The sequence below is a fragment of the Sus scrofa genome, chromosome 7, assembly GCF_000003025.6.
Source record: "Sus scrofa isolate TJ Tabasco breed Duroc chromosome 7, Sscrofa11.1, whole genome shotgun sequence".
NCBI classification, from domain to species: domain Eukaryota; kingdom Metazoa; phylum Chordata; class Mammalia; order Artiodactyla; family Suidae; genus Sus; species Sus scrofa.
In genome coordinates, this window is record NC_010449.5 from 47,675,130 (window position 1) to 47,783,439 (window position 108,310).

Below are 108,310 nucleotides of genomic sequence, written 5' to 3' on the forward strand. Positions count from 1 at the left end.
TGCCGCCGCGGGCCATGTTGGGGGGCTTGGAAGATGGCTTCGGCGTGGAGGGTGCCTTCCGACGACAGTCCCGCCGCCCCGGGGCTGTCCCCTTTCCCTTCCGCGGGTCCGTGGGTCCGGTTGGCTCCAGGAGAGCGCGGCCTGGAGGGTGGCGTCGGCGGGAACCCGGGTGGAGGGGTTGGACTGGGAGGGCTGCGCCCCACGGTCCGCACCCGGCCTCTCCCTGGGGGTGTGGCCGCCCTCTGTTTGGTCATGGTCCCGGTGCGCCCTGAGGCCTATCTCGGATTGTTGCATTTTTGAGGGGTTTGGAGTGGGTTGGGGCCTCTCCCGCTGCGTGGCCACATTTCCTGAGGCCCTGCAGCTACTGGCGCCCCTCAGGGCATCTTCAAGGCTGAGCAGAGCCTAAGCCCTTCCAGATACATGCAGTGGTGCTTTGCTGACCCCAGCTGTGGACGGTGGTCTTACTGCCCACACCTGGGAGCCTCTGAAGTCCCCCAGATGTGAGCAGCGATGTCCCCCAGGTCTCCACAGGGTGGGCAGTGCGCTCTCTTCTCCGAGCCCACACAGTTGGACTAGGCTCATGCACACGCTAGGGGTGGGAGGGCGAGTCCAGTGACTGCAGCAGGACTCTCGTTGCCCAGGAGGGAGGGATAGTAACAGGCCCAGGACTTCCTTCACTGTGCCCAGGTCCCAGTAGTGCCCGGTAGCCAGGATCACTACCCGCTGCAGTTACGTGGGCGTGGAAAGCAGCACTATCAGAGAAGTGCAGGCCTTCTGCTCCAGCCCAGCCTGGGCTTCTGCAGGTGGAACGCTGTCGGAGAGGGCCACTGCTCACCTCTCTGGGATCCTTTGGCTTCGTTTTTGGCCCTGTGGCTGAAGCAGGCACTCTCCCTCTTCCACGTGTTCAGTAGAGGTGAGAAACAACTTTTAACTTACAAGAGAAGTTGCTCGTGGGTATGCTTGGAGGCATTGCTTTTTTTCATCTCAGACTCCTCTGGAGCAGTAACCTTTGGCAGAGAACTCACAGCTAGAGGTCAAGAAGCTTGATTCCATACCCAGCTGTTGTTAACTCTATGAGCCTTATGTCTCTGAGCTGGTTTCCTCATCAGCAAGACATGGTCATTGCCACCTGCCTGCCTTCTTCACAGGGCTCTTGATCACTCTGAAAGCTTCTAGTACAAGAGATCGCAAACCTGGCTGTTTGTAGGAATCACCTGGGAGCTTCTAAAAATCCCTGTGTCCAGGCCGTGCACCAGACCAATGACATCCGAACTTCTGGGGGTGGACCCCAAGCCTCAGTCATTGTAAAACTCCCCGGGTGATTCCAGTGTGCAGCCAGAGGTGAGAACCACTGTCCTGTACCAAGACGTTGATCCAGATTCAATAGTCTGGACCAGTGGCACTGGCACGATGGGCATAAGTGGGCGTTCGGAGCTGAGATACATAGAATGGGACTGTGCATGCTGGAACCAGTGAGACCTAGGCTCCAGTCACAACTTCTGGCTGTCTGACCTTGGGCAGGTGATTTAATCTTTCTGAGCCTTAGGTTGCTCAGAAAGGTTTACCACATAACCTTGTGAAGCACCTGGCACATAGTCTCATCAACGCATTGGTACATTTTGTTCTTTGTATTTTAAGTGAAAGAAGATGACAAAGATTCTCCTTTATGACATTCTAGCCCAGCCCTCCCTTGAGCGCTCTTCTCAACTAGGCCTCAAGCCTGGCCTGTAAGACTTGAACAACTACTAACATAGGTTCTAATAGCTCAAGGCTGCCTCCCTAAGATGACTCTAATCCCCTCCCCTCTTAAAGTGCCTGCCTGAGAAAACTCAAGGCTGCCAAAATTTTTTGTCATGTGTTCCAGCCAATGCCTGGTGACAGGGTCTCTGTCTCCCAGTCCCTATGGGAAGTAGAATCCTAACTTGAGTAATAGCAGGTGGGAAGCCACCACAGGCCTAGTTGCATTTACCCTTGACCCTTGGTAATTTTTCCCTTCCCTGACTCTGCGGACCCCCACCTGCCCCCTTCTCCTTTTTCTCTTAAAAACACCCACCTGTTTCTGTTCAAATTAAACGAGTTCAATTCATGCCGGTGTTTTTGCAGTTGCGATAGTTGATACTAATTAAAATGTCATTGTCACTTCAGCTAGCATCCAGATATGTTTACCTTTGACGTTCTAGGGCTTGCTTTCCCCGAATTATGCATGGGAGGATTTGAGGCTGGACACAGACATTTCTTCCTTTATTAGGTGTTTATTTTCATGCTTCACTTTTTCTTTATTGCAGCATCTCTTACAAGTGATGTTGGTTTAAAGCTTCTTTTTTATTTAGGCTTGAAAAAAGTAGGTAAGGTAAGTAATACTTAGGACTGGACGATAGTAAAGGTAGCACAAGGATAAGCGAAAATGGTGGTACTTGGGACGTTAGGGAAATGAGGATCCGATTCCACCCCCTCACTTTGCAGCTGAGGAGACTTCCAGACAAACAGGGCAAACTAAAGGTCATAGATTGAGCATTTTCCGAGACTCCCCACTACCCAACTCCCCATGTGACTGGAGTGGAAGGAGGCTCAAAGCAAGCGCAGAAATGGCTCTTGCAGTGGTTCCCATTGTGGCTCTGTAGGTTACAAACCTGACTAGTATCCATGAGGATTCGGGTTGGATCCTTGGCCTCGCTCAGTGGGTTAAAGATCCAGTGTTGCCGTAAGCTACAGTGTAGGTCGCAGATGTGGCTTGGATCCTGTGTTGCTGTGGCTGTGGGGCGTAGGTAGGCAGCTGTAGCTCTGATTTGACCCCAGCCTGGGAACTTCCATTTGTCATGGGTGCGACCCTTTAAAAAAAAGTATAAAGAATAAAATTCATTGAATAATTTTTAAAATTCAATGAGTAATTAAAAATAAAAGTTTTCACAGAATAGTCAAAATGTGAGAAAATTATATAATATACTGTGAAATAAAATGCTACATGAAATATCAAAAAAACGCTCTTGCCAAAGCAGCCTGGGCAGGTTCTCTGGGCGTCATCTGATTGGGGAAGAGGGTCATGAAGGACTTTTGAGGGAGAGGCAGGGGCCATAGACCAGGAAGTGGAGAGCTACCTGGGGCAGAGGTGGGAGGGAGGGGAGTCCTGCTGCAGGGATGGGCAGAATAAAGACAGCGTAGTGCCAGGATGAATGAAGGCTCTGAATTGGGAAAGAAGCAGAGACAGGTTCAGCAGAGCCCTGAATGCCTCAGGGAGGAGTTTGCTGCTTCTCTGATGGCCCCTGGGAGCCATTGAGAGTCGTAGAGCAGGAGCACCATTCTGGGAGAAATAACCAGTGGCCATCACCAGGGGCTGGGAGAGGTCTGAGCCAAACATGCAGATTTGAGAGCCCCTCCAAAGAGGGGCCAAGGAGTTGACAGGGTGGCCTAGAGAGAGGAAGAAAGGGCCAAGGAGAAGTCATCAGGCACACCTGCCTTTAGGAAGTGGGAGGAGGATGAACAGCCATCAGAGAGGCAAGAGGAGAGGCAGGAGAGTGGAGGAGCTGAAACCGTGAGAGGCCAGAGGGATGAAAGGAGCAGAGAGCCAGTGCCCAGGCGGCACCAAGTCCGGAGTGGTGGAGCTGGTGCTTGCATGAGGTGGGGCAGGTTGCAGCCACAGGGTTTCCCCAGTGACAGAATATTGATTTGTTGGCCCCCAAAATAACAGTTGTCACTCCAAGACATTGTTTGACTGTCCCTAGGGACTTCTGCTTGGAGAGGCCCGGCCTCTTACCAGCTGTGTGGCTTTGGGCAAATCACTTTACCTTTCTCTGAACCTCAGTTCCCACCTCTCTAAAATAGGGATAAGAACACCGACTTCATGAGTTGTTGTAAAGATTAATGGGAACGGTATGCATAAAGTACTTAACAGGTGCCTGGTGGAGGACTAGTGTTCTCAGATGGAATTTCTTGGTTGTACCACAACAGATGATCAGCGTGCACATGCTGTGTGCCAGGCTCTGTGCTAGGAACCAACATACAGCCCTGGGTGAGGGCCACATCTGCCCTCGAGGAGCTCATAGGCCTGAGCAACTGACTCTAAGCATTCTGGATAACTACCACCCCCACTCCCAGCACAGGCCCATTTTGCCAGCACTCTAGCCCCTGAGATTTTTCCCAGGAACTCATATTAAAATAGTTCTCCACTGCCACCTTGCTTTAACAGACAAAACCCAAGCCTCAGGGATGTGTCTGTGGGTGAGGGCGTGGTTGGTCTCCAAGGGTCCTCTTCCTGGAACTCGACCTTCACCCAGAGTGCCTGCTGCCAGTTGGGGTGCTTGCACTGGGGAGAAAGAGTTAAGGATGTGAGGGAGCCGTCATCCTGCTGCATATCTGTCTTTTACAATGTTCTCATCAGGGCACCCATCTCACGAGGTCCCAGGGCCTGGAGAGGGATGCGTATCCGTGCACATGGGAGGCTTGGAACAGACTCAGCCCACAGCAGGGAAATAAATCTGTAACTGCACATTGGGGTGAGAGCCACAAGGAAAAGGAGTCTCTTGCGTGCTGGGGGAAGGGAGGTTGTGTGTGGTGTGTTCCGGTTGAGACCTAAAGGTTGAGAAGGAGTAGAGAATTCCAGGCACAGGCAATAGTACAGGTGAAGGCCCAGAGGCATGTTAAGACCTTACCAGTGGTTCTGAAACAGGTGGAGGAGACTGTGGACCACAGGGCAGAGTTGGATTCTAAGAGTTGAAGCCCCTAAAGGGCTTTAAGTGGTACACTGTTAAAAGTTGTTATGTATTTATTCCATAATATTTACTGTTTTCCTTTATTTCAGCAAAATCATTATATTGTTATAAACAGAATCATTGCATACTTTGTGTTCTATTTTCAGTAATGCCAGATGACAAAACATTTCTTGGGTCATTGTAGCTCTTGGTTTTAATTTGGAGACACTTTGCTCTTCTGAGGCAGAGCAAGATTCTCACAGCAACACTTAAATTCAGAAGTGAATCATGAATTTTGTGTATCATGCTCAAACGTTGCAGTGGGGTCACATAGGATAAATAAGAGCTCCTGCAGATATATTACACATATATTAATTTCATCATGTGATTGTGATCAGTTTCTGAAAACAGCTTTATTGAGGTAGAATTGACATACAGTGAGTTGCACATATTTCGACTGTACCATTCGATGAGGTTTGATATATGTATATGCCTGTGAAACTATCACTTTAAGGTCTCCAACATCCATCACTCCCCACCTTCATAAGGGAGCATACATTTATGTATTTATTTATGCTTTTCATTTATTTTATTTTTTAGGGCCACACCCACAGCATATGGAAGTTCCCAGGCTAGGGGTCGAATCAGAGCTACAGCTGCTGGCTTACACCATAGCCACAGTAATGTGGGATCTGAGCCGTGTCTGCAACCTACACCACAGTTCGTGGCAACACCAGATCCTTAACCCATTGATCAAGGCCAGGGATCGAACCAGTATCCTCACGGATACTAACTGGGTTCTTTACACTGAGCCACAACAGAAACTTCAGGAGTGTCCTATTAAAAGACAACCAGTCAGCTGCTAAGCTGGGTCCAGAAGCCTGTTCTACTGTCTCCTAATTCGGTCCTTTCCAAGAACCCTTGGCTCTGATGCTGGCTCTGCCATTCCCTAGCTGTGTGGCCTTGGGCAAGTTACTTAACGTGGCTGCTTCATCTGTAAAAGAGTACCAGCCACACAGGGCTGTGAAGCATAGGTAAGGTCATATATATGATTATACCCACACACACATATTATACAAGAAGGGGAGCCCTTAGGACCCCAGGCCCAGCAGGCAGTAAATATCGGCCGTTGTTACTTGATGCAAAGAGCTCTGTAGACGCATCTGCCTAGAAGTATCGCATTGGGAAATACAAAGAGCCCAGTAGGATGGAAGGCTGAAAGCCTCTTTCTCCAGGGGAATTGAGCTGAGACATTCACCTCGATGACGCCACTCTTGGGGATGTCCGTGTTTTAGTTAATGCTACACTTATTTGACAGTTTCTTCAGATCCTTCCGTGTCTTGTCTCATGTTAAGTATGTTTCCTAGCAAATGACAGACTATCCCAGACCAGGAGGGAGCAGTGGGCTTCACCGTGTGACACTTAAGCTGTCACCAGCTCCTCTCTCCTCCCCATTACCGGAGGCTGTGGATGGTGCTCAGCAAAACCTCCCAGATCTGTTCTCTGACTTAAGACAAGCCCTTGCCCTCCTCTCTCATCCTTCTCCTTCCATGCCAGCTACTTATGCAGCAGCTAGAAATTGAAATTTCCAGATCCCCAGTTCTGTTCAACTCATAGCTCTGCTCTAAAATTTTCATAGAATAATCAAATTCTTTCCCTTGGCATTGAAGTTTCTTCAGGGTCCAAAACTGGATCACCCTTCTTGGCTCCAGGTCAGAACCCTTATGTGCACTGTCAGGATAGCGCACTGCTGTTCACCAGCTCAGGACCAGGAAGAATTAGCCTGTAATCCATTCCGAAGCAGAGACGCCACAATTCTATTGTGATGATGGGGGAGTAACATTTAAAGAAACATGGACATCTAAGCAGCTGGCTTTGAGTTGTTCTCAGGATGGGCACCATCTTTGGAAAAATATGTTAGTAAACACATTAGAGTGGAGTTTGCAATTCTAAGGGCAGAGCCTTAAGAGATGATGGCAAATTGCCTGGTGTGAGACAGAGGGGGAATTTATGTCCTGAGAAAGAAGTGTGGGGGCGAATGAGAAGAGAGGAGGGAGGCGAGCTGGCGGGATGGAGAGCAGCTTGGATGAAGGGCTGGGAGCACCCCGTCTCATCTCCACCCCACCCCGTGTTTGTTGGGCTAAACTCAAACATTTTGGGGGGAGTGAGGGTACGTGCAATGCATGTGTGGCAGGGGGTGGGGGCAGGTAAGGTAGATCTGAAAGGAGGAGCTGAGCATATGCAAATAAGACCGTAAATCCTTAGCCTCTGGGAAGGTGTAGAAATTATGGGAGAGCTCTGGAGTGCTACAGGCTGTTGAGCTTGGGGGATCTGAGCCTATTTTACCTACTTTGATGATCTTCTGGTTCCATGTATAATTATTATTGTCATTACAAAAAAAATATAAAAAGATACTCCCTCCTAGGAGAAGCAGAGAAGAAAAAACAAAATTTTGGTGCAAAAAAAAAAAAAAAAAAAAAAAAGACCCTTTAGAAATGCTGGCTTGTCAGAAATATATTTTTCCTTTCGGGTTAGCTGACAAGTGGTTTCTGGAAGGGGGCCCTGAAAAACATCAGGCTCTGAACAGAGAATTGAAAATGGCCAGTAACCATTTTGTTTTAGAAGTTCAACCTCACAGCTCATCAAAGAAATGCAAATTATAGCAGCAGCGTGATGCACTGTGAGGGGCTGCATCTCCATGGGGACCTCTGGTCACTTTGCGGTGGAGAGAGCACCACATCCCCTGCTCAGGCCTCCCTGTGACTGGGTGAGAGGCGTCCCAAACTTGGGTCCAAGTCCCACGCCCAGCATCCACGAAGAGAACATCCGCATACACATCCAGAGTCAGGATAGCTCAGAAAATTGCAGCATTGGAGTTCCCGTTGTGGCTCAGCGGAAACAAATCTGACTAATATCCACGAGGATGTAGGTTCGATCCCTGGCCTTGCTCAGTGGATTAAGGATCCAGCATTGCCATGAGCTGTGGTATAGGTCGCAGATGTGGCTCAGATCCCAAATCGCTGTGACTGTGGTGAAGGCTGGCAGCTGTAGTTCCCATTTGACCCCTAGCCTGGGAACCCCCACATGCTGTGGTGCGGCCCTAAAAAAAAAATTGCAGCATTAACCTGAGAAGGACCACTGTTACCCCAAAAGAGGCCAACCTGTATCATTTTTGAATTTTCATAGTACTTTAGTAAAGTAGAAATTACACGTAGTAAAATGCACAGAGCTCCAGTGACTGATCAATGACTTCACACCACATGACTACCACCCAGTTCAAGTCCATCACCCCAGAAAATTTCCTCATTACAGTAGTACCCCCTTATCCATGGTTTTAGTTACCTGAGGTCAACTGAAGTCTGAAAATAGTAAATGGCAAATCTCAGAAATAATTCATAACTCTTCAATTGCACACTGTTCTGAGGAGCATGTTGAAATCTCTCGCCATCCCACGTGTCCCACCTGTTAGTCACTTAGTGGCCATGCCCGTTATCAGATCCATCGTCACAGTCTCACAGTGCTGGTGTTCAGGTAACCCTTATTTTACTTAGTAAGGGCCTCAAAGCACAAGAGTAGGGTTGCTGACAATTCAGATATGCTGAAGAGAAGCTGTAATGTGCTTCCTTTAAGTGAAAAGGTGAAAGCTCTGACTTAATAAGAAAATTGTGTGCTGAGGTTGCTGAGATCTACCTGTCTGTGAAATTGTGAAGGAAGAGAAATTTGAGCTGGTTTTGCTGTCTCACCTCAAACTAAGAGTTATGGCCACAGTGTGGTAAGTGTTTAGTTTAAGACGGAAAAGGCATTATTTAAATTAGTGCAATAAGAAATTTTCAGAGAAAGGACCACATCACATAATCTTTATTATAGCATATTTGGTATAATTGGTTATTTTATTATTATTGTTGTTTATCTCTTACTGTGCCTGTTTATAAATTAAATGCTATCATCGGTATGTATGCATAGGAAAAAATAGTATATAGGTGTTCCCACTGTGGTGCGGTGGGATTGGCCGTGTCTCTGTAAAATCAGGACAGGAAGGGTTGATCCCCAAGGACGTGGCGTTGCCATAGCTGCAGCATAGTTTGCAATCGTGGCTTAGATCTGATCCCTGCCCCAGAAATTCCCTATGCCACAGGATGGCCAAAAAAGAAAAAAATAGTATATAGGGTTTGATACTATCTGAGGTTTCAGGCATCTACTGGGCATCTTGGAAGTTTTCTTTGGCAGATAAGAGGGGCCACTGGATCCTGAGCTGTGTTGCTGCAGACTGCCAGCTGTTAAGCTCCATGTCCATAGGACCATATAGTATATATATTTTTTGGCCTGGTTACTTTTGCTCATTATATATATATTAAAGCTGCTGAACAAATCTTGTATGAACATATGGCTTCATTTCTCATCAGTAAATACCTGGAAGTGGGCTTACTTAGTCATAGAATAGGTGTTTGTTTAACTGCTAAACAGTTTTCCCTAATTGCTCCTGTTGTATACCCACCAGCAACGTGTATGTGTTTCAGATGCTCTATATCTTTGTCAGCAGTAGGTTTTGTCAGTGTTTTTCATTTTAATCCTCTCTGGCAAATGTGTGGTCATACCTCATGGTTTTCATTTGTGTTTCTCTGAGAACCAACCACACTGAGCATCTTTTTATGTACTTAACATTTCAGAACTTAATTGGAGTGGGTCAGGGACCCAGGAGATACTAGATGGAGTGAGGTCCCCTGAAGACAGAACACCCCTAAATTGGGGAAGGAGGGGTAACATTTACATTTGTAGGCTTTTTCTTTCCTATGCCTCTTGCTTTTATGGGCTGACCCTAGAAGCTAAGAGGGACCCTAGGAGCCAAGGAAGAACTGGAGGCAGTTCTCGGCAGCCATGGTGAAGGTGGCAGTGGCCGGCCTGCCTGGCCCGAGGGAGCTGCCATGTTTATTGCTGCTATTTCTGTGCTCCCTGGAACATCTTGGAATAGCTCTGTCTCAAGGCAGGTGCCTCGGCATCCTGTCAATCTCTAAGTCCTCCTATAGCCTTCCTGGGAGGTACAGCCACATGACTGAATTCTGGCTGATGGAAAGGGAAGGAAAGGTATGGACAGCACTTCAGGCCCACAAAATCCTCCTGCATAATCCTCCACTCTCAGCTGTATTAGGAATATCCCCAAATGTCCTCTGTCTGCTGGCTGCATATTGGCTGCTGACCGAGGAAGCCACGTGTTCAATGGTGGAGCCACCTCCTGCCTGGGTATCTGCAGGGCTGTGTGAAGCCAAGCTTCCACCCACACCCCTGCTCCCCTCAGGAAGAGCCATTTGGGGCTTTATGTGAGCAAGAAATAAATCTATGCTGTGTAAAGCTATTGTCATTTGGGGGTTTTCTGAATACAGCAGCTAACTGTGCCTTAACTGATAGAGATCACCAGAGCCAGGCTCTGTTGCCTGCCACCAAAACCTCTGACCCATCAAATATATCTGGTCATTATGTATCTGAATTGAAGGATATACACATAAATGTTAACACTAGCCATCCCGATGATGAAATTATGGGTGATTTTTATTTTCTTATTTTGCTTTCCTGTGTGTTTCCTTTTTTTTTTCTTTTTGCATGAACATATATTGTGTGTGTTTGTGTGTATAGTTTGAAAACATTTATTAAAAATAAGCAGGTTTGCATTCTCTGAGAGAGTTGGGGCTGGCGAAACACTGGTCTCCACAAGGAAGGCCAGGAAATTCAGAGAACCTGTTGCATGAGCAAAAGTGATGACCCCAGGCCCTAGAGTCCTCCCTGGGCTACACTGCCCTCCGCCCAGCAGTCCTTCCAGCTGTACCTTGTGTGTCAAGATCCTTCCCCATGCCCTAGGGCCCTTCCTAGGGGTCCTGTTTGTCAGCAGCCCCCCAGAGCTGAGCGCGGCGTGGAAGGTGGAAACTCCTGACAGCTGCTGTTGGCACATCCACAGAGCACTGGGAAGGCTCCACAGGGAGTGAAGACAGGTCCCAGATCACTAGCCGGTGACCCTCCCCCTACTCTGATCCCAGTCCAAGCCCCAGCCCCTTGAGGCCTCCATGGGCAGGGGCAAGCCTAAGCCCCTTAGGGCCAGGGGAGGTTCTGACAACGAGGTCTCCCCAGCTACCTCTACTTGCTTTCTTTAGTTTGCATCGGTGAGTCGTCAGAGGGATCAGACGGATGTCTTTGGCCTGGTCCCAGCGCTGACCCACAGGGCAGACAGCTACACCTACTGAGGGCTGGACCCTTTTCACTTAACCTTCCCACCTGCCCGGTAGAGGGGACACACTCACCCTCCTTTTTCCTGTGAGGAAGCCAAGCCTCAGAGACGTGAAGTAGCTTGCCCAAGGTCACACACAACTAAGACGGGGACCCTGCCAGAACTCTAACCCAGACTGAATGGCCCCAAAGCCCACCGCGTTCTTTCCGGTCCACCTCACACCTGCTCCGGTGGCCAAGGTCAGATGGCTGGGCTGTTAGAGCCAAATCCTCACATGACCACTTTCACAAGGAAACAGGAAAGCAGGTCCAGCTCCAACAAAATCCTAGGGGTTTGAGGGGGAGTTTGAATGAGGCATCAGGTTGGCCACAGTTCAAGAATTTGGCTGAGTTTCTGCAAAAATAATATACTCTATTTACACAGCCTTCCAATTTTTGGATGAGCAAACAGCTGAAAAGGCGCCATGGCTTGCCCCAGGTCACCCAATCTCTAAGTCTGGGTGGTAAAGTTTAGAACCTGGGCCTTGTAACTCCCAGCCAATGTCCTCAACATCATAGAGCCACCTAAATGCCCCGGTTACTGTCATATCTCATTCATAATTTAAAAAATAAACTTCTCATTGCAATATAACACACCCATCGAAAATACACAAGTCCCAGGTGCATAGTCCCATGAATGAGCACAAAGGGAACCCTCCTGTTTTACCCCTGCCCAGAATTAGAACATCGCCAGCACTCCAGAAGCCAGCTGTTCTGCCTCCCAGACACTTGGCGCTCCCACCACCCTCTCCAAGGGAAACCCTTAATGTGACTTCTAAAACAGACCCGTTTTGCCATTTATGAACATGGTATTAGTGGAATCACATAATAGGTGCCCTTTTGTGTCTGGCTTCCTTTGCCCAGCATTAAGTTGCTGAGAACGGCTGGCTTTTACAAAAGGTCATTCATTCTCATTGCTGTGTTGGGTTCCAACGGGTGACTCTGTCCTACTTTAGCCATCCATTCTGCTATTGATGGATGTTTGGGTTGTTGCCACGGGCTGTTGCAGTGCTGCCATGAGCATTCTTGTGTATGTGTTTTGGGGCGTGTATAGTCACACTTGTGTTGGGTATGCTCCTAGGAGTGAATTGCGGGTGGGCTGCCTTTCCCCAGCACACTCCCCCCACCGTACAGATTTCTACTTGGTGCTTTGAGAAATCCCCTGTGGGCACCCTCCCCCCAGCACACGCCGCAGTGCCCATGAGACCCTCAGTCTACACTGTGGAGAAATGGTGGTGGGCATCAGTGGGCACAAACTTGCTGCAGCCAAATGGCTGCCCTGGCTGCCTCTGGCACATCTGCTGAGAAGCGCCCTCCTCGGAGCTCTTCAGATAACACCCTTTCAAACAACCGCCATGCAACTGCTGGTTAGGAACTTGTTCTGTTCAGGCTGCGAGTTGGTGATAATCTGCTCATCTCGCACCAGCTTCTACCCCAATGTCGGGCTGGAGAGGCTTCAGATGACACTGTAGCTCCACCCAGGGCAGCGGCTGCATAGCTCCTTTGGCCATCATCTCTCTGTGGCTCAGTGCAGTGCCTGTATGTGGGAGGCGTTCAGTAAATATTTGTGGATTGAACCCAGCTTTCTTACTTACCTATTTATTTATTTATCTTTTTTTTCTTTTCTTTTCTTCTTTTTTTTTTTTTTTCCTATTTCTTGGGCCGCTCCTGCGGCATATGAAGGTTCCCAGGCTAGGGGTTGAATCGGAGCTGTGGCCACCAGCCTACGCCAGAGCCACAGCAACGCTGGATCGGAGCCGCGTCTGCAACCTACACCACAGCTCACGGCAATGCCGGATCCTTAACCCACTGAGCAAAGGCAGGGACCAAACCCGCAACCTCATGGTTCCTAGTTGGATTCATTAACCACTGCGCCACGACGGGAACTCCTATTTATCTATTTTAAATTAAAGTTTAGTTGACCTACAATGTTGTGCTCATTTCTGCTGTGCAGCAAAATGTCTTGGTTATATACACATATATATTATTTTTTATATTGCTTTCCATCATGGTCTGTCCCAGGAGAATGGATATAGTTCCCTGTGCTAGACAGTAAGACCGCATCACTTATCCATTCTCAGTGTGGCCATTTGCATCTACTAAGCCCAAACTCCCAGTCCATCCCACTCCCTCCCCCCTTGGCAACCACAAGTCTGTTCTTTATGTCTGTGAGTCTGTTTCTGTTCTGTACATAGGTTCATTTGTGCCATATTTTAGATTAAACATATAAGTGATATCATATGGTATTTGTCTTTCTCTTTCTGACTTACTTCATTTGTATGAGAATCTCTCGTTGCATCCATGTTGCTGCAAATGGTATTATTTGTTCTTTTTTATGACTGAGTGGTAGCCCATTGTATATATGTACCCCATGAATCCAGCTTTCTAAAAAGGCAAGGGGACAATGTTGCTGAAAGCCCCGGTACCCCATGCTGTGCTCAGCCTACAGCCCTGTATTCATTTCCTGTGTCTGCTGTACCAACTTGTCCCAAGCCGAGTGGCCTAAAACAATGCGTGTTTATTTCCTTCCAGTTCTGGTGGTCAGAAACCCAAAATGAGGGAGTTCCCATCGTGGCGCAGTGGTTAACAGAATCCAACTAGGAACCATGAGGTTGCGGGTTCGATCCCTGCCCTTGCTTAGTGGGTTAAGGATCCGGCGTTGCCGTGAGCTGTGGTGTAGGTTGCAGACACGGCTTGGATCCCGCGTTGCTGTGGCTGTGGTGTAGACTGGCGGCTACAGCTTCAATTGGACCCCTAGCCTGGGAACCTCCATATGCCACAGGAGTGGCCCAAGAAATAGCAAAAAGACAAAAAAAAAAAAAAAAAATGGGTCTCACTGAGATAAACCAAGGTGTTGGCAGGGCTGCATTCCTCCTGGAGACTCTAGGGAAGGATCCATTTCTTTGGCTTTTCCAGTTTCTAAAAGCCACTTGCACTCCTTGGCTCATGGCCCCTTCCTCCATCTTCAAAGCCAGCAGCACAGCATCTTCACATCTCTCTGACGTTTCATCCATCGTCACATCTCCTCCTCTCACTCTGACCCCCCTGCCTCCCTCTTCTAAGGACCCTTGTGATTACAGGGGGCTCACCTGTATCATCCAGGACAGTCTTCCTATCGCAGAACCCTTCACTTCTTCACATCTGCGAAGTGCCTTTCAACATGTAACATATTTGCAGGTTTTGAGTATTAGGACAATGGACATCTTCAGGGGCCACGACGCTGCCTATCACAAGCCCCAAACCCTTAACCTGGCCATCGGGGCCCCAAACCTATGAACTTGCGTTTCCTTCTGGTCAGTCCACACCCACAGCCTCCTCTCCCGGCCCACATGCTCCTCCTCCATCATTCTACCTGCCTGGCAATGATCTACCTCCCGTATCTTTGTTCCTGGAATTCTCCCACCCCCAAGCCCCGTGCCTCTAATCCAGTCTCCTTCAAGGTCCCACTGAAAAGTCACCTTCACGGGAAGCCATTCCTGACCACCCCCAGATGAGAGTGGCCTCCTCTCCTGAGTCACACATGGATGGTAGCTCTGACATGTGGCATAGCTTGGGCTCAAAGCCCGGCTCTGTCATTTGCTGCCTGTGTGACCTTAGGCAAGTTGACGTCTGTGTGTCTTAGTGTCCTCATCGATAAAATAATATATATTGTTTAAATGTCTATAATAATAGTGGTGGTTTTATAAGATTACATGAGGACTAAAGGAGGCAATGCACATCAAATGCTTTAACACAGAGCCTGCAATAAAAGCTCAATTTTAAAAATGGTCCTGTTTCCAATGTTACTAATGTTCAAGGCTCCCTTCCTAGCTGGGCTATAACTCATAAGTAGCTCAGCATTACTCACCCCTGTGTCCCCAAGGGGTCCACTTGGCACAGTCACAGATGCTCGTCGACTGCATTGGATGGGTGCAGGGTTGGACGCATGGCCGCATTTATTCGCAGTCATCCAGCTGAGTGTGTGATCAGACTCTTGGAGCCAGCAGGAAAAGTAGGGTCCTGTGGCTCCAGGCTGAGCTGAAGCGGCAGCTTAGCTGTTGCTTGGCCGGCAGAGGGGGTGGGAGTCTCCATGGAATATACCGAAGAAAGTTGGAGAATGTAGGGGTATCCAGGAAGGCTTCCTAGAGGAGGTGAGTGGTGAAGCCTAAAGTGAGGAGAAGCAACAGGACGCTCATCCTCTCTACCTTGCCTTCTACCCCCCAGCTCACTCCTCGACCTCATTACATCACCTTCGGCCTCTTGGGTGAATGCTCCTTCAAACAGTGGCAAAGCCCTAAGGGAAGTCAGTTATAGGTGCTGGGAAGGTCTTTGGGGTGGAGATGGCTCTTCTGTGACCAGGGGTCCACAAAAAAAGCTGATCAAGACTGACTCACCTGCTCAGGGGCTCTTTCTCCCAGGCCTTCTAGAGGGTGGGTGGCTGGGTCACTGTTGGGCTCTGCCTCAGGAAGAGCTCCATAAAGAATGAAGCTCCTGCATGGAGAGCAGACCTATGGTTCCAGGGGGCACGGGGAAGGGAGTGGGATGGATGGGCAGTTTGAGGTGAGGAGATGCAAATTACTAATGAGAATAGTTAGAACGGCTAAGCAATGAGGTCCTGCTGTACAGCACAGGGAACTAGATCCAGCCTCTTGGGATAGATTATGATGGAAGATAATAAAGAAAAGGAGGAGTTCCTGTTGTGGTGCAGCAGAAATGAATCCGACTAGGAACGATGAGATTGCGGGTTCAATCCCTGGCCTCGCTCAGTGGTTGAGGATCCGGCGTTGCGGTGAGTTGTGGTGTAGGTCGAAAATGCAGCTCCAGATCCTGAATTGCTGTGGCTGTGGTGTAGGCCGGCAGCTACAGCTCCGATTAGACCCCTAGCCTGGGGACGTCCATATGCCGCGGGTGCGGCCCTAAAAAAAAAAAAGACAGAAAAAGAAAAGGAGTGCATGTATATATATTCACACAGCTGGGTCACTTTGCTGTATAGCAGAAATTGGCACAACATCACAACATTGCCAATCAACTATATTTTAAACTGCTCCTGGAGTTCCTGCTGTGGCACAGTGGGTTAATGATCCAGCCTGTCTCTGTGGCATTGCTGGTTCCATCCCAGGCCCGGCACAGTGGGTTAAGGATCCAACGTTGCTGCAGCTGTGGTATAGGTCGCAGCTGCCACTAGGATTCGATCCCTGGCCTAGGAACTTCCATATGCTGCAGGTGCAGCTGCAAAAAAAAAAGTCTGAAGCTCCTACAGTCCTACTGGGCAAGAGTGGTCTATTAGGGTGTCAGATTCCTATTTGCAGAAAGAAATCATTTTTTAGACCCTTGGGCCACATTGCAGAAAAATACCGGTTCATTCAGCTGTCACTGTGCCCTGCGGGGCTCCTGGAGAACAAACAGGAAAGACCCCGTTTGTTCCCCGGGTCATTGCACCCTCTCATCAGCCTCTGGCTGCCGAGGCCTCTGTGCTCCCACACAGCCTGGCAGGCCCTTGGCACTGAAGACCAAGGCCTGGGTCAGAGGTCAGACTGCCTAGGTGGTGGTCCCATGTCTGCGATGGCTAGTTGTAGGGCTCAGCATGGCCCAGCCCTCAGAGTGTTCTTATCTGTAGGATGGGGGTCATAATAGTGCCTCCTGGAAGGGCTGGCATGAGGCATACATGAACCTTGGATGTAGATGCCTGGCCCGGCTCTGGGCACAGGTGGCACCAGTGTAACCTCCCTTCCCCCGCTTGTTGGGAAGGGAGGGCTCCCAGCACCACTAGGAGGCAGCCACTCACACCTGACTGTGAACTTCTCTGGGCACAGCTTGTACCCTCTGGACACCAAGGACCAGGGCCCGGGAGAGAAAGGGTCAGCTAGAACCTGAGAGGGCTCAGTTCTTACCCTCCGTGGCCTGGCCTCAGGGCTCTGTCATTAAGCAGGACCCAGGGTCTGAGCGGGAGCCAGTTTCTCCATGCTTGGATGTTCGGCCCCCTGGGGAGCAGCACAGACCTGCCCCAGCCTGCCTGGGCCCCTCGCCAGGACTCAGAGGCCTTGGGAGATCGCGCCGCTCATTCCTGGCCATCCCCTGGGGAGGTCACAGTCCAGGCAGATGCTGGAGGAGATGTCCCCAAACTCAAAGAAGACCCAGCCCCCACCCTACTCCCTGATGTCAGGGTCTGTACACCCAAGCCAGCTCCTAAGGGCTGGGCAATTTGTGTACCCCTCCTCCCGGCCCCCTGGCCCTGTCCCCGTCCCCGCCCAGTGCCTCAGGCCCTTGCTCTCACGGCAGCCAGGCTATTTCCTCTCTCTGGGCCTCAGTTTCCTCATCTATGAAATGGACGCAGAGGGCTGGAAGATGTGGGTTCTCGGCTTTCAGGTCTGAGGTTCACAGACCACACCTGCGCTAAGAGCTCACCGGGTTTTTGAATAATTAAACCTTTGGAGCAACCTCTGCCCCTGCTGATGTGAGGGCTCTCGGAGACACATGTGCGTGTCAGCGTGGTCAGTTTTAGGTGGGGAAATAGTGGTTCTGGACGTGAAGGCTGCGTCCTGGGTCATGCAGGCTGAGACGAAAGCCTGCTGGCTCTCAGTCCAGTGCTCCTTCCTGCCACTCCCCCAACTTCAGGGGCCACCGACCCAGGGGGTGCAGCCCGGGCAGCAAAGAGCACCCTCAGTCCTGAGGTCCTGTTGCCAATGAGAGCCCTGGAGACAGTCATCCAAAACTCCATTCTTCTCATGATGAGCTACCTCTGTCCCAATTTAGAGAGCTTTCCCAGGCTTCAGGCTAACAGCAATAATAAACTAGCTTTTTTCTTTTCTTTTATGCTTCTTAGGGCTGCATTTGCAGCATATGGAGGTTCCCAGGCTAGGGGTCAAGTCGGAGCTACCGCTGCCGGCCTATGCCACAGCCACAGCAACGCCAGATCCGAGCCACGTCTGTGACCTACACCACAGCTCAGGGCAACACCAGATCCTGAACCCACTGAGCAAGGCCAGGGATCGAACCTGCAACTTCATGGTACCTAGTCGGGCTCGTTACTGCTGAGCCACAACAGGAACTTCCTAAAACCTAGCTCTTACTGAAAACTTCCACTCCACTCTTAAGTGCTTTCTGTGTAGTTAACTCTCGACACTCCGATGAGATAGGAGTTGTTATGACTCCATTTTACAGAGGAGACCATTGACCCACAGAGAGAGTAAGTCATGTGCCCAAGGTCACAAAGCTTGTAAGCCATCCCTTCCCAGGTTCCCTGGAGAAGAGAGCCCAAGGCAAAGCTTATGCGCTAAGACTTTGTTAGGAAGGGACCCTCGGGCACAAAAGGAGGGGGTGGAGGCAGGCAGGCAGAAAAGGGAGGACAGCAAATACAAGGCAACCAGGGCATTTCTGAGCTGTCCACCGTCCCACAGGAAAACGGTCCCTCTGCTCCATCATACAGGACATCTGAATGGGCCCTGCGCCCTGCACTTGGGGCCATCTAGGTGAGGGAGGAAGACCTGACGGCATCCCCTCTCCTGTGGCTCCACCAGGGGGAGCCCCAAGGAGCGAGGGGCCCGGCGACCCGGCACGGAGGACAGGAGAGGTGCAGTGAGGGCGGTGACCAGATCCCAGCCCACACCTTCACCGTCCTGCATCGAGGTGTCAGCCTCGTCTTGGATTACAGGCATCATCTTGTCTTTGTTGCCTAAGCTGGTTTCAGTTAGGGTTTCTCCCCCTCCCAACCAAGAGTTCCCATCTTACGGATGCGGAAACTGAGACTCAGAGAGGTAAGGCGATTTGGCCTGGGGCACACAGCTCATCCAAAAGCCAGTGCGCTCAACCATGGCCTGTCCCATCCAGATCCTGAGAACGCAGGTCAGGCGGCCCTCCAGCCAGGCCCCCCCAGGTGAGGGGAGGTCCGGTGAAGGACGAAGGCGCCTCCCCTGCAGAGGCGGGGCAGGCGTCGGGTTTGTTCCGTTTCTTCTCCTCTGGCCGGATCTCCTTCCCCAAAGGACTTGGTCCTTGGTGGCCCCGTCGCCCCCTCCCCACCCTGCCCCCACTTGTGAGAATCCTCTTTGCGCCCACATTCTCTGCCCCTGCTCTCAGGAAAGTTCCTGGTGGCCTGAGTTTCTGAGCATCTGAGTCCCTGGAGAGGAGCTCAAACCCCCGGCTTCTACCTACAGCTGGAGGAAACTCAGTTCTGATTCTAGGACCCGAACCCCCCCATTCAGTGTAGTAAAGGCCCCAACAGGATGCGGCTACAGCCTGGCACCTTGGCACCCACAGGTGCACAGGGATCTCGCAGCTGGGCCTTGGGACCTGACGTCCAGGGCACACCACAGTGGCAAACAGAGGCACCTGTGGGGGGTGGAGGAAGGTGGCTTCTGCAGGTGCAGGTGGTGGTGGCAACAGCCGCTGTTCTTGGGGAACGAGAAGATGGGAGGCACTGCAGCCAGCAGGGGTCAGCAAAGGATAAAGTTCTACCTTTCTAAGCCCTGAGTCCATGAAGCCTCAAACCAGAGCCAGAGGATGCAGAATTTCAAAATTAAAAATAATAATAATAATAGGGGAGTTCCCATCGTGGCTCAACAGAAAACGAGTCTGACTAGCAACCATGAGGACTCAGGTTTGATTCCTGTCCTCGCTCAGTGGGTTAAGGATCAGGTGTTGCCGTAAGCTGTGGTGTAGGTCACAGATGCAGCCTGGATCCCGCGTGGCTGTGGTGTAGACTGGCAGCTGGCTCTGATTCAATCCCTAGCCTGGGAACCTCTGTATACTGCGGGTGCAGCCCTGAAAAGACAAAAAAAATAAAATAAAATAATTAAAAATAAAAGTAAATTACTCCCTAGTAATATATACATGGGGTAACAAAAAAGCAGCCCAGAGGAGCTGATTCTGACAATTAGCACAGCAGCGATTTCCCCCCCTCCCGCCGCCTGCTGAACTCCCCCTATTCAGGCAGCTTGGTGTTTCGTTTGTTTGTTTTGTATTGCATTTATGTTTATTGAAGTACAGTTGATTGACAATGTTGTGTTAGTACTATATGACATCACTTATGTGTAGAATCTGAAAACTAATACAAATGATTGTATACACAAAACAGAAATAGACTCACAGACATAGGGAACAGATTTATGGTTACCGAAGGGGAGAGGGAGATGGGGACAGCCAAATGTGGGACATGGGATTAACAGATACAAACCACCAGGTTTTTTAAAAACTATGTTGGGGAGTTGCCATTGTGGCACAGTGGAAATGATTCCGAGTAGGAACCATGAGGTTGCAGGTTCGATCCCTGGGCTCACTCAGTGTGTTAAAGATCCGGTGTTGCCGTGAGCTGTGGTGTAGGTCACAGACACGGCTTGGATCCCATGTTGCTGTGGCTCTGGTGTAGGCTGGCAGCTGTAGCTCCGATTTGACCCCTAGCCTGGGAACCTTCATATCCAGCCCTAAAAAAAAATAAATAAATAAATAAATAATTAAAAATAAAAACTATTTCTATTCTTAACACCTGTCGCTTGAGAGGTTTCCATGTGTTTAAAGCATATGCTTTAAAGTTTGTTTGGAAGCACAAAAGACCCATAATAGCCAAAGATATCCTGAAAAAGAAAAATGGAGCTGGAGGACTCAGGCTCCCTGACTTCAGGCTACACTACAAAGCAACAATCATCAAAACTGTATGATACTGGCACAAAGACAGAAATAGAGATCAGTGGAACAGGATAGAAAGCCCAGAATTAAACCCACGCACCTACAGCCAACTAATCTATGACAAAGGAGGCAAGAATAGACAATGGAGAAAACAGCCTGTTCAATAAGTCATGCTGGGAAAAACTGGACAGCCATATGGAAAAGAATGAAATTAGAACACTCCCTAACACCATACACAAAAATAAACTCAGAATGGATTAAAGACCTAGATTTAAGACCAGACACTATAAAACTCTTAGAGGAAAACAGGCCAAACAGTCTCTGACATAAACAACAGCAATATCTTCTCAGATCCACCTCTTAGGTAATGACAATAAAAACAAAAATAAACAAATGGGACCTAATCAAACTTCAAAGTTTCTGCACAGCAAAGGAAAGCCTAAACAAAATGAAAAGACAACCCACAGAATGGGAGAAAATATTTGCAAATGAATCAACTGACAAGGGATTCATCTCCAAAATTTATAAACACCTTCTGCAGCTCCATACCAAAAAAAAAAAAATAACCCCATCAAAAAATGGGCAGAAGATCTAAACAGACAATTCCCCAAAGAAGACATACGGATGGCCAAAAAACACATGAAAAGATGTTCAACATCACTCATTATTACAGAAATGCAAATCAAAACCACTATGAGGTACCACCTTCCACCAGCCAGAATGGCCATCATCCAAAAGTCTACAAACAATAAGTGCTGGAGAGGGTGTGGAGAAAAAGGAACCCTAGTACACTGTTGGTGGGATTGTGCATTGGTGCAACAGCTATGGAAAACAGTATGGAGATGCCTCAGAAAACTAAAAATAGAACTACCATTTGATCCAGCCATCCCATTCCTGGGCATCATCTATCCAGAGAAAACAATGACTTACAAAGACACATGTACTCTGACGTTCATTGCAGCACTATTTTCAATAGTCAAGACATGGTAACAACCTAAATGCCCATTGACAGAGGAGTGGATCAAGAAGAAGTGGTACATATATACAGTGGAATATTACTCAGCCATTAAAAGGAACAAAATACTGGCATTTTTAGCAACATGGATGGACCTAGAAATTATCATGCTGGAGTTCCCGTCGTGGCGCAGTGGTTAACGAATCCGACTAGGAACCATGAGGTTGCGGGTTCGGTCCCTGCCCTTGCTCAGTGGGTTAACGATCCGGCGTTGCCGTGAGCTGTGGTGTAGGTGCAGACGCGGCTCGGATCCCGCGTTGCTGTGGCTCTGGCGTAGGCCGGTGGCTCCAGCTCCGATTCAACCCCTAGCCTGGGAACCTCCATATGCCTCGGAAGCGGCCCAAGAAATAGCAACAACAACAACAACAAAAAAAAAGACAAAAAGACAAAAAAAAAAAAAAAAAAAAGAAATTATCATGCTAAGTGAAGTCAGCCATACAATGAGACACCAACATCAAACGCTTTCACTGACATGTGGAATCTGAAAAAAGGACAGAATGAACTTCTTTGCAGACCAGATACTGACTCACAGATTTTGAAAAACTTACAGTCTCCAAAGGAGACAATTCGGGGGGTGGGGGGATGTGCTGGGGTTTTGGGATGTAAATCCTATAAAATTGGATTGTGATGATCATTGTACAGCTAGAAATGTAATAAATTCATTGAGTAATGAAAAATAAAATAAAATAATATTATATATTTTTAAAAAGTATATGCTTTTCTTGCTAGATCTTTATTTAGCAAGATAACACCTGTGTACAATAATTGCGCCCATGCTCTTAACTCCCCTTCCTGCCGCCTTCCTTCATGACATTTTCTCTTTTTTTCTGTAGCGTGCAGCAGCCGCTTGATGTGGGATCTCAATTCCCAGACCAGGGATTGAACTTGGGCTGCAGCAGTGAAAACCCAGAGTCCTATCCACTAGACCTAACCACTTTGGGGTCTGCTATTTGCTTCTGTCCCTTTAAACAGCATCTTATCCCTCTATCTCTTGTTCCACTTTTCACAGTATCTTAAAGCCGTCAGTGTAAGATGCCAGCCTGAGGGACCCTGATTCCCATTTACCCCGTGTCTTCTGTCAGCTGGTCCCTAACTCTGGCGTTGTGCAGGTGAATCACATTTCCATTCTTTAAGGAACACAAAATTGAAATATCCCAGCTTTTCTACAGCACATTCCAAAAGCGTCCCACCATTATATATTACAGGTGGTAGGTGGACACCCATTTTACAAAGTAGTTTCATATTCATTTTAATATGCATTGGGAAATGTATATGCATGTGTGCATGCATGCATGTAAGGAGTCCTTCAGTTTGTGATTCACAAGTCTAACTGCTCGGGATGAAATGAGAGTCAGTTCCGAAACTAGTGAGTCGAGGTCCAATACTTGAGGCAACAGAGATAAGGCCAAGATCAGGCAGGGGGCTAAGAGACGACTTAGAAAACTGGTTTTGATTCTCAAAATTGCCCCGCCCAGATAGTTTATCTGCCACTGCTGAGCCCGGCAGCAAGTGGAGATACTATTTCCTTCTGTAGGTTGGCGCCACAGAGCCTGAGCTGCACAAGAAGCAACATCCCAGCGTTGGGGATATTGTATGGTCAGGCCACTCAAGATGGCTGTTCTCCTGCTCTCTGTGCTTGCTCCCTGCCCGACCAGGCCCTGCTTCACTCACATGACAATCCACTTCTCTTAGTTATAGGGCTTAATTAGTCCCTGGTGGGGGATGATCCCACTTGACGGCAATCCCCCCTATAAATGGTAGCTTGCTCCTCCCCCAAGGAGCGAGGAGTGCCGTCATGTTCTGCCTGTCATCCGCCAGCCACAGGCTCCAGGCCCCTTCATCTCAGCCGTGTATGATCCCTTGTCTAGTGAACCATTGAGTCCCTGTTGCTGTCTTTTGACGCTTTCTTCTGCCTCCAGGCCCGGCAACGACAAGGCTGGCCGGCCTGGGGGGGGGGGGTGCCGCCCAGCACACATGTGGACCTTGCTTTCTTCCAATTAATTGTTTACAGCCCTTCCACGTTCATCGAACCAGCAATGCTTTTACAAGTTGTTTTTGTTTTTCTTGGTGTTCTTAATCACTCTTTTTTTTTCCCTCATCAGCCAAATAGCACTTCTTCAGCTTGCATCATCACCTCTGTCATCTGGCCTGTGACATGGAGGCCCCGTTTTGACCTGGAGACACCCAGAAACTGTTTCCAAAAGGAACTGTTGCTCATGGCGCGGTGGCTGGTGTCCACAGCTGTTCCGCATCTACACTCACAGGTCAGAAATCATTCCTTGGACCAATCAGGCACCTACCCTCTGCCAGGCACTCTTTGGGGGGAAGGAACGAAAGAGACGAAATCTCTGCCTTCCAGGAGCCTGCATCCTGGTGAACAGATAGATGCCAACACACAGAGTATTCTGGAATCAGAGGATGGGGTGAGCATAGGGAAAATAAACAGCAAGAGAGTGGGGCGGCGGGGGGCGGAGGGGTGACTTTAGCTGCGGTGACTGGGGGAGGCCTCAGCGAGAAGGTGACATCTGAGTACAGACTGAGGGACGTGATGAGACAGTCGGCCGATATATGGGGACTGCATGTCCCAGGCCGAGGGAACAGCCCATGCAAAGGCCGGGAGGCAGGAGGAAGAGCAAGGAGGCCAGTGCGGCTGGGGGGGGAGGCAGGGGGAGGTAAGGTCAGAGAGATGGTGGGAGCCAGGTCCCAGAGGGCCTTGTGGCCCAATGCGAGGTCTTTTTTTTTTTTTTTTTTTTTTTTTTTTAGGGCGTCATCGCGGCATGTGGAGGTTCCCAGGCTAGGGGCGGAATCAGAGCTGTAGCTGCAGGCAACGCCGGATTCTTAACCCACTGAGCAAGGCCAGGGATTGAACCCGCGTCCTCATGGATGTTAGTCAGATTCATTAACTGCTGAGCCACAATGGGAACTCTTTTTTTTTTTTTTTTTTTTCTTTTTTAAGGGCCAACGCGAGGTCTTCAGCTTCTGTTCCAATACAGGAAGCCCTTAGATGGCTCTGGCAGAGACCACTGTGCTCTCAGATATTAGTCTTATATAACAGGGCCTTCCAGGGCTCAGCCCAGCGCAGGGGGTCAGAGACCTGCTGTGCTCAGGGCAGCTCGCTGGGGTCCCGGGATGGGGGTGAGGGGGAGGTGGGAAGGCGGGTCTCCCCCGCATCAGCACACACCGTCCTGAGTCCCTCCAGCCCCCTCCCTACGTGCTTGCGTTGTCCCTTCCAGCTCTCACTCCGCTGCTCTGTCCTCCCCCAAGCCCCTTTTTATCTAATCTCAGGAGGAGGGAAATCTGGCTCTGGGCACACAGTGCATCCTCACATTCTAGGTCAGCAGTTTCTGGGAACCTGTGTTTCTGCCTCCGCCTGGACCAGCAGAGGGGACGTGGTCCCCACAGGATGCCACAGAGGGAGGGAAGAGGGCTCGCAGAAAACCAGGTTATTCCAGAGACACAGCAGTGCCAGGAGGAAGCCCTACTGGCCCCCATCTTCCCAATCTTCTGGTTCATTCCTTACCCACAACTCCAAGAACTGGTGATTGCTAACCCCACCCCTCACTGTGACAAAGCTCAGTCCCGAAGGGATAAGACTCCTTGTCACTCAGCTCAAAAACAGGAGTTCCTGTTGTGGCTCCATTATAAAAACTGACTAGTATCCATGAGGACGCGGCTTCAACGCCTGGCCTCGCCCAGTGGGTTAAGGATCTGGCATTGCCAGGAGCTGTGGTGAAGGTCACAGACGTGGCTTAGATCTGGCGTGGCTGTGGCTGGCAGCTACAGCTCCGATTCGACCCCTAGTCCGGGAACTTCCATATGGCGCAGGTGTGGCCCTAAAAAGACAAAACACAAGAAGCAAGTGTTGAGCCCAGGTCTGTGTAAATCCAAAGCTTGGTGTTTTCCTGTGGTTCCTGTCAGATGTAGATCTCAGGATCTACAAAGACCTAGAAGGCTTCTCCTAGAAAAGTGCAAACAAAGGGACATAGCCTGAGACTTCAGGGGGTCCCCAGAGTCGGGAAGAACACGGTCCCCAGGCGGTCTCTCTGGAGAGTGCTGCCTGGGCTAGGCCCTCCTGGCTACAATGCACTTGTCCCAGGAACATCCTAGAGAGTCCTGCTCCAGCCAGCAACCTCTCCTGCCACCCCACACCCTGCCCGCCACACAGCGGGAGCAGAGGGGAGAGCCCTCCAGCTGGTGCAGAAAACATTTTAGACACGGACACACACACACACACACAACGAAGAGACCTCCCCAGTGGGTAAAACTGCAACTTTATGTTTCCGTAACTCTATGAATTAAAACAAAACAAAAACCTCCCTCCCTTTCCTCCTATGGCAGAATATTTAATGTGTCTATTTTACAAGAGCGCTTATCATTTTCAAATTTAAGCTAAGTCAGGCCCAACAGTTCCACTTGTAGGAATTTATCTTGGAGCGAGACTAACTCGAGTGCATGTGGGACAGGGATCAATCGGGCTGATGCAGCACAAAGACTGAAAACAATCTTGCTGTTTACTCACAGGACGGGTTAGGCACGTCCCAGCCAGCCCTCTGGTGGAATGCTGAGAGACCAAGGAGGCTCTCAGGACAACAACAGGAATGTTCTCCAGCGAACACTGTCAAGTTTGAGAAACAAGGTACAAAACTATGTATCCCGTGTTATCACTTGTGTGTGTCCAGAATATTTCTAGAATGATGCAAAAGCTACTTTGAACAGCAGTGGCTCCTGGAGAAGGATGGGTGAGGAGGGAGAAGGGTAGGAGGAAAATTATTTACTTTTCACTGTGAAGTTCTCTGCACCTTTTTTCTTTTGTTCTTCTGTGGAGGTTCGCAGGCTAGGGGTCCAATTGGAGCTACAGCTGCCCGCCTACACCACGGCCACAGCAACGCCAGATCTGAGCCATGTCTGAGGCCTACACCTCAGCTCACAGCAATGCCAGATCCTTTAGCCCATCTGAACGAGGCCAGGGATTGAACCTCGTGGATACTAGTCAGGTTCTTAACCCGCTGAGCCATAATGGGAACTCCTATGAACTTTTTTAAGAAAAAGGTTTTATTGAGGTGAAATTCACATAACATAAAGTTATCATTTTAAAGTGTACAATTCAGTGGTGTTTAGCACATGCAGAGTATTGTGTAATCACCATCTCTATCTGCTTCCAAAACACTCCATCATCCCCTAAAAGGAAACCCTATACCCACAAAACGATCAACCCACTTTGTCCGCTTTCCATGTTCCTGCTGTGTCAGTCAGGGGCCCAACACAGAAGAGACGGCCCCTCCAAGGGGCAGTTAGAGAGGTGAGGGCAGAGTTAAGGGAGCCACAGAGCATAGCCAAGCGACAGTATGAGCTGGACCTCTCCTTTGGGGGATGACAGGCAGGATCTCCAGCTCTCAGGACCAGGATGAAGCTGCTGCCAGAAGTGCATCAGCAGGTGAGCGAGAGGACTCGAACTCCCACCCTCTTTCCATCCGCCTTCCATTCTCCTGATACCGCCTGCATTGGCCTAACCCGACCAGAGGCCAGGGTGGGGAGCCCGGGGATGGCCACACAGACCACCACCAGGAGACAGATCCAAAGGAGAGGGAAGCTGGGGGGCCAAGGCAGTATAAACAGCCTGTAGTTCTAGCTGCTTTTCAAAATGAAATGAGTTCACTTACTTTTAAAACTCAGCTAAGTCAGACTCGGCTGCTCCCTGTCCTCGGCACCACGTCCCAGCATCAAGGCTCTGTGAGAGGGTTGGTCCTGGTCCTCAGGCGGGGTCAGCCCTCCACGCCAAGACCACCGAGCACCCGTGTGCCCATCAGCTTCCGTTGTCCGTGTGCCCACCCTGCCCTCTCCTTGCGTAGACACTTGGTCCACAGTCTGTGCCCTGGATGGGGGGCGCCCTGGAACCATCTCCTCTTTTGACCTGCACTGCATGCTCTAGGGCCTTGTCACTTTCTCAGGAAGATTCAGGTCCCCTGCCCTCTTCCCGCCACGCTGCTCAGGAAATGTGCCCAAGGGAGCTCTTCTCCAAGCCTTTCTCTTGAACCGTCTTCCCTTCCCCACTCCCAGGATCCCTAAGAATCTGAGGGATGGGGTTGGGGAAGGAAGAACTTGCTTTGCCTCATCTTACAGCTTTCCAAACCTTTCTCGGCTTCATCATAACCAGAGCTCTGGAGCTTTAGAATTCAATGTCTCTTGTCTCTGATTCGGTTTGCCCTTGGGGAAGGGCTCACCACTCACCACTCACAGGGCTGCCCTGTTCAGCACATCCAGTCGCCCCACGGGCACGGCTCCCCCATCACCCTCTCATGTCCAGCTGGAGTTGGCAGCACCTTGGCCAGCTTCTAAGCCATCACCCTCCTGATCCAAGAAGTTAAACTGAGGTCCAGAGATGGACAGAGAGCTGCCAAGGTCACAGGGGAGAAGAGGTCTACGAAAGATTCAGGCCCCAAAGCCAGACTCTAGACCTCCTGTCCAATGTGCCTTTAAAGTACTGGAAAGCCGCATCCCGGGTTCTGTGCCCTGAATTGTGGTGGAAACAGCCAAGCACTTTCTCAGCCACCTGCCTCAAGATCGTGTTACCTGAGAGCCAGCCGAACCCCTGACCCCTTAGGAGATCTCACAGGAATCTCCGCTGGAGCCTCCTATATTCAGTTTATACTCGGTTGCATCAGGTCTTACAAATTCATGCCTCCCCAGAGCCTTGGAATGTGACCGTATTTGAAAATAGGATCTTTACAGAGAGAACGACAAAGTCATACTGGATTAGGGTGGGCCTTAGTCCAGAGACTGTTGTTCTTAGAAAAGGAGAAAATATGGAGTTCCCGTTGTGGCTCAGTGGTTAACGAATCCGACTAGGAACCATGAGGTTGCGGGTTTGATCCCTGGCCTCGCTCAGTGGGTTGGGGATCCAGCATTGCTGTGAGCTGTGGTGTAGGTTGCAGACGCGGTTCGGATCTGGCATTGCTGGGCTGTGGTGTAGGCCGGTGGCTCCAGCTCCGATTAGACCCCTAGCCTGGGAACCTCCATATGCCACAGGAGCATCCCTAGAAATGGCAAAAAAGACCAAAAAAAAAAAAAAAAAAAAAAAAAAAAGAGAAAATAAGGACATAGGCACAGAAGGGAGACAGTCGTGTGAAGACAAAGACTGAGGTTGGAGTAATGTGTCTACAAGCCAAGGAATGTCCAGGGCTCCTGGGAACAACCAGAAGCTGGGGGAAGCAAAGGAAGATTCTTCCCTGAAGCCTTTAGAATATGGCTCTGAAGATACCTCGATTTCCAACTTTTGGCCTCCGGGACCATGAGAGAATACATTTCTGTTTTAAGCCACCTGGTTTGCGTGCTGTTTTGGCAGGGAACTAATACACAGTCTAAGGGGGGAGATTTGGGTATTCAGACAAAGCCCCCCGTTTGCCCTGCTCTGCGTGAAGTTCCCATCTCTGTTGATGGATGCCTGCAAAGCCACAACCAACGTTCTTCTTTCCTGTAGCTGAAAGAACAGATCCCCGCTTATATTTAGGTGCCACTGGTGGTCACTCGCCTAGGTCCTCTATCGTGTTTGCTTCAGTGCAAACGCTTCTGTCAACTCTAATATAGTCCTTGGTGTTGGAAATGTCCATTTCCTTCCCCCAGACTGGGGTTTCTTTTTTTTTTTTTTTTGTCTTTTGTCTTTTTGTTGTTGTTGTTGCTATTTCTTGGGCGGCTCCCGCGACATATGGAGATTCCCAGGCTAGGGGTTGAATCGGAGCTGTAGCCACCGGCCTACGCCAGAGCCACAGCAACACGGGATCCGAGCCGCGTCTGCAACCTACACCACAGCTCACGGCAACGCCGGATCGTTAACCCACTGAGCAAGGGCAGGGACCAAACCCGCAACCTCATGGTTCCTAGTCGGATTCGTTAACCACTGCGCCACGACGGGAACTCCCAGACTGGGGTTTCTTGAGGACAAGAGCCATGGGTCCTCCTCAGGTCTCCAGCCTCCAGCGCAGGGCCTGCCTGGGGGAGCTGGCCTGAGCAGGTGAAACCCCTTCCCCAGGCTGCGTCTGGCTCTCAGTGAGGCAAAGCTGCAGGATGTGAGCAGCTGAGGTTAGTGACCACCGCAGGATCTGAATCCAGATTGGTGCTGAGAACCCTTGTGCGCAGATGTGGCCTTTTTAAGCCAGTGAGGAGGTTTTCTGGGGGCCCAGAAGTCTTGAGCCCATTGGCCAGACTTCCTGGGAGAACCAGAGCGGATTTGCATCAAAAAGAACACTGGCTTCATTGAAATTCTCCTCATCTTGAGTGAAACAAAACCACAAAGAAAAGGAAAGTTTTAATCCTGAGCAACTTCTCCACTGAGAAGTGTTTTCAACTCCTAAAAATAGAGAGGAAATGGGTCTCTTTGGGCCACTCCAGTCACCGCCTCCCCGGCCCCAGGCCCGCCCCCGGCCCGGTCAAGGCCAACCTCCCCTGCAGTGGGAGCCGGCTCCCTGGCAGATGCCTGTGGCAGATGCCACGCAGTTCTGGACCTGGACGCAGCTGTCCCCCGACCCAGGACCCCAGCATGCCGGACAGCACAGCAGCCCCTCAGGAGAGCCGGCCAGCCGGGAGCCTGGGGACCCCCCAAGAAAACTTGGGAACCAGGTAAGTCAGAGGTGGGGTCTCTGACCCCCAAGCCTGGGGGCCGAGTTTTGGCCTTGACGCTGCTGTGTGAACCTGGACAAGCTGCTCCACTCTTTGAGCCTCAGTATCTTCATCTGGGAAAGGAAGGGAAGGGCCTGGATGTCCCCTAAATGCAAGAAGCCCTGGACTGGGATGTGTGGACTCGGAGCTGCTACGTACTTTGTATTCCCCCGCGTGGCAAGAGGGGCTCAAGTGAAAAACAAGCCCTTGGAGTTCCCGTCGGGGCAGAGTGGAAACGAATCCAACTAGGAACCATGAGGTTGCGGGTTCGATCCCTGGCCTTGCTTAGTGGGTTAAGGATCCGGCATTGCCGTGAGCTGTGGTGTAGGTTGCAGACGCGGCTCAGATCCTGTGTTGCTGTGGCTGTGGTGTAGACTGGCAGCTACAGCTCTGATAAGACTCCATATGCCATGGGTATGGCCCTAAACAGACAAAAGGCAAAAAAAAGAAACAAAGAAAAACGAGCCCAGTTCTAGGGGCATGTGTAGGGGGCTGCAGTTGGATAGAAGAGGAAGTTTTCTGTCAATAAGAGTGTTTCTCTGTCTCCTCAAGGGGACCTATGGCATGTTAAGTTGGTGACAGACAAGGACAGGGGAGAGCCAGAGAAAGTGGGGCTCCAGTGTGCTGTGTGACCTTGGCAGGTCCCTGCCCCTGTCTGGGCTGCAGCATCCCTTCTGTACGTGAATGCAGGGGTGGACGTCTTCCCTAAGTCCCTTCTGCCATATGCATTCTGCTAATCCGTGAGTGATGCAGAGGAAGCAGATTCAATTTGTCAGACATTCACCAGTGCCCCCTCTGGCCCAGGCCCTGTCCCTCTAAGGAGCGGGGAAACCTGAGAAGATGGGCCAGTCCTGGCCCCAGAACTCCCCAGCCAGCAGGCAGACACACAGAACTCTAGAGTCCACGAGGGGCACAGGCCGAGACGAGGAGGGAGAGGCTTCTCACCGGGCACTCGGGACAGGCCGTGGATGACCAGGAGAGCACTGATTGTCAGAGAGGAAGGGTCGTGTGTGGGGGGGAACAGCATTGCAATGGTGAGAAGATGCCAAGGAAGACAGGGTCCTTGGGGAAGGGAGCGGTCTGCGTGGCTGCCGTGCAGCACGGGGGCGGCTGGGGGACGGGATGGATGCCAGGGTCTGAGCCCTCTGTGGGCATGGGGAGAACTTGCCAGTGTGTGAATGGCCATTGTTCACACAGGGTTATGAGGAAGGAAAGACTGAGCGAATGGAATAAATGTTAATGCGCCTCCCAGGGCTGGGGGTCTGGGCCCTGCCCTGAGTCTCCAGAGAACCTAGAGTGCACTCCTGTCCTCTAGAAGCAGGGGCTCCTTACCTGCAAGGCCTCCGAGAGGATGAGGTCCAGCACCCTCCCTGGACTGGGCCGTCTGCAGAGGGTCAATTGGGCCCCTCGAGGGGAGCTAGCCAGTACTCCCTCCTCCACGGGGACGGGCTCAGTGAGGGCCCATGAAAGCGAGACAGCAGAGCCTCAGAAGATAAGTAGGAGAGGGGCCCCATTGGGGAAGAGAGGGCTGAAAACCAGCTCCTCTGCCTTCTTGCTTAGTGACTTTGGGCATGTTGGTTGGCCTCTCTGAGCCCCAATACCACTCTCTATGCAAATGAAGCCAAACACCTGACCCTTAGAGTTCCCTGGTGGTGCAGAGGGTTAAGGATCTGGCACTGTCACTGCTGTGGTTCAGGTCGCTGCTGAGGACAGGCTTGATCCCTGGCCTGGGAACTTCCACATGCCACAGGCACGGCCAAATAACAAAAAACCTGACGCCTACAGGCCTTGCAGAAAATTTAATCAGACTGTCAGCTGGCACGTATGAAATATTTTCAAAGGCCCAAGGGCCACCCTTCACAGGCATAGTCAACCTACCAGCAACACCCGGGAACTCACTTAGCAGCGGGCTGAGGGGCTCATGCCTTGGGCTCGCATCCAGCTCTGCTCCAGACCTACTCTGATTCTGGGCAAGTCACCCTCTCTGAGCCTCAGTTTCTCCACCTGTCAAATGGGAATGATAATATCTGCTCTGTCAGCCTCCAGAGTAGCCATGAGGAAAGAATTTTGAACCCTTGTTTAACATTGTTCCAAAGTCAGAGGCCATTGGAGCTGCTGCAATGCCCCACTCCACTGCTCTGCTCCTTCAGGCCAACCTCAGCAGCAAAGGCTCCGTCTCAAGCTTGCCCATCTGTCCTGGGCTGGTAGCCCCGGTGGGGGCAGGGGCGGGGGGCTGCATCCCTCTAATGGCCTGAGAAAGGCTTTATCTACCCCACCCCACCCACCCCCGCCCCAGCTGCTGCCCTGCCCAGGGTTGCAGCGAGGAGGCCAGAGGTTGGGGGAGGAGGAGGCTGAGAGCTGGAGGAGGTTTGCACACCAGGCTGACCCATATGAATTCCCTTTTGTGCTGTGCCATCTTCAGGGCTAGAAGGAAGGAGCTGAGCCAGGGCCAGGAGAGGCTGGGCCTGCTGGGCTGAAGCTGGAACAGGTCTGGTGCTGATCTGGCTGCTTGTGCTCTGTGTCCTTTGAGGCTGTGGCTACAGACCATGTGATCTCTCAAGGGTACCCACTGAGTACGTCCAGAGCCCTATTAAACGCGCTCTCCAGTAGAGACCCCAGCCTCCCTGAGCCTGAGGAAGCCCAGGCTGGATTAAGGGCTTCAAAAGAACCAAAGTACGGAGTTCCCATCATAGCTCAGTGGTTAACAAATCCGACTAGGAGCCATGAGGTTGCAAGTTTGATCCCTGGCTTCGCTCAGTGGATTAAGGATTGGGTGTCACCGTGAGCTGTGGTGTAAGTGGCAGATGCGGCTCGGATCTGTCGATGCTGTGGCTGTGGTATAGGCTGGCAGCTACAGTTTCGATTAGACCCCTAGCCTGGGAACCTCCATATGCCGTGGGAGCAGCCCTAGAAAAGACAAAAAAATAAAAAATTAGTTAAAAAATTAGAAGGGAGGGTGGATGCCCAGTGGCAGGCAGGGACACCCTGTGGATGGAAGGTGCAGTTGCAGAGGGGTTGCAGGTGGCTGTCAAACCAGTCAGGTTGGGCCAGGCTAACTCCTAGGTCTGGATCAGCCGATGGGGCCAGCCCAGGGGCAGCCAGGTACAAGGGCCGCCAGAGCCAGAGGAAGAGGCCAAGAGGAGCCCTGGGAGGCGTGGAAGCAGCAGAAGCAGAAGGAGAGCCTGGTCTGGGGAGATGAATCTGTCCACAGTGAATCCAGGCTGGAGCTGGGTGGGCTGGAGGCAGATGCCGGGAGAAAGGATCTTGCAGAGTGAAGCTGGGCCCAGAGGATGGCGAGCTCTGAACTGACCACACTCCCCCTGGGCTCCCAGGTGCCTCTCCCAACTCTGCTTGCCCAAAGACAGGGTTCAGTGAGGAGCCCCCTCAGAGCCGAGGTGGGGCTAGGCATAGGAGGCTGCTGCAAGCCCAGTGAGGAAGACTGCTCTCATGGATAAAGCTTTCTGAAGATGATAGGAAGTGAGCTCCACATCTCTGGGGTATGCAAGCCTAGAAGGAATGATCATATTGCAAATGCTATGAAGATGACACAAGCATCCTTAAGAATATAAAGTATCAGGGGCCTTCTAGTTCTTCCCAACTTCCTCCCCCTCACCTCCCCATGATCTGAAACATAGCTATTGTGGAGTGGCTTTTTGCCCTTATTTTAGTATCTTTATCTGTTTTCATAAGTATACAGTCATCTATTCAAAATTATTTATTGTTGAATACGTCAGGCATTATGCTAAGAGAATATCATAGAAAATAAGGCCACGGGAGTTCCCGCTTTGGCACAGTGGGTTAAGAACCTGACTACAGCAGCTTGGGTTGCTGCTGAGATATGGGTTCGATCCCCAACCCAGTGCAATAGATTAAACTATCTAAAATCAACCCCTGGCCTAGCAACTTTCATAGGCCATGGGTATGGCCATAAAAAGAAAAAAGAAAAAAAAAAAGAAGGTGGCAAGTCCCTAATTTGAGTTACATACTTGCAGGAAAGACAGGCATTAACAAATAATTACATAATTACTTATTAAACTATAATTACAAAAGATGCAGTGAAGGATTAAGGAGGAAAAGGAGGGAGTATGATTAATGCCACAGAATCGTATACTTAAACATTATTAAAGTTCCTGTTGCGGCTCCATAGGTTACAAACCTGACTGGTACCCATGAGGTGCGGGTTCTATCCCTGGCCTCACTCAGTGGGTTAAGGATTTGACGTTGCTGTGAGCTATGGTGTAGGTCACAGACATGGCTCAGATCCCACTTTGCTGTGGCTGAGGTGTAGGCCCGCAGCTGTAGCTCCGATTCAACTCCTCACCTGGGAACCGCCATATGCCACAGGTGCAGCCCTAAAAAGACAAACTGTATGTGTGTGAATGGAGAGAGAGAGAATGTAACAGAGGTCTGACTCAGTCTTGAGGATTGGGAAGCTTCCTTAAGACGGCAAAATTTAAGCTGAGACTTGAAAGATGATAGGAGTTGGGTGGGGGAAGAGCGTCCTAAGAAAAGGGAATAGCATATGCAAAGGACCTGAGGTGGGCAGGAGCTAGTAATGTTTGAGAAACTAAAAAGCCACTGGGCACAAGGCAGAGGACTTAGGAGTGTAAGTGTCACAGGAAGGCAAGGTCAAGAGTCCTAGGATAAAGGACACATCTGGGAAGTCAAAGTGCCTGGGGGCAAGGTAACCTGGGTTCCAGACATCTGAATTCTGATCTGCATGCCTTCAGGATGCAGGTCAGCCCAGGCCAGCCTTGAGTCCTTGCAGGGGCTGCAAAGCACCCAAGCTGGCCTGGAGTCCGAATGCTAGGCCGGAAGCTGACTCATTCTGTCCCCAGGCGAGCCCCTGAATGGCAGACTCTTAGACTAGTGGGATTTTTTTTTTTTAAGTCACTGAGTCTAACCCACTCTGTCACAACTTTCCCATGTTGTCAACATATCCCGATGTGAATACCTGCAGGAATGAGGAGCTCGCTGCTTACCTCTTTGACCCTGCAAAAAGCATGGGAGCGGTGGTGGCAGAAAGTCCTCTATTACACTGGGTGCTGTGAGCGCTCCCTGGGTCCTAGTTCTCTTCCGCCTTGCAAAGGAGCCTGGAGAAATGCTTGAAGTCAGGGCTGGGAAGGTGCTTTGGAAACTGCAAAGGTCGTAAACGTATTGAAAGATATCTAGGACCTAGTTTGGATTCTAAAGCTGTAAAATAAGAATGTACATCTGTGAGATGTAATAGATTGTATGTTTTTTATTAGTGGAAGCAAATTTTTCATATAGTAAGACGTACGGATATAAGGGTATAATTCAGTGACTCTTGAAAAAAAGTACATGCCCCTGTAATCAACAACTCAGTAGAAACACAGAACAGTTTAATCACCCCAGAATGTTCTCTGTGCTCCTTTCTAGTCCACCCTCACCCCCACTCATCCTTAAGCAACCAGTTTTGAACACCCGCTGTTCTGGCTGTTCTTGAGCAGCATATAAAGCTTTTCTCTGTCTGGCTTCTTTCATTCATCAAGATGTTTGCACGATTCCTCCACACTGGGAAGTGTTTCAGTAGTTCATTCTTTCGCATTGTTGAGTAGAATGCTATTGTGTGGCTAGATCACGATTTGTTTATCCATTCTCCTGTTAAGGGCATTTGGGTTGTTTCCAGTTGGGGGATTTTATGAATAAAACTGCTAGCAGCATTCTTGTATAAGGTATGTTTTTGGTAGACATGCATACTCAGTTCTTCGGAGGAGTCCCTAGGAATCCAAATGTTGTATCAAAAGACAGGCATATGTTTAAAGACGTCACCAGAGAGTTCGTCATGGCTCAGCAGTAATGAACCCGACTAGCATCCATGAGGTCTTAGATTCTATCCCTGGCACCTCTCAGTGGGTTAAGGATCTGGCATTGCCGTGAGCTGTGGTGTGGACATGGCTCAGACCTGGTGTTGCTGTAGCTATGGTACAGACCAGCAGCTGCAGCTCCAATTCAACCCTTAGCCTGGGAACTTCCATGTGCCATGGGTATGGCCCTGAAAATAGACAAATAAATAAATAAATAAATAAAAATATAAAGCCAGCAGAAGTTTTCCAAAGTGGTCGTGCCATCCCTGAAAGCAGTTTCTATTGCTCCATGTCTTTGTCAACACTAGGTATTGTTACTCTTCTTATTTTTTTGTCATTTTAGCTATTCTGGTGGGCAAATGGTGGCATCTCACTGTGGTTTTGATTTTAATTTCCCTGATAATGATGTTGAGTACATTTTTGTGTGTTCACTGGCCTTTTCTATACCTTATTTTTGTGAAGTGTCTATCCAAATGTTCAGTCCATTTTGTAATTGTGTTCTTAATCCTTTTATTATGGATTTGTAGAGATCTCTCCATATATTTTGGATATCGGTCACTCACTAGATCGATGTACGGCAAATATCCTCCCAGTCAGTGGTTTATCTTCATTTCTTCATTGGTGTGTTTTAATGAGGAAGTTTTTTTGTTTTTTTTTTAATCTAATTTTTCCTTTTATGGTTAGTGCCATTGTGTCTTCTCTAAGAAAGCTTGGCCTATACTAAGATCATAAAGATGTTTTTTTTCCTATGTGTTCTACTAGAAGCTTTATAGTTTTTGCCTTTACATTTAGTTCTCTGATCCATCTCAAATTAATCTTTTCTTTTTCCTAAGTATTTATCGAGTCATTCAAGTCCCATTTGTTGAAAATGATTTTTTTCAGTATTAAATTGCCATGGCTCATTTGTTTTTGTTGTTGTTGTTATTTGTTTGTTTAAAGTCAAACTATTGCATTTGGAGTGGTATAAGCAATGAGATCCTGCTGTATAGCACAGGGAGCTATATCTAGTTACTTGTGATGGAACATGATGGAGGGAATGTGAGAAAAAGAATGTAAATATATATATATAGGGCTGGGTCACTTTGCTATGTAGCAGAAATTGACAGAACATTATAAATCAACTATAATAGAAAAATTAAAAATCTTAAAAAAGGGAGTTCCCATCGTGGCGCAGTGGTTAACCAATCCGACTAGGAACCATGAGGTTGTGGGTTCAGTACCTGCCCTTGCTCAGTGGGCTGGGGATCCGGCTTTGCGGTGAGCTGTGGTGTAGGTTGCAGACGCGGCTCGGATCCTACATTGCTGTTGCTCTGGTGTAGACCGGGGGTTATAGCTCCAATTAGACCCCTAGCCTGGGAGCCTCCATGTGCCTTGGGAGCGGCCCAAAGAAATAGCAAAAAGAGGGGGAAAAAAAGGGCAATTAGCCATATGTATGGGCACATTGCTGAATTTTCTTCCTTTGAACTATTTTTTGGTAGTTCTGCCAATACCATTCTGTCTTCATTACTATAGCTTTATCCTTTAAATATTGAATCAGTGTTGGTCCTCCAAGTTTGTTTTTTTTTTTTCCCCAAGATTGTTTTGGCTATCCTGGGTGCAGTAGGCAGCCTCTAAGGTGTTCCTCAATGATTTGGGCCTTCTGGATTCTTGTATAATTCCCTACCCTTGAATGTGGACTAACCTAGTAGCTCATTTCTATGGCAAAAGTGATGGGATTTCACTTCCAAGATTTGGTTGCAAATAGACCATGATTTCATTTTTACAGCTCTCCCTCATTTTCTTACCTGCTTGCTTTGAGGGAGAGGCCCAGGTGCCAATAGCCAGTGAGGACTTGAGACTCTCAGGCCAAAAACCTGCAAGGAGCTGGATTATGCCAACAACCCCTTTGAGTGAGCTTTGAAGCAGCCCCCCCCACCCCACCCCCACTGAACCTTCGGAAGAGACTGCAGCCCCAGCTGACAGTTTGATTACAACATCATGAGAAATTTTGAGCCAGAGGTACTCAGCTAAGCCACACCTAGATTCCTAACCCACAGAAACTATAAGATAATAGATGCACAGATGCTTTTTTTTAAGTCCCCACACTTTGGAATACTTGTTGCAGAATAGTCAGTTACTTACACAGTAGTTCCTTTGTATTTCCATGCAAAATTTAGAATTATCTTGTCAGCCTCTACATAAAAGACTCTTGAAATTTTGACTAGGAATGAACTGAATCTATCTTTCAAGTTGGGGAGAATCTTTTGATCCATGAACATGGTATATATTTCCATTTATTTAGGTCTTTGATTCCTCTTAACTATGGTTTATAGTTTTCACTGTAGATGTCTCATATATCTTTTCCTAAATTTGTTCCTAAGAATTGCATGGGTTTTGATACTATGTAAATTGTATTTTAAAGTTAATTTTCTAATCATTTGTTGTTTGTATAAAAACAAAGTTGATTTTTTAAAAAATATCAACCTCGTATCCTGTGATCTTACTAAATTCATTTACTAGTTCTAGTGCTTCTTTTTTGAGATCCCTTAGAATTTTTTATATATGCAATTTTGTTATCTATTAATAGCTTTACTTCTTCCTTTCTAATCATTTTGCCTTCTAAATTTTCTTGCATTATTGCACTGGCTAGGACCTCAAATACAATGTTAAAGAGAGGTAATAAGAGTGGACTTCCTTGCCTTGTTTCTAATATATTTAGCATTTCCAGTGATCTTCATTCTTTCCTGTAGGTCCATGTTTTCATCTGGTATAATTCCATCAGCCTAAATAAATTCCTATGGCATTGCTTGCAGTGAAAGTGTCCTAATTATCACTCAAAACTGTAGTGCCTCAGATCAACAACAATCATTTATTATCTCTCACAGTTTCTATGGCTCAGTAATTCAGAAGTTAAGGGGTTCCTGCTCAGGGTCTCTCATGAGGTTGTAGTCAAGGTGTCAGAAGAACCCCCTTTTTAAATTTTTTTTAGGGCCACACCCATGGCATATGGAAGTTTCCAGGCTAGGGATCATTTCAGAGCTGCAAGTGGCACCCTACACCATAGCCACCACAACGCAGGATCTGAGCCGCATCTGCAACCTACACCACAGCTCATGACAATGCCAGATCCTTAATCCACAGCAAGGCCAGGGATTGAACCCACAACCTCATGGTTACCAGTGGGATTCATTTCCACTGTGCCACAATGGCAACTCCGGAAGACCCTCTTTCAAGCCCACTTATAAAGTTGTTGGCAGACTTCTGTTCCTCATGGGCTATATTAGTTTCCCACTGCCACTGTGACCAATTACCACAAGCTTGGTGGTTTAAGACAGCAGAAATTCATTCTTTCACAGTTCTGGAGATCAGAAATCTAAAATCAGTTTCATGGGGCTAAAATCAAGGTGTCAGCAGGGCTCTGCTCCCTCCAGAGGCTCTGGAGGAGAATCCATACTTTGCCTCTTTCATCTCTTGGAGGCTACAACCTCCACCCTTGGCTTATGGTTGCACCAACTCCCATCTCTGCCTCTAGGTCACATTGCCTCTCCTTTTCTGTGTGTGTCAAATCTCTCTCTGCCTCACTCATACTCTCACTCACACATTGATTGCGTTTAGTGCCTGCCTAGATAATCCACTATAATTTCCTTGTCCCAAAATCCTTAATTTAGTCACATCTGAAAAATCCTTTTTTTTTTTTTTTTGGAGAGGGACATATAAGGTAATATTCAGTTTCCAGTTTCCAGAGATTAGGAGATGAATATTTGGGGGAACATTTTTCAACTTACCATATTGGCTGTTGGCCAGAAACTCCAGTTTTGCCAGTGAACCTCTCTATGGGCTGTTTGAGTGTCCTCTTGACATGACAGCTGGTGGCCGGGTCTGGGGCCATCTCAAAGTCTTCTTTACTTATATGTGTGATGCCTGAAGTGGTAAGACTCAATAAGCTGGGATTTGGAACAGCTGGGTAGCTGATGTGGCTTCTTCACATGGTCTCCTTCATGGTGGCTTTAAGGTTATGGTTCTGGTTAGATTTCTGACACGGTGGGTCAGAGATCCAAAATACATGTATCCTCAGAGAGTCAGGTGAAAACTATATCACCTTTTATGATCTAACCTTGGAAATTACATAGTGTCACTTCTACTATGTTGTATTTGTTAGAAGCTGGTCATTAAGGCAATCCCATATTCAAGAAGAGGAGAAATAAGACAACCTGTTGATGGGAAGAGTATAAAGAATTTGCAGGCGGGTGATTTTAAGTCACAGAGGTGTTGGTGAAAAATCCTCTTATTTTTCATTAAATGAAAATGTCAGTATTTCATTTTCATTTCGTAAGCTACTTTTAAGAAGATATTTTGTGTTTTCTCACAAGTTACTGAGGCTCTGCTCATTTTTTAATATAACAGCTTTATTGTGATATAAATCACATACCATACAATTTATCCATTTAAAATGTAAAATCTGATGGTTTTTAGTGTAGTCCTGGAGTTGTGCAAACATACATCACCACAGTCCATTTTAGAATGTTTAGAATGTCCTAGACCCATTATCAGTCACTTTCCGTTTCTCATCCAGCTCCCAGCCCTTAGGCAACCACTAATCTAATTTTCATCTCTATAGATTTGCTTATTCTGGATGTTTCATTTAAAGGAACTGCTATATCATCTATTTTGAATGGCTTCTTTCACTTAACATAATGTTTTCATGATTCATTCATGTGGTACCATGTATCAGTGCTTCATTCCTTTCACAGCCAAATTATATTCCAGTGTATGGACATTTTGTTTACCCATTCAATTACTTGGCAGACATTTGAATTTTCATTTTTGGGCTATTATGAATAATACTGTGAAGAACTTTTATATACAAATTTTTGTATGGACATGTGTTTTAATTTCTTTTGCATATAAACCTAGAACTGGAATTGTTCAGTCATAAAATAACTCTACACATAACCTTTTGAAGAACTGGCAGACTGTTTTCCAGCTGCATTACCACCAGCAGTGTACAAGAGTTCTAATTTCTCCACATCCTCATGAACACTATCAGTATCTGTCTTTTATATACAGTCTGTCTGGTATAAGCGTTATCTCATTGTGGTTTTGATTTGCATTTCCTGATAGCTGATGATGTTGAACATCTTTTAATGGGTTTGTTGTCCATTTGTGTATCTTCTTTGGAGAAATGTCTATTCAATCCTTTTCCCAGTTTTAGTTGGATTATTATTTTCCTTTTACTACTGAATTGTAAAGGTTCTTTGTATATTATACATATAATTATCTTATCAGATATATGATTTGCAAATATTTTCTTCTACCCTTTTGGTTATCTCTTCATTTTCTTGATGGTGTCTTTTGAGGCACAAAAAGGTTTAATTTTGCTGTAGTCGAATTTGTTTTTCTTTTGTTGCTTGTGCTTTTGGTGTCATATCTAAGGAGGCTTTACCTAACTCAAGCCCACATAGATTTTTTTTTTTTTTTTTTTTTTGGTCTTTTTGCTATTGGGCAGCTCCCGCGGCATATGGAGGTTCCGAGGCTAGAGGTCGAATCAGAGCTGTAGCCACCAGCCTACGCCAGAGCCACAGCAACACGGGATCCGAGCCACGTCTGCAACCTACACCACAGCTCACGGCAACGCCGGATCCTTAACCCACTGAGCAAGGGCAGGGACCGAACCCGCAACCTCATGGTTCCTAGTCGGATTCGTTAACCACTGCGCCACGACGGGAACTCCAAGCCCACATAGATTTACTCTTACACTTTCTTCTACTGTTTTTGCAAGTTAAGCTTTTGCATTTGGATCTTCAACACATTTTGAGCTGTTTTTTTTTTGTATATGGCCTGAGGAAAGGGTCCAACTTTATTCTTTTGCATACTGATATTCAGTTATCCCAGCTCCATTTGTTGACAAGACTGTTCTTCCCCCATTGAATTATCATGGCACCCTTGCTGAAAATCAATGGACTATAAATTGATCTCTAAATTCTAGATTCTATTCCTTTCATCTGTATGTCTGTCCTTATGCCAGTACCACACCGTCATGATTACTGTAGGCTTATAGTGTATTTTGAAATCAAGAAGTATGAATCCTCCAACTTTGTCCTTTTTCAAGATTATTTTCTCTATCCTGGGTCATTTGAAGTTTCATAGTAATTTTAGACCAGTTTGTTAATTTCTGCCAAAAAGCCAGCTGGGATTTTGGTAGGGATTATAGTGACCTCCAGATCAATTTGGGAGTATCGCCATTTTAACGATATTAAGTCTCTTGATCGTGAGATGTCTTTGCATTTTCTTAGCTCTTTGTTAATTTCTTTCAACAATATTTTGTTCCATTCAATTAAAAATCTTTTTTTCTCTACTCTTTGGATTGAATAGTTTCTATTATTCTGTCTTCAAGTGCATGAACTTTTAGAGGGGTAGTTTCCAATATGATTTCTGTATGTTAATCTTGTATCCTGCTACCTTGCTAAATTTATTTATCAGTTCTAGTAGTTTTTGTGCCATCTTTAGGGTTTTCTATATGTAGTATCATGTCATCTTCATATAAGGGCAATTTACCCCTCCCTTCCAATTTGGATACTTTTTCTTTCTTTTTCTTATCTGATTGTTGTGGGAAGGACTTCTAATACCATGTTGAATAGAAATGATAAGAGTAGGTATCCTTGCCTTGTTCCAGATTTTAGTGGGAGAGTTTTCAGCTTTTCACTGTTGAATATTATATTAACCGTGGGTTTGTCATAAATGGCTTTTATTATGTTCCCTATATATGCACTTTAGTAAGAGTTTTCATCATGAATAAGTATTATATTTTGACAAATCCTTTTTGTGCATCTATTGATATGATCATGTGGTTTTTGCCTTTTGTGATGTAGTGTAACACTTTGTTTTTAATGTTGAACCATCCTTGTGAACTTGGGATGAATCCAACTTGGTCATGCCATATGATCTTTTTTATTTGTTGTTGGATTTGGTTTGCTAATATTTTGTTGAGATTTTTTTGCATCTCCATTCATCAAAGATTTTGGCCTGTAATTTTCTTTTTTGATGTTATCTTTGTCTGGTTTTGGTATCAGAGTGAGAAAGACTTCATAGAATGTCTTTGAAAGTGTCCCCTTCTCTTCAGCCTTTTGGAAAAGTTTGAAAAGAATTAGTAAAAATTTCTTCTTCATGTGTTTGGTAGAATTCACCTATGAAGCCATCTGATCCTGGAGTTTTGCTTGTAAGGAGGTTTTTTTTAAATTACAGATTCTGCTATATTTTACATCAATCTATTCAAATTATCTGTTTTTTAATGATTTTTATTTCTTCCATTATAGATGGTTTATAGCATTCTATCAATTTTCTGCTATACAGCAAAGTGACCCAGTCACACATACATGCATACATTCTTTTTTCTCGCATTATCCTCCATCATGCTCCATCATAAGTGACTAGATACAGTTCCCAGTGCCATACAGCAGGATCTCATTGCTTATTCATTCCAAAGGCAATAGTTTGCATCTATTAACCCCAGATCCCCAGTCCACCCCACTCCCTCCCCCTCCCCCTTGGCAACCACAAGTCTGTTCTCCAAGTTCATGACTTTCTTTTCTGTGGAAAGATTTATTTGTGCTGTATATTAGATTCCAGATATAAGTGATATCCTATGGTATTTGTCTTTCTCTTTCTGGCTTACTTTACTTAGTATGAGAGTCTCTAGTTCCATCCATGTTGTTGCAAATGGCATTATTTTGTTCCTTTTTATGGCTGAGTAGTATTCCATTTTGTATATATATGACATCTTCTTAATCCTTTCATCTGTCATTGGACATTTAGGTTGTTTCTATGTCTTGGCTATTGTGAATAGTGCCGCAATGAACGTACAGGTTCATGTTTTTTTTCAAGGAAAGTTTTGTCTAGATATATGCCCAAGAGTGGGATTGCTGGGTCATATGGTAGTTCTATATTTAGTTTTTTGAGGTACCTCCATACTGTTTACCATAGTGGTTGTACCAATTTACAATCCCACCAACAGTGTAGGAGGGTTCCCTTTTCTACACACCCTCTCCAGCATTTGTTACTTGTGGACTTATGGCCATTCTGACTGGTGTGAAATGGTATTTCATAGTAGTTTTGTATTTCTCTAATAATCAGTGATGCTGAGCATTTTTTCATGTGCTTATTGGCCATCTGAATATCTTCTTTGAAGAAATGTCTATTCAAGTCTTCTGCCCATTTTTCAATTGGGTCATTGTTTTTTTTTGCTTTTGAGTTGTATAATTTGTTTGTATATTTTAGAGATTAAGCCCTTGTCAGTTGAATCATTTGAAACTGTTTTCTCCCATTCCATAGGTTGTCTTTTTGTTTTGTTTTGTTTTGTTTTTTTATGGTTTCCTTTGCTGTGCAAAAGCCTGTCAGTTTGATTAAGTCCCATTGGTTTATTTTTGCTTTAATGTCTGTTGCCTTGGGAGACTAACCTAAGAAAACATTTGCAAAGTTGATGTCAGAGAGTGTTTTGCCCATGTTCTCTTCTAGGAGTTTTATGGTGTCTTGTCTTATGTCTAAGTCTTTAAGCCATTTTGAGGGTTTTTTTGCACATGGTACGAGGGTGTGTTCCAGTTTCATTGATTTACACGTGGCTGTCCAGTTTTTTCAGCACCACTTACTGAAAAAGATTGTCTTTTTCCCATTTTATATTCTTGCCTCCTTTGTCGAAGAGTAATTGACTGTAGGTGTCTGGGTTTATTTCTGGGTCCTCTTTGTTCCATTTGTCTGTATGTTTGTTTTGGTACCAGTACTACACTGTCTTGATTACTGTAACTTTGTAATATTGCCTGAAGTCTGGGAGAGTCATGCCCCTTGCTTGGTTTTTGTTCCTCAGGACTGCTTTAGTAATTCTGGGTCTTTTATGGTTCCATATAAATTTTTGGATTGTTCTAGTTCTGTGAAAAATGTCATGGCTAATTTAATAGGGATTGTATTCAATCTGTAGATTGCTTTGTGTAATATGGCTATTTTTACAATGTTAATTTTTCTAACCCAGGAGCATGGAATATCTTTCCATTTCTTTGCATCCTCTTTAATTTTCTTTATTAATGTTTTATAGTTCTCAGCATATAAATCTTTCACTTCCTTGGTCAGGTTTATTCCCAGGTATTTAATTTTTAAGGATACAATTTTAAAAGGTATTGTATATTTTTTTTTACTCCTTTTTAATATTTCATTGTTAGTATACAGAAATGTGACTGATTTCTGAATGTTAATTTTATATCCTGCTACTTTGCTGAATTTGTTGATCAGTTCAAGTAGTTTTTGGGTTGAGTCCTTAGGGTTTTCTATATATATAGTATCATGTCATCTGCATACAGTGACAATTTTATGTCTTCTCCAATTTGAATACCTTTTTATTTCTTTTGTTTGTCTGATTGCTGTGGCTAGTACTTCCAATACTATGTTGAATAAAAGTGGTGAGAGTAGGCATTCTTGTCTTGTTCCAGATTTTAGTGGGAAGGCTTTCAGCTTTTCTCCATTGAGTATAACATTTGCTGTGGGCTTGACACAAATGGCTTTTATTATGTTAAGGTATGTTCCCTCTATACCCACTTTGGTAAGACTTTTTATCATGAATGGCATGAATAGCATTTTGTCAATGGCTTTTTCTGCATCTATTGAGATGGTCATGTGGTTTTTGACTTTTCTTTTATTAATGTGGTGTATGATATTGATTGACTTGCTTATGTTGAGCCATCCTTTTGAACCTGGGATGAATCCCACTTGGTCGTGGTGTATGATCTTTTTTATAAGTTGTTGGATTCTATTGGCTAAAATTTCACTGAGAATTTTTGCATCTATAGTCATCAAAGAAATTGGCCTATAATTTTCTTTTTTGGTAGTATCTTTGTCTGGCTTTGGTATTAGGATGATCCTGGCTTCATAGAATGTCTTTGGGAGTGTTCCTTCATCTTCAGTCTTTTGGAAAATTTTAAGGAGGATGGGCAAAATTCCTCTTTGTATGTTTGGTAGAATTCGCCTGTGAAGCCATCTGGTCCTGGACTTTTGTTTGTAGGGATCTGTTTCTTCTTGATTCAGTTTTGGTGAGCTGTGTGTTTCTAAAAACTTGTCCATTTCTTCTAGGTTGTTGAATTTGTTGGCATTGTAATTATTCATAGTATCAGAGATTGTGCTTTTATTACGCTTTCTATTGTTATGTTGCAATTCTCCATCTGTTAATCAATTATATCATTTTTTTCTTTAAATTATCAAACATGGGGAGATCCCGTCATGGTGCAGTGAAAACAAATCTGACTAGGATCCATGAGGATGCAAGTTCAATCCCTGGCCTTGTTCAGTGAGTTAAGGATCCGGCATTGCTGTGAGCTGTGTTGTAAGGTCACAGACGTGGCTTATTTCTGACTGTCGTGGTTGTGGTGTAGGCCAGCAGCTACAGCCCCAATTCAACTCCTAGTCTGGGAACCTCCATATGCCGTGGGTACAGCCCTAAAAAAGAAAAAAAAAGGAAAAAAAATTAGCGAACATGTGTTATTAGCCATTTTAAGGTCTCTGTATGCTTACTCCAATATCTGTGTCATACCTGAGTATGTTTTTATTGATTGTTTTCTTCCCCTTGATCTTGGCCCACAGTTCTTGCTTTTTCAGATATCTGGTTATTTTTTTGTCATATGTTGGATATTGTGTTGATATGTCAGGAGTATGTTGATTTGAAAAATTTTAAAATACATGTGCATTAAACTAGTGTGTCAGCTACAGTGCTCATCGTCTTTCTGAGCCAATTGCTCCTAAGATATCCCATGATGCTGAGAAGCGTGGAGAGGAATAAGGAGCCTTAGAGAGCCTCATCCAATTTTAGGCAGCACATATGATGGTTAAGGACATATTACCTGGAGTCAGGTTGCCTGGATTTGGATTCCCAACTATTCTAATTACTAGCTTTATAAGATTTAGCAAGTTACTTCATCTTGCTGTGTTTCCTTCTCTGAAATTGGGAACTATAATCAGTACTTGCTTTATAAGATTACTGAGATAATTAAATGAGTTACTACATGTAAAGCAGTTGGAACAATGCCTGGACATACTAACTGCTCAGTAAATGCTGGTTCTCATTTTTAAAACAGCAAAGTGATGTTCCCGTAAAAGACCAGTCTGTCCAGCTCTGCCCCCACTACACAACCCTCTTACTTGTCACGTTCACACATGCTTCTCATGTGTCCAGGCCATGTACATGCCTCTCTTCTTCACCCTCCTCTTTAGACTGTGGGATCCTCGGGGCAGGGACCAAGTCTGAGAGCCAGCATCCATATGCTGCAGGGGCACAACACCCAAATGGACAGTGTTCTTCCTTCCTCTCATCCCCTTAAAAGAAACATGGAAAACCACATATCATCAGATTTGGGTCTTAGAAAGCCCCCCTTTCATCCCTCCATTTTACAAAGGGGGTAACTGAAGCCTGAACAGAAGATGTGTGCTCTAATTCAGACTTGTGGTCCCTCAAATAAAAATGATAGGTGGGGAATTCCCATTGTGGCTCAACAGGTTAAGAACACGACTAGAATCCCTGAAGATATAGGTTTGATCACTGGCTTTGCTCAGTGGGTTAGGGATCTGGTGTTGCTGCAAGCTGATGCATAGGTTGTAGATGAGGCTCCATTCCACCTCTAGCCTGGGAACTTCCATATGTTGCAGGTGTGGCCCTAAAAAAAAAAAAAAAAAAAAAAGATACGTGACAGCAATTTTCTAGGAGTCTTTGTGTTGGAATTATGTCAACTCCAAGCTTCATACTGTCCTCCCAATGATGATTCAAAACACCAGTTGACAGTCATTTGTGTCTGTCATCAATGCAATATATGGAAATGGTTTAATTATGATTTAATATGAGTACCTTGCTCATACACAAAGTTTTTAAAAACACGTGTTGGAGGAAATGTGTAATAGAAGGATCTGATGATGATTGATTGGAAGCAGAAGTTTCGAGGACCATGGAACATCCTCCAATCTACATCTCCCCCTCTTTTGCCTCTGCCCCACTGCACTCCAATCACCCAGTAAGCCTGAGACTATTGAGGATAGCCTGTTGGTTAAGAGCAGAAACCTTGAAACCCACATGCTCAAATTTGCACCCTACCCTACTAACCAAAAGACCTTGAGCAAGTTACATAATCTCCTTGTGCTTCAGTTTCCTCATCTATAAAGTGGGGGTAGTAGTAGAAACTGCCTCATTGAGCTGTTGTGAGGATTGGATATGTTACTATATGTGTAAGGTACACAGAACATTTCCTGGCACACAGAGCTGCATACGTGTTTGCTGTTGGCCATTACTATTATTATTCTTGCTGTGTTCCACCAGCCTCCTCAGGCCTGAGAGCTTGGTGACACCCAACCCTGTAGACTTGTCCCTGCCTGGTGCAGCAGGATTCCAGCCCAGGCAATCAAATCACTAGTCACAGACAGACATATCTGAGGAAACTGAGTCCTGCAGAGGACTAGGAACTTGCTCAAGGTTACTCAACCAAAGAAGAACCTGGGCTAGAATCCAGAGGTCTCAGTGCCCAGGGACATGTCTTGGGCATGACCAGACTCCTTCTAGCCCTTTCAGGGGAGCTGTGTGATTGGCTTGACAGGGTTAAACACTGTGCACTTCCCACTGGGTCAGAAGTGAGCTGGCTGACGGGGATGGCCCCACCCAGCATGGCGGGAATCAAGGTGAAGCTGGGAGGAGCCTTTGACCTCTCAGTAAACCCTCTCCTGCTGGGGCCTTGGACTGAGGGCATAGTCACAGTAAAGGGCCCCAGGGTGTCTGCCCCAAATATGTTCCTTCTGGTGGGATAAGTCAGACCACCCCTGCCCTGCCCTCAGTCTTTCCAAAAGATGATGGGTTCCCAGAAGATCTCTGCGTTGGCTAAGCTCCCCTGTGAGCTTGGGGATCGAGGCCAGGAATAGGGATGGTCTACATGCTGAGTCTATGCCAGGCCTTGGATCCTTTCCTGTCTACACCAGCTTCTCCTGCGGCACCATTGCTCGGGATGCTTGCCCTCTGCCTCACATGAAATACACCTTCACCCCTCTCTAACCATCTCCCTTTAACTTCACTGTACCTCCTACCCCATCCTAGGTCTATTGACCCCACAGTGACCTTGAATGCATCTTTGTTTATTGACCATCAATCCCATCATCTCTAAGCCTTCAAGGCAGAGACCAGGCTCCCTGGGCTCTCCTCTGCTCCAGGCCCACTGCAGTGTCTGCAATGAGGAGATATTCCATCAATAATCATAGTAGGAAGGAAGAGCCTCATGGAGCTGTCAGTCATAGGGCAGGGAGAGATCATTTTCAACTCTGAGAATATGGGCTTGAGATTTTTATTTTATGGCAGACAGTTATGTTTGAAAAAGCAACACCCAGCATCTAAATGTTAAGTGCGCTGAGATAGACTCAGCCCAGACACCTCCAGGAAGAAGCATGGGAGCTGGGGGTGCCTCCCAGAGGGCTTCCTGGAGGATGAGGGGTCTAAAGAACAGTAGGAGGTTTCTGTCAGAGGATTCCAGCTTTTGTGGTTTTTATAAGGGGATAGAAAAAGAAGATGACACATTTCCTAAGCCCTCCTCCCCATGTGCCTGACTTCCTCATTCATATGGCAACCGTACATCCAGAGCAGTTGTCAAGCTTCCCCGGGAGGGGCTGAGAGATCTGGGCATGCGCCCTCCAAGTGAGGATATTTCTACCGCCATCCTCCACCCACATCGACCCCCCAGTGCCAACTCCAATCATTAGCATCGATGCTCAATCCTCCCCAGGAAAGCGGGAGGAGGAGAAGAGCCTCTTGAGGATAGAGGGAGGGTCTGCATTCCTTTCTGGGATTTCGGGGGATGGGGGGGGTGCCGCTGGCTATTCATACAGCAGGGGCTTCCAAAGCCCCAGCAGCCCTGAAACTGCAAGAGAACATCTGGGCGCTTTAAGGAGGGGCAAAGGGAGGGCTTCCAGCAGGTTCTCAAAGGGCTTGTAACCCATGGAAGGCTCAGGGCTGGCACCCTGGTGATGGACCCAGAGGGTCATGGTGTCCCAAAGTGGCAATGGGCAAGGATTGCTGGGAAAAGAGGCCATTAGGAAACTGGAATTGGGAAGCACAGACTCTCTTGTAGCCGATGCCCTGGTAGCGACATGCGAGCTTAGTATAGCCATGTGGGCGTCTTCTGCCATCTGACTGGGTGGAAGGCCTTGGAACAACCCCCGCCCCATGCTGCCACTGTTCCCCGCCCTGTGACCTTTAAAATAGGGCTTACATTTCCTCCTAGTACCCACTGGGGATGCCTCTGTGTTTTTTCACCTCATCCAACCCCCTGCTCACCCCAGAGGCAGTTGGCAGGTGATGACTAAGGTGGTTGGAAGGAGGGTCTCCAGAGAGCAGGGCGCCAGTTTCCAAAGGTGGAGACGTGATGCCACAAACCTGCGAGTGTCTGGCATGAGAAGGAAGTGGAGAGGGCGTGAGAAGCCAAAGGGCCTCCTGTGGGGCTCCTGTTACCATGGAAGGAGGGGCTCTTCAGGGACAAGGTGTGATGGAGCTGTTGGCTGAGTTTTATGATGTAAATAATGATTAGGTCTAACTTACATGTGTCTTGCTTTCAGAGCCAGTCATGGAGACCTGGATTTCAAAAGCTATCCCTGCCCTCTTGCTGGTGACCCTGAGCAAGTCTAAAGCTCTCTGGGCCTCTGTCACCTCACCTGCAAAATGGGACTATTATTAAAACCCACAGTAGGTTGTTGGGAGGTTGCAAAGAACCAACCCACACAAACTACTTGGCACAATGTGTGCATTCAGTAAAGACAAATAATAAAGGGGGGAAAGAGTCAAGCTTCTGTCCCACCGCTGGGGCCCAAGGCTACCTCTGGGTGAGAGCCCAGTGGTAGGTATGGTGTCTTCCTGTGGCTCTGCCAAGGACGACAAGCAATACACTGCCTCTCCTTTCTGCACTGACAGGTCCCTGCCCTGCGTCCCGCCCCTCTTTATGTAAGCCTCGCAGGTGGGCAGTTGGGACCTGTGCCAGATGGGTCAGAGGTATCTGGGGCCACACCTCACCCACAGCCCCAGGGCTGATTGGGGCAGGTCCCCACTCATGCCCAGCCCCATTGCCTCATTACCTGGAACCTGGGGACCTGGCAGCACTGGCTCCCACACCCGTGATGCCTTAGCCAAAGGAGCACAGGGGATGCTGAGCCCTGTGCCTGCCAGTCCCAAGGAGGAAAAAGGCCAGTGTCCTGTGGCAGCCAGACCCTCCCGGCACACCCTCTGCTGTAAGTCCTTGGTGGGGGTCTCTGGGGCCAGCAGTCAGGAATTACAAGAGAGATGCCAGGGGCCCTGATCTTTATGGTAGAGGCAGGCAGGCCACGCAGCCTAAGAGCAGTGAGGGGTAAGGGAGATGGGGGAGGCCAGTGGGAAACAGAGCTGCAGACCAGATCGCTGCAGTTGAGAGCCTAGCCTGTGCAGAGGGAGCAGCCTATGTGGCCAGGACTGTGGGGTTTGGAGGAGGCTCTGCTCCTCTCTCTGTTTGGGGTTTTTAGGATTTGGGGAAGTATTTGGATAAAGCCCCTCACTGAAAACATCCTGCAGCAGACAGGAGATAGGCTCTCCCTTTGCCCCCAGAGCAGAGAGAGGTGAGAACCAGCACGAGGAGTGGAGAGGGTGGGCCACAGTGATCTTTGCAAAGCAGGAGGCCCAGGAATCCGACGTATATATACGCTAGTTCTGTTAACCAGTTGTCCCTGGGGACCAGAGAGCCTGGAACCTGAGGGCAGCCACCTGCTGTGAGGCCAGTGTTGTTCCCGATAGGGTCAGAGCACGTGGGCTTAGGAGGTGGTAAATTACAGTAGGGTACCTAGGCTGGGAGCCCATGAGTCATGCCCAGGAAGGAGGGCAGCTGCCCCCTCGCCCAGCCAGGCCATGGGCATGACTCACGCTGTGTCTCTGTTCCAGGGCGGTTTGATGGCACTGGCCCTCTCTGGGGCTGATGCAGCTTTCTAGGGGGACGCCGGGACATGCTCACTGAGGCTCTCACTTTTGCCCGGGTGAGTGCACAGGGTGTGGCCACCCCTCGGGGACCATGCCGGAGATGCTTCTGCTCAGGTCTGCCAGCTCCATCCTGAGGACTGTGTAAGGAACAAGCATCCCACCCATCCGCTGCCCCCCAGGGAGAGTGCCTGGGCCTGGCAGAGTGCCCAGACCCCTTGGGCTTGAGTTTGGGACTTTTCATCCTCCTTAGGCACCCTCCTAATCTCACCAAAGAATTTTCTTCTGTTTATTCTCCAAAAGATCCAAGAGAGCCCACTGCTAACAATGAGGAACTTTCCATGTACTCTCTCATCCTCTCAATCGCTGTAGGATTTAGGCAGACACCAGAGCTCAGAGAGGTATAAACTTGAACTCAAACCAGTAAAACAACCTGAACCCACACAAGCTGGCTGGAGAATCTCAATGGTCTCTGGTTTCCAGAAAGCATTTACTAGGCATCTCCTACAAAGAAAGCAGAAGGCTAAACGGGAAGAAGAAGGGGGCATGGAGATGGATCCCCATCCATGAGGGGTTCCCATGGAAAACTAAGGCTCCCTTCAACTTACATGTCACACACATAGTGACAACTTGAGAAAGACTAGATCCAGCCAACATGTACTGAGCCCCAACTCTGTGCCAATGAGTACTTAGGGCCAAAGGACAGGTTAAATCAGCCCTGACCCCTGCTCTTCAGGAGCTTCCCAAGACACATGTGGCTTTCAAACCCCAAACCTGAGCATCCTAGGGTCCCAAGGGTGAGAGGGATAATCCAGGAGAACTTCCTGAAGGAGGAGCTCTCTTCCAGTGATTCCCAGTAGCTCCCCTGGCAAGATGGGAGGAGAGACATCTCAGAGAAAGCAGAGTCCAGGCTCCCTAGACTCCTCTGCCTCCTGCCCCCACTCCACCGCCACTGCCACTGCCACCGCCACTGCCACCCCCCCCCGCTCTGCCCCACAACCACCTCACAATATATTTGCCCCGCCACTGCCACCGCCACCCCCCGCTCTGCCCCACAACCACCTCACAATATATTTGCTCATATATGCCCTTCACATGTTTTCTTGCTCCCCATGCTACTGGGCAGGTGCTGAAGACGTTTCTGCTTCTGAGAAAACGAGTGAGGCAAGGTGCTTAGCGTGAGCTGCGGTGACAGCAGTTGCTGTCCTCATTAAGGATCCTTTCTGGCTCTTCTTCTTCTTCTGAGGAAGGAGAAGAGCGAACGGAGGCCACCCAGCCTCCTCAGTCCGCTCTCCTCGCCCCCTTTGCTGTCGTCCCCGTGCTTAAGAACTTCGGCCTCTGGGACTAAGCCCCCTTCTGGGGTGCTGCATTTCAGGAGGAGTCCAAGACTCCAGAATGATGGGAACACTGGGCTAACCACCTCTGGCAGGCTCGTTGTGTTGACAGCAATAGTCACTCCTCGCCGGTCAGGATCATTTACCGGCCGCTGTGCCTTCTGGAATAGTAACAAAATCAGAAGGGGCCCAAAAGGCTTCTGAGAAGTCCCAGCAGAAGGGGTTGCACCCCAGGTCTCTTTTCTTGGAGGAAAGCATTATCAATTCCACTTTGGAAGCCAACTCCTCTGATTTGATTGACACTTCTAACAGGCTTGGTTATCTGTTTTCCTAGCTGGCTACCAAAAACATCCTCTAAAGCAGGAGGCAGGTGAGTTGCTAGAGGCCAGCACAGGGACGGTGGCAAGAAGTGGCAGCTAGTAACGTAGTCAGTGATTAAGAACTAACAACTACCACAGCCAACGACATGTGAGGCAGTGGCCACATTAGAGAGGACAAGATGGCCCTTGACACGACGCAGGGTGGCTCGCTGTCGTGTTACAAGCTGGACCAACAGAATCTTACTCATAAGACCCGAATGAGCGGGAGGAAGTCAGAAGGAGGTCCAGCAAATTCTGTTTCAGATGATGGACAAGGGTGCCGTCCCCCTCAAGAGACTTAATCTTTCTTGTAAGGGGAAGAGCACACTTTACTCACTTGGAAAATTAGGTTTTGAGCTTCTCTTAATCAGACATCTGATGCCCTTCAGCCCCAGGGCGTAGAGAGTTCAATAAGATGCTCCGCGGCCGTCCATGGGGGGAATGAACCCGTGGTGGTCACGCCCAGTACAGGCAGAGGGACAGGATCCACCCTCCCGTTGAGGGAGGGAAAGGACAGAACAGGGGAGTGGACGGCAGCGGCGACCGAGCCACAAGAGTCTTGCTGCTGCTCTGGGGTGTCAGACACTTGGGGAAGGGCCTCCACGGCAAGTTGCTTCCCACAGTCGCTCCTCCCTGTAAACAGAAAGTTCTAATCATCATGGTTACGCTTGGCCCTTGGCTTCCTGAGGTGTCTTTTCATTCAGTCTTTGTTTAGCTATTTGAAAACCAGAACCAGTTTACACAAATTTTATTAGGAGGCAGAAATGCTGCCTGTACCTTTTGATGGTGAGGATTTAAAAACAGGCTTGTTTGTGAGGAAGTAGTTAAGATGGGGTGGGGGGGGGAGATTACAGCCAATAAGGGCCTTGGCTAATCTGGGGGTGGCTGCCCAGCTGGACGTTTCAAAAACTGATGAGTGCTAAGGACGGACTGACTTTGCCCTGAGGGCATGGCCCCACTGTTTGAGGACAGGGGCAGCCAAGATAAGGTGTGGGCACTACACTAAGTTCTCAGTTCTCCCCTGGATGCTCACAGTGTGGGGGCCTCAGCCTAGTTGTGTGTATGTCCTGCCATTCGTCCTGTAATTGTCTGAGCCCCGAAGTCAGGGGCCATCTGGGAACATTACAGTGTTCTTTATCCCAGAGAAGAGGGAGGTTTTACTCAACAACCCAAGAGAGTGATGGCAGTGACCAGTGATCCAGCCAGCAGGACAAGTCCCACGGTGCTCAGAACTGTTTCTCTCCGCCTGGCATCGCAGGCCTCACCCCAGAAGCATGCTTTCTCATCTTTTCAGTGTGCCCAGCAGCCTCCCCCAGCAGGTTACCATGGCAACACAAGGACCGCTCCAGCCCTGTGGCCCAGGCCTTGCTCACAACATTCCCAAGAAGGGGACCAGCTTGGCACCCCACTCATCTCCCTCCCTCCCACCCCCTCCCTTCATAACCTCCTGACGTCTTTTGCTTTAAAACCTATCCCAGGTTCTTAAACAGACTGCTGCCAGGTGGGCCTAGGTGCATTCACAAACTTAGTTTGAACCTGCGGTACCAGCAAGGAGTAAGGCCGAATGTGAGAAGCAGGTAACTGAGCCAGCTCCCTGGGAACTGGGCAGGGACGGGACTAGCCCCACCCTGACAGATAAGGGGGACTCCCTGGAGCCAGGGTCCTGCCCTAGGGGCTGTCATGATCAGCTGCACAGGTTGCATACTGCACAACTCCAGTGAGCTCTGTTTACATAGCCAATGACCATAAGATGTGTCTCTGAAGTTGAACAATGTTGCAGCCCTGCTTGGTCCTGAACTCCATCTGCTCTTCCACCCAGGATGTTGAGTTCTGGCCAGTTGAGCCCTGAGGTGGAATCATCCTGAGGAGCAGTAAGGCCAAGTTGCTTATGGAGGCCCAGTACCTGGGCTGCATTGGTGGCTGGAAGAGGAGATTCACTGTCTAAGGCCACCAAGCCTGGGAGGCCAGGGGGATCTGGGCCAGGGGTGAAGGCAGACAACGAGAGCTCCAGGTCTCCCTGATCCCATGCCTGTTCTGTCTGTGGGGGAATGGACGTAGGGCACGTGCACAGGCACCACTGAGGAGGAGGGGGCCTCATTCAGGGGCCTGCTTAGGACCCCCAAGAGCCGTAGGAGTGTCCTCTGCTCCGCTCTGAGTTTCCAAGCATACCTCTTCTCAGTGCCTAAGGGCTGGTGGGTGTGGGGCGTGAGGGGTGAGGGGTGGGGACCTCCCAACCCTCAAGGCTTGCACAGCCCTGGAGTGGTGCTCAGAACCCTCCAGGGACGGACCCTAAGCCTTTCCTTGTCCACATGGGGACACTGCGCCCAGAGAGAGCCCTAAACTTGCCCAGAGTCACACAGCAAATTAGAGCAGATTTGATTGCCTTGATTTGTCTTTCTCCTGGGCCCCTAGAGCCTGTAGGGAGAGGCCAGGGGTGGGGGTGCGGTTAGCTCCTCCAACGAAGAGCTCCCCCGGGAGGCAGAGATGCCAGTGTCACCCTCGAGGGTGCAGAGATGCCTTCTGGGCCAGCATCAGGAGCCCAGGCCCCTCTGCCGTCTTCTAATCATTGTTTTCCCTCTCCCGCCAGCTCCCTGACTGATGGGCCAACACTCTCCAAGGAGCCCCTAAGCCATGCACTCCAGCTCTCAGAGAAGGTGAAGGATGACCAGCTGACTCCTCCTGGTGAGCCGGCTGGGAGACTGCCGGGCTGGGCGGGGGCGTGGGGCCTGGCCAGGAGTGGAGCTGAGCTGTGGGGGGCAGGTGCCAAGGGGCCATTGCAGAGCAAGCTGGGAAACCCACAGAACAGAACCATGGGGGGCAGGACAAGTGGAGATGGCGCTGACCTCCACGCCCCCAGGGAGGCTGTGAAGGCCCACCCCTTATGACTGCCGGGCCAAGCTGGATGGGAGGGAGTGGGAGGAAGCTTTTCCTCTTTCAGTTTGTGAAGGAGAGAAGTCAGTGAAGAAAGACCCCTGGGGCCTCACCAGGGATTGCTGGGATCTCAGCTCCGGATTGCTAAAGGACAGGAGGAGGCCCAGATAAGCAAAGGCCTTGGGTTGCCAAGCGGGTTGACTGGGCCAGGGGGTGGGCCAGCTGGCAGGGTCTGGCAGGGTTGGTTTTGGAGGCTTGGGTGGTCACGTGCTCTTTTAATGACATTCATCCCCAGATAATTGCACCTTGAGGGAGGCAGAGTTATCATTTACCCTGAAGAGTCATCAAGATGATAATAATAACAGAGCTTTTGTTCATTTTTATTGGCTGTACAACAATATCGTAGCAACAACAGGTGTTGTTTTAAAAAAAAAAAAAATGGGAAGTGACATATCCTGGGCACAGAGTGTCACTGCCTCCCAAGTCCTGTGCTGTCCTTGGGACAAAACATTGTTGCCGTCCTGCCGCTGGTCTCTGTCACTTCTCATGGGTGGGGAGCCTCCTCCGAGGGCCTGGGTTTCCCATGGTGAATTTTCCCAGCTGTAGGCTCCTCAGAGAAGCGGGGAGTCGGCGGTGGCGGGTGCGGGGATGGCAAGTTGCCTGTGGGGTGTAGGGTTTGAACGGGCTGTGTGTTCTGAAGCATGTTCTCCAGTGGGGGTACGCCTGGTGTCTTCCTCATGGTTAGACAGCAGTTATGGATTTGGGGGAGTAGGTGGTAGCATTTGAAGTGGGACTAGCAGCGAGGGAGGCCAGTTTCAAGGGTCTCTGTACGGGGCTACAACACGACCAGAACCAGGGACAGGAGGAAAGGGAAAGAGAGGCCTTGGTTCTGAGGCCTCTTCCCTCAGAGTTTCTTCTGACTTGGGTGTTCCCATCGTGGCTCAGTGGGTTATGAACCCGATTAGTATTCATGAGGACGTGGGTTTGATCCCTGGCCCCTCTCAGTGGGTTAAGGACCCGGCGTGGCTGTGGTGTAAGCTGGCAGCTGCAGCTCCAATTGGACCCCTCCCCTGGGAACCTCCCCTCCCCCCTCTGCCTCGGGTGGGACCCTAAAAAGAAAAAAGAAAAAAAGTTTCTTCTGACTTGGTTTTCCTGGTCAGAGGATAGGCCTGGTGTGAGGGCAGGAGCAAGTCAGGACTCCTTTGCTCTGTCACAAGGAAGTAGGGTAGGGCCAATGTCACCATGCCTTTTGTCTGAGGAAGAAAGAGGCATAATAAGGGGAGCCACTAGGCCAGGACTCTGGGAGCCCTGCTCCCCAGGCCACCTGGCTCCTCAAAAACTAAAGACTAATCCCCTTGCCCTGGGTGGGGGGTTGCTCAATGCTGCCATCAGACAAGCTGCCCCTCTTCCAGGCTGAGTGTCTCTGGGTAGCCTTGGCAGTGGTCTGAGCTGAGGTGTGGGGTGCACTTTCCCGGAGCAGCCTCTGCCTCTCTGCCCCTCCTCAGAGATATATAAGGACCTGGACCTGGAGTTCCCATCGTGGCTCAATGGAACCGTATCTGACTAGTAACCATGAGGATGCAGGTTTAATCCCTGGCCTTGCTCAGTGGGTTAAGGATCTGGCGTTGCCATAAGCTGTGGTGTAGGTCCCAGACTCGTCTTGGATCTGGTGTTGCTGTGGCTGTGGTGTGGGCCAGTGGCTACAGCTCTAATTCGACCCCTAGCCTGGGAACCTCCATATGCCACAGGTGCGGCCCTAAAAAGACCAAAAAATAAAAAAAGTGGAAAAAAAAAAAAGAGAGAGAAGGACCTGGACCAAGGAAAGGCCTTGGTTTCCGAAGGGAAGGGTCTGAAAGGCTCCGGAGAGTTCCCAAGAGGGGGGCCAACTGGGCCCAGGCAGCTCCCACATTCTTCTCCCAGGAGCCAGGGCTCCTCACTGTCTTGTCATGTTGCTGTGTCACCTCTGGCAAGTCCCATCAGCTTGCTCAGGCTCGCTTTCCTCGTACTGGGCTGATTCCTTCCCTGCGGTGCTCAAAGAGCAGCTGTCAGCGCCCACGGATTTTGCACAGCAAATCCCTAGAGCTCAGAAGCCCTGACCATGAGTGACAGTCTTGGTGTTTTGCAACTCGAAGGGCAGGAAGGGGGAGCCAGTGTGGGACAAGTTCCATGTGCCCTGAAGTGCACGGAGTCCAGAGTGCTTCTAAGAAGGAATGAGCAAGTCCTAGCCCTTTGGCCCCAGTTGCATAATCTACCTTAGGATCTGGCATCCCTGTATCAGCGGGCACAGAGAATAGGCAGGTTTCAAACAAGGAGGCAGAGAGACCTAGAGAGGGTCCCATCAGAGAGCTGCCAGCCGGGGGCCAGGCAGGGCATGGCTTTAACGGAGGGGTGGGGAGGGGGTAGGCAAAGCCGTGCTGGTTTGTCAGGACTTCAAGAAGCTGGTGGGGGCAGCCCGGCTGGGGTGCACCTGGACTCTCCCTTCCCCGTGCAAGTGAGATGGACAGGCTTCTTTCCGGCCCTCAAAGAACTCCCAGTCTGAGGGCGCATGGAGGCTGAGGAAGGAAAGCCTGACACCTGGGAACTGGGTGATCACAGTGGGCTTCCTGGACAAGGATGACCTCTAGCTGGCCTCAGACTTTCTTTTTTTCTTCCCACCACCCCGTGGCATATGGAGTTCTCAGGCCAGGGATCAGATCTGAGCTGCAATTGGGTCCTACACCACAGTTGTGGCAAGGCTGGATCCTCAACCCACTGTGCCTGCCAGGGGACCGAACCTAGGTCCCAGCCCTACAAAAACACCACTGATTCCATTGGGCCACAGCGGAAACTCCTGGGCTCTGACTTTGAAGCCCTCTCTGGGCCTAGGCCTAGGCCTGAGCCCTTGGGAGTTAGGCATCTGGGGCTGGCGATGAGCAGAAAGAGACAATCAGGGAGATGCCAAGGATGCTTCTCAGCATCACTGCCCAAGGGACCCCAGGAACTTCCCTGGGCAGTGCCGAGCAGGCCTCATTGGCTCCCACAAGCCTGGCCTGTGGATAACACTCTGCCCAACCCCATCTCACACAGCTTCCAGTGCCACAAGGGGTAGAAGGGGAGGCTCTGGGATTCAGCTGCTACAAGATCCAGGTTCACTGTGGCTCAAGGGCCCCCTGTGTGCCAGCCTGGCCCTGGGGCCCATTTCCATGATTCCCCAGCAGCTCCAAGAACCTGGCCTCCAGCCTCTGTTTGGAGGAGGAAGTTGGAGCAGCCTCTCACGGTGAGGGGCCTTGAAGTTGCCGTTTGACAAAGGACTTTCCATAAAATTGTGACTGTCGGAAAAGAATTAAATCCTCTTTCCTCACACATCTATCCCCTTAATAAGAGCAACTTGACCGAACGGTGTGAGGCTCTGTGCTAAGGAATCAACTTGTATTCTTTCATCTTCTCTTCGTGGTAGCTTTGGCTGTCTGAGCTCTTCTGTGTTTCCATACAAATTTTAGGATTGTTTGTTCTATTTCTACAAATTATGCCATCAGGATGTTGATCGGGGTTGTGTTGACCCTATAGGTAGCTCTGGGTAGGATGGACATTGTAACAATGTTAACTCTTTGAATCCAGAACATTGGATATCTTTTCATTTGTCTGTGTCTTCTTCAATATCTTTGATCAAGACATCAATTCTATGTCTTAAGGTTCCTGGTACATAAATCTTTCACTTCCTTGTTTAAATTTATTCCCAGTATTTTATTGTTTTTATCATTCTCATTTGATAGGGAGAAATGGAGCTCAGAGAGGTTCAGTGATTTTTCTCAGGGTCACACAGCTAGTAATATGTGGAACTTTAACTGGCCACACTGCCTCTTTGGGACCTAGATAGCATCACACGCACTGTGGTCCCCTCCCCTCCTGCAGCCCTGGCTCCTAACCACTGAACTGCAGCCCCTCTGGGATGCTCTGGGAGCCCTGCCTTCAGGAATCAGGGTTCCCAAGAAGCTGGATGGCCCTCGAACTCTGGTCCCTAGGCTGAGCTCTGAGCTGTGCAGAGGGCTGTTCTCCCAGGGGGAGCCTCACTGAGCAGGGCCACATAGCTGCCAGGATCTGACCTCCACACAAAGGCAGCCTTGTGCTGGGCCTGGAGATACATTTCTTTCTAGGTTGAGCATGAACCCCAGCTGGAGTGGGGCAACATCAAGCCCACAGGGAAGGGGAGGGGATCCAGGGAGAGGGGCTGCTGGAGGTGCTGGCCAGCCCTGTCCCCACACCCACTTTCCCTAGGAAACTCTTGCACCCACTGGGGAGCTTGGAGCTGGAGCTTGGGAGGCTGGGAACTCAGCCTAGCCTATTCTCCAGCCCAAGGAGGCCCCAGCCCTCCTCCGTCCCACGCCCCTAACCTTCCCAAACATTTCAAGGGCATGGGTGGTATTTTGACTAGAAGGAGGTGGATGTTGCCCTTGTCCTTGGAGAGCTCAGATCCCGAGGCCGAGGGGCAGGGAGGAGCCCTGGGGACAGTGTGAGGCTGAGGACCTCATGTCATTTCAGCATCTGGGGGCAGTGGGAGTAGGAGAAGGCGGGGAGGACTTCTCAGAGGTCAGAGGAATTGGTGGAAAGTGCTCTTTGCTTGAGAAATGGGAACCAGTGGTAGCCCCAGCCTCACTATCCAAAAAAAGTGGGGCCTCTGGGGTCTTTGTAGAAACATCTTCCTATTCAGAATGTCCTGCTCTGGGAGTTCCCGAGTTGTGGCTCAGGAAGTTAAGAACCCGACTAGTATCCATGAGGATGCAGGTTCTATCCCTGGCCCCACTCGGTGGGTTAAAGATCCCACATTGCTGTGGCTGTGGTCTAGGCAAGCAGCTGCAGCTCAGATTCCATCCCTGGCCTGGGAACTTCCATATGCAGTGAGTGCAGCCCTTAAAAGCAAAACAAACAAACCAAAAGATACAAAACATCCAGTTCTGTCAAGTCACAGGTGCGCCAAAGTCTGGAAACACTCTTCTGGCCCAGGCAGGCCTTATCCTTAGCTCTTGTCCTGTCCCAAGGCCACCAGGGCCTCTTCCCCTTATACACCCCCAGGATGCCCTGCACCGGGCTGAGCCAGTTCCAAAGACCCTCAGCAAAGGGTCCCTGTATGAAGAGGGACTTTCTAGTGCTCACGTCAGGAGCTGTGGGATCCAGTGCCCTAAAGGAGAGAGATCTTGGAGAAAGGTCTGTCCGGGGTCCGAGAACCATGTTTACCCCGGATCAGTGTCTCCTTCCGACTGCATAGCAAGCTTTGTTCTGAGGCTGTTCCCACAGACTGCAGAAAACGTCCGGGCTTCTCCTCTCTGCTCTCGTGTTTTTCCCTTTCCCAGCTAATTGAGAGTGACCTCGTCGGCTGTTGAAACGCCTTTATCCCAGAGCCCCAGAGAACACAGCTCCCTGCCTGCCCAGCCAGCGCCAGCATAATGGGCAATTGATAAGACACAGGCCAGGGTCAGGCCAAGACAAGCGGGGGCAATACGAGAGAGACGGGAGGGGAGAAGACGATGGGGAAGTGTGGGCTGCCCTTGGCCACCCCCGACTCAGCTGACATTCTCCGGGAGCGGGTGGGGCTTTGCTTGTGGCTGTTGGCTGCAGGCTGCCTCCTAGCTGGACTCTCTGTAGACCTAACCATTTAGAATCAGGTCTGGTGGGGATCTTGGGTACCTTACTGGGTGAGAGGGACCTTGGTTGCAGCCTGGCCATGTTTTGGTTGTTATGATGGCAGTGAACTTGGCTGGGCATGGGATAGACCTATGTCCCTGTGGAGTTTCGAGGTGAGGGGATGGAGACAACCTTAAGGGTTTGGCATCCCATCCTGATTTCTTACATCTCTGCTACCCTCCAGGGAATCCATCCACCGCAGGTAGGCAGGCTGAGAGGTACCCACTGTGGCCCTGGGTCCGCTCATGATCCCTCCTCCCTCCTGCCACCAGCTGCTTCTCCCCCCTCCCCTCATCGTGCTAGGACTCCTACACCCCCTGATCTCAGTGGATCTGTCAGGATCTCTGCAAATCCCATTCCAACTCTGCAGGAGAGGCTCTGAGTGGGTCAGTCGCCACCCACAAGGAACACTCCAGACTCAAATAACTGACTCCTTCCCTTGTCTGTTCCTTCTACCTCCTTCCAAGAAGGACGTGAGATGACTTAACACAAAAGCATAGGCACTGTGAGGAGGCGGGTTCAATCCATGGTCTCGATCAGTGGATTAAGGATCTGGCATTTCGGTGAGCTGTGATGTAGGTCACAGATGCAGCTCAGATCTGGCATTGCTGTGGCTGTGGCGTAGTCTGGCAGCTATAGCTCTGATTCATCCCCTAGCCTGGGAACCTCTATACACCACAGGTATGGCCCTAAAAAGCAAAAAAAACAAAACAAAAAAAAAAGTTAAGAAGGATGATTCAGCTAATGGCTTTGATTAGCTTCATCTAATTTTTTAAAAATCATTTAAATATTTTGGTTTTTTATTTTGCTTTTTAGAGCTGTACCTGTGGCATGTGGAGGTTTCCTGGCTAGGGGTCAAATCAGAGCTACAGCTACTGCCCTACATCACAGCCACAGCAATGCAGGATCTGAGCCAAGTCTGGGAACTACACCACAGCTCATGGCAACGCCAGATCCTTAACCCACTGAGCGAGGCCAGGGATGGAACCCACAACCTCATGGTTCCTAGTCAGATTCATTTCCTCTGCACCACAACAGGAACTCCTAAATCATTTAAATGTTTAAAAAAAAAAAAAAAAACTTAAAAATCAGGTGAGGAATTCCCATTGTGGCTCAGTGGGTTAAGAACCTGGCATTGTCTCTGTAATGATTCAGGTTTCCACTCTGGCCTCACATAGTGCAAGCTGTTGCATAGGTCACAGATGCGGCTTGGATAGGGTATTGCTGTGGTGCGGGCAGGCAATTCAACTGCTAGCCCAGGAACTTTCGTATGCCACAGGCGCGGCCTAAAAATAAATAAATAAATAAATTGAAAAACTGTAAAATAAAAATCAGGAGATTACACATAAATACCCAGCTTTCAGGTACGTCTTGGTTTCCATTCCTACTGGGTACCAAATCCTGGAGCCAAGGAGCAGCTGCCCCCTTTAGGTGAGGCCTGTGTTCTCCCCCTTCCCCAAGCCCCACCACTCCCTACTACCTCCTCAACAACTGAGGCTGCAGTCCTGCAGTGATCATTGCCCTTGCAGCTTTCCTTAGGGAAATTTCACACTATTCCCTGTCTTGTTCAAAAACAGAGAAACCCAAGGTGGACTACAAGAGCCAAGTGTGTAAAAGAAAATGAGAGGGAGCCTATTTCTTTGTAGAAATGAAGGCTCTGCCTCTGTGTTTCCCATGCAAATCCTGGGGCACTTCATCCATTTATTATTTACTATTATTTATTACGATGCTGATACATTACCCACCTGGGCCAATGGGTATTTTGGGTTTGCTACCCTTGATTAATATGATAGTAACATGGTTCTTTTTCCCCCACCTTTGGATACAAAAACAATAGCAACACCAACAAAACAAAACCTGACTCCTTGTACAAGGATGACATACAGTCACCGAATGTCAACAGTGGTTACCCAGATGGGAAGAGTTAAGGAAGGCCTATCCCTTTTTATAAATTCTTTCTTATTTCTTAGAACAGGTATGTAGTGTTTTGTGATTTTTTTTTAAGTCCATAACTTAACAGATGATATATTAATAAAACTTGTGGCTGAGGGAAATTTTACAATAGGTCATAAGACTTAACCTCTGATTTTCTTGGCAAGCTGGGAGGATCAAGTCCATGCAGTGGAGCACAAGCATCTAGAAGAGATGCACATTTTCTGTTTGTTTTGTTTTGTTTTTGGCCTTGCCCACAGCATGTGGGAGTTCCCCAGGCCAGGAATTGAACCTGCGCCACAGCAGCAACCTAAGCTGCTACAGCAACAACACCAGATCCTCTACTCACTGTGTCACAGCAGGAACTCCAAAATTCACCTCTCCTGGTCCAAGCACCAAGAGGAATCTGTGCCAGGGAAGGGAAGAGAGCTACCAGCTAATGGGCAGTGACTCTGCCAGGCTCTGGGAACACTGGCTGAGCTACCCCCAAAGAATCCTTGCAACAGTTTGGGGGCGAGGAGGGTCAGCATTCTTCCTCCCTTTTTTTTTTTTTTTTTTTTTCTGGTCTTTTTAGGGCTGCACCTGCAGCATATGGAGGTTCCCAGGCTAGGGGTCAAATTGGAGTTGTAGCTGCCAACACCACAGTCACAGCAATGCCAGATCCAAGTCACAGTTGTGACCTACCCCACAGCCCATGGCAACGCTGGTCCTTAAACCACTGAGCAAGGCCAGGGATCAAACCTGCGTACTCATGAATGTGAGTCAGACTGGTTTCCTCTGAGCCATAATGGGAATTCCCTCCCCATTTTTATATCATTTTTGTTGAGGTATAATTTATATGCCATCAAACTGGCCCATTTTCAGTGTCACGATTTTTCCCTTTTTCTTGTTTGTTTTTTTTTTTTTTTAATTTGATTTTCAGGAAATGTTCAGTTGCACAAACACCCTTGCGATCTGATTTTAGAACATTCCCATCACACCCAAAAGATCCTTGGTGCCATTTGTGGTCAGTCCCCATTGCCACTTCCAGCCCACAGCTAATCTGCTTTCTACCCTTTCTGCCTTTTCTAGACATTTCGTACAAATGGAATCAAACAGTATGTGGTCCTTTGCTTTTGGCTTCTTTCACTGAACATGTTTTTGAGTTTCATCCATGTAGTTGCTCATATAAGTACTTTGTTCCTTTTTATTTATGTATGTATTTATTTTGTCGTTTTAGGGCCACACCTGCGGCATGCGGAGGTTCCCAGGCTAAGGGGTCTAATCAGAGCTACAGCTGCCAGCCTACACCACAGCCACAGCCACAGCAACACCAGATCCGAGCCACGTCTATGATCTACACCACAGCTCACGGCAACGCTGGATCCTTAACGCACTGAGTGAGGCCAGGGATTGAACCCGCAACCTCATGGTTCCTAGTCAGATTTGTTAACCACTGAGCCACAACGGGAACTCCACAAGATGCCACATCTTGTTTTCACTCACCAGCTGATGGATGTTTGGTCGTTTCTACTTTTTGACTTCTATCAATATTGCTGCTATGCACACTCATGTGCAAGTCTTTGTGGGCACTTCTGTTTTCATCTCTCTCGGGTAGATACCTAAGAGGGGAATTGCTCGGTTATGTGGTAGATTTATGTTTAACTTTTTAAGAAGGGGTCAGACTGTTTTCCAACATGGCTGCACCATTTTACACTCTCACCGCTGGGAGAGGGCTCCGGCCTTTCCATACCTTTGCACTTTAGAATGATTAAAATGGAGCCAGGAAGAGAAAGACTTGCCAAGGTCACACGGCAGGGAGTGGCAGAACCGAATGCGAACCCAGGTTGACCTGACTCCACAGCCTGTGGCTTTGCTCTGATCTGCTCATGTGAATGGACTTTCACAAAGAGCAGGGGTTGGAGACCCCTAAAGAGATTGATCACTGGAATCTGCCAAGCTGAGGTCCCAGGATATGGGAAAGGGGCTTGGAGAAGTCTGAAGAACGATTGGAGAGGCGTCTTCCCCATCCCCGGCTCACGCCTCCAGCCGAGGGCATGTTGCTCTGGCAGAGGCGGGTGGCGGGCCTCGGTCTGGGCAGATGGTGGGTGCCACCAGTGTGGTCTTGGCCTCTGTCAATACACAACGCCGGGCACTGGGTGACCTTCTCTTTGCCCCAGGCTGCATCCCCAGGCCACCATGCCCCTGCCTCACATTCCCATCTCCTATTTGGGCCAGAATATGTCCCCTCGTCCTCCATGCTTGGCCTCCACGAAAGAATGCGCTGTCCTGTCCTAGTCCCAGGACCTTCACCTTCTTCTGCCAACCTCAGGGTCCCCACGAAACCTTAGCGTGTTGAAGGGGAAGGATACGTTCAGCCGGTGCATCTGCCTGCGGGCCTCCTATTGGTCCTACCTCGAGATGGACGGCGAAGGAGGTGGGACTCTCCATCTCAGCGAGGGTCCAGCCAGCAGGTGGCGGAGTAGCTAGTCCCTGTGGTCCCCGTTAGCACTCCCTCCCTCACTCATGGGCCACTTCTTAGAATGACCTCCCTGACCCCAAAACGTGACCTTGTGGACAAAAGGGTCTAAACCACCCATTCAAGCCTCCTTTGCAAATGATCTGGAGAACGTGGGAAAAGGAGGAAGAACAAAAATGTGCATTTATTGAGCACCAGCTATATGCCAAGGCTCTTTCATCTACACCATTTTTTGACCCTCATATCATCCCTGAGAATTAAACTCCCACCTTTCCCCTGAGAAAACAGACTCAGAGGTTAAACAGCTCACCCCACATCTCAACAACTAAATGATAAATCTCTGTTGCCACCTACCACACCCAGTCAACTTGAAGGTTCAGTGGTGCCAGGGACAGTGTCCCAAGGGTGAGCAGCAGCTTCAGACACAACTTCCCACTGTGTGACCTTGGGAAAATGACCGAGCCTCTCTGAGCTGCAGCTGCCCCATCTGTAAAACGGAGCTACCCAACCCGTGTTGGGCAGACTTGACGAGATCCCCGTGGGAGGGATTGGCAGGGGGTTTGGCACTAGGCAGGAGTGAGCAAAGAGATAATCATTTTCTGGGACTGGGAGACTTTCCAGGCTAGTGATCAGAGCCTGCTGCTCTTCCGTCTCCTCTAGCCCCCTTGGAAGGGCTGCCATATATATATATATATTTTTTTTTTTTTTTTTTTTTGTCTTTTCTATCTTTTTAGGGCAGTACCCACGGCATATGGAGGTTTCTAGGCTAGGAGTCTAATCGGAGCTGTAGCCACCGGCCTACGCCACAGCCACAGCAACTCAGGATCCAAGCCACGTCTGTGACCTACACCACACCTCAAGGCAACCCCGGATCCTTAACCCACTGATCGAGGCCAGGGATCAAACCTGCAACCTCATGGTTCCTAGTCGGATTCGTTTCTGCTGCTCCACGACGGGAACTCCTAAGGTTGCTATTTTTGAGTCTTTGACCTTCTGTCCATTTGGGTCTGTCTGCAACCCATTCTCTAGAGGCAGAGGAAGGGTAGAACCCCCCTCCAACGGGTCTGCCAGTCCTGCTCTTCTGAAGCAGCCCCAAATCCACTGCCAACTTCCCGGCCTCAGGGGCACCGAGCTGGCACAAAGGCTGCAAAAAGTCTAGGGACCTCAGCATCCCCACGGCCTCTTCCACTCCAGCTATTCCTTCTCCTCATCCTTAATGCCTTGTCCATCCTTCAAGCCTGGCTTACCTCACCCTTCAGGCAGACGCCAGCCTGCCCCAGCCCCCATAGCCCAGAGTCTAAGGCATTATCAGAAACAGAAGCCTGGGAACTCTGCCCAGAGGAGGAGCAACGGTCCTCTGGGGCCAGCCCCCAGGCTGGCATGATTCAAGCTGTGGTCTTCTCCCCCCCTGCAGAGGAGGCGCTATGGACGACTCGGGCCGATGGGCGGGTCCGCCTGCGCATAGACCCCAGCTGCCCACAGACTCCCTACACTGTGCATCGGATGTTCTACGAGGCTCTGGACAACTACGGGGACCTCAGCGCTCTGGGCTTCAAGCGCCAGGGCATGTGGGAACACATCTCCTACTCCCAGTACTACCTGCTGGCCCGCAAAGCTGCCAAAGGCTTCCTGAAGGTGAGGGGACCCCTTAAGGTGCGGCCTCTCCCCTCCCCAGCCCTGCCTGCCAGCTCTGGGCCTTCAGAGGCCTCCTTCTGACGCCCTAGCGGGCAAGCCCCTAGACAGGGTAACTGTAAAACCCATCCCGTTTATTGAGCTAATGGTACATTCTGGCCTGGTGCTAAGGGTTTGCGTTCGCTGGGCCCCGTGCCAGACTTGATACAAGCTTCTTACTTGTCATCCCATTCAAGATGGGCTGGGAAGCCTGGTGCCCTGGGCCAAGGGACGGGCTCCCCGGGAAGGGCCTAGGAGGGGCAGCAAGGGCTGCCGAGTGACCGGTCCTCCAGGGCACTCTCTGACAGGGCACCTGTGAGGGTGGTCCCTGAGGTGGGCTGGCAGGGTCCCTGGCGGTCTGAAACAGGGACTTGGTGAGAATGAGAGGCCCCTTCCTGCCGGCTGACCTGGCCTGTCTGCCTTTGGCCTGGAGCTCGGGCTGGAGCGGGCCCACAGCGTGGCCATCCTTGGCTGCAACTCCCCAGAGTGGTTCTTCTCAGCGGTGGGCACAGTGTTCGCAGGGTAAGTGGCTGGGGGGTGGGGGGGCAAAGGGGGTAGAGAGTGGAGAGAGGGTCTATGTCTCTTTCTAGAGCCCCCCCCCCACTCCCACCCCCACATCCTGTCTCTTCCCTGGGGCCTTCTCCAGACCCACCTCTGGCCTCCTCTACCTGGGGCAGCAGCCTGATGGGGACAGGGGAGTTCTCAGGAGCAGGGGAGCTGGGCCGAGGGGGTGGTCCGCAGCACCTGCCTAGACAGGAATCCTCCCGGGTGTCCTGCAGTGGCATCGTCACCGGCATCTACACGACCAGCTCCCCTGAGGCCTGCCAGTACATCGCCCATGACTGCCGCGCCAACATCATTGTGGTCGACACGCAGAAGCAGCTGGAAAAGATCCTGAAGGTTTGGGAAAAGGGGCAGTGGTCGCGGGGCTCAGAGCTTACAAAGGACTCTCCCACCCTCCCTGCCAGAGTCCCCGTCATCCTCCACGGCGACCGTCCTCACCACACGCACACAGAGGGCAAGGCAGGGCAGTGGCCACCGACCATCTGCCAGGCCTGAAAATTGAGGTCCAGAAAGTCCCAGGGGCAGACCCTATATCCCCCAGGCAGCCCACTGCCCCTGGCTTTCCCTTCAGGACAGGGGCCTCTGCCCACGGCAGGGCCGTGTGTCCTGGAGGAAAGGTTCAAGCCTGACACGTGAGCTCCCAAATCTGAGTCTCAGTGGGGAGTGGGGGTGCAGGCTGCCACCAGGTGGGAATTGGGCCAAGCCAGAGCACGTGCTGCAGGGTCTTCTAAAGACAGCAGGGGCTGTGGTGTGGGTTCGATCCTTGGTCCAGGAATTTCTGCTGGCCATAGGCCTGGCCAACACCTACCTACCTACTTACGCACATACATACATAAAATAAAGAGAGCAGGGGACAGCAGGGGCTCACACGGGCCTCTTGGAGCCGCTAGGTCTTTTCTGGAGCACTGATGCCTCCTTATTCCTTTAAAGCCCACCCCTGACTGGCTCTGTCCCCAAGTGCATGACATTGGCATGCAGTGGTCTGGGGACACCTCTGCAGCCAGAAGCCTGCAAGGCCCTTCCACGGTTCCCTGCATCTATGAAGAGGCCTCCTGGATGGACCTGTTGGCTTGGCCCTGGTTCTGGAGATACCACCTGGGCCTCTGCTCCCTACCTGTACCTAAGGGCAGGAGAAGGGGTCACCACCCTCCCAGGGCTGTGGGACCTGGATCCCCAGACAGGCCAGAATAGATACCTTCCCTCCACTCAAGTGGGGAGGTCCTTTTCTGTCTCCGCCCTTTTCCAACTCCATCTTCAGGGTCCCCTCCTCCCAAGTACCTCTATTCTATCTGATGGATAAATGCTTGAGGTTGGGAGAGGAGGTATGGGTGCTGATGACATGGCCCAGAGTGAGTCACTCTGAGAGAGAGACTGAGGCAAACCTGAGCACCCCCGTAGCACCCCCTTTCCTGCCCTCCCCCGCCCCAAACACTCAGGCCCCTCACTCAGTAGGAAGGGGACACATATTTAGAGAGTCGTACACAGCAGGGGCGTCCCAGGCACCCTGGGACTCAGTGGGGCCCTGCTTTCCTCAGGTTTGGAGGCTTCATAGATGCCAGAGGCCTCTGCCCCAGGTTCCCCCCAGGCCACCTTTGCTCAAGGCCCTGATAGCTTAAGGTTCCTTGTGATCCAAGCTGGCAGGAGCATCAGCAGCCAAGGTTAGCACTCCTCCTCAGCCTCACCCCAGGGAGCCACACACTCCTCAGCCTGGGCGCCCGAATCAGAATCCCAGAGTAGGTTGGGAGGGCCAGAGAGCTTTAAAAAGCCCCCAGTAGATTTTGTTCTGCCCAGCCTTCAGGGTGACAGCCCCCCCTGCATAGACAATGAATCTAAATACTCTCCTGCATCCCCATTTTGCCACTGAAGAAACTGAGGCCCAGACCGACTGAATCAGAAATGTCCATGCTAAATAAATTTTAAAAAGAAAAAAAAAGAAAAAAAATGCCCACCCTAGGTAACTTCCTAAAATGTATGTTATGAAAACTTTCCAGACAAACAGAAATAGAAGAATATAGTGGCCCCTCATAGAGTGATCATCCAGATTTAATAAACATCAGTTTTTTTGTCATACCCATTTCAATTTACCTATTTTGTGAAACATTTGAAGGCAAATCTCTGCCATCACAGCATTTCACCCCCGAATATTTCAATATGCACCTCTAAAACATATGACATTTTTCTTAGATAATCACAGTAGCTTTATCACCTCTAACACGTCCAAGAATCCCTTCATATCATCTAACACCCACAATGTCTTTTTACAGTCGGTTCCTTTGAATCGGGGTCTCAACCAGGCCCATGTGATGCATTTGGTGATGTCTTTTAAGAGTCTTTGAATTCAAACCAAATCCCCCATGTTCTGTTTCCTAAACCACAGACCAGCAGCATCACCTAGGAACTTAGTTTCAGAACCCACCCAGACCTACTGATTGGGCAACTCAGGGTCTGGGGCCCAGGAGACTGTTTAACACACCTCTGGGTGATTCTGACCCACACTCAAGTGTGAGACTCTCTGTGATTGACATGCTGCAGAAGCTAGGTCAGCCATCCTGAGCGGTCGTGCAGCATGTCCCTCTAACCTCTCTACATGTTAGAACACAGGACTTGATGCATTTTCGATTAAACAGTGATTGGCAGGAACACCCCATAGGTGGCGCTGTGTACTTCATATTGTACAAGAGGCATTTGCTGTCAGGTGGGACCTGTTGTAGGGATGCTGGGCTTCCTCTGTGGATGCCGGTGGCGGCCACCTGCTCGTCCACTGTGATGTTCCCCAGCAAACTTTCTCTGCTGATGATCTTTGCCTGAATTATTTTATGAGCCTTGGGAAAATGTTGGTTTTCTAACTGATCAGCTGGAATTCTTTCTTCTCCAAAGGAAGAACTTTCTCTTTTCACCTGGGGCTCTTTGCTTGCTGAAGCACCCTGTTTGCACAGAGCAGTGTGATAGACCAAATAATGGTCTATGTTGGTGACTGTTTCATGCATATTTGAAAGAATCTGCATTCTGCCGTTGTTGGGTAGAGTGTTTTCTAAACGTTAATCATGTCAGCTTGATTGACAGTGTTCTAAAGTCGTTTAAGTCATCCACATCCCTGTTGTTTTTTCTGTCTACTTGTTCTAACAAATACTGAAAAGGGGCGTATTGAAATATCCAATTATTATTATGGATTTATCTATTTGTCCTTTTGGTACTATTACTTTTTGCTTCATGTGTTTTGAAGCTCTACTATGTATATACATATTAAAACTGTTGTGTCTTCTGGATGAATAAAACCCCTTGTCATTAAGAAATTGTCCCTCTTTATCTTTGGCAACCGTTCTTATTCCAAAGCTACTTTGTCTTAAATTAACATAGCCACTCCAGGAGTTCCCATCATGGTGCAGTGGAAATGAATCCGACTAGGAATCTCGAGGTGGCAGGTTCAATCCTTGGCCTCGCTCAGTGAGTTAAGGATCCGGTGTTGCCATGAGCTGTGGTGTAGGTCGCAGATGCGGCTCCAATCTGGCATTGCTGTGGCTGTGGCGTAGGCTGGCAGCTACAACTCTGATTAGACCCCTCGCCTGGGACCCTCCATATGCCATGGGTGTGGCCCTAAAAAGCAAATATATATATATATATATATATGTGTGTGTGTGTGTATGTATATATATATCCACTCCAGATTTCTTATCAACATTTGCATAGCATAGGTTTTTGCCTCATTTCACTTTTAGCCCACTTGTGTCCTTATATTAAAAGCAAGTCTCATATATAACTCTATGTAGTTATATAAGCATATAGTTGGGTCTTTCCTTTTTATCCAGTCTGACAAAATTGTCTATAAAACTACCAGTTGGCTCTTTCCTATTTGTCCCATCTGTCCTTTGATCCTTTTCTCCTCTTTCCCGACTTATTTTGGATTGAGGTTTCTGTTTTTACTTTTGTTTTGGTTTCGAGTGTTCCATTCTTTTCATTGGCTTACTAGCTCTCCCTGTGGTGTTTGCTCTAGGGCTTACAATATGCACCTTTAATTCATCACAGTCTCTTTTCATGTAATATTATAATGTTGTATGACTTTATATATAATATAGAAATCTTAACAGTATGTTTCCATCCCCCTCCCACACTTTCTGCTATTATCATTTGTACTTAACTGCTACATAAGTTATAAACCCTGCAATGAAGTATTTTAAACAGTCAAGTATCATTCAAAGAAATTTTAAGGAGTTCCCATTATGGCTCAGAGGAAACGAATCTGACTAGCATCCGTGAGGACACAGGTTTGATCTCTGGCCTCGCTCAGTGGGCTAAGGATCTGGTGTTGCCTTGAACTGTGGTGTAGGTCACAGACGCAGCTCGGATCCAGCGTTCCTATGGCTGTGGTATAAGCCGGCAGCTACAGCTCTGATTGGACCCCTAGCATGGGAACCTCCCTATGCCATGATGCGGCCCTAAAAAGACACACACACAAAAAGAAAAAATTAAAGAAAGAAAAAAATGTCTTTTGTATTTGCCCATGTATTTGCTATATCTGGCACTGTTCATTCCTTTATGTGACCCCAAGTTTTCATCTGGTCCCTCTTCCTTCTGGCTTATGAATTTTCTCCAACATTTCTTGCAATATAGGTCTGAGGGCCACACATTCTGTCAGCTTCTCTTTTTCTGAGAACATGTTCATATTTGCCTTCACTTTTCCGAGGATATTTTCATGTGGTTGAATTCTGGCTGGACAGGATTTCTGTTTTCTTTCAGCCTTTAAAGACCCCATCCCAATGTTTTCTACATGGCATAGCTTCTGATGAGAAGTCTGTAATTTGTTATCCTTGTTCCTCTCCACATGGTGTAGCTCGTTTCTCTGGCTCCTTATAAGATTTTTTTCCTTTATCACTGGTTTTCAGCAGCTGATTATGTTAGGTCTTGATGTGGTTTATTCTTTGTGATTATTCTGCTTGGGGTTCATTGGGAGTCTTGAATTGGTGGATTTATAGTTTTGATCAGATTTGGACGTTTTTCCAGACTCTTTTTCAGATAAAAAGTAGTATTGCCTGGGACTCCAATTATATGTATGTTCATTTTCTTTCACAGGTTAGTTTTTTCCACTTTTTTCCTGTTCTCTCCATTTTGTTTTGAGACTTGTGTTTAATGAGGCCTTTTCAGGGCAGGTTTGTTTGTTTGGTTGTTTGTCTTTTCAGGGCTGCACCTGAGGCATATGGAGGTTCCCAGATTAGTGGTTGAGTCAGAGCTACAGCTGCTGGCCTACATCACAGCCACAGCAATACCAGATCCGAGCCGTGTCTGTGACCTACACCACAGCTTATGGCAATGCCGGATCCTTAACCCAATGAGCAGGCCCAGGGATTGAACCTGCATCCTCATGGATGCTAGTTGGGTTTGTTACCACTGAGCCACAACAGGAACTCTGGGTTTCCTTTAATAAGGGGTCCTTCCCTGTCTCCTGCTCATCCCACCTTTGCTGCTCTAAAGTTCTCACGATGGGACACCATGCGTGAAGGGTGGCGTGTGTCCTGCTGAGTCAAAAAAAAAAAGGTCAGAGCTAGGGACCAACAACTTTTGCCAGAAGGTGCCTGCAAGCTAATACCTGGAGAGGGGCTCTTCTCAAGAGGTGACTTTTTCTTGTCTTTTGTCTTTTTTTTTTTGTTGTTGTTGTTGTTGTTGTTGCTATTTCTTGGGCCACTCCCGCGGCATATGGAGGTTCCCAGGCCAGGGGTCAAATCAGAGCTGTAGCCACCGGCCTACACCAGAGCCACAGCAATGCGGGATCCGAGCCGTGTCTGCAACCTACACCACAGCTCATGGCAACGCCGGATCCTTAACCCACTGAGCAAGTGCAGGGACCGAACCCGCAACCTCATGGTTCCTAGTCGGATTCGTTAACCACTGCGCCACGACAGGAACTCCCGAGAGGTGACTTTTTCTTAATGAAACCCCATTTCTTTTTTTTTTATCAACACAGATCTGGAAAAACCTGCCACATCTGAAGGCAGTAGTGACATACCGAGAACATCCTCTAAAGAAAATGGCCAGTGTGTACACGGTATGGGCAGAGGTGCCCCAGGGGCAGCTGGGGCCTGTGTGAGTCTGCCCAGCTCACCTGTGCTGCCCGTGCTCTCCCACTTGGCTGCAGATGGAGGAATTCATGGAACTGGGGAATGCAGTGCCCGAGGAGGCCCTGGACACCATCATTGATGCCCAGCAGCCTAACCAGTGCTGCGTGCTGGTCTACACATCGGGCACCACTGGGAACCCCAAGGGCGTGATGCTGAGTCAAGACAATGTAGGCCAGATGCCCAGATGGCTGGGGATGGGCTGCGTGTGGGTCTGGGCAATGGCCCTGCCCCAGTAGGAGCCCCTGGGAGCTGGGACAAGTGACACAGCACCACTTGTCTGTGGTCCAGACTGAGCCCAGCAAAGTGGAGGGTGCAGGGAGAGGAGCGGGAGGCCAGTCCCAGGGGGTTTCCTGCAGCGATACCCAGGAGGGAGAACAACCTCGAGGGTGTTCAAAAAACACAGCAAAGAAGTAGCCCAAGCCCTCGGGGTGGCCACAGAGGTGAGCACTTCCAGGGCTGGCTCAAAGATACCAGCCAGCCTGTCCTTCAGATCACATGGACAGCACGTTTCGGCAGCCAGGCCGGTGACATCCAACCCGCAGAGGTCCAGCAGGAGGTGGTGGTCAGCTACCTGCCCCTCAGCCACATTGCTGCCCAGATCTACGACTTATGGACGGGCATCCAGTGGGGAGCCCAGGTCTGCTTTGCCGAGCCGGATGCCCTAAAGGTCAGCCTGCCTCCCTGCCCATGCAGGTATCCGAGTGTGTGTGTGAGGACCTGCCTGAGCGTGTCCTCGTGTCTGTGGGCCCTGCATGTGTGTTCGTAGGCATGCCGGTTCCCTTGGCATTTACCGGTCAAAATCGTCTCAGCTGCAGCTGGCACGGCCTGCCTCAGGCAACCAAACAAGAAGGCAAACTGGTGATACCACACAAAGGAACGTCAGAGTGGTTCCTTGGGTCCGCGATGACGTCAAGGACGGGCCATCCTCATAGTGAGACAGAGGATGGTCACAAGTGGCCACAGCCCTGCATCCCAGTCCCATAAACTATACCTGTGCTTTGGATCCTTCTTTTAACTACAAGGAGGATGTCCCAGAAGCCCACTCGCAGGCTGCCCTTACCCCGCGTTGACCCAAATGCTGTCTCATGTCCATTCCTGCTTAGAGGAGTGGGATTACCATGTGTGAGTTAGACCTATGAAAAGTCCCTGCCCCCAGGCCTGGGAGGGGCCTGAGGTACTTCTGAAGCATCTGGCCACCCTGGTACCTGAGCAGCATCAGGGTTCTGTGGGCACAGAAGAGCAGCGAGGGCGTGGCTGCTGAGTTGTGGCCAAAAGTACATGGCATGAGGTGTGCGCGATGTGTGTGTGCCCCTGTGGGAACATCTGTGTGCAGCACGCCTGCAGTGTGTGCACGCTGACTCTGGTGACAGGGGCCTCCTGGCTCCCGGCTGGCCCTGAACCTCAGGCCTGTCTCTCACTGGCGGCACACAGGGGAGCCTGGTGAACACACTTCGGGAGGTGGAGCCCACATCCCACATGGGGGTGCCTCGGGTGTGGGAGAAAATCATGGAGCGGATCCAGGAGGTGGCTGCTCAGTCTGGCTTCATCCGGCGCAAGATGCTGCTGTGGGCCATGTCGGTGACCTTGGAGCAGAACCTCACCTGCCCGAGCAGGTACAGAGGGTTGGGGGTCAGCAGGCTTAGGAGGCAGCAGGGCAGGGCCGAAACCCCAGGACACAGACTAGGGTCTGATAGCCCAGACTTGTCCAGACCCCTGTGCAGAGGCCCCATCAATGGCTGGGCCTGAGCCCCAACTTCTCCCCAGACTGCCCAGGAGAGAATGCCCCCGTCTGTGGGTTCTCACTGCAAGGACTGACTTGCTCCCTCTGGGGTGGCCTTTGCCTTCCTAGGAGCAGCCCCTGACTGACTCCTGGGGAGTCTCCAGACCTCAGTAGGTGGCTAGAGAGGGGACCACAGTGCTGGAGGCTTTTCTGGCTTTCCCAGCATCCCAAGTGACCACTCAGCTCTTGCCCACAGCCTTTCGATTGCTTTTAAATTCCCACCCAGGGCTGTGGGAGGGTGAATGGATAAATCCGGCCTGTTCCAATTTAGAAATGTTTTCCATGTCTAGTGAATCTGTGAAACTGTATCATGTCTCATAAGCTGTGTACTCATGTCTGTATACCAGGGCCTCATTTGCACAGACATGAAAAGTGAATATGCCTGAATGACCCATTCAAGGGCTTCACATGAGATCAGACATGTTTGTACATGCATGTCCATGCATGTATATACTTCATGTCTTTCCGTGTGTGTATTATTATTATTATTATTATTGTCTTTTTGCCATTTCTTGGGCTGCTCTGGCGGCATATGGAGGTTCCCAGGCTAGGGGTCTAATCGGAGCTGCACCCGCCAGCCTACGCAAGAGCCACAGCAACACCAGATCTGAGCCATGTCTGCGACCTACACCACAGCTCACAGCAATGCCGGATCCTTAACCCACTGAGCAAGGCCAGGGATCAAACCCGCAACCTCATGGTTCCTAGTCAGGTTTGTTAACCTCTGCGCCACGACAGAAACTCCCACCGTGTGTGTATTATTGTACGTGCAAATTTGCATGTACCTGTGTTGTTGTCTGTGGTATCTAAACACAGCTGCATCTGTTTTTCTGACTTCCTGGCTCAAGATGTATTTGCACACAATGACATGTTGGATCTGGCATTGCTTGCAGCTGTGGCATAGGTCTCAGTCATAGCTCGGATTCAATCCCTGGCCCTGAACTTCCATATGCTGCAGATGTGGCCATAAAATTAAACTTAAGAGTTGTGGTTGTGGCTCAGCGGGTTAAGAACCCAGCATAGTATCCATGAGGATGTAGGTTTGATCCCAGGCCTTGCTCAGTGGATTAAGGATCCGGTGTTGCCCTGAGTTGTGGTGTAGGTGGCCAACATGCCTCGGATCCCAGGTTGCTGTGCCTGTGGCGTAGGCCGGCAGTTACAACTCCAATTCAAAGGTTGATGTCAGAGAGTGTTTTGCGTGTGTTCTCTTCTAAGAGTTTTATGATGTCTTATGTTTAAGCTTTTAAGCCATTCTGAGTTATTTTTGTGCATGGTGTGAGTGAAGACCCACACTTTTAATGAGAGAGAGTGTGTGTGTGTGTCTGTGTCTGTGTGTCTGTGTCTGTGTGTGGTCTGTGAGCCATTCTCCCTCTCCCACCAGTGATCTCAAGCCCTTCACCACCCGACTAGCAGATTACCTGGTTCTAGCCAAGGTCCGCCAGGCACTGGGCTTTGCCAAGTGTCAGAAAAACTTCTATGGAGCTGCTCCCATGACTGCAGAGACACAGCACTTCTTCCTGGGCCTCAACATCCGCTTGTATGCAGGCTACGGCCTCAGTGAGACCTCAGGCCCCCACTTCATGTCCAGCCCTAACAACTACCGGCTCTACAGGTACAGCCCAGGTTTCGGCACATGTGCCAGCCCACACGTCCTTGCTGACCCCATTGGTGTCCACCTGCTGACTAGGTCCCTGCGTCTGGGCCACTGGACTGTGGATCCCTGAGTGCCAGTAGTTCTATCTTGGGCCAAGTCCCTTGGCCTGGCCTGAGCCTCATGGGCGTGGTCTCTGCGGCAGTGGCACATGGGTCCGTGGAGGCAAACAACCTTGCATGGAGTTCCCTGGTGGCCTAGCAGTTAGGGATCCTGTGTGGTCACTGTTGTGGCATGCGTTAGATTCCTGAACCAGAAAATTTGCATGCAATGGGTGAGGCTGAACAAAACAGCTTTGCAGCCCCAGGGTCTCCTGAGCTCCCTCCAATAGGGTAGGGTGTGTGAGAGGGTGTCCCAGCATTGCGAATGGCCCAGGCTCCATCTAGGTGGGAGCTGGGGGGACTGGGCCTGGGCCCGTCCTCGGGGTGGGGGGGGGCGGGGGGGCGGGGGGATGTCAGTCCTGGGGAGTGAGTTGAAGGAGAATGTGTTGTGCTCTAACACCTCCCCTCCCTGCCTGCCCATCACAGTGCTTGAAGTGGTCCCATTAGGATTTCGCCTGTGCATTCCTTTATTCACCTAAAAACCTTTAGCTGGCCCTGCCTCTCAGCTCTGAGTACTATTAAATTGCAAACATCCTGGGAGGGGACATTCCAGCCCTCAGGGAAGACTGAGAGTTTGGAGGCCCCAAGGCTCCCAATGGGGGCTGATCCCGGGCTTGGAGGAGCTGGCTCCCTCTGACCGTGCCTCCCGGCCCCTCCGCCCCCAGCTCCGGCAAGGTGGTGCCAGGCTGCCGGGTGAAGCTGGTGAATGAGGACGCAGAGGGCACAGGGGAGATCTGCCTGTGGGGCCGCACCATCTTCATGGGCTACCTGAACATGGAGGACAAGACGCGTGAGGCCATCGACAAGGACGGCTGGCTGCACACAGGCGACGTGGGCCGCCTGGATGCCGACGGCTTCCTCTACATCACTGGGCGTCTCAAAGGTGAACGCCGCAGGCTGGGTTCCAGACTGTGGTGGGACATGGGAGAATTCTACTGTTTATACCCACTCCAAGTATTGAGCCCTTATTAAGTGGCATGTGCCTTAAATGACATCATTTCACTTACTAGTATCTCCCATGGGAATGACCTTGACTTACTAATGAGGATAACCAGAGAGATTAAGTAACTTGCCTAAAGTCACCCAGTTGGTAAAGGACAGAGCTGGAATTCAAACTCCCTAGGTAAACAAGGCAAGTCTTTCCAGAAAATTCAAGTTCTTGGAGAATAGACTTGTGGTTGCCGAGGGGGAGGGAGTGGGATGGATTGGGAGTTTAGGATTAATAGATGCAAACTATTGCTTTTGGAATGGATTAGCAATGAGATCCTGCTCTGTAGCACTGAGAACTACGATGGAGCATGATAATGGGAGAAAAAAGAATGTATACATGTATGTGTAACTGGGTCACCATGCTATACAGTAGAAAAAAAAATTGTTTTAGGGAAATAACTAAAAAAAATAAAAAGAAAAGAAATAAAACGTAACCTAAAAAAAAAAAAAGAAAATTCAAGTCAATAAACATCATGTCTTTTTAGATCCAAACATGGATATGATGTAGAATAGAACAGAAATTGGACATAAAATTTTATTTTATTTTTTTTTTCTTTTTTTTTTTTTTTTTTTTTGGCTTTTTGCTATTTCTTTGGGCTGCTCCTGCAGCATATGGAGACTCCCAGGCTAGGGGTCTAATCAGAACTGCAGCCACTGGCCAACGCCAGAGCCACAGCAACGCAGGATCCGAGCCGCGTCTGCAACCTACACCACAGCTCACGGCAACGCCGGATCCTTAACCCACTGAGCAAGGGCAGGGACCGAACCCGCAACCTCATGGTTCCTAGTCAGATTCGTTAATTACTGCGCCACGACGGGAACTCCATTTTTTTTTCTTTTTTTTTTTTTAGGGCCACACCCTCAGCATATGGAGTTCCCAGGCTAGGGGTCGAATCTGAGCTGCAGCTGCCACCCTATGCTACAGGCATAGCATTTCGTGATCTGAGCTGTGTTTGTGACCTACACCACAGCTCACGGCAACGCCGGATCCTTAACCCACTGAGCAGGGCCAGGGATGGAACCTGTGTCCTCATGGAAGCTAGTCAGATTCGTTTCCACTGAGCCACAGCGGAAACTCCTGTACATAAAATTTTAAAGGAAACCTGAGACTTCAAAGAAATTCCCATGAACAGCTTGGTTCTCCCAGGGAAGTAAGTTGGGGATGCCTCCTTGAAAGAGGTGCTTCCCTTACTTTGCCAAGTGGATACATTGCCAGCAGCATCATGTAGAAATATCATGTCCCAGTTTCCCAGGGGAAACCGAAGCGGAGCGTGTGGATAAACCTCTTTCTGGATATCACGCAGGCAGGTGTGTGATCGAGCCTGCAACCTGCTGGCCACAGAGGGTCGGCTCTCAGGGCAGAGTCTGGGTGCACTTGGCCTGAGCCCCTAGACTAAAGCTTGGGCTGGGCCTTGACTCTGCAGAATTGATCATCACAGCTGGTGGAGAGAACGTGCCCCCTGTGCCCATAGAGGAGGCTGTGAAGATGGAGCTGCCCATCATCAGCAACGCCATGCTGATCGGGGACCAGAGGAAGTTCCTGTCCATGCTGCTTACCTTGAAGGTGTGTCTGGGGGTCTGGCTTTGGAGGAACAGCTGGTAGGTGGTCTGCGGGTCTGGCCCAGCAGAAGCCAGGTTCAGCCAGGAGGCGTCTGGCTCTTGCTACTCTATTCTGGAGTAACAAGTCAGTGCTGCCTGCACGAAAGAGTAGCTGTAGCACATGGAAATCCCTTCTGCCCCAGATGGTATGATTAATCATGTGCTGCTGTGATGATTCCTTTTTTTTTTTTTTGCTTTTTTAGGGCTATACATGCAGCATATGGGAACTTCCATAGCCTGGGTCAAATCAAGTTATAGAGCTGCCTGCCACAGCCACAGCAGCTCGGGATCTGAGCCATGTCTGCGACCCACACCACAGCTCACGGCAGCACCAGATCCTTAACCCACAGAGTGAGGCCAGGCATCAAACCTGCATCCTCATGGATACTAGTCGGATTCATTTCCACTGCACCCAACGGGAACTCCTGCCGTGCTGATCGTTTATGTATCCCAGGGCAGTCCTTTTGACAAAGTGCTACAGCCCTTGGCCCTCTCAGCAGATCCCAGTCTGGTATCTGGTCTGATACTGGGATACTAGATGGGCCAGAGATGGGTCCCTGTCTTATGTTTTCACTGGCTGAGGTCGTCTAAACCTCGGGTCTGCATTCCTTCCACCCCACCACAGGGCTCACCACAGTCAGAGTAGCTACCTACTCCTCGAACCATTTCTTTGAAACAGAGCTCCCAGTGAGCCACGTCCTTGATGATCAGCACTAATACCTCCTCCTAGACCAGGGCACTTACCTTGTGGAACAAGGCTTGTCCTGACCTATCTCTGGCTTTTCAGTGCACTCTGGACCCCGACACCTCTGACCCCACCGATAACCTGACCGAACAAGCGGTAGAGTTTTGCCAGAGGGTGGGCAGCAAAGCCACCACCGTGTCTGAGGTCGTGGGGAAGAAGGATGAGGCCGTGTATCAGGCCATCGAAGAGGGGATCCAGAGGGTCAACATGCACGCAGCTGCCCGGCCCTACCACATCCAGAAGTGGGCCATTCTTGAGAGGACTTCTCCATTTCGGGTGGAGAGCTGGGTAAGTGTTTTCTTGACACTGTTGCAAGGGCTGCGAGGGAGGGCGGGGACCCTGGCAGAGCCTGGGAGATGCCCACTAGGGAGCAGCCGCGGCAGCCAGGTCCCTGACAGCCTTTGGGTGACACCCACCTTCTCCCTGTGGGAGGACGTGATTACGCAGTGCCTGGGTTTGTGGTTGGGCAGAGCCTTTGCAAGAGGGGCTGGAACTCATTCATGTGGACCTACAACTTTTAACTTTGCTTTGATGAAGGAAGTAGTCTCCTCGAAATCCTAACACCACCAGGTTGACACCAAGGCCCTGTTAGTGTCTGGGCTGGAGTCACCTGGCTCTAGGGAGTGAGACCACCATCAGCTTTTGTGAAGTCAGCTCACCCAAAAGGTAAAGGGATGAAACCCTTCTGGACTGTGGTCCATGGAACCAGAAAAGACCTCTCGTGTGGCCTCAGTTGGATGGATGAAGTCACTCTTGGCTGTGGCATCGTGGGGTGTTCATGGCCCAGGGTGGGAAGCCAGAAATACCTTCTTCAGTGAGATTCCCTCCAACCCACCAAGGCTGACCCCAGAAGCAACTGTCCACGGTAATGCTGAGCTACCATCAGAGCTTGACCTCATCTGTTGTCTGGTGCTAACAAACTGAACACAAGCTCAACCAGAGGTCTTCTCTAAGCAGTTTGTAGAAGTGACTTTGAAGTCTCCAATTACACAGCCAAGTGTGAGTCAGCACAAAATGGAGTTTGAAAGTGATATGGGGAGGAGTTCCCATTGCGGCACAGCAGAAACAAATCCGACTAGTATCCATGAGGATGCGGGTTTGATCCCTGACCTCGCTCAGTGGGTCGGGGATCCAGCATTGCCATGAGCTGTGATTGCAGATGTGGCCCAGATCCTGCATCGCTATGGCTGTGGTGTAGGCAGGCAGCTGCAGCTCTGACTCAACCGTAGCCTGGGAACTTCCATGTGCCATGGGTACAGCCCTAAAAAGCAAAAATAAAAATAAGCTTAACATCCAACATCTCAGAACTTTCACTGAACTGCAGAGATGATTTGCCTACTAGGTAGTTACTGTTGTGTAACTACCCCACTTCCTCTGTATTCTATGGGCCACTTAGCCTGGGACAGCATGGGAAGAAGCGACACGGGGGTGACGTGGGAGCAGGGACCATAGTGTGCCATCTTGGAGGCCAGCTTAATACCAGTCAGAGGACTCACTGAGTCTAGATCTTTGCCAGACACCTTCTCAGATGTCTCAGAGCCCAGGCTTCACTCATCTCTCTTTTAGGTCCCACAATGAAGCTGAAGCGACTCTCAGTTCTGGAGAAATACAAAGATATCATCGACTGCTTTTACCAAGAACAAACAAAGTAATCGGGACCTTCCTTCTCTGGTTTCTTCCGAAGACAGCAGGCTGAGTAGCTCCATCTGGGTGCACGGGCTTTGGGCAAGTGTTAGGTCTCCAGGTCGGGTACGGTCCTGGCATCTCCATTTGCTAGGTCTCATGCCAACAATAGCTGACAATTCCAAGAAGCTTCACGTGCTGATAGTATTAAGCGTTGCCTTTTGTCCAGGTTGACAAATGAAATCGGCTCTCCTTCCAGAACTAGGGCTGATGGTTTCTGGCCTTAGTGCAGGTAGATTAACAAGCTGCTAGCTCACTTAACAGGCCAGCCGGTGGCAGGCTGGGTGTAGGGACAGGGAGGAGGTGGTAGGAATGCTCAGTTGTAACACACCTAAGGGCCCGGCTGACTCTGGATCTCGCTGGACATTGCCAACCCCATCATCCCCTTACCAGGCACTCCACCATGCACACGCCAACTGACTTGGACGCTTAATAAAACTGCTGCTGCCTGTTGGACTGTATTTAACGTGTAATTTGAAATTAAACTTTTTAACAGAACCGTCAATAAGTACCTGACGCTTTTTTGTCAATCGAGCAGCAGACCAGGCCAGTGTGGTGGCTATTTAACCCACAGGATGCTGTGCAATAGGTCAACTAGTGACCCTTGGTGTCCTGGAATAAGCAAAGGTGCAGGAGAAGGTCAAGGGGAACATTCCAGTGAAAGCAGCCACCTCAGGCTAGTCTGCTACCACCATGCCACCCCAGCCACTCTGATACTTGAAGAAGCCATTCGTAGGAGCGAGCTGAGCCAGAATGACCTAAGGCATCTAAATGGGAGATAGGCAGACAAGGCGCACACCTCAGTCCACTTGGGAATTCTTTATTAGTGTAAACCCAAGAACCACTGATAATTAGCACAATCCAATAAAACAGAAGCAGCAGCAGTTTAAACAAAGTAAAATACACGTAAGTCCGTGAGTCTGGTTACAAGCCTGAAAAAGGACCCAGACGGGCTATTTGTTGCTGTTAGGAAAGCCCCGTGACCAGGGTGTACTATGCGAAGCTGCCGGTTTACAGTGTTACACAAGGACCAAGGAGGATGGGAGTTGCCTTTAGGGTGGGCCCAAAAGGTGCACGAAAATAGTGACTTAGTATCTGAGGATTAAAGAAAAATCACACTAGGAGTGGGGAACAGAGGAGAGACGAGGAAGTGCCTGAAGATCAGAAACCAAGCGCCAGTGTGGCACGAATTTTGTGAACCAGCTCAGGCTGAGTCTGCAGCTCATCTCTCATCTTGCCGGTGCTGAGGCAGAGGGCAGTGATTTGCGGCTTTGGGGGAAGGGGCAGCCAGTGAAATATAAAATGAATAGCCAGCACCCCAGGCTCCTCAATTGCTGTCAGATTATGTGTTCGGACCTTTTAGCAGTATCAGTGGGAGTGTGGTCCGCTTCCGGACAATGACATACATGCTGCGGGAGTGAAGGAACACAAGGGTCAGCTCCCACGTCCCGGCTCAGTGTCTGCACAGGGGCTGTGTCTCGCACGATGCCTGATGTGTGGCCAATGAGAAGGAAGGACCACCCTTTCACTTCATTAAAAGCTCTCGCTGAGAACATTAAGTCTCAAGGTAACAAAAATAATTGAACACACAATGCATTTGTGTCTGTACCCAATATATTATCCATATCTTATTAACAAAAATTACATTTCTCATTATATATTTCTTGGATCTGAAGTCTTTACTTATACTCAGTAATTCACGTAAAAGGACAAATCAGTCTTTACTTTCCATGTCACTAAGAAATATACCGTATTTACTGTTTTGATGGAAACTTTCCCAGGAAATTTCTCTTGTGCCTGTTTAGTTTTATAAGAATATCATCTTGTGCTATTGCCTCAATATTCTACTTTATTTCTGTTATATTTTTCACAAACCAAGGAAATCAGAGATTTTCTTTAAAAAGTTAGATTTTTCTCTTATTAATTCTGTATCATGGTATTTACAGTGGAAGAAAAACTTTAAACTGAAATGTAAGATGGTTAACAATGGCAAATGATACAGTCCACTTGAAGTGTACAAAAAAAGGATACCAGATAGACATGTAATAAATAAAACAAGCACTTGGAAAAAGTCCTTTGAAAGCAGGCCTAGGGACATCGCCTGCATCCTTTGCACAGATTTTTGTTAGGAAAAGGCCAGGTCTAGAAATGGACTCTGTCAAGAAACAAGCAACAAATGCATACAGAATGGGAGGTATTCTAATACAGGCTGAGATGGCATCCGTTAGAAGCAACTGATGCAAATATTGTTTGGAGCCGTCTTAATCTAAATCTTTTACTCGGCGACAGATTTCTTCTGTGAAGTCTGAGCATTTTGCGTTGCCTCCCAAATCTTTTGTTAAGCTCTGAGAAAAGGAAAAAGCAAAGATAGACAATATGTACCCACATGTCAAACCAAAGCAAAGATGTTTTTATCTAAAGCCCTCCCTGAGATACTGGCTGGGTGAGTTACCTGGCAGCTTTTTCATTTCAGTCCTAGGTTTAAAGTGTGACCCCTCCCCCCAGCCATCACCGCCTCCCAGGAGGACTTGGAAAAGCCAAGTATGATCAAAAACACTGAAAGAACAAGATGCTCTCTCTACAAAGGGAAGCAGGGAAGCTTTCCAAAATGTCCCCCTTGTCCATACAATAGACTCTAAGGAAACATTTGATTATGGACTTTTAAATGACAAAAAATCTAAACAAGAGGTTTCATAAATCTCCTGGGGAATTTTTAAAGTTTAAAAAACTTAAGACATATATATCTTGATCTATTTTTGGAGCCTAGGGAACAAATACTAAGGAAATATCTAAATCTCTTTTTTTTGTTTTTTTGGTTTTTTGTTTTTTTTGTCTTTGTGCCTTTTCTAGGGCCGCTTCCCTCAGCATATGGAGGTTCCCAGGCTAGGGGTCGAATCAGAGCTGTAGCCACCGGCCTACAGAGCCACAGCAACACAGGATCCGAGCCGCATCTGCAACCTACACCACAGCTCCCGGCAACGCCGGATCCCCTACCTACTGAGCAAGGCCAGGGATCGAACCCGAAACCTCATGGCTCCTAGTCGGACTCGTTAACCACTGCACCACAACGGGAACTCCTTAAACTCCCCTCTTTAGGAAAGAAATTCTCCTATATTCTGTTTTCTACCAGCTTATGCTCTCTTTCCTCCTAAAGAGAACTCAATGTATTTAAGTCTCTTGACCCACTGCATCCTACATTTAAAGGGCCTACTGTGTAACTGAGGCATCTCTCTGCTGGGCTCAAAAGAGTAGCTTCTCAAACACAGCATCAGGATAAAAAACCAGGAATTCCCGTCGTGGCTCAGTGGTAAAGAACCCAACTAGTATCCAGAGAATGTGGGTTTGATCCCTGGCCTCGGTTAAGGATCCAGTGTTGCCATGAGCTGTGGTGCAGGTCGCAAATGCAGCTCAGATCTGGTGTGGCTGGGGCATGGGCCGGCAGCTACAGCTGATTCAGCCCCTAGCCTGGGAATCTCCATATGTCACAGCCCTAAAAAGACAAAAAAATTAAAATTAAAAAAAAAAGAATAAAAAATATAATCATAAGCCCTTCGATATGACTATAAAGGGCTGTTAAAGATAAGCTTGGGTTTCTTATACTTTAGCTAGAAGAATTTCAAATGACAGAATTTTTTAAAAAGCATCCACCCTTAGAGCCATTATGCTATGTAAAACAAGCCAATCCCAAATGGACAAATAGTGTATGATTCCACATATGTAAGGTACCAGGGTATTCAAATTCATAGAAAGTAGAAGGGTAGTTGTCAGGGGCTGGGGGAACAGCAGGAAACAGGGAAATCACTGTTTAATGGGGCCAGTTTCAGATGGATGGGGGTGAAGGTTGCACAACAATGTGAAAAGTATTTACTGCCAATAGACTGTACACCTCAAAAATTATTAAAATGGTTGATTTTATACTATGTATATTTTATCACTTTTTTTTTTTTTTTAAAAAAAGGAAGAGACCTCAGATTAGGGATCAGCCTTTCAGGCCCAGCCTTGTGAAGCCACCACCTTCTCCATTCTCCTCCCACTTTCCAAATAATCCATCACAACCTGCCCGTGGGCCACAACTGCTTAGGGAAATAGTGAAGCTTGTTGGCTAAGAGCCAGACTGGACATGAACCCCAACTTTGCCTTGTAGGAGCTGTGAGACCTTGGACAAACACTTAATCTCTCTGTGCCTCAGGTTCCTCATCTATAAAATGGGATCAATTACAGACCAAGAGCCTTCAAAGCTCTAAGCAAGTACAAAGTACTTAACTCCTGACAAACCTAAGGACTGCATTATGGTATCTACGTCACAGAGTCATAGAGACTTGCTGAGATGAATACATACGAATATGAATATAAAAATCATGTAAGTGATCAATTACTATCAGCCATCATTACTTCTATAACATGTCTGTATTACTTTTACATCACAAACGCACATAGTATAACAAACCCCACCATGCCATAGACACGTCTGCATCTGTAGCTCCTGCTAGATCCCAAGCTCCTTGAGGCCTGAGACCTTCTCTTATTCTTCCTTTTACTATATTCCTCATGCCTTATGACGTACACAATACATGTTTGTTGGGAAGAAGAGGAAAAAGCTACCAAGAAAAGTTGATGGGACTTGGCCAGGATCCCACAACTCACAGGATAACTAGGCCTGATGTGCTCTGACGCCCACACCACTGCTCTTCCCCTTCCCACTGCAGGCTGGCGTCTCTAAATCAGTGCTTCTCAACCCTTTGCTGCTGAAATACTTGGATTCTCCTTCCAGACAATGCACACACCCCGAGTTCACTCAGGGAACCCGTGGTAAGAATGCCTGCTTGGCCTCCAATCCTTCAGCCCTCTTGGGAGGAACCATTACCTGTCCCGTCACACAGATGACACCTGAGGAGGAAATGCATTTTACCCGGCACAAGATTACTGATACCTTCCCATCCTTAATCGTAGCAAAGCACGCGGTCTCAATCTTTGCAGCGTGGTCGAAGAGCCCCATGTGGCGCAGCATCATCACAGCACTGAGCAGGAGGGCTGTGGGGTTGGCCATGTCCTTGCCGGCGATGTCAGGCGCAGTCCCGTGAACCTGCCCCAGAGTGCAAAGCAGTGCAATCAGGCAGGAGACAGGAACAAACAGCCCTCTTCTGGGGAAGCTAATCAGCCTTCCTCACTGATGGCAAATAGCTACTGCAGAGCGATTCCAGTCACAGGTCTTAGAAATAAGGCCTCAGAAAAAGAACTAGGAGTTCCTCTGGTGGCTCAGCAGAAACGAATCTGACCAGTATCCATGAGGACACAGGTTCAATCCCTGGCCTCGCTCAGTGGGTTAAGGATCTGGCGTTGCCCTGAGCTGTGGTGTAGGTCACAGACACAGCTCTGATCTGGCATGGCTGTGGCTGTGGTGTAGACCAGTGGCTACAGCTCCGATTCAACCCATATGCCTGGGAATCTCCATGTGCCTCGGATGAGGCCCTAAAAACACACACACACACAAAAAGAAAGAACTAAAGTAATTTTTATAGTGCAAAAACATGGACTAAAAATCTTATCTGGTCCACTTTCAGTAAAAAGTTTAAAACAAGGAAGGCTACATAATAATAAGGATACAAAAGAAATAAGAGGAAAATGAATGGATAAACCAGGTTTATACAAAAAGCTTCATTCTCTTTTGATAACTGGAAAAACTCAAAAGAGCTAGAACATTATTTACGCAAATAACCCCTCCTGCGTGCTCATGCCATTCTGACCTGATTTCTGCTTCAAGTGTCACCAGGGCCTTACCGACTCAAAGATTGCAACCCCGTTGGCTCCAATGTTGCCGCTTGGTGTCACACCAAGACCTCCGATCAATCCCGCACACAGGTCACTGGGGACAGGAAAGCATGTCAAAGGATATTTTGAAAGATAAAACATCTCAGCTGGCACCCAGACTTTCGTCTTTAAATACCATTCTCCACTCAAAGGGAACCTGGGCTCCTTGCAGAAATGGCTGACTCCAGGACGAGAGTTAGGGAAACACAGCATGAGCCTGAAGCACCTTTCACTGTGCCAGGGGGCAATGATGGGCTGGGGCAATGATGGGCTGGGTCAAGAGCACACAGAGACAGCTCCAAGGCACTGCCACTGGCCAAGTCCGGACAACCCAAGCAGCGCTATAAATGATGACGGAGATGGTTATAACCACTGAATAAAACAGAAACCTTGAGTCCAAATTGATATAGATCGATAAGTAAACAAGAGAGAAGGAAAAGCTTATCCTTACAGTAGAATGCCAACTAATACATGCAGAAGGAATGATGGACTTAGAAGAAAAGCACCATTTGGTCACCATCACGTGTATGTCTGTAGAGACAGAGAGAGAGAGGGGGGAAGAAAGAGGAGGAGGAAGGAGGGAGGGAAGCGGAGAGGAGAAGAGAAAGAGAGAGAGTAATAATGTAAGTTTGGTAAAATGTTAACATTTGGTGAGTGTGGGTGCTGAGTACACAGGAATCCTTTGTACCATTCTTGCAACTTTTCTGGAAGTCTACATTATGCCAAAAGTTGCAAAAAAAAAAAAATGGGTAAAAATGATGAAACACCTACCTGGCTGTACGTAATAAAATACTGAATTTGCTCAACCAACCAATAAAATTCTAAAAAATGGGAAGAAGGAACTAATGGTTAAGGAGGAAGAGCCCAGAGCCACTTGGGCAAAGCAGTGAAGGACTAACCCACCCAACATGTAACCACTGATACCACCACCTGAACTGTTAGAATTCAACTGGTAGCTTATAACAAATGCTCTTATTTTATAATACTTGATTAAAACTGTTAAGACACAATTTGTTTTAGGACATTCACAAATAAGCTTCAGCTTAAAAGGGTGTAGCCAAACTCACCTAAGAATGTCTCCATACAAATTTGGCATAACAAGAACATCAAACTGAGACGGATCTTGGACCATCTACAAAAAAATGCATTTGTGTGTTTAGCAATCAAAAACTGCACACCACACATGCACACTATGCATCATAAAAAAGCAGGTAAGTATGAATATATACTTACATTCAAACATACTGTATCAAGGTACATCTCATTAAATTTAATATCTTTACAGTTTTCTGCAACTTCCCTGCATTTTTGCAGAAAAAGCCCATCTGACATGCGCCTGTATTTAATCAAATAAAAATCGTTGAAAGCAAAGACTTGCAGAAAGAAAAAGATCAAATCAGAGAAGTAAGTAAGCTCAAGAAATTTAAATTCCAGAAGCCAAGACTGTCTGATTTCAATTACAGTAAAATTATTTTTTTGGCAGTTAGTAAAATGCAAATTGAAAATGTTTTAGGATAATTTTAGAAGCACCAAAGGGTAAAAAAATGTAAAATAGCTTAATCATAATAAAGGCTCTACTTTTATAGTGTTATTCAGCAAGAATTAAGAAATACCTATTAATCAGAAAATGTTAAAATTGCCTTAAAATGTTAACTTATTCAATTATTTAAATGGTTTTACTATTTTACATGCTCCACACTTAGATTAGCAAACTTTTAGGTTTTGGTCTTTTTATGGCCACACCCGAGGCATATGGAGGTTCCCAGGCTAGGGGTCCAATCAGAGCTGTAGCGTTGGCCTGCACCACAGCCACAGCAACGCGGGATCCGAGCCTGGTTTGTGACCTACACCACAGCTCACAGCAATGCCTCACCACAATGCGGGATCCTTAACCCACTGAGTGAGGCCAGGGATCGAACCTTAGTCCTCATGGATGCTAGTCAGGTTCGATAACCGCTGAGCCACGACGGGAACTCCGGGAAACCTGTTCTTAACACAGTGAGCTGGCCTGTGAATAGACTGGGGATGAGGAGAATTCAAACTGCTAGCACAAACACCTCAGATAGTATCAGCCCTCTGGGCACTATTTTAAGCCCTTGAGCATGTGGTCCTTTTAGAAATATTCCCGCTTTTCCACTCCTAACACAGACACCACTGCCCTTTTACCGATGTGGCCTCAGCTAACCAGCCACGGCATCCAGGGATGCAGTGTCTCGGGCTTCCTTTGCTGATGATTCTCCTTAAACTTTGGGCCCCGAATTCCTGCTCAGTCATCCATCCAGTGAAGCACATGAAATAGGAAGTTGGGATGCAAGAGAAATGCCTGACCCTCAGACTGGCTACAAGGCCAGTCTGCAGAGCTAGCAGGAGTCAATGAGCAAGCAGGAGAGAGGAGGAGGAAGCCCTGTCAATGCCTAGACAGAGCGCCGCCCCACAGGGACTCACATGATGTTGGCTTTGTGCACCGCCGTGACGTTGCTCCGGTGATTGTTCCGTGCGTATTCAAAGGCGAACTCGGCGATGCGCTTGCTCGCCCCCTCGGTGATGAGCTTGATACTCTGCACGACTCCATCCACGATCTGAAACAGAGGATGCCCGCCTCGCTGAAAGGGTGTGGCAACAACCGGGTCCTAGATCACTGGCGATGCGCAGGCAACACCGCCTGTGGCCGACTTGCAAGGCTAGCGTTGCACATGTGCCAAGTCAGTGGCGTTAAAGTTCACCCGAGCCCTATGAGCTAGGATTATAGGCCCCACTGCACAGATGAGGAAAATCGAGGTGCAGAGAGGGTCACTGAAGCTGAGGATTCAAAAATTCAAACAGAAGGTGTGTTTCGAGCCCATGCCCTGAACCACAGTCCCACTACCCCAGGCATCCATTTGAGCCCTACCAGCAAGTGACCCCAGTGGGACAACACAAACACCCACAACTCCCCACGGTGTGAAAGCAAATGGTTTTTGGGAAATATTTTCAACTGGGAATTTGAACCACTGTCCCAAGTGCACAGAAAGCAACCCAACTAAGAATGAAAAAAGTATCCAAAATGAACATACCACATGCTCGATTCCACTGTATTCTCCTTCCGTGTTCTCGCGAATGGTGACAATATTTACATCTGTGTAAGGGGTTTTATAGCCTTCGATTGAGACACACGGTCGGACATTAGCATAGAGGTCAAATGTTTTACGCAGCAATAAATTCATAGATGGGTGACCAGCAGCTATTGGAGTTTTTAAGGGGCCTGTAAATAAAGAATACCTAGATGACAATAGTGCAGTGACAGGGGGATTGGTTTCAGGACCCAGAAGATACAAAACATCCATGATGCTCAAGTGCCTTATATAAAATGGCACAGTATTTGCACATAACCTACACACATCCTCCCTAAACTTTTTTTTTTTTGTCTTTTCTTGAGCTGCACCCACAGCATATGGAGGTTCCCAGGCTAGGGGTCGAATCAGAGCTGTAGCCGCTGGCCTACGCCACAGCCACAGCAACGTGGGATCCAAGCCCTGTCTGCAACCTACACCACAGCTCACCACAACACCGGATCCTTAACCCACTAAGCGAGGCCGGGGATCGAACCCGCAACCTCATGGTTCCTAGTCAGATTTGTTAACCACTGAGCCACGAAAGGAACTCCAATCCTCCCTAAACTTTCAATCATCTCTAGACTACTTAAAATACCTAATACAATGGAAATGCTATGTAAATAGTTGCCAGCGAAAAAATTCCAAGTTTCGCTTTTTGGAACTTTAAAAAAAAAAATAATATCCTCAATATATGGTTGGTTGAATCCACGGACACACAACACCTGGATATAGAGGGCCAACTGTATTTGGAACTCCAATTTTTATTTTTTCCATTTTTCCATCAGAGCTGTGTTTAGGATCCCTTCTTTGGACATGAAGTAGCCGTGTGGTGCATCCAACAGGCATGCTTCACAAATCAAGGGACACTTTTACAGCAGAGCAGGTGTCATCTGAAAAGACAGGTGCTCTGTCTCTAAGTCTGACGTCCTCTTCGTTGTGAATGGGTCCATCCATTACTCGTCACTCTCAGGCAGCCACTCAGCACCTACTCCCAGTGTCCCCTACAGACCCGTCTGGGCTACCCTGTAAAAAGTGTTCTGCCTCTAACCTTACCTTCTCCCTCAGATTCAGATAAAGGAAGAAACTTCTTCAATGAAGTTTCTAGAACATCAACTACATTCCTTAATAATATGGAGCACCTACTGACTGAGGACCAAGCACTCACTCTATCAGGTCCTTGCCAGTAGCCAATCCTATGACACCACCTATGAGATGTTAACTCTACTGCTTTCATTTAAAGATGAAGTGGGGAAAAAAGAGGAAGAAATTCGGAGTCCCCATTGTGGTTCAGTGGGTTAAGGATGTGGGTTTGATCCCTGACCTCGCTCAGTGGATTAAGGATCCAGCATTGCCTCAAGCTGTGGGATAGGTCACAGACACAGCTCAGATCTGGTGTGGCTGTGGCTGTGGCTGTGGAGCAGGCTGGCAGCTACAGTTCTGATTCGACCCCTAGCCTGGGAACTTCCATATGCCCCAGGTGCGGCCATAAAAAGAAAGGAAAAAAAAAAAAAAAAAGAAGAGTTCCGTGGCACAGCAGAAATGAATCCGACTAGGAACCATGAGGTTGCAGGTTCGATCCCTAGCCTCGCTCAGTGGGTTAAGGATCCAGCATTGCCTCAAGCTGTGGTGTAGGTCGCAGATGCAGCTCGGATCTGGCATTGCTGTGGCTGTGGTGTAGGCCAGCAGCTGTAGCTCTAATTAGACCCTTAGCCTGTGTACCTCCATATGCCACAGGTGCAGCCCTAAAAAGACAAAAAGACCAAAAAAAAAAAAAAAAAAAAGAAAGAAAGAAATTTGCCCGAGCCTCCCAGCCAGTAAGTGTCAAGGATGAGATTCACATTGGATCTGTCTGGATTTAAAGCCTGTGCCGAATTCCAGTCTGTCACATGCTGGTATTTTGAATTAGGACCTGAAGCATGTGTGAATTAAAATAATAAAAATGTAAAAACTGTGCAAAAGATAAACATAACACGTGGAGCAGAAATCAACAATAGCCATCTGATCCACTTCAGTGCTACCTTTCAAGCCCATCTTGTTCTTATCCATGGACTCCTTGGCCTCCGGAGGGATCATCCACTTTCCTCCCGGTCCTTGAATGGCAGTGACATTCCGTTCCTCCCACTGAATAGGCGCCTAGATGCAACACCACAGAGCACAGTGAATCGGAAAGACTTACATGTGACGGACAGTTACACAATCATAAGCAAACTTCTCAACTTTGGATGCAGCTGATGACAACACATACAATAAAGGTCCAGAATATTTCTGGCAGGAAGATGTCACTCTCTACATGCCCAGAGGGATTCTCCACATTACCCTTGTCAGTCATCACTCCTAGCTGCCACCTGCCCACGTCTTTTTTTTTTTTTTTTTCACAATGACTCTTCACATGGTTATAATTAGAATATCATAAGAAGCAAAGAAATATGATTCACAACAATACATAGTATTGATACGTGGATAAATCTCGAAAATATTAAGTGAAAAGAGCCAATCATAAAAGCAGTATTAATTATAAGAATCCACCTACAGGAGATATCCAGAACAGGCAAATCAACAGAGAGAGAAAGCAGATTAGTGGCTGCCTGGGGCTGGTGATGGTCAGGGGTAGGTGAGAGCCATGAGGGCAGTAGGGAGTGACTGCTCGTGAGTATAGGGTTTCTTTTGGGTGATGAAAATGTTCTAAAATTAGACTGTGATGATGGTTGCCTAAGTCGTCGAATGTCCTAAACACCATTAAATTGAACTGTATACTTTTCATGGATGAATTGTACAGTGTATGAATTAAATCTCAATAAAGCTGTTAAGAAAAAAAAAGACCTATGAAGGAAGGCGATAGTTTTAAGGTATAAACCAGTGTCCTCCTTTCTTTTCACCCACACCCTTCAGTGTATCCACACACATCTGACAGCTGACTGGGCGCACACTAGGAACAGGAACACAGAGTAGGACTTGGTCCCGATTCACCAGCAGCTTCGGCTGAGTGAAGCGATCATATTCCAGTTCACTTGGGGGATAATACTGTATAAGCATCACTTCCTCTGTAGGAGTTCTAATGAGAAACTCCTATTGGGGAACAATGTATGTTTAGTGTAAATAAACTGAATTTCCTGACTTATATCTGATTTAATCTTACACAGTATTTTACCAAGCAGCTATAAATAGCAATCAAGCATCATGTCAAAGTCCAAATTTCCTAAATTCTCTAGATTTTTAAGTATTTACCTGCACCAAGGATGGGCTGTTAGAATAACCGCTCATACATGATATTACCACACCAGGAGAAAAAAAAATCTCCTGAAGTTGCCTATGGTTTCTTAAAATATCAATTCTATTGTCTTTTTTTTTGGGCAGGAAGACAGGATGAGGTAGACAGGTGACTTGGCAGGGGCTTATGGACTTTAAACCTAGGCAGGGTTCAAAAATCTACAAAGATTATGGTACTATTTAGATGACTTTACATATAAAACTGATGCCAACACGATAAACTATTGACAATGACAACAGCAGAACAACATTGTTAAAGTCGGAATCTGTGAAGATTAACAATAGGCCTTACCAACTCCATACAATGGTAAACAACTCACTTGAAGAGTACATAGACTCCAACTGGCTAGAAATTTTTCTACAAATTACTAACACAAGTATTTTTGAAGCCCACTTACTTTGGCAGCATCAAAAATCTTCATAACTGCCGCTGAAATTTCTGGGCCAATTCCATCGCCTGGAATTAAAGTTACTGTCTTAACCTGAATATAAGAAAGCATCAGAGAGGACCGTCAGAATTGATTTTTGAAGGCTTAAAAAAGAACATCCTTGACAAAGAAATCCAGTTTATGGGTTTTCTCAACCCCTAAGAAACATCTTTAAGGAAACAGACCTACCTTCCAGTGACTCATCAAGTGGAGGCAAGAATCAAAGGACTCTACAACTCTACTCCCTCAAGCTCAGAAGTTTTAAAAAGAGCTTCAGTGATGCTCTTTAGATGGAAAAAAAAAAACAAACAAACTTCCGGAGTTCTTATCATGGCTCAGTGGTTAATGAATCTGACTAGGAACCATGAGGTTTTGCGTTCAATCCCTGGCCTCGATCAGTGGGTTAAGGATCCAGCGTTGCCGTGAGCTGTGGTGTAGATCACAGACATGGCTTGGATCCCACGTTGCTGTGGCTGTGGTGTGGGCCAGCAGCTCCAGCTCCGATTAGACCCCTAGCCTGGGAACCTCCATATGCCTTTGGTGCAGCCCTAGAAAAGACAAAAAGACGGAAAAAAAAAAAAAAAAACCTTCCAAGTAAACTTCCCAATTGATATTTTTTCCCAAACTACAAAGAGACCAATTAATTCAGTCTGTAAAACCAAAGAGAACAAAAAAATTTTAACGATGTTCTCTCACTTAAATTTAGAGGGTTTCCCATGAAGGCAAGTGCTTTCCTTTCCACCGGGAGCCTGGAAAGTTCAGTTTCTCATGCAACCCATTCAGTTTTACTAAACACTTTCAGGCACTTCCAGAGTACCACAGTGGTCTGTCTTGGCACTCAGTAAAAAAATCAGACTTCACATCAAGAGAGGTCTCCATATTCCTGAACTCCTTTATAAAACTGGCTCCTTAATGATAAAAGTAATCTAAATAAACACAGCCAAGTTTATCTGGAACCAGTAAGAATAGCATATATGATCATACCAGCAAATTCTGAGTTACATTTTTAATGACAATTGTATTTATAATGTAGCATCAATAATCTATTTCAAAGGCTTCAAACAAAATTAAGCCAGCATTTCAAACAAAGAGATAAAAATGGGTAAAGGGAAACACGGAGAGGATTTAAATGAGAATTTCCATTTGGAAACTATATATGTCATTATCTGGGGACCTTCTTCGACCTAGAAGTTTGGCCTGGACAGTGGTCCCTGCCCTTTTTTGGTTCCAGTTGCCTGTCTACATTTTTTTGTTGTTGCTGTTTTTGGGGGTTTTTTTTTGTCTTTTTAGGGGCACACCTGTGGCATATGGAAGTTCCCAGGCTAGGGGTCGAATCGGAGCTGTAGCCACTGGCCTAGGCCACATCCACAGCACCACAGAATCCAAGCCTCATCTGTGACCTACACCACAACTCACGGCAATGCTGGATCCTTAACCCTCTGAGCAAGGCCAGGGATCGAATCTGGGTCCTCATGGATACAAGTCAGATTCATTTCCACTGAGCCACGACAAGAACGCCTACTTTTTAAAAAAAAAAAAAAAAAAATCACTGATTCAGGTTCCCCTGGTCTTTTGCCTTCCAACGATACTCCTTTAGTAGGTGGACTAATTACTGCCGAATTTTTCTATACAACTAATGAAATCTTTTCTTTTTAAAATTAGTTTCTCTTCCTATTTCTTTCAAATACAAACCTCTCCCCAACAGGCTAATATGTTTTTTAATAGATAGCCTGAAAATTAAATAATAGCAGACAGCAATGATCATCTCATGAGCTTTCAGAATGCGTTTGAAATGCTTAGCTTAGGGGAGTTCCCGTCGTGGCGCAGTGGTTAATGAATCCGACTAGGAACCATGAGGTTGCAGGTTCGATCCTGCCCTTGCTCAGCGGGTTGCCGTGAGCTGTGGTGTAGGTCACAGACGCGGCTCGGATCCCGCGTTGCTGTGGCTCTGGCGTAAGCCGGCAGCTCCAGCTCCGATTAGACCCCTAGCCTGGGAACCTCCATATGCCATGGGAGCAGCCCAAGAAATGGCAAAAAGACCAAAAAAAAAAAAAAAGAAAAAAAAAAAGAAATGCTTAGCTTAGCTATCCTTGAACTTGAAATGCAAGCTTCATTTGCATCTTTTGCAGCAAAAGCAGAGTCAAAAGAACCCCTTTGGCTTCTTCTTCCTGTTCTCCCAATATGTAATAACAAATGCCAAAAGAAAAAATCTACTTTACTTCTGCAGTACAGAAAGTAAAAGAACAAAGAGGTACTATGGTCTCATAAGCTCTCATAGAATAAAATGTTACATGGGAGTATAGGAATTATGAAATCCAAATCAGATTCTCTGAGAAGGGGGCAAAATAAAAACGTACAGGAAATCACTGACCCACAGTCTTAGATATGCTCTAAAAATGTGGTCTCAGCTTTTAAAGCACAGAACCCTAATGCTGGGAATTCTAAAAGCAGCAGATTTAACGAGAAATAAATGAGCTGCTAACAGGAGAGTCTATGAAGACTACGTAAGGACAATATATATAAGCCTATATAGGGCTTACAGATGTTTTAGGCAGCCCTAATTGGCAATCAATCTACTGTTTTCAGGGAAGCCCACAAAATAAAAATGCAAAGCAGTTTTCGAAGCTTCTCAACAATTTTCTCTCAACTTATACTAGTTTTGAAAAAAAACTGTCTTACCCAAATGAAATTGTGAAATAAAGTAACAGGCTCAGGAGTAATTTCTGTCTATTTTTAACAAGCCTCCTTCAATACATTAATGTGACAGGCTTAAATAGTCAGCTATTATACAATTCTTTTAACTGTGCAAATGACTTAATAGATGTATTATGCATATTGACAATAATTTAAATGTACCGTATAAGTGTGGCCAATTTTCCCTAATTTTAAATAAATGGAGATTAAATGCCACATGATGTGTTAGAGCATCCTTCTTGAGAAACTTCTAAAAGGAAAAAATAAAAGACATAATTATACTCACACCACCAGCAAAACCTCTGGTCACCTGTTTTTGGTTGCGGAAGGCCCCCAGCAGCCGAGAGACCTATGTTTAATATCAACAAAGAAATGTTATGCACAGAATTAAACCACATATAGTTAAAAGGGAGAGATGAAGCCACTTCTGACAACTTTGCACAGATGTATTCAGAAACTCCTGAGGAATATTTTTCTCATGTATCAGCTCAGCCTAACAAGCGCTCTCGAATTTGAAAACTGAAAAATATTCAATTTACCTTTGCTTTGAGAATTTTAATACTATATACATACTTTTAAAGTCAATGTTATGAATACAAGCTGTCAAAAGACATTGAAGCTAGAATGAAACTCTACTTTTGTAGCCCAAACATCAGATTTTTCTATGATCTGGAAGTTCTCAAGTCATCACTCTTGATCACACCCAATTAACACTATCACACTGGGTCACACATTCTAAGAAAACTAAGTTTTTTTTATTTTAACATGGCCACACCTGTGGCATATGGAAGTTCCCAGGCTAGGGGTTGAATCAGAGCTGAAGCCTATGCCACAGCCACGTCAACGCCAGATCCGAGCCCCATCTATGACCTACACCACAGCTTGAGGCAATGCTAGATCTTTAACCCACTAAGCAAGGCCAAGGATCAAACCTATATCCTCACAGAGACAACAGTGTGTTCTTAACCCACTGAGCCACAACAGGAATGCCAACTATTGCTAATATTATAGCCAGCAGCATCCTTACAAATCCTAGAGCCCAATTCATTTGTTAGATAGTGGAGACATGGATCCAAAGGGTAGGGATTTGCCTAAGGTCACAGAGTGACCACACAGAGACCAGAATCCAGGGCTCCTGACCTCTCCAGGGCTCCTAGTCCAGGGCTCCTCCAATTACACATTATGCCTATCCTTCTCCGTGGATATTAAGAAATTATACTTTATGATAAAAATCCAACAAAGTTTATTTAATACCATTTTGATAGCTGTGTCACACAGAATGAAGATTTTACATCAATTATTTTTTCTGGTAATGTAGGTAACATGATCATTACTGTTAATTGCTGGGATGGAGGAAATGTCCAAAAAAAAAGAAAAAAGAAAAAAAAAATGAGACCTAGCAATCCCGCTACCCCAAGATGTGACCACGGGTACATTTTTTCCCAGTTAACACTATCACACACCAAAAATGTGAATTTTAAAGGATTATTCTAAACAGTCATATTACATTATAATAAATATAATCAGAGAAATTAGGTACATAGACCAAAGGTATTAAAATTCATTAAAAGTTTTAAAGGTTCATAACTTTTTAAGTGCTAGATACATGGGCAAAGATACATCTGTTATATCCTGTCTCAGGCTTCCTTTCGGGGGGACAGTTCTTATAAGTCCTGAACCTTTGCGGTAACATCGGCATCTCACAGAGACACCAACCAACAGCCAAGACGGGATGAACAAACTGTATCCTCCAACCTGCCATCTACAGTCATCTCTGTGGACTGAAAATCAAAGGTAGGGCAAGACCCAGAAGAATGTGCAATGCCAAAACCACTGGCCAAAAACTTAATTCTAGGATGTGATTAATCCACCAGCAAATGGGCTATTGGAAGAGAGACCATTTAAAGGCTACGTTATAAAAGCTGCATGAGTCCTTCTCCTCATCCCCCCAAAAGAGAGAAAAAAAACATTCACTCAAACAGGTCCAGTCCAGGTCTTTGAGACAAGAGACCCAACCAAAATGAGTGACTCAAAATGAAAATCCATGAGGTGAAGATTTTCACATTTTGTTCACTGGTCGACCTCCAGTACCAAGAACAGTGCCTAGCTGATAGTAAGTATTCAGAATATTTTTGGAAAAACTGAGGCCAGCCTCAATCACCTTTCTGATGAGTCCCTCACTCCAGCAAACAGCTTTGATACTTGCAATGATTTTCTTTAGCAACCCATTTTTTCCATGTTTTTTATCTCTCCTTTGTGATCTTAGTACTGTATCTAAATCATTAGAATGACCCAGAACTTTAAGTAAAATGAGATTTTTTTTTTTAAAGCATAGACTGTCTTCTACTTTATAATATACATATACTACATAATTTTATTTTTATAAAACCTGGAGAGGTTGAATTAGTAGCCCTTTTCAAATAAGGACACTAAGGCCACAAGAGTACGGACTTAACTTTGGGGGGTGAGGGGCAAGGCAAAGCATGCAGCAGCTCAATGTGGGATCTCAGTTCCCAGACCAGAGAATAAACCTGGGCTGCAGGGATGAAACCGTGGAATCCTAACCACTAGACCACCAAGGAACTCCCTGGACTGAACTTCTGATTTCAGGTCCCAGGCTATCTTCATCCTTTTTTACCTTCATCCTCCAACTTAAAAATATAAAAACAATGTTGAATATATGGCAGGTACTCAATAAAAGCTTGCTGAAGGGGAATTGCCTCATTATAATTACAGTATTTTAGAACCAGAGAGCTCTTTAGAAACCCACCATTTTCTCTAAATAAAGCTTTTCTAGGAAAAAAAAATTAGCTTCAGATCTCTTTTTCAAATAAAACCTTAAAAGGAACTCGAATAGAGGAGCACTCTGATTGAAACTCACATCCAGTTCAGTATTCCCATAATCCTGGGACATCAGCTTCTGAGGCACTTTCTGCTCCAGTCCCTAAGGGAGAAACTTACCCACTGAGGTCAAATGACCGCCAAAGGTCACAAAAGGGGGACCATGTCAGAGGAGAACTTTATCCTCTGATTCCACAAACCTTCTGAATACCTCCTGTGTTTTTTTCTTGTAGACCACACTAAAGGCAAAATAAATTTACTAGCACATTTACCAGCTGTTTTAGTCCCTCATTCTTAATGTACTTGCCAAAGATGATTAGGTGTTCAGTGTAAACTCAGTGATTAAAGGACTGATTTCTATTTAGACAGAGACACGAGTTGCTTTACCTTCAGGAGCGAATGTGAAATAAGGTACCATCACACATAAATCACATGTAAATGCAGAGGATAACAAAGCAGAACCCAGTTACTGGGGGGCGGGGGGGAAAAACAACTACTGAGGAGTTCCCGTCCATGGAGCAGCGGAAACAAATCCAACTAGGAACCATGAGGTTGTGGGTTTGATCCTTGGCCTCACTCAGTGGGTTAAGGATTCGGTATTGCTGTGAGCTGTGGTGTAGTTCGCAGATGTAGCTCAGATCTGATGTTGCTGGGGCTGTGGTTTAGGCTGGCAGTTCCAGTTCTGATTAGACCCCTAGCCTGGGAACCTCCATATGCCAGGGGAGCAGCCCTAAAAAGACAAAAGACAAAAAGAAGTTAAAGAAATAAAAAAAAACTACTGATACCCAATTGTCTGCTTAAAGACTGTAAGATATGTATTTTTGAATTCCTTCTGCATGTTTCTTTCACATTATTTGAACCAATCCTCAAAAAGCTCTATGAAACAAGTATAGATATTTCACAGAAGGGCTTATTAAGGCTCAGAAATGTTAAGTAATTTGCTCAGGGTCACAAAGCCAATTAGTGGCACTGCCAGGATTTAAATCTAAGACTCCTAAATTCCAGTGCAGAGCTCTTTTCACTAAATAATATATATGTGGACTTCGCCTTAAACTCAAAGGAGGAATAAAGTATCAAATTTTATAGAAAAAAACTAAATTGCTTAGGTAGGTTCCTAGGGGTTCATTCTTTAAGAGCAACAGGAGGCTCGAGGGCCCATTCTTCTCTCTGCCTGTCAGTGTGTGACCTTGGTCACAGAGCAGGCAGAATGGGACTTAGACCTAGGAACGCAGAGACACCTGTTCTGATACCTACTTCCTGTGTGACCTTGAGCAATTGAGTTTTCAGGCACGGTTAGTTCCACTGAGGAACCAATGAATTGCAGCGATGCTCTGAAACCCTTTCCAGCTCGGGCATCCGAGCTGCCAAGGGGAGCTAAAGCTCTCCAGATCGTAGGATTCTCGCTAATGAAAGGTGAGAGGAAAGCGCTGCGGGTCTCCCTCTCCCAAGTGTTGAGACAGCAATTCCAAGGTGCAAGATGCCCTGTGTCCTTTGACGGGGAAAGAGCTACAAGAGCTCACTGGGAAGAGCTCCAAGGGAGAAAAAAGTCTGGCAAGAAAACGACCTCAGGATTCCCTCACCTGGGAAAACCTCCCAAGCCTAACGCACGTGCCCTCGGGCCAGGGAGGTTACGCGACCAGGGCTGGAGCAGACACGAGTGGAAGGCCCTAGCCGTGTTGCGGGGGACTCCAAGCGATCAAAAGACTGCAGGGCCGCAGCCTCGGAAGCGGCCAGGATGGCGGAGCCGGGGCGGCGGCTGCGATGACCTTCCCAGATTCCGCGCAAGGCCTGGCCTTCTGCCCGGGTAGATGCGGACGGCGGCACCCGAGTATCGCCGGGAGCAGGGCCAGGGCCCCCGGCCTTGACCTTGCTGCTGTCCCCGCCTCAGGCTTGACCTTCCGGGAACAGGGCTGCCTACACACTGCACGCGGCCAGGCACACAGGTGGCCAGGTCAGGTTCCGTAACTGTTCCCAACCAGCCGAGCGCCGCCGCCTCCCGGTCCAGGCCTGCGCGCCTGCCCCCGCCCAGCACGCCGCCAGCCCGTGGGCCACAAGCCGGCCTGCCCCCCCGCTCACCTTGGAGATCCACGCTGGCCCAGCCATCGCGCTCCCTCTGACCGCGGCGACGGCGGCGGCAATAGTACGCAGCCGCACAGCCTGCGCCCCGCCCGCCCGCCCGCCTGGCCCCGCCCCCTAGGCCCCACCCCCCCTGGAAGCCCAGCCCCGGCCCGCCTACGGGATTCTCCGAACTTGCTCCCGGTCCCCTCGGACCTCGCCGGCTCCGCTGGCCAATCGTCGGGCTCGCCTCGCGCCGACATCCGGAGCACAGGCCGGAGCCGCGACCCGGAAACTACTCGCCGGGATCTCCGGTAGGAGTCCTTCCACTCCTTCATTCATCGATTTCACTGTTTAGGGGGGGTGTTTGTTCCGCGCCCACTAGATGCCAGTCGGTCTTCTAGATTTGAGGAATTAACTTCTCTCATAGACTTTACAATCTCAGGGAGGGAGATAGATCATGTACTCGGTCCACAAGTATTTATTTTTTAACAGCTTCATTGAGGTATAACTTACATACCATAAGCATCAAAGTGCGATGATTTTTAGTAACTGTAAACAGTTGCACAACCATCACTACAATCCGGTTTATTTTTTAACGGCTTTTTTTTTTTTTTTTTTTTTTCACGGCCTCAAAGGCGGGATACAGAGGTTCCCAGGCTAAGGGTCTAATTGGAGCTACAGCTGCCGGCCTAGGCCACAGCCACAGCAACGACAGATCCGAGCTGCCTCTTCGACCTACACCACAGCTCACAGCAACGCAGGATCCTTAACCCACTGAGCAAGGCCAGAGATTGAACGTGAAACCTCGTGGTTCCTAGTCGGATTCTCTCTGCTGCACCACACGAAAACTCCTTAACAGCTTTTATTGAGGCATAACTTATGTGCCATAAAATTTACTCTAAGTTCAATGATTTTTAGTAAATGTAAACCGTGGGATAACCATCACCACAATCCAGTTTTTGAACTTATAGAAATGTTCCCTGTGTCCATTTGCAGTCAGTGCCAGCTCCCTGCAATTATTGATCTGCTTTCTGCCTTTACAGCTCTACAAATATTTTTGAGTGCCAGCTAGGTACCAGGCACTCTTCTTGTTGCAGGACTTACATACAGGGAGACAGAACACAGAGGCCCTTTTGCCGGGAAGCAGCGTTTTTATTCGTGCTGGCACTGGCTCAGTGGATTCATATCCAAAGGCTGAGCCCCTATACCCTCCATTATTTTTTTCTTTTACACTTTGGTCCCTTTGTCCCCCTCATAAGGTAACATGCCTTCTGTAATTTCTGAGTGTACAGTTATAGATACGCCTCCGCTCATCGATACAGGTTATGCTGCGCTGTTGCAGAACTGCGCAGGCGGCACAGATGCTGGTGTTGCATGTTGCTTTCCCTTTGTTCTGGGAGGGCCCGTTCTCCTCCCCACTGCATTCTAAGTGCTGGTGCGTACACACTAGTGGGATAGAAAGGTACCAATCCGGTATTGCACAAACGTGGAATTTAAAACTGTGCTAAGTGTCAAGAAGCAAGAATGCAAGGAGTCATGAGAAGGTAAAATCAGAGAACCTATTCAAATCTAACACAGAGGGCAGAGAAGACCTCTCTGAGGAACTAACATACCTACTCCCCTTCCTCCTCATCCTCTCCTCAGCAACCACACACAGTCCTAAAGCTCTGCTGATCTTTGGGTACTAGGGTAGTTGGGTACCCGGGTGACTTAGACCGAGTCTCTCCCCTCCTCACCCTGGAAAAGGGTCCATCCAGAGAGGAGCTACCCATCCACCCAGAAAGGTGGTGAATTAGGTGCAGAAGTGATGCCAGTGGCTTTCATAAGATAAAATAATAAAGCACAGCTAAGTCTGTGGCTTTGTCAGGACAGAAGGATCTCCTTGGTCTCTTCTCCTGGGGCTTTCCTCTCATCAGGCTCTGGCAGCCCCTCCCTGAAGTGTTCGCCACAGTCCCACTCCGCCCTGTCTCCAGGGCCAGCCCTGCCCTCCAAGCAATTGCAGCTGCCTCCTCACCCACCAACCTGCCTCTTCCAGTCCTTTCTCCACACAGCCCTCTCCATCACTCACAGCTCGACCAGGGCCACATCGGGCCCTAAAACCTCCTGGATTTCCCTTGCATTCATCTTATACCACTGTCTTTTTTCAGCTGTATTTCCTGCCACTCTTTCCAACCCAAAGTCCTGGAACACCAGCCAAGGAGGGCTCCTGGCCAGCTCCCAAATGCCTCCCATATTTTATCCGCCCTGTGCTCCCGCCATTCCCTGAATGCCCTTTTGCCCCCATTTCCACTTGTTGAAATTCCAGCCATTTGTCAAGATGCAGCTCAGATGTTGGTTCCTTTTGGAAAGCCAGCCCCCAAGACTCAACCACAAATTCCCTCTGCCTTCTCAGCGCCCCCCTGGCACCTGGTTCCCGTCTCTCCCAGAAACCAAATCACATTCTCTCCTGCTATATATCCTTGAGCTCCTCCACGAGCCCAGAGAAAATCTGCTGTGTCTTTGTTTCTGGAATATAGACCTATACACTGAAGACACTGGCTGCTCAGTGATAACAAAACAAATGCCAAATGACTTTCTCCAACATCCATTTAACCTTCACAACAATTCCATGAAGAAACAGAGGTACAGCTAGTAAGCGATGAAGCTGATGTCATAGACTAGGACGCCCCCTAATTACTAAGGCACTTCTAAATGCTAAGCTTCCCCTGAGGACGGGGGTCATTCAGCTCAACAAAGCCTTCCCAAGCCTAGCGCCTGCCAGGTGCATCGTGAGGACAAAGAAATGAATCTGCCAGCCCTGCCCTCGGAGTCTAGTGAGGGAGAGACACTGAAGAAATTAGCCCATGACAGGTGCTCTAACAGTTTAGGGGGGAGGGAAGAGTCCACAGTGGAGGTAGCATTTGAATCAGTCCTTGAATAGGTTAAGGAGGTCAGCAACCTGAGATGAGCCAAGCGGGAGATCAGGGCCAGCAAAGACTTAGAGGCAGGAAAGTGTCCAATCCTCTGAAGCTTGGGTTCTCAGGCCTGAAAGGACTTCAGAGGTTTCCCAGTCCAGCTCCCAGAGCAGGGTGCTCCCTGACTCCAGAGCAGCTGCAGGGACATCAGGGGACAGAAAAACACCTCTGGAGTTCCCACTGTGATGCAGTGGGTTAAGAGCCCAACTAGTATCCCTGAGGATGTGGATTCGATCCCTGACCTCTCGCTCAGTGGGTTAAGGATCTGGGTTGCCACAAGCTACAGCTAGGTTGCAGATGCAGCTGGGATCCAGCATTGCCATGGCTGTGGTGTAGGCTGGCAGCTGCAGTTGTGATCCCACCCCTAGCCTGAGAATTTCCATATGCTACAGGCGCGGGCCGTAAAAAGAAAAAAAGTAATTTTAAAAAAGAAAGGGAGAAAATAAAACTGCCTTCCCCTCAGCTGGGACCCGTTCCCTGAGTCTGTGCACAGGTCCCAGCTTTCCAGGCACTACTCATCATACGTGTTCCGGAGTTCCTCCAACCTGCAGGTCACGTCTCCTCAGGTCAAGCCCCTTTGTCCTGTCCCTTGCACTCTGTAGTGTCCAGAGATCCCATCAGCAAGGTATGTTTGGACCAGAGGGTGGGAAACCTTTGCCACTCGGGAGAAAGATCTAGAAGGTGTGTCCTTATTTATGACCACAGCATGACCCAATCCAGGTGGGTTTCACTCTAAATTTTTTTTTTTTTACTCTAAAATGTTTAATTAAGATGGCAATTTTCAAATTCATAAATCAGCAAAATAGGAATGTAATTATTATTCACATACTAAAAGCTTTTTAAAAAATTTTACCAAAGGAATACAAATTTATTTCAACAGTTTCCCTGGTTTCTTTTCCGAAATACTAGAACTTTAGTAAATAAATGGGCAAAGGGACTGGAGTCCTCAGCTCACAGTCAAGGAAATAAACTTTTTATTTTTTATTTATTTATTTTTATTTGTTTTTGTTTTTGTTTTTTTTTTTTTGCCTTTTCTAGGGCCACTCCCACGGCATATGGAGGTTCCCAAGCCAGTGCCGTCCTGTCTCCCCCCAGGTAAAAGCCAGCGCTCAGAGTGGCCAGTAAGGTCCTTCGAAGTCTGATCTTGCCGCCCTTTCTCTTTTCTCATCTCCCACCTCCGTCCCCTCTATCACTCCCTTCTAGGTACACCCGTCTTCTTGCTGTTCTTTGATCAGGCCACACTTCCTCCCACGGCAGGGCCTCCATGCCTGCAATGCTCTTCCACATGGTCTGCTCCCTCAGCCACTCCTCATCCCCCCAGCACCCCAATCCCCGGCAACCACCAATCTACTTTATGTTTCTATGTCTTTGTCGACACTGGGCATTTCATATCAATGGAATCACACACAGTTTGTGTTCTTTTGTGATTAAATAATATTTTCAAGATTTATCCATGTGTGTTGGAAAAAACTCAGTTCTTTTCCACCTGTGCCTTCACAGTATTGCCGCACTCACAGTGGGCTCTAAATCTGAAGTTCCTACAACCTCCAGCTCATTTTCCATTAATTTGCTGGAGAGGCTTCACTGAACTCCAGGAAAGACTTATGTACATTTATCATTTTATTAAAGGATCTGATAAAAGATACAGATGAACAGCCAGATGAAC

The 108,310-nt window shown here is 48.2% G+C and overlaps 2 protein-coding genes and 1 long non-coding RNA gene across 3 annotated transcripts; 2 read left to right on the forward strand and 1 right to left on the reverse strand.

Moving 5' to 3' along the window:
* Positions 22,745-25,154, forward strand: LOC110261541. Its single transcript, XR_002345765.1, has 3 exons — positions 22,745-23,399; positions 23,652-23,813; positions 24,506-25,154. It is a non-coding gene; the product is annotated as an uncharacterized LOC110261541 (long non-coding RNA).
* On the forward strand, positions 29,962-85,668 carry ACSBG1 (acyl-CoA synthetase bubblegum family member 1). The gene is made up of 14 exons (XM_021098835.1): positions 29,962-30,162; positions 56,277-56,371; positions 68,023-68,243; positions 68,713-68,801; positions 69,059-69,179; positions 74,800-74,880; positions 74,971-75,120; positions 75,444-75,620; positions 76,385-76,566; positions 78,115-78,345; positions 79,151-79,368; positions 80,900-81,039; positions 81,862-82,107; positions 83,386-85,668. Exons 1-14 carry the CDS (start codon positions 30,029-30,031, stop codon positions 83,395-83,397), a joined length of 2,097 nt encoding a protein of 698 aa, XP_020954494.1. The 5' UTR covers positions 29,962-30,028; the 3' UTR covers positions 83,398-85,668.
* Positions 84,307-103,819, reverse strand: IDH3A (isocitrate dehydrogenase 3 (NAD(+)) alpha). The gene is made up of 11 exons (XM_001927338.5): positions 103,709-103,819; positions 99,078-99,140; positions 96,068-96,151; positions 94,421-94,535; positions 92,364-92,551; positions 91,756-91,889; positions 90,544-90,646; positions 90,378-90,442; positions 89,281-89,365; positions 88,433-88,585; positions 84,307-85,847 (listed from the first exon to the last, which is right to left on the reverse strand). Exons 1-11 carry the CDS (start codon positions 103,733-103,735, stop codon positions 85,764-85,766), a joined length of 1,101 nt encoding a protein of 366 aa, XP_001927373.4. The 5' UTR covers positions 103,736-103,819; the 3' UTR covers positions 84,307-85,763.

Coding starts and splice junctions, on each gene's coding strand:
- ACSBG1 (XM_021098835.1), top strand. CDS start 30,029: ATGCCACGCAGTTCTGGACCTGGACGCAGCTGTCCCCCGACCCAGGAC. Junction 30,163..56,276: donor CAAGAAAACTTGGGAACCAG/GTAAGTCAGAGG, acceptor CTCTCCCGCCAG/CTCCCTGACTGATGGGCCAA. Junction 68,802..69,058: donor GTGGGCACAGTGTTCGCAGG/GTAAGTGGCTGG, acceptor GGTGTCCTGCAG/TGGCATCGTCACCGGCATCT.
- IDH3A (XM_001927338.5), bottom strand. CDS start 103,735: ATGGCTGGGCCAGCGTGGATCTCCAAG. Junction 94,536..96,067: donor AGATTTTTGATGCTGCCAAA/GTAAGTGGGCTT, acceptor TGTTGCATCTAG/GCGCCTATTCAGTGGGAGGA. Junction 89,366..90,377: donor TTGTATGGAGACATTCTTAG/GTGAGTTTGGCT, acceptor TCCTGTCCCCAG/TGACCTGTGTGCGGGATTGA.